The 115252-nt window shown below is 46.4% G+C and overlaps 4 protein-coding genes across 4 annotated transcripts in view; all 4 read right to left on the minus strand.

Moving 5' to 3' along the window:
* srsf10b (serine and arginine rich splicing factor 10b) overlaps window positions 1–214 on the minus strand; it is an 8090-nt gene extending 7876 nt beyond the window's left edge. The window contains exon 1 of the mRNA XM_079879307.1: window positions 1–214. This exon is cut by the window's left edge and continues 38 nt beyond it. Coding sequence (XP_079735433.1) covers window positions 1–27 — 27 coding nt within the window. The 5' untranslated portion in view covers window positions 28–214.
* A 24982-nt stretch (window positions 215–25196) lies between these two features.
* fabp10b (fatty acid binding protein 10b, liver basic) lies at window positions 25197–27791 on the minus strand. Its single transcript, XM_079877879.1, has 4 exons — window positions 26511–27791; window positions 26224–26396; window positions 25483–25572; window positions 25197–25411 (listed from the first exon to the last, which is right to left on the minus strand). Exons 1-4 carry the CDS (start codon window positions 26575–26577, stop codon window positions 25361–25363), a joined length of 381 nt encoding a protein of 126 aa, XP_079734005.1. The 5' UTR covers window positions 26578–27791; the 3' UTR covers window positions 25197–25360.
* An 853-nt stretch (window positions 27792–28644) lies between these two features.
* Window positions 28645–92521, minus strand: slc9a1b (solute carrier family 9 member A1b). Its single transcript, XM_079877878.1, has 12 exons — window positions 92132–92521; window positions 77142–77599; window positions 59157–59407; window positions 58860–59077; window positions 58309–58511; window positions 58089–58178; window positions 57904–57974; window positions 57215–57379; window positions 36589–36685; window positions 35007–35105; window positions 34833–34905; window positions 28645–29079 (listed from the first exon to the last, which is right to left on the minus strand). Exons 1-12 carry the CDS (start codon window positions 92319–92321, stop codon window positions 28832–28834), a joined length of 2163 nt encoding a protein of 720 aa, XP_079734004.1. The 5' UTR covers window positions 92322–92521; the 3' UTR covers window positions 28645–28831.
* Window positions 92522–110090: 17569 nt separating this feature from the next.
* LOC307163365 (cilia- and flagella-associated protein 69-like) lies at window positions 110091–112078 on the minus strand (the record flags this gene model as incomplete). Its single annotated transcript, XM_079879395.1, has 5 exons — window positions 110091–111033; window positions 111122–111208; window positions 111294–111491; window positions 111564–111640; window positions 111962–112078. Coding segments are annotated over 5 exons (584 nt in total), but the record flags the coding sequence as incomplete, so codon positions are not given.
* Between the last annotated feature and the right edge of the window lie 3174 nt (window positions 112079–115252).

A 115252-nucleotide genomic window follows, 5' to 3' on the forward strand; every position in this document is an offset into this window, starting at 1 on the left:
GTTCGGCGGTCTCATGTACCGAGACATGATAATAATGATTACGGTCTCGGATGATTATTACCGACAATTATAATTCACTTTCAAGAACGATTACTGATTGAATTCTTCTCCACTCCACGCGGTTCCGTGTCTCTTTCACTTCAGCAGCAGCGAGGCCTGAAAACACTACCAGCAGCTGCGCTTCGGCTTCACTGGCCGGAAACACCCCGCAGTGTTAGACACCCCCCTACAGACGCACTCCAGTACTGCACTCCTATAGACACACTCCAGTACTGCACTCCTACAGACGCACTCCAGTACTGCACCCCTACAGACAGTATAAGAAGTGGACAGAGCCATCTCATTGGAACTCAATTGAGACCATAGACAGTAAAAGAAATGGACACAGCGACCCCATAGGTTTCAACGGAGACAAGTGAAGTCAGTTAGAAGCACTGACTTCCTGGGGGTCGAGCGTACTGCGCAGACTCAAACTGAGCTTGACGGCGTAGATGTGACGTGAGCAACCCGTCTGTCCTCTAGTAGCGGTGCCAAGAGAAATCTGAATCATTCCCTTCCGAATCTCGCAGAGACGGAGAGTGTGAGTAGGAGCTGTCCATGAGCTGGAGCAGGATAAACTTTTGCTAAGTATTCTGATTAATTACTTTTACATTTTGCCTCCACGTCCCCCCGATCGCCCGCGAGCTTCTCCTCCTGTCCATACGGTAATCTCTCTACTGTGCGACAGAGAGTCGCGGGTTATGATGCAATCGTTAGCCTATTTTTACAAAAACTGCTTGTACGGGGCCATAACATAAGCTACAAGGTAATGGAGCCTTTTATACATTGTCGTGTTTCTTTAGAAATAAATAATGGACAAATGGAGTCTTTAAACGCCTCAGATGTAAAGTTATTCGCTGTCAAAGTGACGCCAAAATGAATGGGAGTCAATGGAATGCTAACAGCAGGTGATGGTCCGCTAATCAATGGCGGCGCCCGGGGAAGCTTCAATAAAATATCAAACCCTGCCCCCCTGATTGAGACAAGTGAAGCCCATTTTTAGTGATTTTTTAGCACTTCCGTTCCTGACGCGCAGACTCAAACCGACTCAAACTAAGCTTGATGACGTGAGCAACCTGTCTGACAGATGTAAATCTTCTAGTAGCTGTGCGTGCAAACTGCCAACGTTAATCTTGCAGAGACGGCGAGCTTGAGCAAAGAGTTCTTTGGCGTGAGTGAGCAGGAGTAAGTATTCTGATTAATTATTTTGTATAGTATTTATTTTCAAATGTAACGCTAGGGCTTCTCCCTTGACGTCCCCCCGATTGCCCGCGAGCTTCTCCTCCTGTCTGTACGGTAATCTCTCTACTGTGCGACAGAGAGTCGAGTGGGTATGACGCAATCGTTAGCCTATTTTTACAAAAACTGTTTCTACGGGGCCATAATGTAACATAGAAGGTAATGGAGCATTTTATATATTGTCGTGTTTCTTTAGAAATAAATAATGGACAAATGGAGTCTTTAAACGCCTCAGATGTAAAGTTATTCGCTGTCAAAGTGACGCCAAAATGAATGGGAGTCAATGGGAATGCTAACGCAAGTGAAGTTCTGCTACAAGATGGCGGCACGCGGCCGGCTTCAACTTCCGGTCTTCCCCTATAGACACACTCCAGTACTGCACTCTTATAGACACACTCCAGTACTGCACTCTTATAGACACACTCCAGTACTGCACCCTATAGACACACTCCAGTACTGCACCCTATAGACACACTCCAATACTGCACCCCTATAGACACACTCCAGTACTGCACTCTTATAGACACACTCCAGTACTGCACCCTATAGACACACTCCAGTACTGCACCCTATAGACACACTCCAGTACTGCACTCTTATAGACACACTCCAGTACTGCACCCTATAGACACACTCCAGTACTGCACCCTATAGACACACTCCAGTACTGCACCCTATAGACACACTCCAATACTGCACCCCTATAGACACACTCCAGTACTGCACTCTTATAGACACACTCCAGTACTGCACCCTATAGACACACTCCAGTACTGCACCCCTATAGACACACTCCAGTACTGCACTCTTATAGACACACTCCAGTACTGCACCCTATAGACACACTCCAATACTGCACCCCTATAGACACACTCCAGTACTGCACCCCTATAGACACACTCCAGTACTGCACTCTTATAGACACACTCCAGTACTGCACCCTATAGACACACTCCAGTACTGCACCCTATAGACACACTCCAATACTGCACCCCTATAGACACACTCCAGTACTGCACTCTTATAGACACACTCCAGTACTGCACCCTATAGACACACTCCAGTACTGCACCCTATAGACACACTCCAGTACTGCACCCCTATAGACACACTCCAGTACTGCACCCCTATAGACACACTCCAGTACTGCACCCTATAGACACACTCCAGTACTGCACCCTATAGACACACTCCAGTACTGCACCCCTATAGACACACTCCAGTACTGACCCCCTATAGACACACTCCAGTACTGACCCCCTATAGACACACTCCAGTACTGCACCCTATAGACACACTCCAGTACTGACCCCCTATAGACACACTCCAGTACTGACCCCCTATAGACACACTCCAGTACTGCACTCCTATAGACACACTCCAGTACTGACCCTCTATAGACACACTCCAGTACTGCACTCCTATAGACACACTCCAGTACTGCACCCCTACAGTCGCACTCCAGTACTGCACCCCTATAGACACACTCCAGTACTGCACCCCTATAGACACACTCCAGTACTGCACCCCTACAGTCGCACTCCAGTACTGACCCCCTATAGACACACTCCAGTACTGCACTCTTATAGACACACTCCAGTACTGCACCCTATAGACACACTCCAGTACTGCACCCTATAGACACACTCCAGTACTGCACTCTTATAGACACACTCCAGTACTGCACTCCTATAGACACACTCCAGTACTGCACCCCTATAGACACACTCCAGTACTGCACCCTATAGACACACTCCAGTACTGCACTCTTATAGACACACTCCAGTACTGCACCCTATAGACACACTCCAGTACTGCACCCTATAGACACACTCCAGTACTGCACCCTATAGACACACTCCAGTACTGCACTCTTATAGACACACTCCAGTACTGCACTCCTATAGACACACTCCAGTACTGCACCCCTATAGACACACTCCAGTACTGCACCCTATAGACACACTCCAGTACTGCACTCTTATAGACACACTCCAGTACTGCACTCCTATAGACACACTCCAGTACTGCACCCCTATAGACACACTCCAGTACTGCACCCTATAGACACACTCCAGTACTGCACTCTTATAGACACACTCCAGGACTGCACCCTATAGACACACTCCAGTACTGCACCCTATAGACACACTCCAATACTGCACCCCTATAGACACACTCCAGTACTGCACTCTTATAGACACACTCCAGTACTGCACCCTATAGACACACTCCAGTACTGCACTCTTATAGACACACTCCAGTACTGCACCCCTATAGACACACTCCAGTACTGCACTCTTATAGACACACTCCAGTACTGCACCCCTATAGACACACTCCAGTACTGCACCCCTATAGACACACTCCAGTACTGCACCCCTACAGTCGCACTCCAGTACTGACCCCCTATAGACACACTCCAGTACTGCACTCTTATAGACACACTCCAGTACTGCACCCTATAGACACACTCCAGTACTGCACCCTATAGACACACTCCAGTACTGCACCCCTATAGACACACTCCAGTACTGCACTCCTATAGACACACTCCAGTACTGACCCTCTATAGACACACTCCAGTACTGCACTCTTATAGACACACTCCAGTACTGCACCCTATAGACACACTCCAGTACTGCACCCTATAGACACACTCCAGTACTGCACTCTTATAGACACACTCCAGTACTGCACCCTATAGACACACTCCAGTACTGCACCCTATAGACACACTCCAGTACTGCACCCTATAGACACACTCCAATACTGCACCCCTATAGACACACTCCAGTACTGCACTCTTATAGACACACTCCAGTACTGCACCCTATAGACACACTCCAATACTGCACCCCTATAGACACACTCCAGTACTGCACTCTTATAGACACACTCCAGTACTGCACCCTATAGACACACTCCAATACTGCACCCCTATAGACACACTCCAGTACTGCACCCCTATAGACACACTCCAGTACTGCACTCTTATAGACACACTCCAGTACTGCACCCTATAGACACACTCCAGTACTGCACTCTTATAGACACACTCCAGGACTGCACCCTATAGACACACTCCAGTACTGCACCCTATAGACACACTCCAATACTGCACCCCTATAGACACACTCCAGTACTGCACTCTTATAGACACACTCCAGTACTGCACCCTATAGACACACTCCAGTACTGCACCCTATAGACACACTCCAGTACTGCACCCCTATAGACACACTCCAGTACTGCACCCCTATAGACACACTCCAGTACTGACCCCCTATAGACACACTCCAGTACTGCACCCTATAGACACACTCCAGTACTGCACCCCTATAGACACACTCCAGTACTGACCCCCTATAGACACACTCCAGTACTGCACCCTATAGACACACTCCAGTACTGACCCCCTATAGACACACTCCAGTACTGACCCCCTATAGACACACTCCAGTACTGCACTCCTATAGACACACTCCAGTACTGACCCTCTATAGACACACTCCAGTACTGCACTCCTATAGACACACTCCAGTACTGCACCCCTACAGTCGCACTCCAGTACTGCACCCCTATAGACACACTCCAGTACTGCACCCCTATAGACACACTCCAGTACTGCACCCCTACAGTCGCACTCCAGTACTGACCCCCTATAGACACACTCCAGTACTGCACTCCTATAGACACACTCCAGTACTGACCCTCTATAGACACACTCCAGTACTGCACCCCTATAGACACACTCCAGTACTGCACCCCAATAGACACACTCCAGTACTGACCCCCTATAGACACACTCCAGTACTGCACCCTATAGACACACTCCAGTACTGCACCCCTATAGACACACTCCAGTACTGAACTCTTATAGACACACTCCAGTACTGCACCCCATAGACACACTCCAGTACTGCACCCCTATAGACACACTCCAGTACTGACCCCCTATAGACACACTCCAGTACTGCACTCCTATAGACACACTCCAGTACTGACCCTCTATAGACACACTCCAGTACTGCACTCCTATAGACACACTCCAGTACTGCACCCCTACAGTCGCACTCCAGTACTGCACCCCTATAGACACACTCCAGTACTGCACCCCTATAGACACACTCCAGTACTGCACCCCTACAGTCGCACTCCAGTACTGACCCCCTATAGACACACGCCAGTACTGCACTCCTATAGACACACTCCAGTACTGACCCTCTATAGACACACTCCAGTACTGCACCCCTATAGACACACTCCAGTACTGCACCCCTATAGACACACTCCAGTACTGACCCCCTATAGACACACTCCAGTACTGCACCCTATAGACACACTCCAGTACTGCACCCCTATAGACACACTCCAGTACTGCACTCTTATAGACACACTCCAATACTGCACCCCTATAGACACATTCCAGTACTGACCCCCTATAGACACACTCCAGTACTGCACCCTATAGACACACTCCAATACTGCACCCCTATAGACACACTCCAGTACTGCACTCTTATAGACACACTCCAGTACTGCACCCTATAGACACACTCCAGTACTGCACTCTTATAGACACACTCCAGTACTGCACCCCTATAGACACACTCCAGTACTGCACTCTTATAGACACACTCCAGTACTGCACCCCTATAGACACACTCCAGTACTGCACCCCTATAGACACACTCCAGTACTGCACCCCTACAGTCGCACTCCAGTACTGACCCCCTATAGACACACTCCAGTACTGCACTCTTATAGACACACTCCAGTACTGCACCCTATAGACACACTCCAGTACTGCACCCTATAGACACACTCCAGTACTGCACCCCTATAGACACACTCCAGTACTGCACTCCTATAGACACACTCCAGTACTGACCCTCTATAGACACACTCCAGTACTGCACTCTTATAGACACACTCCAGTACTGCACCCTATAGACACACTCCAGTACTGCACCCTATAGACACACTCCAGTACTGCACTCTTATAGACACACTCCAGTACTGCACCCTATAGACACACTCCAGTACTGCACCCTATAGACACACTCCAGTACTGCACCCTATAGACACACTCCAATACTGCACCCCTATAGACACACTCCAGTACTGCACTCTTATAGACACACTCCAGTACTGCACCCTATAGACACACTCCAATACTGCACCCCTATAGACACACTCCAGTACTGCACTCTTATAGACACACTCCAGTACTGCACCCTATAGACACACTCCAATACTGCACCCCTATAGACACACTCCAGTACTGCACCCCTATAGACACACTCCAGTACTGCACTCTTATAGACACACTCCAGTACTGCACCCTATAGACACACTCCAGTACTGCACTCTTATAGACACACTCCAGGACTGCACCCTATAGACACACTCCAGTACTGCACCCTATAGACACACTCCAATACTGCACCCCTATAGACACACTCCAGTACTGCACTCTTATAGACACACTCCAGTACTGCACCCTATAGACACACTCCAGTACTGCACCCTATAGACACACTCCAGTACTGCACCCCTATAGACACACTCCAGTACTGCACCCCTATAGACACACTCCAGTACTGACCCCCTATAGACACACTCCAGTACTGCACCCTATAGACACACTCCAGTACTGCACCCCTATAGACACACTCCAGTACTGACCCCCTATAGACACACTCCAGTACTGCACCCTATAGACACACTCCAGTACTGACCCCCTATAGACACACTCCAGTACTGACCCCCTATAGACACACTCCAGTACTGCACTCCTATAGACACACTCCAGTACTGACCCTCTATAGACACACTCCAGTACTGCACTCCTATAGACACACTCCAGTACTGCACCCCTACAGTCGCACTCCAGTACTGCACCCCTATAGACACACTCCAGTACTGCACCCCTATAGACACACTCCAGTACTGCACCCCTACAGTCGCACTCCAGTACTGACCCCCTATAGACACACTCCAGTACTGCACTCCTATAGACACACTCCAGTACTGACCCTCTATAGACACACTCCAGTACTGCACCCCTATAGACACACTCCAGTACTGCACCCCAATAGACACACTCCAGTACTGACCCCCTATAGACACACTCCAGTACTGCACCCTATAGACACACTCCAGTACTGCACCCCTATAGACACACTCCAGTACTGAACTCTTATAGACACACTCCAGTACTGCACCCCATAGACACACTCCAGTACTGCACCCCTATAGACACACTCCAGTACTGACCCCCTATAGACACACTCCAGTACTGCACTCCTATAGACACACTCCAGTACTGACCCTCTATAGACACACTCCAGTACTGCACTCCTATAGACACACTCCAGTACTGCACCCCTACAGTCGCACTCCAGTACTGCACCCCTATAGACACACTCCAGTACTGCACCCCTATAGACACACTCCAGTACTGCACCCCTACAGTCGCACTCCAGTACTGACCCCCTATAGACACACGCCAGTACTGCACTCCTATAGACACACTCCAGTACTGACCCTCTATAGACACACTCCAGTACTGCACCCCTATAGACACACTCCAGTACTGCACCCCTATAGACACACTCCAGTACTGACCCCCTATAGACACACTCCAGTACTGCACCCTATAGACACACTCCAGTACTGCACTCTTATAGACACACTCCAGTACTGCACCCCTATAGACACACTCCAGTACTGCACTCTTATAGACACACTCCAGTACTGCACCCCTACAGTCGCACTCCAGTACTGACCCCCTATAGACACACTCCAGTACTGCACTCTTATAGACACACTCCAGTACTGCACCCTATAGACACACTCCAGTACTGCACCCTATAGACACACTCCAGTACTGCACCCCTATAGACACACTCCAGTACTGCACTCCTATAGACACACTCCAGTACTGACCCTCTATAGACACACTCCAGTACTGCACTCTTATAGACACACTCCAGTACTGCACCCTATAGACACACTCCAGTACTGCACCCTATAGACACACTCCAGTACTGCACTCTTATAGACACACTCCAGTACTGCACCCTATAGACACACTCCAGTACTGCACCCTATAGACACACTCCAGTACTGCACCCTATAGACACACTCCAATACTGCACCCCTATAGACACACTCCAGTACTGCACTCTTATAGACACACTCCAGTACTGCACCCTATAGACACACTCCAATACTGCACCCCTATAGACACACTCCAGTACTGCACTCTTATAGACACACTCCAGTACTGCACCCTATAGACACACTCCAATACTGCACCCCTATAGACACACTCCAGTACTGCACCCCTATAGACACACTCCAGTACTGCACTCTTATAGACACACTCCAGTACTGCACCCTATAGACACACTCCAGTACTGCACTCTTATAGACACACTCCAGGACTGCACCCTATAGACACACTCCAGTACTGCACCCTATAGACACACTCCAATACTGCACCCCTATAGACACACTCCAGTACTGCACTCTTATAGACACACTCCAGTACTGCACCCTATAGACACACTCCAGTACTGCACCCTATAGACACACTCCAGTACTGCACCCCTATAGACACACTCCAGTACTGCACCCCTATAGACACACTCCAGTACTGACCCCCTATAGACACACTCCAGTACTGCACCCTATAGACACACTCCAGTACTGCACCCCTATAGACACACTCCAGTACTGACCCCCTATAGACACACTCCAGTACTGCACCCTATAGACACACTCCAGTACTGACCCCCTATAGACACACTCCAGTACTGACCCCCTATAGACACACTCCAGTACTGCACTCCTATAGACACACTCCAGTACTGACCCTCTATAGACACACTCCAGTACTGCACTCCTATAGACACACTCCAGTACTGCACCCCTACAGTCGCACTCCAGTACTGCACCCCTATAGACACACTCCAGTACTGCACCCCTATAGACACACTCCAGTACTGCACCCCTACAGTCGCACTCCAGTACTGACCCCCTATAGACACACTCCAGTACTGCACTCCTATAGACACACTCCAGTACTGACCCTCTATAGACACACTCCAGTACTGCACCCCTATAGACACACTCCAGTACTGCACCCCAATAGACACACTCCAGTACTGACCCCCTATAGACACACTCCAGTACTGCACCCTATAGACACACTCCAGTACTGCACCCCTATAGACACACTCCAGTACTGAACTCTTATAGACACACTCCAGTACTGCACCCCATAGACACACTCCAGTACTGCACCCCTATAGACACACTCCAGTACTGACCCCCTATAGACACACTCCAGTACTGCACTCCTATAGACACACTCCAGTACTGACCCTCTATAGACACACTCCAGTACTGCACTCCTATAGACACACTCCAGTACTGCACCCCTACAGTCGCACTCCAGTACTGCACCCCTATAGACACACTCCAGTACTGCACCCCTATAGACACACTCCAGTACTGCACCCCTACAGTCGCACTCCAGTACTGACCCCCTATAGACACACGCCAGTACTGCACTCCTATAGACACACTCCAGTACTGACCCTCTATAGACACACTCCAGTACTGCACCCCTATAGACACACTCCAGTACTGCACCCCTATAGACACACTCCAGTACTGACCCCCTATAGACACACTCCAGTACTGCACCCTATAGACACACTCCAGTACTGCACCCCTATAGACACACTCCAGTACTGCACTCTTATAGACACACTCCAATACTGCACCCCTATAGACACATTCCAGTACTGACCCCCTATAGACACACTCCAGTACTGCACCCTATAGACACACTCCAGTACTGACCCCCTATAGACACACTCCAGTACTGCACCCCTATAGACACACTCCAATACTGCACCCTATAGACACACTCCAGTACTGACCCCCTATAGACACACTCCAGTACTGACCCCCTATAGACACACTCCAGTACTGCACTCCTATAGACACACTCCAGTACTGACCCTCTATAGACACACTCCAGTACTGCACTCCTATAGACACACTCCAGTACTGCACCCCTACAGTCGCACTCCAGTACTGCACCCCTATAGACACACTCCAGTACTGCACCCCTATAGACACACTCCAGTACTGCACCCCTACAGTCGCACTCCAGTACTGACCCCCTATAGACACACTCCAGTACTGCACTCCTATAGACACACTCCAGTACTGACCCTCTATAGACACACTCCAGTACTGCACTCCTATAGACACACTCCAGTACTGCACTCCTATAGACACACTCCAGTACTGCACCCCTACAGTCGCACTCTAGTACTGACCCCCTATAGACACACTCCAGTACTGACCCTCTATAGACACACTCCAGTACTGCACTCCTATAGACACACTCCAGTACTGCACTCCTATAGACACACTCCAGTACTGCACCCCTACAGTCGCACTCTAGTACTGACCCCCTACAGTCGCACTCCAGTACTGACCCCCTATAGACACACTCCAGTACTGACCCCCTATAGACACACTCCAGTACTGCACTCCTATAGACACACTCCAGTACTGCACCCCTATAGACACACTCCAGTACTGCACCCCTATAGACACACTCCAGTACTGCACCCCTACAGTCGCACTCTAGTACTGACCCCCTACAGTCGCACTCCAGTACTGCACCCCTACAGTCGCACTCTAGTACTGACCCCCTATAGACACACTCCAGTACTGCACTCCTATAGACACACTCCAGTACTGCACCCCTACAGTCGCACTCCAGTACTGCACCCCTATAGACACACTCCAGTACTGCACCCCTACAGTCGCACTCCAGTACTGACCCCCTATAGACACACTCCAGTACTGCACCCCTATAGACACACTCCAGTACTGACCCCCTATAGACACACTCCAGTACTGCACCCCTATAGACACACTCCAGTACTGCACCCCTATAGACACACTCCAGTACTGCACCCTATAGACACACTCCAGTACTGCACCCTATAGACACACTCCAGTACTGCACCCCTATAGACACACTCCAGTACTGACCCCCTATAGACACACTCCAGTACTGACCCCCTATAGACACACTCCAGTACTGCACCCTATAGACACACTCCAGTACTGACCCCCTATAGACACACTCAAGTACTGACCCCCTATAGACACACTCCAGTACTGCACTCCTATAGACACACTCCAGTACTGACCCTCTATAGACACACTCCAGTACTGCACTCCTATAGACACACTCCAGTACTGCACCCCTACAGTCGCACTCCAGTACTGCACCCCTATAGACACACTCCAGTACTGCACCCCTATAGACACACTCCAGTACTGCACCCCTACAGTCGCACTCCAGTACTGACCCCCTATAGACACACTCCAGTACTGCACTCTTATAGACACACTCCAGTACTGCACCCTATAGACACACTCCAGTACTGCACCCTATAGACACACTCCAGTACTGCACTCTTATAGACACACTCCAGTACTGCACTCCTATAGACACACTCCAGTACTGCACCCCTATAGACACACTCCAGTACTGCACCCTATAGACACACTCCAGTACTGCACTCTTATAGACACACTCCAGTACTGCACTCCTATAGACACACTCCAGTACTGACCCCCTATAGACACACTCCAGTACTGCACCCTATAGACACACTCCAGTACTGCACCCTATAGACACACTCCAGTACTGCACCCTATAGACACACTCCAGTACTGCACTCTTATAGACACACTCCAGTACTGCACTCCTATAGACACACTCCAGTACTGCACCCCTATAGACACACTCCAGTACTGCACCCTATAGACACACTCCAGTACTGCACTCTTATAGACACACTCCAGTACTGCACTCCTATAGACACACTCCAGTACTGCACCCCTATAGACACACTCCAGTACTGCACCCTATAGACACACTCCAGTACTGCACTCTTATAGACACACTCCAGGACTGCACCCTATAGACACACTCCAGTACTGCACCCTATAGACACACTCCAATACTGCACCCCTATAGACACACTCCAGTACTGCACTCTTATAGACACACTCCAGTACTGCACCCTATAGACACACTCCAGTACTGCACTCTTATAGACACACTCCAGTACTGCACCCCTATAGACACACTCCAGTACTGCACTCTTATAGACACACTCCAGTACTGCACCCCTATAGACACACTCCAGTACTGCACCCCTATAGACACACTCCAGTACTGCACCCCTACAGTCGCACTCCAGTACTGACCCCCTATAGACACACTCCAGTACTGCACTCTTATAGACACACTCCAGTACTGCACCCTATAGACACACTCCAGTACTGCACCCTATAGACACACTCCAGTACTGCACCCCTATAGACACACTCCAGTACTGCACTCCTATAGACACACTCCAGTACTGACCCTCTATAGACACACTCCAGTACTGCACTCTTATAGACACACTCCAGTACTGCACCCTATAGACACACTCCAGTACTGCACCCTATAGACACACTCCAGTACTGCACTCTTATAGACACACTCCAGTACTGCACCCTATAGACACACTCCAGTACTGCACCCTATAGACACACTCCAGTACTGCACCCTATAGACACACTCCAATACTGCACCCCTATAGACACACTCCAATACTGCACTCTTATAGACACACTCCAGTACTGCACCCTATAGACACACTCCAATACTGCACCCCTATAGACACACTCCAGTACTGCACTCTTATAGACACACTCCAGTACTGCACCCTATAGACACACTCCAATACTGCACCCCTATAGACACACTCCAGTACTGCACCCCTATAGACACACTCCAGTACTGCACTCTTATAGACACACTCCAGTACTGCACCCTATAGACACACTCCAGTACTGCACTCTTATAGACACACTCCAGGACTGCACCCTATAGACACACTCCAGTACTGCACCCTATAGACACACTCCAATACTGCACCCCTATAGACACACTCCAGTACTGCACTCTTATAGACACACTCCAGTACTGCACCCTATAGACACACTCCAGTACTGCACCCTATAGACACACTCCAGTACTGCACCCCTATAGACACACTCCAGTACTGCACCCCTATAGACACACTCCAGTACTGACCCCCTATAGACACACTCCAGTACTGCACCCTATAGACACACTCCAGTACTGCACCCCTATAGACACACTCCAGTACTGACCCCCTATAGACACACTCCAGTACTGCACCCTATAGACACACTCCAGTACTGACCCCCTATAGACACACTCCAGTACTGACCCCCTATAGACACACTCCAGTACTGCACTCCTATAGACACACTCCAGTACTGACCCTCTATAGACACACTCCAGTACTGCACTCCTATAGACACACTCCAGTACTGCACCCCTACAGTCGCACTCCAGTACTGCACCCCTATAGACACACTCCAGTACTGCACCCCTATAGACACACTCCAGTACTGCACCCCTACAGTCGCACTCCAGTACTGACCCCCTATAGACACACTCCAGTACTGCACTCCTATAGACACACTCCAGTACTGACCCTCTATAGACACACTCCAGTACTGCACCCCTATAGACACACTCCAGTACTGCACCCCAATAGACACACTCCAGTACTGACCCCCTATAGACACACTCCAGTACTGCACCCTATAGACACACTCCAGTACTGCACCCCTATAGACACACTCCAGTACTGAACTCTTATAGACACACTCCAGTACTGCACCCCATAGACACACTCCAGTACTGCACCCCTATAGACACACTCCAGTACTGACCCCCTATAGACACACTCCAGTACTGCACTCCTATAGACACACTCCAGTACTGACCCTCTATAGACACACTCCAGTACTGCACTCCTATAGACACACTCCAGTACTGCACCCCTACAGTCGCACTCCAGTACTGCACCCCTATAGACACACTCCAGTACTGCACCCCTATAGACACACTCCAGTACTGCACCCCTACAGTCGCACTCCAGTACTGACCCCCTATAGACACACGCCAGTACTGCACTCCTATAGACACACTCCAGTACTGACCCTCTATAGACACACTCCAGTACTGCACCCCTATAGACACACTCCAGTACTGCACCCCTATAGACACACTCCAGTACTGACCCCCTATAGACACACTCCAGTACTGCACCCTATAGACACACTCCAGTACTGCACCCCTATAGACACACTCCAGTACTGCACTCTTATAGACACACTCCAATACTGCACCCCTATAGACACATTCCAGTACTGACCCCCTATAGACACACTCCAGTACTGCACCCTATAGACACACTCCAGTACTGACCCCCTATAGACACACTCCAGTACTGCACCCCTATAGACACACTCCAATACTGCACCCTATAGACACACTCCAGTACTGACCCCCTATAGACACACTCCAGTACTGACCCCCTATAGACACACTCCAGTACTGCACTCCTATAGACACACTCCAGTACTGACCCTCTATAGACACACTCCAGTACTGCACTCCTATAGACACACTCCAGTACTGCACCCCTACAGTCGCACTCCAGTACTGCACCCCTATAGACACACTCCAGTACTGCACCCCTATAGACACACTCCAGTACTGCACCCCTACAGTCGCACTCCAGTACTGACCCCCTATAGACACACTCCAGTACTGCACTCCTATAGACACACTCCAGTACTGACCCTCTATAGACACACTCCAGTACTGCACTCCTATAGACACACTCCAGTACTGCACTCCTATAGACACACTCCAGTACTGCACCCCTACAGTCGCACTCTAGTACTGACCCCCTATAGACACACTCCAGTACTGACCCTCTATAGACACACTCCAGTACTGCACTCCTATAGACACACTCCAGTACTGCACTCCTATAGACACACTCCAGTACTGCACCCCTACAGTCGCACTCTAGTACTGACCCCCTACAGTCGCACTCCAGTACTGACCCCCTATAGACACACTCCAGTACTGACCCCCTATAGACACACTCCAGTACTGCACTCCTATAGACACACTCCAGTACTGCACCCCTATAGACACACTCCAGTACTGCACCCCTATAGACACACTCCAGTACTGCACCCCTACAGTCGCACTCTAGTACTGACCCCCTACAGTCGCACTCCAGTACTGCACCCCTACAGTCGCACTCTAGTACTGACCCCCTATAGACACACTCCAGTACTGCACTCCTATAGACACACTCCAGTACTGCACCCCTACAGTCGCACTCCAGTACTGCACCCCTATAGACACACTCCAGTACTGCACCCCTACAGTCGCACTCCAGTACTGACCCCCTATAGACACACTCCAGTACTGCACCCCTATAGACACACTCCAGTACTGACCCCCTATAGACACACTCCAGTACTGCACCCCTATAGACACACTCCAGTACTGACCCCCTATAGACACACTCCAGTACTGCACCCCTACAGTCGCACTCCAGTACTGCACTCCTATAGACACACTCCAGTACTGCACTCCTATAGACACACTCCAGTACTGGACCCCTACAGTCGCACTCCAGTACTGACCCCCTATAGACACACTCCAGTACTGACCCCCTATAGACACACTCCAGTACTGCACTCCTATAGACACACTCCAGTACTGACCCCCTATAGACACACTCCAGTACTGCACCCTATAGACACACTCCAGTACTGACCCCCTATAGACACACTCCAGTACTGACCCCCTATAGACACACTCCAGTATTGTCCCCCTATAGACACACTCCAGTACTGCACTCCTATAGACACACTCCAGTACTGACCCCCTATAGACACACTCCAGTACTGACCCCCTATAGACACACTCCAGTACTGACCCCCATAGACACACTCCAGTACTGTCCCCCTATAGACAGACTCCAGTACTGCACCCTATAGACACACTCCAGTACTGACCCCCTATAGACACACTCCAGTACTGACCCCCTATAGACACACTCCAGTACTGTCCCCCTATAGACAGACTCCAGTACTGCACCCTATAGACACACTCCAGTACTGACCCCCTATAGACACACTCCAGTACTGACCCCCTATAGACACACTCCAGTACTGACCCCCTATAGACACACTCCAGTACTGTCCCCCTATAGACACACTCCAGTACTGACCCCCTATAGACACACTCCGGTACTGACCCCCTATAGACACACTCCGGTACTGACCCCCTATAGACACACTCCGGTACTGACCCCCTATAGACACACTCCAGTACTGCACTCCTATAGACACACTCCAGTAGTTTTTTTTCTATCTCCAAATATGTCATTTTCTTTTGTCATTATCTATTTATTTTACTGACATGTGTCTTGCTTAATACTCATTTATTTTCCAGAATTCTGGCCTATTTCTGTCCACAGGGTGTAATTCTATTAAAAACGAATTAAATCTAATACATTTTAGCACCACTAATTAGTATAAACAAAAACAAGCCTAGACTTTTTTATGGCTGCTCTTACTAATGATTTTAACACATTGTATTGGTGTTTTGTGGTACATTATCTGTGTTTTGGTGTTGTCCGCCACCAGAGTTTTCACATGTTGTGCCATTTCTCAAACATTATTTATCACAAATTAATAAAAAAAAAAAAATGCATATGAATTAAATGTTACCTGAACTAATAAACTACATGCACAGATTAAGCATATATATGCATTTTGTACTTTATTTTGCTTAATTTCTACCTGTCCCATGGTTTACCCGTCATTACAACACGCTCTGCATAAAGGCACTTTCCTACTTTTTTTCATCAAAAGTTTATTTGGTAGCCATGGTAACCTAATATCATAGTGGATCACATGGATTTCAAGCTGCAAGACTGATGCCTTGATGTCCAGAAAAGTAAGTAAATCTACTCTTTATTCTTTGTGTTGGGCATGTACACTTATTATGCGTCATTACCATATGTGTTGTATTTCTGTATTTTTAAACATTTTTGAATTATTTTTATCACTTTAATAGTTAAAATGGTGTACATTACATGTAGAAAGCTAACTAAACTTGCTTAGTCATCATCTTTGCTAGTAAGGCTAGTTTTTTGACAAAAATGTCATTACCAGCACAGTCATTACCAGCACATTACAGCTTGTGCTAATGACAGGTTGTGGTGGTGATGACGGCAGATACATTAAACATACTGTTCTTTAAAGAATTTATGTTGAATACATTATCTTAAATGAATTAATATACATTTAGCAAATCAAAAGTCACTATATTTTAAATTAAGTAATGCATTTGTTTTTAAAATACTAAATTAATTCATTATAATTGTTGTGTTTAGGTGTGACATGGCTCCAAAAGCATCTGCCCAAAGGTCCAAATCATACAGAAAACGTCTAAAACATCATGACCTCAAAGCTAGATTATTGTAATGCTCTACTGGGTGTTTGCCCTGCACGCTTAATAAACAAACTACAGCTGGTCCAAAACGCAGCAGCTCGAGTTCTTGCCAGAACCAGGAAGTATGACCATATTAGCCCGGTTCTGTCAAAACTGCACTGGCTCCCTATTAAACATCGCATCAATTTTTAAATATTGCTGATTACTTACAAAGCACTAAATGGTTTAGCTCCGCAGTGCTTGAGCGAGCTCTTAACGCATTATAGTCCTTCACGTCTATTGCGATCTCAAAATTCCGGCCAGTTGATAATACCTAGAATATCAAAATCGACTGCTGGCGGTAGATCCTTCTCCTATTTAGCACCAAAACTCTGGAACAGTCTTCCTACCATTGTCCGGGAAGCAGACACACTCTGTCAGTTCAAAGCTAGACTAAAGACACATCTCTTTGACCTAGCATTCACATAATACATTATAGACTTCTATAATTCAATGTTAGGCTGCATAGATTACATCAGCTGGAACCGGGAACACTTCCCATAAATCCTGATGTACTCGTTACATCATAAGAAGAATGGCGTCTACGCTAATATTAGTCTCTCTGTTTATCCCGAGGTTTACCGCAGTCCGCCGGATCCAGGCCGTATCCAGATCTGATGAAGGATCTGCGCCTGGACCCGATGACAACGCAGTGCTGAAATGTCAACTAGGCTCTCCCCTGTGAAGGCCTCCCTCCCCTCCTTTCACCTCTCTACAGATAAAGCGTTGTCGGGATAATTCCAGTTCGCGTGGCTACGTGGAAAGCGACAAAAATTATGTATTATTCATTTTAAGGCCAGACAAGTAGTTTGTTGAGGGTTGGTTTGTAGGGAAGGACTACACGCCTGCACACATATATTCAAACGCACTTACCTATAGACTGAACTCGTAATACGCATGTGCACGCCATCAGCGTTCTCACGGGTTCACGTTTTTGAAGTTTGCGCAGAAAGAACTTAAGAGTTTTCTGTTAGAACGGTGTCGTGTTAGCGGCCCCTAAGTTAATAATTAATGATCGTTGCAACGGAAGTGAATCAATCAAAACTAACTTTAGCTGGACAATAACTTTATTCTAGAGCTGCTGAAAAGCCAAAACACTTTACTTTAATTTCCTATTATCAATGTAAAGCTGCTTTGGAACAATCTACATTGTTAAAAGCGCTATATAAATGAAGATGACTTGACTAGTGTATGTGGCGCAAAAAGTTTAAGTAAAACTGTCAGATTAGATTCTAGTTGTTTGGGATACGTAATATGACTAATGTGTTATTTCAGCGTTTTACCTGTTCTTAACTGCCCTCCTGTTTCATGTTTTTTTATTCAACATGGCTATGAAAAGATTAAATAGTCTGTTTAGACTATAATTTTACTGAACCAATCCTGTTCACAAGGAACACAGTTCATGTTTGGTCTTCCATAATAAGATTAAACTATGTTTTGATGTTTAAACAGATTACTAGCTGGTGTTTTTTTTTTTGTTTTTTTTTTGGTCTGAAGTCACTTGGGCTCTTAAATTACAATAGCTTATGATCAGTGATTTGTCATCACCGCAACAAACTGTCATTATCAGAACTGCAATGTCATCACCATCACCATACATATTTTTGCCAATAAATTATGTATAAATTACAAAAACATCCTACAATTATATATTTCTGACAATGTTGGACAGTCTAAATGATCACTGTATTAAAAAGTTTTGATATATGGCATTCACTTAAAATAAGCTTATATTCCAAGCCAGGGTAGATTGATGAATCAGAAATTTAGATACTTAAATGACTATAATTCATCTTGCAAGTAAAAATCAGCAATCCCATTAAGTTCAAGATAAAATAGATTCCATGTGAAACCACAAAATGCTTTAAAAGCACTGATTTATCATTCAAGTTTTATTTTTACATATATTCGATGATGTGATAGTTATGACACATTTACTTGACATAGTTAAGAAAATGGCAAAAAATCATAAATTCCCTTATCTTATGGTCTCAACCAAGCTCATAATGTCGCTCCTGACTTAAGGACTGATAATTTGATGTATACCAATTAGTCACATTTGGAATTTTAATTTTCAAAATTGCAGCAACCCAATTTGGCCCTTAATCTGAGAAATGCCCATTTACCAATGCCATTGTAGATGTATATTCTGTTTTTGTTACGTTCTTGGTGTTCAATAAAACATTTTTTTTAAAAAAAAAGACACACGGCACCCCTGTCATGTCATCTTCTCCTCTTATTGTCACTTACACCTCATGCAACATGTTTAGCATATCCTTCTCTGTCAGCACAGGATTTACATGTGATAAATGCAGGGAGACGGGGAAGATTTCAGAACTAGAGACACGCATCCAAGCTTTAATCAAGGTTAATTGTAAGAGTGCAAGGGCTTTAGATACTGCTTTGGATGCGACTAGCTTAGTGAACTCTGTACATTGTTCAGTTCGGCTGAAGTAGAGCCCGTGCAGCAGGGCAACTGGGTGACGGTGAGGCACTGTAGTCGCGGGACAAAACAGGAGATCACCAAAATGAATGTTAAAGAGGTGTGTGAACTCGCAAGTACGATGTCAAGCACTGTAATTTGGTCTGGCCCCCTTCCTGTTCGCAGGAGTGATGAGATAGTTAGTAGATTGTGTTCACTCAATGGCTGGTTGTCTAAGTGGTGTCCGCAAAATAATATAGAATTCATAGACAATTGGAAAAGTTTTTGGGGCAGACCTGACCTGTTGAAAAGAGATGGTATTCATCCCTCCTGGGATGGTGCTGCTCTTCTCTCTAGTAATATGGCTCATAGTCTTAGAGCTCAAACATGACAATCTGGGGCTCAGGTCAGGAAGCAGACAGACTGGCTTAACCGACCGTCTGCTAGCGGCCTCGCGTCACCAAGGTCAGATAAATCCCATCACATAGAGCCTCTTTCACCTAGCTATCATCATATAGAGAATGTGTCTGTTCCCCGAATTAGGACATACAAAAAACTTCCAAACCCATCTAAGGGTAAAAATTGAATAGATGTTCAACAAATAAAAAACAGATTTAATACAAATGAGCAAATGATAAAGCTTTGGTTGCTGAATATTCGATCCCTTACTTCAAAAGCACTCATTGTTAATGATATGATTACAGATAATAACCTAGATGTGCTGTGTTTGACAGAAACCTGGCTAAAACCAAACGATTACATTACTTTAAATGAGTCCACCCCGCAAGATTACTGTTATAAACATGAGCCTCGTCTGAAACGCAAAGGGGGAGGTGTTGCTGTAATTTATAGTAATATTTTTAGAATTACTAAGAAGTCTAGTTTCAAATATAATTATTTTGAAGTGTTGGTGCTTAATATAGCAATATGTAGTGTAAATGATAAATCACGTTTGAGATTTGTGCTGGCTACTGTATACAGGCCACCAGGGCACCATACAGACTTTATCAAAGAATTTGCGGACTTTCTATCAGAGTTAGTATTGGCTGCAGATAAAGTTATAATTGTTGGTGATTTTAATATACATGTGGATAACGAAAAAGATGCATTGGGATTGGCATTTAAAGACATCCTTAACTCTATTAGAGTTAGACAACACGTGTCAGGACCTACTCATCGTCGTAATCATACTCTAGATCTAATATTATCACATGGAATAGATGTTGATGCCGTTGAAATTCTGCAGCAGAGCGATGACATCTCAGATCATTATCTAGCCTCGTGTAAATTACATTTAGCCAAGGCTGCAAAGCCGACTCCGTGTTTCAAATATGTGAGACCTATCACTTCTGCCACTAAAGATTGCTTTATTAATAATCTTCCTGATCAGTTTCATCATCTCAGCATCCCGGATAGCTTAGAAGAACTTGATATTGCAACAGAAACTTTTAACTCTCTTTTCCAGCACTTTAGACACAGTTGCTCTGTTGCGCTTAAAGAAGATTAAAGAAAATAGTCCAACGCCGTGGTACAACGAGCACACTCGGCCCTTAAGAGAGCAGCCAGAGAGATGAAGTGCAACTGGAAGAAAACAAAACTAGAGGTATTTCGCATTTCATGGAAGGAGAGCTCTATTGCTTACAGAGAGGCTTTAAAAGCTGCTAGATCTGCTTATTTTTCAACCGTATTAGAAGAAAATAAACAAAACCCTAGGTATTTATTTGAAACAGTGGCTAAATTAACGAAAAAGAAAGCTTCAAACACAGATGTTTCCAAGCAACACAGCAGTAATGACTTTATGGGCCCTATCTTGCATCCAGCGCAATTGACTTTGTACACCGACGCATGTATCATTCCTATTTTGCACCCGACGCACAGCGGACTTTTCCCTCCACAGACGCACGTCAGTAAATTATGCTATTAATTTAATGTGCTATTTTGTAGGTTTAGAAAACAATTCCGCCACTGACCAGGAAAAACCTAGTCTAAAGTCAGTGGTACACACACACACACACACACACACACACACACACATGCTATAGACGAGGAAGAATTCGCTAAACTCGTTAAATCATCTAAATCGACAACATGTATGTTAGACCCTATACCGACTAAGCTACTGAAAGAGATGCTCCCAGAGGTCATAGATCCTCTTCTTAATATCATTACCAATATCATTATCATCACCCCTATAGACACACTCCAGTACTGCACCCTATAGACACACTCCAGTACTGTACCCCTATAGACACACTCCAGTACTGTACCCTATAGACACACTCCAGTACTGACCCCCTATAGACACACTCCAGTACTGCACCCCATAGACACACTCCAGTACTGCACCCCTATAGACACACTCCAGTACTGCACCCCTATAGACACACTCCAGTACTGCACCCTATAGACACATTCCAGTACTGCATCCTATAGACACACTCCAGTACTGCACTCCTATAGACACACTCCAATACTGCACCCTATAGACACACTCCAGTACTGACCCCCTATAGACACACTCCAGTACTGCACCCTATAGACACACTCCAGTACTGCATCTTATAGACACACTCCAGTACTGCACTCCTATAGACACACTCCAGTACTGCATCCTATAGACACACTCCAGTACTGACCCCCTATAGACACACTCCAGTACTGCACCCTATAGACACACTCCAGTACTGCACCCCCTATAGACACACTCCAGTGCTGCACCCTATAGACACACTCCAGTACTGACCCCCTATAGACACACTCCAGTACTGACCCCCTATAGACACACTCCAGTACTGCACTCCTATAGACACACTCCAGTACTGACCCTCTATAGACACACTCCGGTACTGACCCCCTATAGACACACTCCAGTACTGCACCCTATAGACACACTCCAGTACTGCACCCTATAGACACACTCCAGTACTGCACCCTATAGACACACTCCAGTACTGCACCTCTATAGACACACCTCAGTACTGACCCCCTATAGACACACTCCAGTACTGCACCCTATAGACACACTCCAGTACTGCACTCCTATAAACACACTCCAGTACTGCACCCTATAGACACACTCCAGTACTGCACCCCTATAGACACACTCCAGTACAGACCCCCTATAGACACACTCCAGTACTGCACCCTATAGACACACTCCAGTACTGCACTCCTATAGACACACTCCAATACTGCACCCTATAGACACACTCCAATACTGCACTCCTATAGACCCCCTATAGACACACTCCAGTACTGACCCCCTATAGACACACTCCAGTACTGCACTCCTATAGACACACTCCGGTACTGCACCCTATAGACACACTCCGGTACTGCACCCTATAGACACACTCCAATACTGACCCCCTATAGACACACTCCAGTACTGACCCCCTATAGACACACTCCAGGTACTGCACTCCTATAGACACACTCCAGTACTGCACCCTATAGACACACTCCAGTACTGACCCCCTATAGACACACTCCAGTACTGCACTCCTATTCACCTTATTCCGGAAGTAGCACTGGGTGGCGCCATCCGCGTAATCTCACTTCCTGGTTTAGCTACTTAGCGCTTTGTTTGCCCTGGTCCAATCTGTTATCTGTCTTGATATAAGTAGATAGACTATAATATTATAGCCAAATGCGTTGGCCTATGGTTATTAACAACTGCTGCAACGTACTAAAGTACATTTCACTTGAAGCTTTTGAAACAATGCCACAATCAAATTATTTAATAGCTGTGTCTTTCTAATAGCTATTACTTAGTTATGAAGATGTGCACAAACACTACTACATGTAAAGTTTGAAACATTATTACACTACAGTTTGTTTGCTTAATCACCAGATACATTTGCATTTGCCAACAGATGAGAAAAAAATAGCCACGAACTGGTGTAGAAAGAAAGTAGAGCCTCAACTAGATGAACAAGAGGGTAACGTTAGCTTAGCTAACTGCTAGCTGCAATTTCTTATGGTTTGATCTCTAACACAAGTAATGGCTGTAAAATAAATCCAGCGACTGAATTCTAGAGGACCATAGCTTTCAAACAAGGTATAGCATGTGTATGTGTCCTGTAGTGAGACCATTACAACATTAGATGTTTGTGGCTAATGTAGGCTAAACACTACACATCGGCCGGGCTGCGATCAGACAGGCAGACGGGTCATATAAACACCTAAAAGTCGTTTAAAAATTACCCCGAGAAACAGTGCATTGCTGTGCTGTTGGTACACACGTACATAGCACATTTGGCACAAATTAGCTTATCTTATGTGACATTTTATCAGTGAGACTTCTCTGCAGTTCTCCTCGAAATTGAATGAGGGTCCGCTAAACCGGAAGTTGGTTTACAACGGAAGTACTGGACAGAAGTAAAAGTGGGCGGGGCGGAATAAGGTGAATAGACACACTCCGGTACTGCACCCTATAGACACACTCCGGTACTGCACCCTATAGACACACTCCGGTACTGCACCCCTATAGACACACTCCGGTACTGACCCCCTATAGACACACTCCAGTACTGCCCCCCTATAGACACAATCCAGTACTGACCCCCTATAGACACACTCCAGTACTGCCCCCTATAGACACACTCCAGTACTGCCCCCTATAGACACACTCCAGTACTGAACCCGCAAATTGAGTTTAAATGAAACACCTACATGCTTCTACATGCTTTATTTATGAATATATATATACCGTTATAAAGCAGGACAACAGTTCAATCATCAAACTGTCCACTATACTGTCCATTTGAAGACAACTGTGACTACAAAAGTTCATATAAGACTAAAGATTGGAAATATGTTTAACCCTTTATCTGTTTTCTCAACTAACTGCAAGCCACAGTTTGGATGAAAGGTAAAAACAGAAAGCGTGACTCTGATCCTCCCTCAGTTTATTAAAAGGAACCCAGTTTATGTCTTTGAATCACCCCTTTTAAACAATATATTTTTAATAACAAATGAGTTGAGGTCAATCATTTTTTTCATCAAAGGTCAGAATGAGAACAAAGCACAAAAACTTGTTTATTTCAATCTCTAGAAGAAGGTTTTTAAAATAACAATTTTCTGAAAACAGACAGTAAAAAGGTTAAACTGTGGAAAGTGTAGAATCCAATAGTGAAGTTCATCCGGTTGGATTAAACGCGGCGGCTTCTCCGGACGAGAGTGGCACTTCCAGCGGTGAGTGTCTGAAACCAGAGAGAAAGAGAGTTACACCAACTCTGTGCTGAAACACAGGAAAACATGATTCTTTTCTGACCTCGATCATCTCCTCGCCCTGGATCTCTCTCACGTGTGTGAATTTATCCGATTCAATCACAATCTTTCCATCGATGAGTCGAGCTGTTGCCTGAAACCACAAGAACAACTTATCAAATCTGATGAGGTGCTTGATATGACTGCAAACTAGCTGATTTATGAATATATGAACACATACAGCGTCTGTATTATATCTGTGCACACTCACTCACACCCACACTCGCACTCACACACACACACACACACACTCACTCACACACACACACACACACACACACACTCTCCCTCACTCACTCACTCACACACACACACACACACACACACACACACACACACACACACACACACACACACACACAGGTGTGACGCAGGTCAGTTGTTGCTAGGTAACCACAAACAGCAGTTCTACAGACTCTCTACAGACTAATTAACTACTTTCTCTTCCAGTTACTGTACTACAGACTCGTTTCTCGAAACTAAAGTCACTTTATCAAACGCTTCAAACAGCGATCAACAACATCAGTCTATGTGGGATAAACTGAGGATCATTTATCGTTATTTCAGCACAAAATACATTCAATAAATACATTTACATCAATTCATCGGACACAAACACCAGCAAAACCCTACAGGCCAATTTACACACGTTTACATTCTCTTTTTCAGGAAGAATGACTTGATTTCAGACATGAATGAAGAGTTTTGATAAATGTGTCCTAGCGACTGTAAATGACTGAATGACCTTGATCTTCTTGCCATCCATGGTGTTAAACTCGCTCTCAGTGCCGATGGTGAAGGTGTTAGTGTTGCTCCTGAGGGCCGTTTTCACACAGATGCTGAATTCATCTCCGTTCTGCTCAATTGTTGTCAGAGGTTTCACTTCTTTCATCATTTTAATGTAAATCTCTGGAGCCGCTGCACTCATAAAAACACGTCGCACCTCACTATCATTACATATGAACAACAACTTTAGAAACTTTCAAATCAAAAGAAAACCAGAAGACTGACATACTGAAATGTCAAACTCACATATGGCTCTGAGAAACGCCTCTGGATTCTCCTGTTCACACAGCTTCCAGCTTCCACTGAAGTCCATGATTCCTCTCTTTGACTGTAGACCGGAGATCTGATTCTGATGAAGCGCTCGCTGTTGATCGTGAGTCTGTTTGTGATGGTTTCCTTAATTATGTCTCAGGAGCTTCATGTTTGAGTCTCAAATGAGTCTCACTGGGCTTTTACATGCACATTAAAGATCAAACATGCCAGTTATTATGTAATAAATATGTCCAGAAACTCCTATAAAACACACGTCCATCCATATTCCTCAAAGCCAAAGTCAATGTCAGTCTGTTACATTGAATTAAAATAAAAGTTAGGGGTCTGTAAGATGTTTACTTTGTGAAAGAGTCTCTTCTGCTCACCAAAGCTGCATTTATTTGATAAAAAATACAGTAAAAACTGTGAAATAATATTCCAGTGTAAATCATCTGTTCTCTATGTGAATATATAGTAAAGTGTAATTTATTCCTGTGATCAAAGCTGAATGTTCAGCATCATTACTCCAGTCTTCAGTGTCACATAATCATTCAGAAATCACTCTAATATGATGATTTGATGATCAACAAACATTTATGATTATTATCAGTGTTGAAAACACTTGTGCTGCTTCAGATTTCTGTGGAAAATTCTTTGATAAATAGAATGTTCAAAAGAACAGCTTTTCTTTTAAATAAAAATACATTTTCACATGATAAATGTCTTTACTGTCACTTTACTGAAAAAAAAAGCTTTTGAACACTAAATAAACAAAGACAATGATAACAGATGAGTCAGACTGAAGTCTCAGTATAACGTCTCAGAAACAAATAATCAGCTTTAAAGGGATACTCCACCGTTTTTTCATATTAAACTATGTTATTCCCTTAACTAAGACGGGTTGATACATACCTCTCTCATCTCAGTGCGTGCACTTAATCGCTCTAGCGCGCGGTGACACTTAAAAAGCACTTAGCTTACCCCAGTATATTCAATGGTATCTAGCAGCAATGAATTTAGAAGTTACCAAACACATCAACGTTTTCCCTATTTAAAAACAGTTACACGAGTTATACGACCAAGTATGGTGACACAAAATAAAACGTGGCGCTTTTCTAAGCGGGTTAAAAAGGATAACTATAATGTATGGCGGAATAGCACTTTTGGAAGTACTTCGACTCGGCGCAGTAAAAAGTCACGCCTGATCATCTTCCTAGTGGGTTCCTAGTGGGAAGAAGATAAGGCGTGACTTTTTACTGCGCCTTTTTAATAACACAAGATATCATGTGTGGACGGCTGTTGTTCCCAAACGCGTGGCGTGTGATAGACAAAACATGTTTGGATTCTTTTCAAAACAGGTAAAGAATGTTATGAGGTGAAGACAGTGAATAAATCCTTCAGATTAAGATAACAAATGAGCATCATGTGACTCTTCATAAAGATTTTCATTCATTGAAGCTCAAGATGTTCTTTGCATAAACTCTCTTATATTTGAGCTTCTTCTGCTCACTCCAGGTGCATCATGGGATGCTTTTGAACGCTAGTGAAGGAGGAACATGTGAGGAGCACGTCATGCTCTAGAAGCTTCTTGTCTATCTGCTAAAAAAAGTCAAAATCTATTATTTCATACATTCAGATGCAAGTTATATTTGTCTACAAAACTTGACTTCAGAATGTTTTAAGAGCAAAAGCAACATAAATTCACAAGTTTGAAGTGTACATTGGCCATTTCTAGCTTGCAATAAATACAGATGAAAACGTTTAGTGAGTGGATCACTGAAAGCAGGACTGGAAGAGGTCAAAAATGTCTGTGATCACATCACAAAAACATGAGGGTTAGCTATGGGAAGAATTAAAACAAGCCTCTGGGACTTGGCTGTGTCGTACCAAACAAACAGCTGCCTTCCTTCTTCTCTTCATTCGCCTGCGTAACCCTAACCTAACCTAAACTAAACTAAACTAACCTAACCTTTGCCTAACCTAACCTAACCTAAACTAACTTAACCCTTGCCTAACCATAGATCTGAACACAAGAGCCATGGGATACGCATCTGAAACGCAGGATAGTACCAGGTGGACGCGGCCTAAAACAGGACAAGCGTGACACGTAAGACACACGCACTCAGATCACTAGAAATAATTGTTTAATAATAAACCTTTATTTAAACAGGAAAGATGACTCACTAAGATTAAAATCTCTTTTACGGGAGTGTCCTGGGCAAGATAGGCAGCTCAGTTTACATAACCTTTTAACAATTTTCCACTGCATAAAACACATATAAAATACAAACAAACAAGCAACCTCAGTCTTTGTGCTAAAACAGCTCTTCCTCCTCCAGCAGGTTATGTGGACCCGGATCACTCAAACACCGAGGCAGGTTCTGCTCCTCCCCACCCAGAGCAAACGTCACGCTCAGCTTGTGTCCTCGGCTGTCCTGCACATCGTCCGGGTTCTGGGTCTGAGCGGATCCGTCGCGGTTCTGGGATCTGGATCCGTCTGGGTTCTCAGGGTCTCTGGGGATCGACACTAGGATACTCGGCCTGGCCGTCTGACCTCGGCTGTCTGGAAGACAACATTTCAAACACTCAATGCCACATTCTGTTATTGAATGACCTTGAAAGCACCTGAGAAGGTCACCTGACTCGAGTGACCTTGGAAACACCTGAGAAGGCAAGGCAAGGCAAGTTTATTTATATAGCACATTTCATACACAATGGCAATTCAAAGTGCTTTACATAGAAGAAATTAAAATAATAAAAGAAATAAGAATAATTAAAACAGTTTAGAAAAATAAAATAAAATACAGTCCAAACAGTCGGACGAACATTGGCACAGTGCTCATTCAGTAAATGCACAGCTAAACAGAAGTGTTTTGAGTCTGGATTTGAATGTGACTACAGTAGGAGCACATCTGATCTCCTCTGGAAGCTGGTTCCAGCATAATAGCTAAAAGCGGACTCGCCATGCTTAGAGTGAACCCTTGGTATTTCTAGCTGATATGATCCTAGTGATCTGAGTGATCTGTTGGGTTTATATTCAGTGAGCATATCTACAATGTATTGAGGTCCTAGGCCATTGAATGATTTATATACCAGTAACAATACTTTAAAATCAATCCTAAATTTAACTGGGAGCCAGTGTAAAGACCTGAGGACTGGTGTGATGTGTTCATGTTTTCTGGTTCTGCTCAGAATCCTGGCGGCAGCGTTCTGTATGAGCTGCAACTGTCTTATGGTGTTTTTGGGAAGGCCAGTGAGGAGTCCATTACAATAATCCACCCTGCTGGTGATGAAAGCATGCACAAGTTTCTCTAAGTCTTGTCTGGAAACAAAGCATCTAATTCTTGCAATATTTTTCAGATGATAGTATGCTGATTTAGTTATTGCTTTGACATGACTACTGAAACTAAGGTCTGACTCTAGGGACACACCGAGATTCCTTACTTGATTTTTAGTTGTTTGACCCCTAGAGTGAAGGTATGCGTTCACCTTGAGAACTTCATCTTTGTTTCCAAACGCAATGACTTTGTTTAACTGAAGAAAGTTTTGACACATCCAACTGTTGACTTCGTCAATGCATTGGCACAGGGAGTCAATGGGGCTGTAATCGTTAGGCGATAGGGCTAAGTAGAGCTGTGTGTCGTCTGCATAGCTGTGGTAAGCAATTTGGTTCTTTCTCATTATTTGGCTCATTGGGAGCATATACAGGTTGAACAGGAGTGGCGCAAGAATTGAGCCTTGAGGTACTCCGTATGTCATGGATGTCCACTCAGACTTATGGTCACCTATACTCACATAATAACCTCTCCCATCTAAGTATGACCTGAACCATTTTAGGACTATCCCAGAAAGCCCCACCCAGTTTTCCAGCCTGTCAAGAAGTATGTAATGATCGACAGTGTCAAATGCAGCACTGAGGTCGAGTAGTACCAGCACTGATAATTTGCCTGAATCAGTATTTAAGCGAATATCGTTTATTATCTTTATGAGCGCTGTCTCTGTGCTGTGATGCGGTCGGAAACCAGATTGAAAATTGTCAAAGTATCCATTCAAGCTCAAGAATTTGTTCAGCTGATTGAAGACAACTTTTTCAATGATCTTGCCTATGAAAGGAAGATTTGAGATCGGTCTATAGTTGCTTAATATGGTCTTATCCAGACTGTTCTTTTTCAGGAGGGGCTTGACAACTGCAGTTTTCAGGGAGTTTGGAAAACTCCCAGAGAGAAGTGAGACATTTACCACTTCTAGGAGATCTGCTTCTAAACTGTTTAACACACTTTTGAAAAATGATGTGGGAAGTGTGTCAAGAGCGCAGGTTGATGTTTTAAGGTGCTGTACAGTTTCTTCCAAAATTTTGCCATTAATTTCTTTGAAATCAGACATAGTAACTACTTTCTCAGGTGGTTTGATCTGTCTGACCTCAGTGCAACTCAAGGATGTGCTGCTGATCACCTTTCTGATATTACTGATTTTCTCAGAGAAGAAAGAAGCAAACTCACTACACTTGCTCTCTGAGAGCATTTCACTGGGAATCTGGCTTGGAGGGTTTGTCAGTCTCTCTACAGTAGCAAAAAGAGTGCGTGTGTTGTTTAAATTGCTGTTTATAATATTTGAGAAGAAAGTCTGTCTAGCTTTGCCTAGTTCCATATTGAAAGCATGAAGGCTGTCTTTGTAGATGTTATAATGGACTACAAGTTTAGTCTTCCGCCACATGCGCTCTGCTTTTCTGCATTGTCTTTTCATATTTTGCACTGCTGTTGAGTTTCTCCAAGGTGCTTTTTGTCTACCACTCTTCTTCCTGACTTTAACAGGAGCAATATCATCAATTATACCTTTAACTTTTGAGTTAAAAGAATCAAGGAGAAAATCAACAGAGTCTGCAGATATGCTTGGTGTTAAGGATATAGCCTTCATAAATAGTACACTGGTGTTCTCATTTAAGCATCTCTTCTTGACAGACACAGATTTAGCTTCAATGGCAGGAGAGATCAATATATCAAAGAAAATACAGAAATGATCAGACAGTGCTACATCCTTAATAACAATTAATGAAATGTTTAGACCCTTACTGATAAGTAAATCTATAGTGTGTCCACGATTGTGTGTGGGTCCATGTACATGCTGAGTCAGATCAAAAGTTTTTAAAACAGTTTTGATTTCTTTTGCCATATTGTTTTCTGCATTATCTATGTGAATGTTAAAATCTCCTGCAATGGCAAAACAGTCAAACTCTGAGGTAATTGCTGATAACAGTTCTGTAAAGTCCTCAGCAAAGGCTGGAGAGTATTTTGGAGGCCTGTAAATAATGATAAGTAAAATGCGTGGAGCACCTTTCAACACAATACCCAGATATTCGAAAGAAGGGTAATTCCCAAATGATATTTGCTTACATTGATAGATATCTTTAAAAAGAGCAGCTAGACCCCCACCTCTCTTAACAGCTCTGCAGACACTCATAAAAGTAAAGTTCGGAGGGGCTGTTTCATTGAGGACTGTTGCACTGCAGCTGTCTTCTAGCCAGGTTTCATTTAGAAGCATAAAATCCAGGTTGTTTGTGGTTATTAAATCGTTGACTAGAAGTGATTTATTTTTAAGTGAACGAATGTTTAAAAGTGCTAACTTAATAGTCTTACTTTTTGTCCCCACATCAATCTTACTTTGACGTGTAATAGGCACCAGATTAGTTAGGTTTGCTGCACGGCTATTGAAGGCCTTAGACTTTCTATCTTGTAATAGAGCAGCAATAGAGAAAGATACAGGCACACTGGGTTCCCGCTTGTTCTGTAAACATTTGAGAAAGTTACTGTTATCAGAGCGGGGACCCAAAACACATCACTGAGAGCTGGTATCAGTTGTTTTTGGTTCACCTCGAGCAGAAGGAGGATGGTGTGGGCCCTGGCGTTGTGGCAGAGGCCGAAGAGCTCTCACAGGAGGGGGAGGGCGAGCTGGGCCCGCAGGCTTTGGTGCGGGTGGTAATGGTGCCTGTCGTTTTTTGGTTGGTATCTGGGGGCTTGCAGCAAAAGAGTGGGATAGTCTGGTTCCAGCATACACCAGTTCTTCCATTTTCTGTGAGAAACACAGTAGTGGCGATGCTGGAGAGAGGGATAGCGTGTCTGGTGAAAGGGGCTGTTGCTCTGGTGTTATAGGAGGCTGTGATATGCTGTCCTGGCTTCCCTGGCTGTTTTCCAGGAAGTCGTCCTTGGGTGCTGAATCTTCAAGCAGTTTTGATATGTCTCTCTGTGGGCAGGGCTCAGCTGAGATTGTGTCCGTGAGCAGAGGTTGTTGTTGCGGAGTGGTGTTATCATTGTCCTTGTGTGATATGTCAACCGCATGTCCATTTTGCTGCTGAAGTGAAGTCCCGTGGTCATTCATACTGTGTCCATGTGTGTGTGTGCCGTTCAGATTGAGTGGATTGGCACAAACTGCAGAAGGATGATTGAGGGAGAAGTAGAAATTGTCCTTTAACACTCTTGAACCAAGTTTGTTTGGATGATGGCCATCCCGATGAAAAAGTTGTCTCTGACTCCAGAAAAGATTGAAATTGTCAATGAAGTTCACTCCTTTTATATTGCAGGTTTTTTGCAGCCATGTATTTAGCCCAAGCAACCGTGAGAACCTGTTTGTTCCTCTTGCTGGGAGTGGTCCACTGATGAATGTTTGAACTTTCAGTCTTTTAAGTGTTTCAAAAAGTTCATTGAAATCCTTCTTTAGGAGTTCTGACTGCTCTTTATGAATATCATTCTTCCCCACATGTATGATGAGTCGATTTGCAGTCTTATGTTTCATCAGAATGTTCTGAAGTTCCCTGTTTACATCAGAAGTTGTTGCTTGTGGAAGGCAGCATGTAGTTGTATCACTGCCGCTAATGTTTCTGATTATCGAGTCCCCCACTATCAGAGTCCTGGGCTCGGCTGTGCTCTGAGCTGAGTGCCGCTGTCTGCTCGACCTTGAGCGCCAGTTAGCATCAGTGTTAGCTACTGGCCCATTCAGTCTGTGTTCGATCACATTCATCACATTTGGGGATTCCTCATTTACATTCATTAGTACTTCAAATCTGTTCTCAAGATGTATAGGTGTTGGTAGCAGACCAGTGTTTGCAATCCCTGTCCGAGCTGTATCTGGGGTAGAGGATGCTACTGCGGCAATATGTGATGCTCGTGACAATCTGATGTCTCGAGTGCCTTTGGGTCTCGCTCCCTGTTTGTGCCATCGATTAGTAAGTCGATCGGCTTGTTTCTCTACCTGTCGAGGAGCACTAGTTTCATGGGACTCACCGGTATGCTGAGGGTGTCCATGACGAAGCTCTGTTGTGTGCTCCGTCTGGTTTGGTGGTCCCGTAAGTAACTTTCTTTCGAGAACTGCAATCCTTTGTAAAAGTCTGTGGCAGTTAGTGCAGCAAGTAGATTCTTGAACCTGAAGAGGCATTTTCTCTCTTATCCGTATGAATGTAGGCAGTTGTGTTTTCCTTTCCCGGAATGTAAGCTGGTCGGGTAAAAGAATTCTGCGTTTTTGTAGTAATCCAAACTTTGTTGTCTGAGCACTGTGCTGTTTGCTGAAGTTAAAATTAGATGATAAAAGGAAATAAAATATAAAATATAGGAGATAAAATGTAAAAGCGATAGAGCAAAGCGCGGAGCAGTAAGCAAGAGCGTCCGAACAGTAGCTGAGGCAGTAGTAATACTAGAGAGAAGGTCACCTGACTCACACCTGAGAAGGTCACCTGACTCGAGTGACCTTGGAAACACCTGAGAAGGTCACCTGACTCACACCTGAGAAGGTCACCTGACTCGAGTGACCTTGGAAACACCTGAGAAGGTCACCTGACTCGAGTGACCTTGGAAACACTTGAGAAGGTCACCTGACTCGAGTGACCTTGAAAACACCTGAGAAGGTCACCTGACTCGAGTGACCTTGAAAACACCTGAGAAGGTCACCTGACTCACACCTGAGAAGGTCACCTGACTCGAGTGACCTTGGAAACACCTGAGAAGGTCACCTGACTCACACCTGAGAAGGTCACCTGACTCGAGTGACCCTGGAAACACCTGAGAAGGTCACCTGACTCGAGTAACCTTGGAAACACCTGAGAAGGTCACCTGACTCGAGTGACCCTGGAAACACCTGAGAAGGTCAAGTGTGAGAAGGTCACCTGACTCGAGTGACCCTGGAAACACCTGAGAAGGTCACCTGACTTGAGTGACCCTGGAAACACCTGAGAAGGTCACCTGACTTGAGTGACCCTGAAAACACCTGAGAAGGTCAAGTGTGAGAAGGTCACCTGACTCGAGTGACCCCGGAAACAGCTGAGAAAGTCACCTGACTCGAAGTGGCCTCTCCGCACTGCAGGAGACTCGGAGCGATTAGCAGGAACCATCAGAAAGTGGCTCATCTGGAAAAGTGACACCTTAAATTACTGGCTTTTCCTTTGGCTTGAGCGTTTAAATACAGACAAATAAATGAAAGCATTACTTTCTTTCTTTTCTTACTCACCCGCCGCTCTATTTCCACGCGCTGTTTCCTGATCCGCGTCTCGCTCCAGTCATCTTCTGCAGCATCAGGCATCAGTGTGTGTCTGCTGTACGAGCGCAGCTAACCACACACACACACACACACACACACACACACACACAAACAAGAGTTACTTGCACAGTCCAGTAAATAAGACTGCAGTAAACTGAGCAAGAGACACACATCTCAGCGCTTACATCTAAATAAATATGTGCTGCATTCCCCAAGCACTGAAGCACAGGGGCCGGGGTTGCACCAACTGTGCGTAAGTTACAACTTAGCCTAGTTTTTACGTAAATGGACACTAAGTTACTTACGCACTTCTAAATATTTTTGCGTTGCACCATTAAACTAAGTTGAAGCGTAACTCTACGTATAAACTAAATATTTACGGCAGCCTCCGATCAGGAGTAACACCAGAATACCAGACAGACTGAACTGCATCAATAAGCTCTTCTTTTACCGGACAGACTTCAATTCTTTACACATATATGATAATGCTGACATTTACACTCGCTTACATTTTAAGAGAGAGAACATTATGTGAAAAGATTACTTTGTTAGTGGCTCTTTAACACGAACCCGTCCTAAACAGCGAGCTGCTGTGTGCATCGGTCCATGTTGTGCATGTCAAATATCAGTCATAATCAATAAACGTAATTTCTTATGTTTTTGTATCAATATTTATTTATTGATCCTTATTCACTTAATTTCAAATACAGTTTCTGAATGTTATTTACATATAAAAACACTTATGTTATTAATGATCAAGTAGGCTATCGTATTTAATGCAAACTTATTTTTACTGTTAGTAACGTGAGGCAAAATAAGTTAGAATGAAGTATAAACTGAAATTCACGGCATTTCAACACAACTTCTGCTCACGTATTTGAAGGCTGCTATTGGATCATCAAGGCTAAACGTCATATTATGTGACTACGCATTACTTTAGGGAGAGCTTACGACCTACAGCAACGTTCTGCCTTACGAACAAATGGTGCAACGGAATAAAGTACATAGTTACAAACTAGCTAGTAGTTACTAAGCCTCTAGTGTGGACTTTACATTCCAATTTAAGAAAGAACTTACGAACGTCTGGTGCAACCCTACCAAGAATCCTAGAACACTGCTAACCTCACACAGTGCAGTACACACTTAGTATCACCTGCTGCTTCTTTAGAAAAAATTGTGTAAAACACATTATGCAAGCATAAACATTTCAAACAATATGCTACATGACCTCATAATGCATGTTTAATTCAGCGAGAGCTTTAGCAACACAAATGCACAATTATTTGACATGTCAATTAAATAGAAAAAAAATTCATCTAAATCTAGCGTCAATGTTAAAAAAGTTCTGTCATTCTGACCGAATAATGAGTCAAGATGATGTTGAAATTACTGCCGCTTCAAGGTTGAGTGCATTGCACTATGGGATACAGCAGCCTACCTGACAGTGTGCTATATTGTATACAACACTTGTACCGTCACCCAGGTATTCTACACAGAACATTCACACTGGCTGTGCACAGAACACATGCAATCAGTATGTCATGAGTCTCACTCTCTGTCGCGTCTTCTGCAGGTTTGCTCGCAGAATCTTTCTGATTTCTTCTTCTCGTTCTTTAGATATGTTGAGCGTCCTCCTGCTGCGCTGCTGTCTGCAGACACACACACATGCAGTGAGGAGTGTGATGTGAGCGTGTGCAATGTGTGCGAGGAGTGTGATGTGAGTGTGTGCAGTGTGAGGAGCGTGATGTGAGTGTGTGCAGTGTGAGGAGCGTGATGTGAGTGTGTGCAGTGTGAGGAGCGTGATGTGAGTGTGTGCAGTGTGAGGAGTGTGTGCAGTGTGAGGAGCGTGATGTGAGTGTGTGCAGTGTGAGGAGTGTGTGCAGTGTGAGGAGCGTGATGTGAGCGTGTGCAGTGAGGAGCGTGATGTGAGTGTGTGCAGTGTGAGGAGTGTGTGCAGTGTGAGGAGCGTGATGTGAGTGTGTGCAGTGTGAGGAGTGTGTGCAGTGTGAGGAGCGTGATGTGAGTGTGTGCAGTGTGAGGAGCATGTGCAGTGTGAGGAGCGTGATGTGAGTGTGTGCAGTGTGAGGAGCGTGATGTGAGTGTGTGCAGTGTGAGGAGCGTGTGCAGTGTGAGGAGCGTGATGTGAGTGTGTGCAGTGTGAGGAGTGTGTGCAGTGTGAGGAGCGTGATGTGAGTGTGTGCAGTGTGAGGAGCATGTGCAGTGTGAGGAGCGTGATGTAAGTGTGTGCAGTGTGAGGAGCGTGATTTGAGTGTGTGCAGTGTGAGGAGTGTGATGTGAGCGTGTGCAGTGTGAGGAGTGTGATGTGAGCGTGTGCAGTGAGGAGCGTGATGTGAGAGTGTGCAGTGTGAGGAGTGTGATGTGAGAGTGTGCAGTGTGAGGAGCGTGATGTGAGCGTGTGCAGTGAGGAGTGTGATGTGAGCGTGTGCAGTGAGGAGCGTGATGTGAGAGTGTGCAGTGTGAGGAGTGTGATGTGAGCGTGTGCAGTGTGAGGAGTGTGTGCAGTGTGAGGAGTGTGATGTGAGTGTGTGCAGTGTGAGGAGTGTGATGTGAGCGTGTGCAGTGTGAGGAGTGTGATGTGAGCGTGTGCAGTGAGGAGTGTGATGTGAGTGTGTGCAGTGAGGAGTGTGATGTGAGCGTGTGCAGTGTGAGGAGCGTGATGTGAGCGTGTGCAGTGTGAGGAGCGTGATTTGAGTGTGTGCAGTGTGAGGAGCGTGATGTGAGTGTGTGCAGTGTGAGGAGTGTGTGCAGTGTGAGGAGCGTGATGTGAGTGTGTGCAGTGTGAGGAGTGTGTGCAATGTGAGGAGCGTGATGTGAGTGTGTGCAGTGTGAGGAGTGTGTGCAGTGTGAGGAGCATGTGCAGAGTGAGGAGCGTGATGTAAGTGTGTGCAGTGTGAGGAGCGTGATGTAAGTGTGTGCAGTGTGAGGAGCGTGATTTGAGTGTGTGCAGTGTGAGGAGTGTGATGTGAGCGTGTGCAGTGTGAGGAGTGTGTGCAGTGTGAGGAGTGTGATGTGAGTGTGTGCAGTGTGAGGAGTGTGATGTGAGCGTGTGCAGTGTGAGGAGTGTGATGTGAGCGTGTGCAGTGAGGAGCGTGATGTGAGAGTGTGCAGTGTGAGGAGTGTGATGTGAGCGTGTGCAGTGTGAGGAGTGTGTGCAGTGTGAGGAGTGTGATGTGAGTGTGTGCAGTGTGAGGAGTGTGATGTGAGAGTGTGCAGTGTGAGGAGTGTGATGTGAGCGTGTGCAGTGTGAGGAGTGTGTGCAGTGTGAGGAGTGTGATGTGAGTGTGTGCAGTGTGAGGAGTGTGATGTGAGAGTGTGCAGTGTGAGGAGCGTGTGCAGTGTGAGGAGTGTGATGTGAGCGTGTGCAGTGTGAGGAGTGTGATGTGAGCGTGTGCAGTGTGAGGAGTGTGATGTGAGAGTGTGATGTGAGTGTGTGCAGTGTGAGGAGTGTGATGTGAGCGTGTGCAGTGTGAGGAGCGTGATGTGAGAGTGTGCAGTGAGGAGCGTGATGTGAGTGTGTGCAGTGTGAGGAGTGTGATGTGAGCGTGTGCAGTGTGAGGAGTGTGATGTGAGCGTGTGCAGTGTGAGGAGTGTGATGTGAGAGTGTGATGTGAGTGTGTGCAGTGTGAGGAGTGTGATGTGAGCGTGTGCAGTGTGAGGAGCGTGATGTGAGAGTGTGCAGTGAGGAGCGTGATGTGAGTGTGTGCAGTGAGGAGTGTGATGTGAGCGTGTGCAGTGTGAGGAGCGTGATGTGAGCTTGTGCAGTGAGGAGTGTGATGTGAGTGTGTGCAGTGAGGAGCGTGATGTGAGCGTGTGCAGTGAGGAGTGTGATGTGAGCGTGTGCAGTGAAGAGTGTGATGTGAGTGTGTGCAGTGAGGAGCGTGATGTGAGCGTGTGCAGTGAGGAGTGTGATGTGAGCGTGTGCAGTGTGAGGAGTGTGATGTGAGCGTGTGCAGTGAAGAGTGTGATGTGAGTGTGTGCAGTGAGGAGCGTGATGTGAGCGTGTGCAGTGAGGAGTGTGATGTGAGCGTGTGCAGTGTGAGGAGCGTGATGTGAGCGTGTGCAGTGAGGAGTGTGATGTGAGTGTGTGCAGTGTGAGGAGTGTGATGTGAGCGTGTGCAGTGAGGAGTGTGATGTGAGCGTGTGCAGTGTGAGGAGTGTGATGTGAGCGTGTGCAGGTGTGAGGAGTGTGATGTGAGAGTGTGCAGTGTGAGGAGTGTGATGTGAGCGTGTGCAGTGTGAGGAGCGTGATGTGAGCGTGTGCAGTGTGAGGAGCGTGATGTGAGCGTGTGCAGTGAGGAGTGTGATGTGAGTGTGTGCAGTGTGAGGAGTGTGTGCAGTGTGAGGAGTGTGTGCAGTGTGAGGAGCGTGATGTGAGCGTGTGCAGTGTGAGGAGTGTGATGTGAGTGTGTGCAGTGAGGAGTGTGATGTGAGCGTGTGCAGTGTGAGGAGCGTGATGTGAGAGTGTGCAGTGAGGAGCGTGATGTGAGCGTGTGCAGTGAGGAGTGTGATGTGAGCGTGTGCAGTGTGAGGAGCGTGATGTGAGTGTGTGCAGTGTGAGGAGCGTGATGTGAGCATGTGCAGTGAAGAGTGTGATGTGAGTGTGTGCAGTGAGGAGCGTGATGTGAGCGTGTGCAGTGAGGAGTGTGATGTGAGCGTGTGCAGTGTGAGGAGCGTGATGTGAGCGTGTGCAGTGAGGAGTGTGATGTGAGTGTGTGCAGTGTGAGGAGTGTGATGTGAGCGTGTGCAGTGAGGAGTGTGATGTGAGCGTGTGCAGTGAGGAGTGTGATGTGAGTGTGTGCAGTGAGGAGCGTGATGTGAGCGTGTGCAGTGTGAGGAGCGTGATGTGAGCGTGTGCAGTGAGGAGTGTGATGTGAGTGTGTGCAGTGTGAGGAGTGTGATGTGAGAGTGTGCAGTGAGGAGCGTGATGTGAGCGTGTGCAGTGTGAGGAGCGTGATGTGAGCGTGTGCAGTGAGGAGTGTGATGTGAGTGTGTGCAGTGTGAGGAGTGTGATGTGAGCGTGTGCAGTGTGAGGAGCGTGCTGTGAGAGTGTGCAGTGAGGAGCGTGATGTGAGTGTGTGCAGTGAGGAGCGTGATGTGAGCGTGTGCAGTGAGGAGTGTGATGTGAGCGTGTGCAGTGAGGAGCGTGATGTGAGCGTGTGCAGTGAGGAGTGTGATGTGAGAGTGTGCAGTGTGAGGAGCGTGATGTGAGTGTGTGCAGTGAGGAGCGTGATGTGAGCGTGTGCAGTGAGGAGTGTGATGTGAGAGTGTGCAGTGTGAGGAGCGTGATGTGAGCGTGTGCAGTGAGGAGCGTGATGTGAGTGTGTGCAGTGAGGAGCGTGATGTGAGCGTGTGCAGTGAGGAGTGTGATGTGAGAGTGTGCAGTGTGAGGAGCGTGATGTGAGCGTGTGCAGTGAGGAGCGTGATGTGAGTGTGTGCAGTGTGAGGAGTGTGATGTGAGTGTGTGCAGTGTGAGGAGTGTGTGCAGTGTGAGGAGTGTGATGTGAGTGTGTGCAGTGTGAGGAGTGTGATGTGAGAGTGTGCAGTGTGAGGAGCGTGATGTGAGCGTGTGCAGTGTGAGGAGTGTGTGCAGTGTGAGGAGTGTGATGTGAGTGTGTGCAGTGTGAGGAGTGTGATGTGAGCGTGTGCAGTGTGAGGAGTGTGATGTGAGCATGTGCAGTGTGAGGAGCGTGTGCAGTGTGAGGAGTGTGTGCAGTGTGAGGAGCGTGATGTGAGTGTGTGCAGTGAGGAGTGTGATGTGAGCGTGTGCAGTGTGAGGAGTGTGATGTGAGCGTGTGCAGTGAGGAGTGTGATGTGAGCGTGTGCAGTGAGGAGTGTGATGTGAGCGTGTGCAGTGTGAGGAGCGTGATGTGAGCGTGTGCAGTGAGGAGTGTGATGTGAGCGTGTGCAGTGTGAGGAGCGTGATGTGAGTGTGTGCAGTGTGAGGAGCGTGATGTGAGCGTGTGCAGTGAGGAGTGTGATGTGAGCGTGTGCAGTGTGAGGAGCGTGTGCAGTGTGAGGAGCGTGATGTGAGGAGCGTGATGTGAGCGTGTGCAGTGTGAGGAGTGTGATGTGAGCATGTGCAGTGTGAGGAGCGTGATGTGAGCGTGTGCAGTGTGAGGAGCGTGATGTGAGCGTGTGCAGTGAGGAGCGTGATGTGAGCGTGTGCAGTGTGAGGAGCGTGATGTGAGGAGTGTGATGTGAGCGTGTGCAGTATGAGGAGCGTGATGTGAGCATGTGCAGTGTGAGGAGTGTGATGTGAGCGTGTGCAGTGTGAGGAGCGTGATGTGAGCGTGTGCAGTGAGGAGCGTGATGTGAGAGTGTGCAGTGTGAGGAGTGTGTGCAGTGTGAGGAGCGTGATGTGAGTGTGTGCAGTGAGGAGTGTGATGTGAGTGTGTGCAGTGTGAGGAGTGTGATGTGAGCGTGTGCAGTGTGAGGAGCGTGATGTGAGAGTGTGCAGTGAGGAGCATGATGTGAGTGTGTGCAGTGTGAGGAGTGTGATGTGAGCATGTGCAGTGTGAGGAGCGTGATGTGAGAGTGTGCAGTGAGGAGTGTGATGTGAGTGTGTGCAGTGAGGAGCGTGATGTGAGTGTGTGCAGTGTGAGGAGTGTGATGTGAGTGTGTGCAGTGAGGAGTGTGATGTGAGCGTGTGCAGTGAGGAGTGTGATGTGAGCGTGATGTGAGCGTGTGCAGTGTGAGGAGTGTGATGTGAGTGTGTGCAGTGAGGAGCGTGATGTGAGCGTGTGCAGTGAGGAGTGTGATGTGAGCGTGTGCAGTGTGAGGAGTGTGATGTGAGCGTGTGCAGTGAGGAGTGTGATGTGAGCGTGTGCAGTGTGAGGAGCGTGATGTGAGCGTGTGCAGTGAGGAGTGTGATGTGAGTTTGTGCAGTGTGAGGAGTGTGATGTGAGTGTGTGCAGTGAGGAGTGTGATGTGAGCGTGTGCAGTGAGGAGTGTGATGTGAGCGTGATGTGAGCGTGTGCAGTGTGAGGAGTGTGATGTGAGTGTGTGCAGTGAGGAGCGTGATGTGAGCGTGTGCAGTGAGGAGTGTGATGTGAGCGTGTGCAGTGTGAGGAGCGTGATGTGAGCGTGTGCAGTGAGGAGTGTGATGTGAGCGTGTGCAGTGTGAGGAGTGTGATGTGAGTGTGTGCAGTGTGAGGAGTGTGATGTGAGCGTGTGCAGTGAGGAGTGTGATGTGAGCGTGTGCAGTGTGAGGAGCGTGATGTGAGCGTGTGCAGTGAGGAGTGTGATGTGAGTGTGTGCAGTGTGAGGAGTGTGATGTGAGCGTGTGCAGTGTGAGGAGTGTGTGCAGTGTGAGGAGTGTGATGTGAGTGTGTGCAGTGTGAGGAGTGTGATGTGAGCGTGTGCAGTGTGAGGAGTGTGATGTGAGCGTGTGCAGTGTGAGGAGCGTGTGCAGTGTGAGGAGTGTGAGCGTGTGCAGTGTGAGGAGCGTGATGTGAGTGTGTGCAGTGAGGAGTGTGATGTGAGTGTGTGCAGTGTGAGGAGTGTGATGTGAGCGTGTGCACTGAGGAGTGTGATGTGAGTGTGTGCAGTGTGAGGAGCGTGATGTGAGCGTGTGCAGTGTGAGGAGTGTGTGCAGTGTGAGGAGTGTGATGTGAGTGTGTGCAGTGTGAGGAGTGTGCAGTGTGAGGAGTGTGATGTGAGCGTGTGCAGTGTGAGGAGTGTGATGTGAGCGTGTGCAGTGTGAGGAGCGTGTGCAGTGTGAGGAGTGTGAGCGTGTGCAGTGTGAGGAGCGTGATGTGAGTGTGTGCAGTGAGGAGTGTGATGTGAGTGTGTGCAGTGTGAGGAGTGTGATGTGAGCGTGTGCACTGAGGAGTGTGATGTGAGCGTGTGCAGTGTGAGGAGTGTGATGTGAGCGTATGCAGTCAGGAGCGTGATGTGAGAGTGTGCAGTGAGGAGCGTGATGTGAGAGTGTGCAGTGAGGAGCGTGATGTGAGTGTGTGCAGTGAGGAGCGTGATGTGAGCGTGTGCAGTGTGAGGAGCGTGTGCAGTGTGAGAAGTGTGATGTGAGCGTGTGCAGTGAGGAGTGTGATGTGAGCATGTGCAGTGTGGGGAGCGTGATGTGAGAGTGTGCAGTGAGGAGTGTGATGTGAGCGTGTGCAGTGTGAGGAGTGTGATGTGAGCGTGTGCAGTGTGAGGAGCGTGATGTGAGAGTGTGCAGTGAGGAGCGTGATGTGAGTGTGTGCAGTGAGGAGTGTGATGTGAGAGTGTGCAGTGAGGAGTGTGATGTGAGAGTGTGCAGTGAGGAGTGTGATGTGAGAGTGTGCAGTGAGGAGCGTGATGTGAGAGTGTGCAGTGAGGAGCGTGATGTGAGTGTGTGCAGTGAGGAGCGTGATGTGAGCGTGTGCAGTGTGAGGAGCGTGTGCAGTGTGAGGAGCGTGTGCAGTGTGAGGAGTGTGATGTGAGCGTGTGCAGTGAGGAGTGTGATGTGAGCATGTGCAGTGTGGGGAGCGTGATGTGAGAGTGTGCAGTGAGGAGCGTGATGTGAGTGTGTGCAGTGAGGAGTGTGATGTGAGCGTGTGCAGTGTGAGGAGTGTGATGTGAGCGTGTGCAGTGTGAGGAGCGTGATGTGAGAGTGTGCAGTGAGGAGCGTGATGTGAGTGTGTGCAGTGAGGAGTGTGATGTGAGCATGTGCAGTGTGAGGAGCGTGATGTGAGCGTGTGCAGTGAGGAGCGTGATGTGAGTGTGTGCAGTGAGGAGTGTGATGTGAGCGTGTGCAGTGAGGAGTGTGATGTGAGCGTGTGCAGTGTGAGGAGCGTGATGTGAGCGTGTGCAGTGAGGAGCGTGTGCAGTGTGAGGAGTGTGATGTGAGCGTGTGCAGTGAGGAGTGTGATGTGAGCGTGTGCAGTGTGAGGAGCGTGATGTGAGCGTGTGCAGTGAGGAGCGTGTGCAGTGTGAGGAGTGTGATGTGAGCGTGTGCAGTGTGAGGAGTGTGATGTGAGCGTGTGCAGTGTGAGGAGCGTGATGTGAGCGTGTGCAGTGTGAGGAGCGTGATGTGAGCGTGTGCAGTGAGGAGCGTGATGTAAGCGTGTGCAGTGTGAGGAGCGTGTGCAGTGTGAGGAGCGTGATGTGAGGAGCGTGATGTGAGCGTGTGCAGTGTGAGGAGCGTGTGCAGTGTGAGGAGCGTGATGTGAGCATGTGCAGTGTGAGGAGTGTGATGTGAGCGTATGCAGTGAGGAGCGTGATGTGAGCGTGTGCAGTGTGAGGAGTGTGATGTGAGCGTATGCAGTGAGGAGCGTGATGTGAGTGTGTGCAGTGTGAGGAGTGTGATGTGAGTGTGTGCAGTGTGAGGAGTGTGTGCAGTGTGAGGAGCGTGATGTGAGTGTGTGCAGTGAGGAGTGTGATGTGAGAGTGTGCAGTGTGAGGAGTGTGTGCCGTGTGAGGAGCGTGATGTGAGTGTGTGCAGTGAGGAGTGTGATGTGAGTGTGTGCAGTGTGAGGAGTGTGATGTGAGCGTGTGCAGTGTGAGGAGCGTGATGTGAGCGTGTGCAGTGAGGAGCGTGATGTGAGAGTGTGCAGTGTGAGGAGTGTGTGCAGTGTGAGGAGCGTGATGTGAGTGTGTGCAGTGAGGAGTGTGATGTGAGTGTGTGCAGTGTGAGGAGTGTGATGTGAGCGTGTGCAGTGTGAGGAGCGTGATGTGAGAGTGTGCAGTGAGGAGCGTGATGTGAGTGTGTGCAGTGAGGAGTGTGATGTGAGCATGTGCAGTGTGAGGAGCGTGATGTGAGCGTGTGCAGTGAGGAGTGTGATGTGAGTGTGTGCAGTGAGGAGCGTGATGTGAGCGTGTGCAGTGAGGAGTGTGATGTGAGCGTGTGCAGTGTGAGGAGCGTGATGTGAGCGTGTGCAGTGAGGAGCGTGATGTGAGCGTGTGCAGTGTGAGGAGTGTGATGTGAGCGTGTGCAGTGAGGAGCGTGATGTGAGTGTGTGAGGAGTGTGATGTGAGCGTGTGCAGTGAGGAGCGTGATGTGAGTGTGTGCAGTGTGAGGAGTGTGATGTGACTGTGTGCAGTGAGGAGTGTGATGTGAGTGTGTGCAGTGTGAGGAGTGTGATGTGAGCGTGTGCACTGAGGAGTGTGATGTGAGCGTGTGCAGTGTGAGGAGTGTGATGTGAGCGTATGCAGTCAGGAGCGTGATGTGAGAGTGTGCAGTGAGGAGCGTGATGTGAGAGTGTGCAGTGAGGAGCGTGATGTGAGTGTGTGCAGTGAGGAGCGTGATGTGAGCGTGTGCAGTGTGAGGAGCGTGTGCAGTGTGAGGAGTGTGATGTGAGCGTGTGCAGTGAGGAGTGTGATGTGAGCATGTGCAGTGTGGGGAGCGTGATGTGAGAGTGTGCAGTGAGGAGCGTGATGTGAGTGTGTGCAGTGAGGAGTGTGATGTGAGCGTGTGCAGTGTGAGGAGTGTGATGTGAGCGTGTGCAGTGTGAGGAGCGTGATTTGAGAGTGTGCAGTGAGGAGTGTGATGTGAGTGTGTGCAGTGAGGAGTGTGATGTGAGAGTGTGCAGTGAGGAGTGTGATGTGAGAGTGTGCAGTGAGGAGTGTGATGTGAGAGTGTGCAGTGAGGAGTGTGATGTGAGCGTGTGCAGTGTGAGGAGCGTGATTTGAGAGTGTGCAGTGAGGAGCGTGATGTGAGTGTGTGCAGTGAGGAGTGTGATGTGAGAGTGTGCAGTGAGGAGTGTGATGTGAGAGTGTGCAGTGAGGAGCGTGATGTGAGAGTGTGCAGTGAGGAGCGTGATGTGAGTGTGTGCAGTGAGGAGCGTGATGTGAGCGTGTGCAGTGTGAGGAGCGTGTGCAGTGTGAGGAGCGTGTGCAGTGTGAGGAGTGTGATGTGAGCGTGTGCAGTGAGGAGTGTGATGTGAGCATGTGCAGTGTGGGGAGCGTGATGTGAGAGTGTGCAGTGAGGAGCGTGATGTGAGTGTGTGCAGTGAGGAGTGTGATGTGAGCGTGTGCAGTGTGAGGAGTGTGATGTGAGCGTGTGCAGTGTGAGGAGCGTGATGTGAGAGTGTGCAGTGAGGAGCGTGATGTGAGTGTGTGCAGTGAGGAGTGTGATGTGAGCATGTGCAGTGTGAGGAGCGTGATGTGAGCGTGTGCAGTGAGGAGCGTGATGTGAGTGTGTGCAGTGAGGAGTGTGATGTGAGCGTGTGCAGTGAGGAGTGTGATGTGAGCGTGTGCAGTGTGAGGAGCGTGATGTGAGCGTGTGCAGTGAGGAGCGTGTGCAGTGTGAGGAGTGTGATGTGAGCGTGTGCAGTGAGGAGTGTGATGTGAGCGTGTGCAGTGTGAGGAGCGTGATGTGAGCGTGTGCAGTGAGGAGCGTGTGCAGTGTGAGGAGTGTGATGTGAGCGTGTGCAGTGTGAGGAGTGTGATGTGAGCGTGTGCAGTGTGAGGAGCGTGATGTGAGCGTGTGCAGTGTGAGGAGCGTGATGTGAGCGTGTGCAGTGAGGAGCGTGATGTAAGCGTGTGCAGTGTGAGGAGCGTGTGCAGTGTGAGGAGCGTGATGTGAGGAGCGTGATGTGAGCGTGTGCAGTGTGAGGAGCGTGTGCAGTGTGAGGAGCGTGATGTGAGCATGTGCAGTGTGAGGAGTGTGATGTGAGCGTATGCAGTGAGGAGCGTGATGTGAGCGTGTGCAGTGTGAGGAGTGTGATGTGAGCGTATGCAGTGAGGAGCGTGATGTGAGTGTGTGCAGTGTGAGGAGTGTGATGTGAGTGTGTGCAGTGTGAGGAGTGTGTGCAGTGTGAGGAGCGTGATGTGAGTGTGTGCAGTGAGGAGTGTGATGTGAGAGTGTGCAGTGTGAGGAGTGTGTGCCGTGTGAGGAGCGTGATGTGAGTGTGTGCAGTGAGGAGTGTGATGTGAGTGTGTGCAGTGTGAGGAGTGTGATGTGAGCGTGTGCAGTGTGAGGAGCGTGATGTGAGCGTGTGCAGTGAGGAGCGTGATGTGAGAGTGTGCAGTGTGAGGAGTGTGTGCAGTGTGAGGAGCGTGATGTGAGTGTGTGCAGTGAGGAGTGTGATGTGAGTGTGTGCAGTGTGAGGAGTGTGATGTGAGCGTGTGCAGTGTGAGGAGCGTGATGTGAGCGTGTGCAGTGAGGAGCGTGATGTGAGAGTGTGCAGTGTGAGGAGTGTGATGTGAGAGTGTGCAGTGAGGAGCGTGATGTGAGAGTGTGCAGTGAGGAGCGTGATGTGAGTGTGTGCAGTGAGGAGCGTGATGTGAGCGTGTGCAGTGTGAGGAGCGTGTGCAGTGTGAGGAGCGTGTGCAGTGTGAGGAGTGTGATGTGAGCGTGTGCAGTGAGGAGTGTGATGTGAGCATGTGCAGTGTGGGGAGCGTGATGTGAGCATGTGCAGTGTGGGGAGCGTGATGTGAGAGTGTGCAGTGAGGAGCGTGATGTGAGTGTGTGCAGTGAGGAGTGTGATGTGAGCGTGTGCAGTGTGAGGAGTGTGATGTGAGCGTGTGCAGTGTGAGGAGCGTGATGTGAGAGTGTGCAGTGAGGAGCGTGATGTGAGTGTGTGCAGTGAGGAGTGTGATGTGAGCATGTGCAGTGTGAGGAGCGTGATGTGAGCGTGTGCAGTGAGGAGCGTGATGTGAGTGTGTGCAGTGAGGAGTGTGATGTGAGCGTGTGCAGTGAGGAGTGTGATGTGAGCGTGTGCAGTGTGAGGAGCGTGATGTGAGCGTGTGCAGTGAGGAGCGTGTGCAGTGTGAGGAGTGTGATGTGAGCGTGTGCAGTGAGGAGTGTGATGTGAGCGTGTGCAGTGTGAGGAGCGTGATGTGAGCGTGTGCAGTGAGGAGCGTGTGCAGTGTGAGGAGTGTGATGTGAGCGTGTGCAGTGTGAGGAGTGTGATGTGAGCGTGTGCAGTGTGAGGAGCGTGATGTGAGCGTGTGCAGTGTGAGGAGCGTGATGTGAGCGTGTGCAGTGAGGAGCGTGATGTAAGCGTGTGCAGTGTGAGGAGCGTGTGCAGTGTGAGGAGCGTGATGTGAGGAGCGTGATGTGAGCGTGTGCAGTGTGAGGAGCGTGTGCAGTGTGAGGAGCGTGATGTGAGCATGTGCAGTGTGAGGAGTGTGATGTGAGCGTATGCAGTGAGGAGCGTGATGTGAGCGTGTGCAGTGTGAGGAGTGTGATGTGAGCGTATGCAGTGAGGAGCATGATGTGAGTGTGTGCAGTGTGAGGAGTGTGATGTGAGTGTGTGCAGTGTGAGGAGTGTGTGCAGTGTGAGGAGCGTGATGTGAGTGTGTGCAGTGAGGAGTGTGATGTGAGAGTGTGCAGTGTGAGGAGTGTGTGCCGTGTGAGGAGCGTGATGTGAGTGTGTGCAGTGAGGAGTGTGATGTGAGTGTGTGCAGTGTGAGGAGTGTGATGTGAGCGTGTGCAGTGTGAGGAGCGTGATGTGAGCGTGTGCAGTGAGGAGCGTGATGTGAGAGTGTGCAGTGTGAGGAGTGTGTGCAGTGTGAGGAGCGTGATGTGAGTGTGTGCAGTGAGGAGTGTGATGTGAGTGTGTGCAGTGTGAGGAGTGTGATGTGAGCGTGTGCAGTGTGAGGAGCGTGATGTGAGAGTGTGCAGTGAGGAGCGTGATGTGAGTGTGTGCAGTGAGGAGTGTGATGTGAGCATGTGCAGTGTGAGGAGCGTGATGTGAGCGTGTGCAGTGAGGAGTGTGATGTGAGTGTGTGCAGTGAGGAGCGTGATGTGAGCGTGTGCAGTGAGGAGTGTGATGTGAGCGTGTGCAGTGTGAGGAGCGTGATGTGAGCGTGTGCAGTGAGGAGCGTGATGTGAGCGTGTGCAGTGTGAGGAGTGTGATGTGAGCGTGTGCAGTGAGGAGCGTGATGTGAGTGTGTGAGGAGTGTGATGTGAGCGTGTGCAGTGAGGAGCGTGATGTGAGTGTGTGCAGTGTGAGGAGTGTGATGTGAGCGTGTGCAGTGAGGAGCGTGATGTGAGTGTGTGCAGTGTGAGGAGTGTGATGTGAGCGTGTGCAGTGTGAGGAGTGTGATGTGAGCGTGTGCAGTGAGGAGCGTGATGTGAGCGTGTGCAGTGTGAGGAGTGTGATGTGAGCGTGTGCAGTGAGGAGCGTGATGTGAGTGTGTGCAGTGTGAGGAGTGTGATGTGAGCGTGTGCAGTGTGAGGAGCGTGATGTGAGTGTGTGCAGTGTGAGGAGTGTGATGTGAGAGTGTGCAGTGTGAGGAGTGTGATGTGAGTGTGTGCAGTGTGAGGAGCGTGATGTGAGCGTGTGCAGTGTGAGGAGCGTGATGTGAGCGTGTGCAGTGTGAGGAGCGTGATGTGAGCGTGTGCAGTGTGAGGAGCGTGATGTGAGCGTGTGCAGTGTGAGGAGTGTGTGCAGTGTGAGGAGTGTGTGCAGTGTGAGGAGTGTGATGTGAGTGTGTGCAGTGTGAGGAGCGTGATGTGAGCGTGTGCAGGTGTGAGGAGTGTGATGTGAGCGTGTGCAGTGTGAGGAGCGTGATGTGAGTGTGTGCAGTGTGAGGAGTGTGATGTGAGAGTGTGCAGTGTGAGGAGTGTGATGTGAGTGTGTGCAGTGTGAGGAGCGTGATGTGAGTGTGTGCAGTGTGAGGAGCGTGATGTGAGCGTGTGCAGTGTGAGGAGTGTGATGTGAGCGTGTGCAGTGTGAGGAGCGTGATGTGAGCGTGTGCAGTGTGAGGAGTGTGTGCAGTGTGAGGAGTGTGTGCAGTGTGAGGAGTGTGATGTGAGTGTGTGCAGTGTGAGGAGCGTGATGTGAGCGTGTGCAGGTGTGAGGAGTGTGATGTGAGCGTGTGCAGTGTGAGGAGCGTGATGTGAGCGTGTGCAGTGTGAGGAGTGTGATGTGAGCGTGTGCAGTGAGGAGTGTGATGTGAGCGTGTGCAGTGTGAGGAGTGTGATGTGAGCGTGTGCAGGTGTGAGGAGTGTGATGTGAGCGTGTGCAGTGTGAGGAGCGTGATGTGAGAGTGTGCAGTGTGAGGAGTGTGATGTGAGTGTGTGCAGTGTGAGGAGTGTGATGTGAGCGTGTGCAGTGAGGAGTGTGATGTGAGTGTGTGCAGTGTGAGGAGTGTGATGTGAGCGTGTGCAGTGTGAGGAGCGTGATGTGAGAGTGTGCAGTGTGAGGAGTGTGATGTGAGGGTGTGCAGTGTGAGGAGTGTGATGTGAGCGTGTGCAGGTGTGAGGAGTGTGATGTGAGAGTGTGCAGTGTGAGGAGCGTGATGTGAGAGTGTGCAGTGTGAGGAGTGTGATGTGAGTGTGTGCAGTGTGAGGAGTGTGATGTGAGCGTGTGCAGTGTGAGGAGTGTGATGTGAGAGTGTGCAGTGTGAGGAGCGTGATGTGAGAGTGTGCAGTGTGAGGAGCGTGATGTGAGTGTGTGCAGTGTGAGGAGTGTGATGTGAGCGTGTGCAGTGAGGAGTGTGATGTGAGAGTGTGCAGTGTGAGGAGTGTGATGTGAGTGTGTGCAGTGAGGAGTGTGATGTGAGTGTGTGCAGTGTGAGGAGTGTGATGTGAGCGTGTGCAGGTGTGAGGAGTGTGATGTGAGTGTGTGCAGTGTGAGGAGTGTGATGTGAGAGTGTGCAGTGTGAGGAGCGTGATGTGAGAGTGTGCAGTGTGAGGAGTGTGATGTGAGTGTGTGCAGTGTGAGGAGTGTGATGTGAGCGTGTGCAGTGAGGAGTGTGATGTGAGTGTGTGCAGTGTGAGGAGTGTGATGTGAGCGTGTGCAGGTGTGAGGAGTGTGATGTGAGCGTGTGCAGTGTGAGGAGCGTGATGTGAGAGTGTGCAGTGTGAGGAGTGTGATGTGAGTGTGTGCAGTGTGAGGAGTGTGATGTGAGCGTGTGCAGGTGTGAGGAGTGTGATGTGAGCGTGTGCAGTGTGAGGAGCGTGATGTGAGCGTGTGCAGTGTGAGGAGCGTGATGTGAGAGTGTGCAGTGTGAGGAGTTTGATGTGAGTGTGTGCAGTGTGAGGAGTGTGATGTGAGCGTGTGCAGTGAGGAGTGTGATGTGAGTGTGTGCAGTGTGAGGAGTGTGATGTGAGCGTGTGCAGGTGTGAGGAGTGTGATGTGAGCGTGTGCAGTGAGGAGTGTGATGTGAGCATGTGCAGTGTGGGGAGCGTGATGTGAGAGTGTGCAGTGAGGAGCGTGATGTGAGTGTGTGCAGTGAGGAGTGTGATGTGAGCGTGTGCAGTGTGAGGAGTGTGATGTGAGCGTGTGCAGTGTGAGGAGCGTGATGTGAGAGTGTGCAGTGAGGAGCGTGATGTGAGTGTGTGCAGTGAGGAGTGTGATGTGAGCATGTGCAGTGTGAGGAGTGTGATGTGAGCGTGTGCAGTGAGGAGCGTGATGTGAGTGTGTGCAGTGAGGAGTGTGATGTGAGCGTGTGCAGTGAGGAGTGTGATGTGAGCGTGTGCAGTGTGAGGAGCGTGATGTGAGCGTGTGCAGTGAGGAGCGTGTGCAGTGTGAGGAGTGTGATGTGAGCGTGTGCAGTGAGGAGTGTGATGTGAGCGTGTGCAGTGTGAGGAGCGTGATGTGAGCGTGTGCAGTGAGGAGCGTGTGCAGTGTGAGGAGTGTGATGTGAGCGTGTGCAGTGTGAGGAGTGTGATGTGAGCGTGTGCAGTGTGAGGAGCGTGATGTGAGCGTGTGCAGTGTGAGGAGCGTGATGTGAGCGTGTGCAGTGAGGAGCGTGATGTAAGCGTGTGCAGTGTGAGGAGCGTGTGCAGTGTGAGGAGCGTGATGTGAGGAGCGTGATGTGAGCGTGTGCAGTGTGAGGAGCGTGTGCAGTGTGAGGAGCGTGATGTGAGCATGTGCAGTGTGAGGAGTGTGATGTGAGCGTATGCAGTGAGGAGCGTGATGTGAGCGTGTGCAGTGTGAGGAGTGTGATGTGAGCGTATGCAGTGAGGAGCGTGATGTGAGTGTGTGCAGTGTGAGGAGTGTGATGTGAGTGTGTGCAGTGTGAGGAGTGTGTGCAGTGTGAGGAGCGTGATGTGAGTGTGTGCAGTGAGGAGTGTGATGTGAGAGTGTGCAGTGTGAGGAGTGTGTGCCGTGTGAGGAGCGTGATGTGAGTGTGTGCAGTGAGGAGTGTGATGTGAGTGTGTGCAGTGTGAGGAGTGTGATGTGAGCGTGTGCAGTGTGAGGAGCGTGATGTGAGCGTGTGCAGTGAGGAGCGTGATGTGAGAGTGTGCAGTGTGAGGAGTGTGTGCAGTGTGAGGAGCGTGATGTGAGTGTGTGCAGTGAGGAGTGTGATGTGAGTGTGTGCAGTGTGAGGAGTGTGATGTGAGCGTGTGCAGTGTGAGGAGCGTGATGTGAGAGTGTGCAGTGAGGAGCGTGATGTGAGTGTGTGCAGTGAGGAGTGTGATGTGAGCATGTGCAGTGTGAGGAGCGTGATGTGAGCGTGTGCAGTGAGGAGTGTGATGTGAGTGTGTGCAGTGAGGAGCGTGATGTGAGCGTGTGCAGTGAGGAGTGTGATGTGAGCGTGTGAGGAGCGTGATGTGAGCGTGTGCAGTGAGGAGCGTGATGTGAGCGTGTGCAGTGTGAGGAGTGTGATGTGAGTGTGTGAGGAGTGTGATGTGAGCGTGTGCAGTGAGGAGCGTGATGTGAGTGTGTGCAGTGTGAGGAGTGTGATGTGAGCGTGTGCAGTGAGGAGCGTGATGTGAGTGTGTGCAGTGTGAGGAGTGTGATGTGAGCGTGTGCAGTGTGAGGAGTGTGATGTGAGCGTGTGCAGTGAGGAGCGTGATGTGAGCGTGTGCAGTGTGAGGAGTGTGATGTGAGCGTGTGCAGTGAGGAGCGTGATGTGAGTGTGTGCAGTGTGAGGAGTGTGATGTGAGCGTGTGCAGTGTGAGGAGCGTGATGTGAGTGTGTGCAGTGTGAGGAGTGTGATGTGAGAGTGTGCAGTGTGAGGAGTGTGATGTGAGTGTGTGCAGTGTGAGGAGCGTGATGTGAGCGTGTGCAGTGTGAGGAGCGTGATGTGAGCGTGTGCAGTGTGAGGAGTGTGTGCAGTGTGAGGAGTGTGTGCAGTGTGAGGAGTGTGATGTGAGTGTGTGCAGTGTGAGGAGCGTGATGTGAGCGTGTGCAGGTGTGAGGAGTGTGATGTGAGCGTGTGCAGTGTGAGGAGCGTGATGTGAGCGTGTGCAGTGTGAGGAGTGTGATGTGAGCGTGTGCAGTGAGGAGTGTGATGTGAGCGTGTGCAGTGTGAGGAGTGTGATGTGAGCGTGTGCAGTGTGAGGAGTGTGATGTGAGTGTGTGCAGTGTGAGGAGTGTGATGTGAGCGTGTGCAGGTGTGAGGAGTGTGATGTGAGCGTGTGCAGTGTGAGGAGCGTGATGTGAGAGTGTGCAGTGTGAGGAGTGTGATGTGAGTGTGTGCAGTGTGAGGAGTGTGATGTGAGCGTGTGCAGTGAGGAGTGTGATGTGAGTGTGTGCAGTGTGAGGAGTGTGATGTGAGCGTGTGCAGTGTGAGGAGCGTGATGTGAGAGTGTGCAGTGTGAGGAGTGTGATGTGAGTGTGTGCAGTGTGAGGAGTGTGATGTGAGCGTGTGCAGGTGTGAGGAGTGTGATGTGAGAGTGTGCAGTGTGAGGAGCGTGATGTGAGAGTGTGCAGTGTGAGGAGTGTGATGTGAGTGTGTGCAGTGTGAGGAGTGTGATGTGAGCGTGTGCAGTGTGAGGAGTGTGATGTGAGAGTGTGCAGTGTGAGGAGCGTGATGTGAGAGTGTGCAGTGTGAGGAGCGTGATGTGAGTGTGTGCAGTGTGAGGAGTGTGATGTGAGCGTGTGCAGTGAGGAGTGTGATGTGAGAGTGTGCAGTGTGAGGAGTGTGATGTGAGTGTGTGCAGTGAGGAGTGTGATGTGAGTGTGTGCAGTGTGAGGAGTGTGATGTGAGCGTGTGCAGGTGTGAGGAGTGTGATGTGAGTGTGTGCAGTGTGAGGAGTGTGATGTGAGAGTGTGCAGTGTGAGGAGCGTGATGTGAGAGTGTGCAGTGTGAGGAGTGTGATGTGAGTGTGTGCAGTGTGAGGAGTGTGATGTGAGCGTGTGCAGTGAGGAGTGTGATGTGAGTGTGTGCAGTGTGAGGAGTGTGATGTGAGCGTGTGCAGGTGTGAGGAGTGTGATGTGAGCGTGTGCAGTGTGAGGAGCGTGATGTGAGAGTGTGCAGTGTGAGGAGTGTGATGTGAGTGTGTGCAGTGTGAGGAGTGTGATGTGAGCGTGTGCAGTGAGGAGTGTGATGTGAGTGTGTGCAGTGTGAGGAGTGTGATGTGAGCGTGTGCAGGTGTGAGGAGTGTGATGTGAGCGTGTGCAGTGTGAGGAGCGTGATGTGAGCGTGTGCAGTGAGGAGTGTGATGTGAGCGTGTGCAGTGAGGAGCGTGATGTGAGTGTGTGCAGTGTGAGGAGTGTGATGTGAGCGTGTGCAGGTGTGAGGAGTGTGATGTGAGCGTGTGCAGTGTGAGGAGCGTGATGTGAGCGTGTGCAGTGTGAGGAGTGTGATGTGAGCGTGTGCAGTGTGAGGAGTGTGATGTGAGCGTGTGCAGTGTGAGGAGCGTGATGTGAGAGTGTGCAGTGTGAGGAGTGTGATGTGAGTGTGTGCAGTGTGAGGAGTGTGATGTGAGCGTGTGCAGTGAGGAGTGTGATGTGAGTGTGTGCAGTGTGAGGAGTGTGATGTGAGCGTGTGCAGTGAGGAGTGTGATGTGAGCGTGTGCAGTGTGAGGAGCGTGATGTGAGCGTGTGCAGTGTGAGGAGCGTGATGTGAGAGTGTGCAGTGTGAGGAGTGTGATGTGAGTGTGTGCAGTGTGAGGAGTGTGATGTGAGCGTGTGCAGTGAGGAGTGTGATGTGAGCGTGTGCAGTGAGGAGTGTGATGTGAGTGTGTGCAGTGTGAGGAGTGTGATGTGAGCGTGTGCAGTGAGGAGTGTGATGTGAGCGTGTGCAGTGTGAGGAGTGTGATGTGAGCGTGTGCAGTGTGAGGAGCGTGATGTGAGAGTGTGCAGTGTGAGGAGTGTGATGTGAGTGTGTGCAGTGTGAGGAGTGTGATGTGAGCGTGTGCAGTGAGGAGTGTGATGTGAGTGTGTGCAGTGTGAGGAGTGTGATGTGAGCGTGTGCAGTGAGGAGTGTGATGTGAGCGTGTGCAGTGTGAGGAGCGTGATGTGAGCGTGTGCAGTGTGAGGAGCGTGATGTGAGAGTGTGCAGTGTGAGGAGTGTGATGTGAGTGTGTGCAGTGTGAGGAGTGTGATGTGAGCGTGTGCAGTGAGGAGTGTGATGTGAGTGTGTGCAGTGTGAGGAGTGTGATGTGAGCGTGTGCAGTGAGGAGTGTGATGTGAGTGTGTGCAGTGTGAGGAGTGTGATGTGAGTGTGTGCAGTGTGAGGAGCGTGATGTGAGCGTGTGCAGTGAGGAGCATGTGCAGTGTGAGGAGTGTGATGTGAGCGTGTGCAGTGTGAGGAGTGTGATGTGAGTGTGTGCAGTGTGAGGAGCGTGATGTGAGCGTGTGCAGTGAGGAGCATGTGCAGTGTGAGGAGTGTGATGTGAGAGTGTGCAGTGTGAGGAGTGTGATGTGAGCGTGTGCAGTGTGAGGAGTGTGATGTGAGTGTGTGCAGTGTGAGGAGTGTGATGTGAGCGTGTGCAGTGTGAGGAGCGTGATGTGAGAGTGTGCAGTGTGAGGAGCGTGATGTGAGTGTGTGCAGTGTGAGGAGTGTGATGTGAGAGTGTGCAGTGTGAGGAGCGTGATGTGAGCGTGTGCAGTGTGAGGAGCGTGATGTGAGTGTGTGCAGTGTGAGGAGTGTGATGTGAGAGTGTGCAGTGTGAGGAGTGTGATGTGAGTGTGTGCAGTGTGAGGAGCGTGATGTGAGCGTGTGCAGTGTGAGGAGTGTGTGCAGTGTGAGGAGTGTGATGTGAGAGTGTGCAGTGTGAGGAGCGTGATGTGAGCGTGTGCAGTGTGAGGAGTGTGTGCAGTGTGAGGAGCATGATGTGAGCGTGTGCAGTGTGAGGAGTGTGATGTGAGTGTGTGCAGTGAGGAGTGTGATGTGAGCGTGTGCAGTGTGAGGAGTGTGTGCAGTGTGAGGAGTGTGATGTGAGCGTGTGCAGTGTGAGGAGCGTGATGTGAGAGTGTGCAGTGTGAGGAGTGTGATGTGAGTGTGTGCAGTGAGGAGCGTGATGTGAGCGTGTGCAGTGTGAGGAGTGTGTGCAGTGTGAGGAGCGTGATGTGAGCGTGTGCAGTGTGAGGAGCGTGATGTGAGAGTGTGCAGTGTGAGGAGTGTGATGTGAGTGTGTGCAGTGAGGAGCGTGATGTGAGCGTGTGCAGTGTGAGGAGTGTGTGCAGTGTGAGGAGCGTGATGTGAGCGTGTGCAGTGTGAGGAGCGTGATGTGAGAGTGTGCAGTGTGAGGAGTGTGATGTGAGTGTGTGCAGTGTGAGGAGCGTGATGTGAGCGTGTGCAGTGTGAGGAGTGTGTGCAGTGTGAGGAGTGTGATGTGAGAGTGTGCAGTGTGAGGAGCGTGATGTGAGCGTGCAGTGTGAGGAGCGTGATGTGAGCGTGTGCAGTGTGAGGAGTGTGATGTGAGCGTGTGCAGTGAGGAGTGTGATGTGAGAGTGTGCAGTGTGAGGAGCGTGATGTGAGCGTGTGCAGTGTGAGGAGTGTGTGCAGTGTGAGGAGTGTGATGTGAGTGTGTGCAGTGTGAGGAGTGTGATGTGAGAGTGTGCAGTGTGAGGAGCGTGTGCAGTGTGAGGAGTGTGATGTGAGCGTGTGCAGTGTGAGGAGTGTGATGTGAGCGTGTGCAGTGTGAGGAGTGTGAGGAGCGTGATGTGAGAGTGTGCAGTGTGAGGAGTGTGATGTGAGAGTGTGCAGTGTGAGGAGCGTGTGCAGTGTGAGGAGTGTGATGTGAGTGTGTGCAGTGTGAGGAGCGTGATGTGAGTGTGTGCAGTGTGAGGAGTGTGATGTGAGAGTGTGCAGTGTGAGGAGTGTGATGTGAGCGTGTGCAGTGTGAGGAGCGTGATGTGAGCGTGTGCAGTGTGAGGAGTGTGATGTGAGTGTGTGCAGTGTGAGGAGTGTGATGTGAGCGTGTGCAGTGTGAGGAGTGTGATGTGAGCGTGTGCAGTGTGAGGAGTGTGATGTGAGAGTGTGCAGTGTGAGGAGTGTGATGTGAGCGTGTGCAGTGTGAGGAGCGTGTGCAGTGTGAGGAGTGTGATGTGAGTGTGTGCAGTATGTGCGAGGAGCGTGTGCAGTGTGAGGAGTGTGTGGAATCTCACGGTATGGCCGATGCAGTGGTCAGACTGGCTGAACTGTTGCTCTCCAGCAGCATCATGGCCTGTTTGAGCTCCATCTTATTGTAGAAGGAGATGAGCTGCGGTTCCTGCGATCGCTCTCCAGTGATCAGACACCGTTTGATGTAACGCTTATTAAAGCGATTCAGCCTGCAGAAGAACACGCATCAGAAACTAGAATATTTACAAGATCTGAAATACAAGAGTCAAGCCTGTGAACACCTGGCATCATTTACTCACCCTCATGTCTCCTGCACACAGTTAAATACATAAGATAAGCGCTAATAATGTGTCACTGTTTTTGGTCTTCAAAACTATTTTGACCAAAACTGAACAATAATTTTTTGCATAATTGTTTTCTTTTGCTGAAATTTCAGTACATCACTATGTTTGGCATTATGTTTCTGAAGAGTACAAAAGAAGAAAACCAAAAGACCAAATTTAAGTTGTTATTCACGGTTCAAAGCTTCTGAGAATCAAGGCCTCCACAGTTCATAAAACTCATTTGCAGATTAAACCAAATAGCGGGTACTCGATATCGGTACTCTTGATATTTTTTGGAGAGTATGGAAAAGTAGTGTGAAGACTGATTCAAAATATGAGGATAAACAGTAAACCATGACAGGATTTTCAATTTCAGCTGAGTTTTCCTTCAATGCTGGTCTGAAACGCACTTATCCCTCCAGTGATGATGTCCGTAGTGTCCGCACACACCGTCTATTCCAGTTAGCAAAAGTTCCAGAAACTGCAGGAGACACAAAACAGGAGCATTTAACATTTTAATTTTCCATTAACCGTCCAGCCGAGCAGTTCTCGGCTACATCACGTGTTTCTCAGTCTTTGAGATCAGGTACACTACCTGAGTGTGAATCTCCTCATTTATTGAACTTTTACTTTGTTTTCCCTTCTTGACGGCCAAAAGGTCAACAAGGGGTCGAATCGTCATTCCCTAAAAAACATTGGCAACCTATGGTGATCACGTGACAGAAGCCTATATGCCAGAAACCACCGGCTACAGTATTTCCTACAACTGGATGGATTTTCTTCAGCTAAAGGGACTGAGTGTCCAATTCTCTCACCTGCACAAACACAGTGAAGAAGATGACGGTGATGATGGCGGTGAGAAACATGTCCTTCATGGGAAAGTCGTCACTGGACAGCAGGAATGCCAGCGAGAAGGCGATCGCGCCCCTCAAGCCCCCGTACGCCACAATGAACTGATCCTTGCCACTCAGCTTCACCATGCGGTACTTATTAATGATGTACGTTAAACCGATCACACCTGCACACAAAACTCAGTTTGGAATAATTAAAAAAATATATATGTTTCTGAAAGAGTTTCTTCTGCTCACCAAGGCTGCATTTATTTGATCATAAATACAGTAAAAACTGTGAAATATTATTCCAATGTAAATCAGCTGTTTTCTATGTGAATATTTAGTAATAGTGTGTGTAATTTATTCCTGTGATCAGAGCTGAATTTTCAGCATCATTACTCCAGTCTTCAGTGTCACATGATCCTTCAGAAATCACTCTAATATGATGATTTACTGCTCAATAAAGATGTCTGATTAGACCCATTGGATGTTCCTGATAAACTCTAACTAGCGTAGCATGAGGAGACGCTCACCCAGAACCCTGGACAGCAGACAGAGGACGATGGTGATGGTGACAAACGTCCAGTTCCAGGCGTGCGGCCCGGCCACCGTCGACACGCCCAAGAAGATGAAGATCAGAGTCTCGCTCACGCTGCTCCACATCTTCAGGAAGTACTTGATGGTGGTGTAGGATTTGTGGGAAATGTTGGCCTCCACGTAGGGCCGCATCACCACGCCACACGCGATGAGCCTGAGAACCGCACAGAAACCCCAGTGTGAGACACAAACACAGACTCTGGGCTCATTAGCAGTGGGAATGCCAGACTCACGCCATGATGCCAGACAGGTGGAAGACCTCGGCGGACAGATACGCCATGTAACTGTAGAGGAAGACGAAGAGCGGCTCGATCACACGTGTGTGCGCCGTGAAGCGTGAGGTGAAGGCCGCCAGAACTCCGTACACGCCGCCCACCATCACTCCGCCCAGCGACACCACAAAGAAACACACAACACCCAGAAAGACGTCGAGCGCCGTCACCTCGCCCACGTGCGCAAACTCCTCGAACAGGTGATACAGGACCTGAAGGAAACACACTTACTGTAGGTCAAATCACATATCACGAGAAGAAAGAAGACATTTGAATGAAGGAGCTTTGACCTTCTTCGCTGTGTGACTCTGATGATGTGATGTCAGCTAAACCCTGATAGCTGATGGGATTGATGGAGATCCGACAGGAAACGCAGGGTAGATCTACAGCAGAGCAGCGTTCTCTGATCTCAAATGCCACACATTTTTTGAAAGATTTTAAATCTTTGCAAATTTCTTAAAAATAAAAACGAAAAAAAATCACATGTCCATAAGTATTCACAGCCTTTGCCATGACACTCAAAATTGAGCTCAAGTGCATCCTATTTACACTGATCATCCTTGAGATGTTTCTACAACTGGATTGGAGTCCACCTGTGGTAAACTCAGTTGATTGGACATGATTTGGAAAGGCACACACCTGTCTATATAAGGTCCCACAGTTAACAGTGCCTGTCAGAGCACAAACCAAGCCATGATGTCCAAGGAATTGTCTGTAGACCTCCGAGACAGGATTGTATCAAGGCCCAGATCTGGGGAAGGGTACAGAAACATTTCTGCAGCGTTGAAGGTCCCAATGCGCACAGTGGCCTCCATCATCTGTAAATGGAAGTAGTGTGGAACCACCAGGACTCTTCCTAGAGCTGAGCGATCTGGGTAGAAGGGCCTTAGTCAGGGAGGAGACCCAGAACCCGATGGTCCCTCTGACAAAGCTCCAGTGTTTCTCTGTGGAGAGAGGAGAACCTTCCAGAAGAACAACCATCTCTGCAGCTCTCCACCAATCAGGCCAGGCACTGAGAGACTAGTCAGGATTGAGGGAAATATGAGGAACTGGGAGACTCGTCAGGATCAAGGGAAAGATGAGGAACTGGGAGACTCGTCAGGATCGAGGGAAAGATGAGGAACTGGGAGACTCGTCAGGATAGAGGGAAAGATGAGGAACTGGGAGACTAGTCAAGATCGAGGGAAAGATGAGGGACTGGGAGACTAGTCAGGATTGAGGGAAAGATGAGGACCTGGGAGACTCGTCAGGATCGAGGGAAATATGAGGAACTGGGAGACTCATCAGGATCGAGGGAAAGATGAGGAACTGGGAGACTAGTCAAGATCGAGGGAAAGATGAGGGACTGGGAGACTAGTCAGGATCGAGGGAAAGATGAGGAACTGGGAGACTCGTCTGGATCGAGGGAAATATGAGGAACTGGGAGACTCGTCAGGATCGAGGTAAAGATATATGTACAAAGACATCCCTGATGAACACCTGCTCCAGAGCTCTGGACCTCAGACTGGGGCAACGGTTCATCTTCCAACAGGACAACGACCCTCAGCACACAGTCAAGATAACAAACGACCCTCAGCACACAGCCAAGATAACAAACGACCCTAAGCACACAGCCAAGATAACAAAGGAGTGGCTACGGGACAACTCTGGGAATGTCCTTGAGTGGCCCACCAGAGCCCAGACTTGAACCCGATTGAACATCTCTGGAGAGATCTGAAGATGGCTGTGCACCGACGCTCCCCAACCAATCTGATGGAACTCGAGAGGTTCTGCAAAGAAAAACTGCCCCAAAAATAGGTGTGCCAAGCTTGTAGCATCATACTCAAAGAGACTTGAGTATTTTGAGGAATATAATGAATTGAATCCATTTAGGAATAAGACTGTAACATAACAAAATGTGGAAAAAGTGAAGCCCTGTGAATATTTTCCAGATGTACAGTCGATACTACAGTAACTGAGTGTTATTCAATTTCTGTGTAATATTTTTTTAAATATAAAAATAATTTCTTATAAGTAAAAAAAAAGTCCAGGTTCTATGCACAAATACGAGCATAGTGACCGTTAGTAGGGCTGCACAACTGGTCAGCATTTTGTGATTATATATCAATATGGTTATAAAGTAAAAATAATAATTATGACTACTACTAAAAATATATATAGTACTAAAAATAAGAAATATTACCTTTGTAATATTTTACTGTAAAATAAAAGTATTTAAGAAAAAAAAACAACTTTATATTACAACTGTAAAACTACAATCCTAATATTCATGGCTGTCTTAATTTCTTAATTTTCAAAGATTAAACCATCAAGCTTTTATTTTAGCAGAAAACCGCACCGTGTTTGTGAAGATGTTTGTTAAAGCGACTCAAACTCAGAGTAGATGCAGATGGAGAGTTAGGGTTACCCACACACACACACACACACACACACACACTCACTCTCGGCGGCGGATCATGAGCTGCTCGCGTCTGATTGAACACCGAGTTACGCTTCACACACGCATGTTCATATTTACAGTTTTTCTGAAATGCTAAAACACTAAACCCCATTCTCTGAACCAAATTCTCAACAGCCTAAACCAATTGGTCAAATAAATCACTCTTTCTGTAAAACATTAACAAGTTCAGGTAGTTCACTGTTTGCAAATCTCATGCACTCTTTCTTCAAAACTCTAAACACATTTTCACTCACTAAAACACATTTCGCAGTTTCAAAATGTTAAAAACAGGCAGGCAAAAGTTAAACACAACTGCAACAGTTGTCATCGTTTACACACGACTCAAAATTGTTTACACTTATTTCTAATTATGTGGTCAAACCAACTGTACATAATACAAGTCAGTTCACAGTCCCAAAACTGACTCAAAATGTTGCACTGAATGTTGATACCAACAATGGATAGTGTGTGTAAGAGGAGGAAGAGTGTGTGTAAGAGGAGGAAGAGTGTGTGTGTAAGAGGAGGTGAACAGGGAGGAAGAGGATGAGAACGAGGAAGAGCAGGTGTATAAGGAGGAAGAGCGTGTGTGTAAGAGGAGGTGAATGAGGATGAGAACGAGGAAGAGCAGGTGAATAAGGAGGAAGAGTGTGTGTGTAAGAGGAGGTGAACGAGGATGAGGAGGATGAGGAAGAGCAAGTGTATAAGGAGGACGAGCATGTGTGTAAGAGGAGGTGAACAGGGAGGAAGAGGATGAGAACGAGGAAGAGCAGATGTATAAGGAGGAAGAGCGTGTGTGTAAGAGGAGGTGAACGAGGAAGAGGAGGATGAAGAAGAGCAGGTGTATAAGGAGGAAGAGTGTGTGTGTAAGAGGAGGTGAACGAGGAAGAGGAGGATGAGGAAGAGCAGGTGTATAAGGAGGACGAGTGTGTGCGTAAGAGGAGGTGAACGAGGATGAGGACGAGGCAGAGCAGGTGTATAAGGAGGAAGAGCGTGTGTGTAAGAGGAGGTGAACAGGGAGGAAGAGGATGAGAACGAGGAAGAGCAGATGTATAAGGAGGAAGAGTGTGTGTGTAAGAGGAGGTGAACGAGGAAGAGGAGGATGAAGAGCAGGTGTATAAGGAGGAAGAGTGTGTGTGTAAGAGGAGGTGAACGAGGATGAGGACGAGGCAGAGCAGGTGTATAAGGAGGAAGAGCGTGTGTGTAAGAGGAGGTGAACGAGGATGAGGACGAGGCAGAGCAGGTGTATAAGGAGGAAGAGCGTGTGTGTAAGAGGAGGTGAACGAGGATGAGGACGAGGCAGAGCAGGTGTATAAGGAGGAAGAGCATGTGTGTAAGAGGAGGTTAACGAGGATGAGGAGGATGAGGAAGAGCAGGTGTATAAGGAGGAAGAGCGTGTGTGTAAGAGGAAGAGGAGGATGAGGAAGAGCAGGTGTATAAGGAGGAAGAGCGTGTGTGTAAGAGGAGGTGAACGAGGATGAGGACGAGGAAGAGCAGGTGTATAAGGAGGAAGAGTGTGTGTGTAAGAGGAGGTGAACGAGGATGAGGACGAGGCAGAGCAGGTGTATAAGGAGGAAGAGCGTGTGTGTAAGAGGAGGTGAACGAGGAAGAGGAGGATGAGGAAGAGCAGGTGTATAAGGAGGAAGAGTGTGTGTGTAAGAGGAGGTGAACGAGGAAGAGGAGGATGAGGAAGAGCAGCTGTATAAGGAGGAAGAGTGTGTGTGTAAGAGGAGGTGAACGAGGAAGAGGAGGATGAAGAAGAGCAGGTGTATAAGAAGGAAGAGTGTGTGTGTAAGAGGAGGTGAAGATGTATAAGGAGGAAGAGCGTGTGTGTAAGAGGAGGTGAATGAGGATGAGGACGAGGAAGAGCAGGTGTATAAGGAGGAAGAGTGTGTGTGTAAGAGGAGGTGAACGAGGAAGAGGAGGATGAGGAAGAGCAGATGTATAAGGAGGAAGAGTGTGTGTGTAAGAGGAGGTGAACGAGGATGAGGAGGATGAGGAAGAGCAGGTGTATAAGGAGGAAGAGCATGTGTGTAAGAGGAGGTTAACGAGGATGAGGAGGATGAGGAAGAGCAGGTGTATAAGGAGGAAGAGCGTGTGTGTAAGAGGAGGTGAACGAGGAAGAGGAGGATGAGGAAGAGCAGGTGTATAAGGAGGAAGAGCGTGTAAGAGGAGGTGAACGAGGATGAGGAGGATGAGGAAGAGCAGGTGTATAAGAGGAGGAAGAGCGTGTGTGTAAGAGGAGGTGAACGAGGAAGAGGAGGATGAGGAAGAGCAGGTGTATAAGGAGGAAGAGTGCGTGTGTAAGAGGAGGATGAGGAAGTGTGTGTGTAAGAGGAGGATGAGGAAGAGTGTGTGTGTAAGAGGAGGTGAACGAGGAAGAGGAGGATGAGGAAGAGTGTGTGTGTAAGAGGAGGTGAACGAGGAAGAGGAGGATGAGGAAGAGTGTGTGTGTAAGAGGAGGTGAACGAGGAAGAGGAGGATGAGGAAGAGTGTGTGTGTAAGAGGATGAGGAAGAGTGTGTGTGTGTGTAAGAGGAGGTGAACGAGGAAGAGGAGGATGAGGAAGAGTGTGTGTGTAAGAGGAGGTGAATGAGGAAGAGGAGGATGAGGAAGAGTGTGTGTGTAAGAGGAGGTGAACGAGGAAGAGGAGGATGAGGAAGAGTGTGTGTGTAAGAGGAGGTGAACGATGAAGAGGAGGATGAGGAAGAGTGTGTATAGTGTTGTCCAGGCTGGATCTGCTTCAGGGTTTTCCTCTTCTCCTGCAGAGACTCTGAGATGAGGAGAAACTCCTCCGGCCGGATCAACATGAAGAAGACATGATGAAGCAGAATCTCTGTCACTGACGTGATCCTGCAGCTGCACAACTCTTCTGAGTGACTGTAACATGCTCTTCATTTAGAGTATTTTACTGTAACCTTTTTGGCTTTTGCAGTTGGGTCACTGTATTTTCACAGTATGCAAGTGCAAGTATACAGACATTCAATACTATTAAATATCCAGTACAACACTACACTTGCAGGGCATACAGTATACAATGTATTCACCTTCCTACTGTAAGTTGTAATTACACTATACTTTTTTACATAATTGCTAAATTTGTTTACTTTGTTACAATATACTTTTTTCTGTAACTGCAAGCTTTGGGTTCTGTGTTCTCCATTTTTTTATGTAGTGTCTAACGGATGATCTGTAGTGTCTAAAATATTGACTCGCTGTGTGTATGACAGTTTGATTATGAGCAGATAAAATGGGTTTGAGGCAATTGTTTGATTTTGCCAGAAGAGGCCGATGTTCTCTGAATGTGGTTTGAAAATTTGAGGAGTGTGTGAGCTTCAGTGAGGAGTGTGTGAGCTTCAGTGAAGAGTGTTTGAGCTTCAGTGGGGAGTGTGTGAGCTTCAGTGGGGAGTGTGTGAGCTTCAGTGGGGAGTGTGTGAGCTTCAGTGAGGAGTGTGTGAGCTTCAGTGGGGAGTGTGTGAGCTTCAGTGAGGAGTGTGTGAGCTACAGTGAGGGAGTGTGTGAGCTTCAGTGAGGAGTGTGTGAGCTTCAGTGAGGAGTAGTGTGTGAGCTTCAGAGAGGAGTGTGTGAGCTTCAGTGGGGAGTGTGTGAGCTTCAGTGGGGAGTGTGTGAGCTTCAGTGAGGGAGTGTGTGAGCTTCAGTGGGGAGTGTGTGAGCTTCAGTGAGGAGTGTGTGAGCTTCAGTGAAGAGTGTGTGAGCTTCAGTGAGGAGTGTGTGAGCTTCAGTGAAGAGTGTGTGAGCTTCAGTGAAGAGTGTTTGAGCTTCAGTGGGGAGTGTGTGAGCTTCAGTGGGGAGTGTGTGAGCTTCAGTGGGGAGTGTGTGAGCTTCAGTGAGGAGTGTGTGAGCTTCAGTGGGGAGTGTGTGAGCTTCAGTGAGGAGTGTGTGAGCTACAGTGAGGGAGTGTGTGAGCTTCAGTGAGGAGTGTGTGAGCTTCAGTGAGGAGTAGTGTGTGAGCTTCAGAGAGGAGTGTGTGAGCTTCAGTGGGGAGTGTGTGAGCTTCAGTGGGGAGTGTGTGAGCTTCAGTGGGGAGTGTGTGAGCTTCAGTGAGGAGTGTGTGAGCTTCAGTGAGGAGTGTGTGAGCTTCAGTGAGGAGTGTGTGAGCTTCAGTGAGCTTCAGTGAGGAGTGTGTGAGCTTCAGTGAGGGAGTGTGTGAGCTTCAGTGGGGAGTGTGAGAGCTTCAGTGAGGGAGTGTGTGAGCTTCAGTGAGGGAGTGTGTGAGCTTCAGTGAGCTTCAGTGAGGAGTGTGTGAGCTTCAGTGAGGAGTGTGAGAGCTTCAGTGAGGAGTGTGTGAGCTTCAGTGGGGAGTGTGAGAGCTTCAGTGAGGGAGTGTGTGAGCTTCAGTGGGGAGTGTGTGAGCTTCAGTGGGGAGTGTGTGAGCTTCAGTGGGGAGTGTGTGAGCTTCAGTGAGGAGTGTGTGAGCTTCAGTGAAGAGTGTGTGAGCTTCAGTGAGGAGTGTGTGAGCTTCAGTGAGGAGTGTGTGAGCTTCAGTGGGGAGTGTGTGAGCTTCAGTGAAGAGTGTGTGAGCTTCAGTGAGCTTCAGTGAGGAGTGTGTGAGCTTCAGTGAGGAGTGTGTGAGCTTCAGTGAGGAGTGTGTGAGCTTCAGTGAGCTTCAGTGAGGAGTGTGTGAGCTTCAGTGGGGAGTGTGAGAGCTTCAGTGAGGGAGTGTGTGAGCTTCAGTGGGGAGTGTGTGAGCTTCAGTGGGGAGTGTGTGAGCTTCAGTGGGGAGTGTGTGAGCTTCAGTGAGGAGTGTGTGAGCTTCAGTGAAGAGTGTGTGAGCTTCAGTGAGGAGTGTGTGAGCTTCAGTGAGGAGTGTGTGAGCTTCAGTGGGGAGTGTGTGAGCTTCAGTGAAGAGTGTGTGAGCTTCAGTGAGCTTCAGTGAGGAGTGTGTGAGCTTCAGTGAGGAGTGTGTGAGCTTCAGTGAGGAGTGTGTGAGCTTCAGTGAGCTTCAGTGAGGAGTGTGTGAGCTTCAGTGGGGAGTGTGTGAGCTTCAGTGAGGAGTGTGTGAGCTTCAGTGTGTGAACTTCAGTGAGGAGTGTGTGAGCTTCAGTGAGGAGTGTGTGAGCTTCAGTGAGCTTCAGTGAGGAGTGTGTGAGCTTCAGTGAGGAGTAGTGTGTGAGCTTCAGAGAGGAGTGTGTGAGCTTCAGTGGGGAGTGTGTGAGCTTCAGTGAAGAGTGTGTGAGCTTCAGTGGGGAGTGTGTGAGCTTCAGTGAGGGAGTGTGTGAGCTTCAGTGGGGAGTGTGTGAGCTTCAGTGAGGAGTGTGTGAGCTTCAGAGAGGAGTGTGTGAGCTTCAGTGGGGAGTGTGTGAGCTTCAGTGAGGAGTGTGTGAGCTTCAGTGAGGAGTGTGTGAGCTTCAGTGAGGAGTGTGTGAGCTTCAGTGAGCTTCAGTGAGGAGTGTGTGAGCTTCAGTGAGGAGTGTGTGAGCTTCAGTGAGGAGTGTGTGAGCTTCAGTGAGCTTCAGTGAGGAGTGTGTGAGCTTCAGTGAGGGAGTGTGTGAGCTTCAGTGAGCTTCAGTGAAGAGTGTGTGAGCTTCAGTGGGGAGTGTGTGAGCTTCAGTGGGGAGTGTGAGAGCTTCAGTGAGGGAGTGTGTGAGCTTCAGTGGGGAGTGTGTGAGCTTCAGTGGGGAGTGTGTGAGCTTCAGTGGGGAGTGTGTGAGCTTCAGTGGGGAGTGTGTGAGCTTCAGTGAGGAGTGTGTGAGCTTCAGTGAAGAGTGTGTGAGCTTCAGTGAGGAGTGTGTGAGCTTCAGTGAGGAGTGTGTGAGCTTCAGTGGGGAGTGTGTGAGCTTCAGTGAAGAGTGTGTGAGCTTCAGTGAGCTTCAGTGAGGAGTGTGTGAGCTTCAGTGAGGAGTGTGTGAGCTTCAGTGAGGAGTGTGTGAGCTTCAGTGAGCTTCAGTGAGGAGTGTGTAAGCTTCAGTGGGGAGTGTGTGAGCTTCAGTGAGGAGTGTGTGAGATTCAGTGTGTGAACTTCAGTGAGGAGTGTGTGAGCTTCAGTGAGGAGTGTGTGAGCTTCAGTGAGCTTCAGTGAGGAGTGTGTGAGCTTCAGTGAGGAGTGTGTGAGCTTCAGTGAGGAGTGTGTGAGGAGTGTGTGAGCTTCAGTGGGGAGTGTGTGAGCTTCAGTGAGGAGTGTGTGAGCTTCAGTGGGGAGTGTGTGAGCTTCAGTGAGGGAGTGTGTGAGCTTCAGTGGGGAGTGTGTGAGCTTCAGTGAGGAGTGTGTGAGCTTCAGAGAGGAGTGTGTGAGCTTCAGTGGGGAGTGTGTGAGCTTCAGTGAGGAGTGTGTGAGCTTCAGTGAGGAGTGTGTGAGCTTCAGTGAGGGAGTGTGTGAGCTTCAGTGGGGAGTGTGAGAGCTTCAGTGAGGGAGTGTGTGAGCTTCAGTGGGGAGTGTGTGAGCTTCAGTGAGGAGTGTGTGAGCTTCAGTGAGCTTCAGTGAGGAGTGTGTGAGCTTCAGTGAGGAGTGTGTGAGCTTCAGTGAGGAGTGTGTGAGCTTCAGTGAGCTTCAGTGAGGAGTGTGTGAGCTTCAGTGGGGAGTGTGTGAGCTTCAGTGAGGAGTGTGTGAGCTTCAGTGTGTGAACTTCAGTGAGGAGTGTGTGAGCTTCAGTGAGGAGTGTGTGAGCTTCAGTGAGCTTCAGTGAGGAGTGTGTGAGCTTCAGTGAGGAGTAGTGTGTGAGCTTCAGAGAGGAGTGTGTGAGCTTCAGTGGGGAGTGTGTGAGCTTCAGTGAAGAGTGTGTGAGCTTCAGTGGGGAGTGTGTGAGCTTCAGTGAGGGAGTGTGTGAGCTTCAGTGGGGAGTGTGTGAGCTTCAGTGAGGAGTGTGTGAGCTTCAGAGAGGAGTGTGTGAGCTTCAGTGGGGAGTGTGTGAGCTTCAGTGAGGAGTGTGTGAGCTTCAGTGAGGAGTGTGTGAGCTTCAGTGAGGAGTGTTTGAGCTTCAGTGAGCTTCAGTGAGGAGTGTGTGAGCTTCAGTGAGGAGTGTGTGAGCTTCAGTGAGGAGTGTGTGAGCTTCAGTGAGCTTCAGTGAGGAGTGTGTGAGCTTCAGTGAGGGAGTGTGTGAGCTTCAGTGAGCTTCAGTGAAGAGTGTGTGAGCTTCAGTGGGGAGTGTGTGAGCTTCAGTGGGGAGTGTGAGAGCTTCAGTGAGGGAGTGTGTGAGCTTCAGTGGGGAGTGTGTGAGCTTCAGTGAGGAGTGTGTCAGCTTCAGTGAAGAGTGTGTGAGCTTCAGTGAGGAGTGTGTGAGCTTCAGTGAGGAGTGTGTGAGCTTCAGTGGGGAGTGTGTGAGCTTCAGTGAAGAGTGTGTGAGCTTCAGTGAGCTTCAGTGAGGAGTGTGTGAGCTTCAATGAGGAGTGTGTGAGCTTCAGTGAGGAGTGTGTGAGCTTCAGTGAGCTTCAGTGAGGAGTGTGTAAGCTTCAGTGGGGAGTGTGTGAGCTTCAGTGAGGAGTGTGTGAGCTTCAGTGTGTGAACTTCAGTGAGGAGTGTGTGAGCTTCAGTGAGGAGTGTGTGAGCTTCAGTGAGCTTCAGTGAGGAGTGTGTGAGCTTCAGTGAGGAGTGTGTGAGCTTCAGTGAGGAGTGTGTGAGGAGTGTGTGAGCTTCAGTGGAGAGTGTGTGAGCTTCAGTGAGGAGTGTGTGAGCTTCAGTGGGGAGTGTGTGAGCTTCAGTGGGGAGTGTGTGAGCTTCAGTGGGGAGTGTGTGAGCTTCAGTGAGGAGTGTGTGAGCTTCAGTGAAGAGTGTGTGAGCTTCAGTGAGGAGTGTGTGAGCTTCAGTGAGGAGTGTGTGAGCTTCAGTGGGGAGTGTGTGAGCTTCAGTGAGCTTCTGTGAGGAGTGTGTGAGCTTCAGTGGGGAGTGTGTGAGCTTCAGTGAGGAGTGTGTGAGCTTCAGTGGGGAGTGTGTGAGCTTCAGTGAAGAGTGTGTGAGCTTCAGTGAGCTTCAGTGAGGAGTGTGTGAGCTTCAGTGAGGAGTGTGTGAGCTTCAGTGAGGAGTGTGTGAGCTTCAGTGAGCTTCAGTGAGGAGTATGTGAGCTTCAGTGAGGAGTGTGTGAGCTTCAGTGGGGAGTGTGTGAGCTTCAGTGAAGAGTGTGTGAGCTTCAGTGAAGAGTGTGTGAGCTTCAGTGAAGAGTGTGTGAGCTTCAGTGAGGAGTGTGTGAGCTTCAGTGAAGAGTGTGTGAGCTTCAGTGAAGAGAGTGTGAGCTTCAGTGAGGAGTGTGTGAGCTTCAGTGAGGAGTGTGTGAGCTTCAGTGAGGAGTGTGTGAGCTTCAGTGGGGAGTGTGTGAGCTTCAGTGAAGAGTGTGTGAGCTTCAGTGACGAGTGTGTGAGCTTCAGTGGGGAGTGTGTGAGCTTCAGTGGGGAGTGTGTGAGCTTCAGTGAAGAGTGTGTGAGCTTCAGTGAGGAGTGTGTGAGCTTCAGTGGGGAGTGTGTGAGCTTCAGTGAGGAGTGTGTGAGCTTCAGTGGGGAGTGTGTGAGCTTCAGTGAGGAGTGTGTGAGCTTCAGTGAGGAGTGTGTGAGCTTCAGTGAGGAGTGTGTGAGCTTCAGTGAGGAGTGTGTGAGCTTCAGTGGGGAGTGTGTGAGCTTCAGTGAGGAGTGTGTGAGCTTCAGTGAGGAGTGTGTGAGCTTCAGTGAGGAGTGTGTGAGCTTCAGTGAGGAGTGTGTGAGCTTCAGTGAGGAGTGTGTGAGCTTCAGTGAGGAGTGTGTGAGCTTCAGTGGGGAGTGTGTGAGCTTCAGTGAGGAGTGTGTGAGTTTCAGTGGGGAGTGTGTGAGCTTCAGTGAAGAGTGTGTGAGCTTCAGTGAAGAGTGTTTGAGCTTCAGTGAGCTTCAGTGGGGAGTGTGTGAGCTTCAGTGAAGAGTGTGTGAGCTTCAGTGGGGAGTGTGTGAGCTTCAGTGAAGAGTGTGTGAGCTTCAGTGGGGAGTGTGTGAGCTTCAGTGAGGAGTGTGTGAGTTTCAGTGAGCTTCAGTGAGCATCAGTGAGGAGTGTGTGAGCTTCAATGAGGAGTGTGTGAGCTTCAGTGGGGAGTGTGTGAGCTTCAGTGAAGAGTGTGTGAGCTTCAGTGAAGAGTGTTTGAGCTTCAGTGACGAGTGTGTGAGCTTCAGTGAGGAGTGTGTGAGCTTCAGTGGGGAGTGTGTAAGCTTCAGTGGGGAGTGTGTGAGCTTCAGTGAGGAGTGTGTGAGCTTCATTGGGGAGTGTGTGAGCTTCAGTGGGGAGTGTGTGAGCTTCAGTGGGGAGTGTGTGAGCTTCAGTGAGGAGTGTGTGAGCGAGCTTCAGTGGGGAGTGTGTGAGCTTCAGTGAAGAGTGTGTGAGCTTCAGTGAGCTTCAGTAAGGAGTGTGTGAGCTTCAGTGAGGAGTGTGTGAGTGAGGAGTGTGTGAGCTTCAGTGAGGAGTGTGTGAGCTTCAGTGAGCTTCAGTGAGGAGTGTGTGAGCTTCAGTGAGGAGTGTGTGAGCTTCAGTGGGGAGTGTGTGAGCTTCAGTGAAGAGTGTGTGAGCTTCAGTGAAGAGTGTGTGAGCTTCAGTGAAGAGTGTGTGAGCTTCAGTGAGGAGTGTGTGAGCTTCAGTGAAGAGTGTGTGAGCTTCAGTGAGGAGTGTGTGAGCTTCAGTGAGGAGTGTGTGAGCTTCAGTGGAGAGTGTGTGAGCTTCAGTGAGGAGTGTGTGAGCTTCAGTGAGGAGTGTGTGAGCTTCAGTGAGGAGTGTGTGAGCTTCAGTGGGGAGTGTGTGAGCTTCAGTGAAGAGTGTGTGAGCTTCAGTGACGAGTGTGTGAGCTTCAGTGGGGAGTGTGTGAGCTTCAGTGGGGAGTGTGTGAGCTTCAGTGAAGAGTGTGTGAGCTTCAGTGAGGAGTGTGTGAGCTTCAGTGGGGAGTGTGTGAGCTTCAGTGAGGAGTGTGTGAGTTTCAGTGGGGAGTGTGTGAGCTTCAGTGAAGAGTGTGTGAGCTTCAGTGAAGAGTGTTTGAGCTTCAGTGAGCTTCAGTGGGGAGTGTGTGAGCTTCAGTGAAGAGTGTGTGAGCTTCAGTGGGGAGTGTGTGAGCTTCAGTGAGGAGTGTGTGAGTTTCAGTGAGCTTCAGTGAGCTTCAGTGAGGAGTGTGTGAGCTTCAATGAGGAGTGTGTGAGCTTCAGTGGGGAGTGTGTGAGCTTCAGTGAAGAGTGTGTGAGCTTCAGTGAAGAGTGTTTGAGCTTCAGTGAGGAGTGTGTGAGCTTCAGTGAGGAGTGTGTGAGCTTCAGTGGGGAGTGTGTAAGCTTCAGTGGGGAGTGTGTGAGCTTCAGTGAGGAGTGTGTGAGGAGTGTGTGAGCTTCAGTGAGGAGTGTGTGAGCTTCAGTGAGGAGTGTGTGAGCTTCAGTGGGGAGTGTGTGAGCTTCAGTGAGGAGTGTGTGAGGAGTGTGTGAGCTTCAGTGGGGGAGTGTGTGAGCTTCAGTGGGGAGTGTGTGAGCTTCAGTGGGGAGTGTGTGAGCTTCAGTGAGGAGTGTGTGAGCTTCAGTGAAGAGTGTGTGAGCTTCAGTGAGGAGTGTGTGAGCTTCAGTGAAGAGTGTGTGAGCTTCAGTGAAGAGTGTTTGAGCTTCAGTGACGAGTGTGTGAGCTTCAGTGAGGAGTGTGTGAGCTTCAGTGAGGAGTGTGTGAGCTTCAGTGAGGAGTGTGTGAGGAGTGTGTGAGCTTCAGTGGGGAGTGTGTGAGCTTCAGTGGGGAGTGTGTGAGCTTCAGTGAGGAGTGTGTGAGCTTCAGTGAAGAGTGTGTGAGCTTCAGTGAGGAGTGTGTGAGCTTCAGTGGAGAGTGTGTGAGCTTCAGTGACGAGTGTGTGAGCTTCAGTGAGGAGTGTGTGAGGAGTGTGTGAGCTTCAGTGGGGAGTGTGTGAGCTTCAGTGGGGAGTGTGTGAGCTTCAGTGAGGAGTGTGTGAGCTTCAGTGAAGAGTGTGTGAGCTTCAGTGAGGAGTGTGTGAGCTTCAGTGAGGAGTGTGTGAGCTTCAGTGAGGAGTGTGTGAGGAGTGTGTGAGCTTCAGTGGGGAGTGTGTGAGCTTCAGTGGGGAGTGTGTGAGCTTCAGTGAGGAGTGTGTGAGCTTCAGTGAAGAGTGTGTGAGCTTCAGTGAGGAGTGTGTGAGCTTCAGTGGAGAGTGTGTGAGCTTCAGTGACGAGTGTGTGAGCTGGTTCATCATCATCATCAGAGCCACTGTAAGTCAATCACTGAGGCCATCCTTAAAAATATTCTTGTTTGCCGTAACCCGACCGACCCTGTCAATTTAGACCGGACCCAGTTATTATTTTTTCTTTTTGGTCCGACCAACTTGCCGGTTGTAAACTTGCGTTAAGACCGACCGATTTTTTTTTTTTTTTTACTCTTCAAACAACTAATACAAATGCAATAAAATAAAATGTATTATATTTTAGTGAGTATTGTGAATATAAATTGCCTAGGCCTACATACAAACGTAGGCTACGTTCTTTCTTTTAAATAATAACCTGTGGCGTCATCTATGACTATTAGGGCTGTAACGATATGCGATATGAAACCAAAATCGCGACACTCAGATCCACGAACCTCGTGTGAGAAGGCAGAATCGCGACACACCCCTTTCTACTCCCAGAGTTATCGTTCCCGTCCAGATCCAATGCTACCACAGCTTTAAATGACTATTGGGCAATTCCAGCGTTATGGACGTGACATTTGCAGTCAAACCTTGAAATATAAATTCTCAGAAAATGCATTTAATACCAATATATTGAAACATCTGTTTATATATCCATACTCCCTTAATAAAGGAGTCCAGACATTAGAAAAATATCAGTCTACACATGCGTTTTATATTTAATATGAGGGAAATACACATGCGTTACAGACATGACACAAAAAATCTTTAACTTTTAGGTGGCAAAATATTTTTTAGTAATTCTGTTAATTACACTGCGCAAACCAAAAGTAATACTAGGCTACCAACCTGAACTACCAAACATTGAAGAAACAATGTTACGCAATGTTGGGCATCCGAGGAAATGCTCTTAGCTGGTTTAAGTCCTATCTTACAAACAGAACCTTTTCAGTTGGTATTGGAGATTCTGTTTCGTCCGTAGCTCCTCTTACCATTGGCATACCACAAGGCTCCATTCTGGCTCCTACTTTGTTTTCATTGTATATGCTGCCATTGGGATAAATTTTTAGGAAACACGGAGTGTCTTTCCACTTATATGCAGATGATACTCAAATCTATCTGCCTTTTAAGCGCACTGACACAAAGGGCCTTGAAACCCTATCTGCGTGCCTAAATGACATAAAATCCTGGATGTCCTTAAATTTTTTACATTTAAACGCAAGTAAAACAGAGGCTATTGTGTTTAGCCCCTCTTTAGGAGATGGAAAAAATACTTTTAATACTGCAGACCTGTACTGTGATATTAAACCTACAGTCAGGAGTCTGGGAGTGGTTTTGGATTCCTCCTTAAAACTAGAGAAACATAAACACATGTAGTGGTTAAATCAAGTTTCTTTCACTTGAAGCTATTATCTAGAGTAAAGCATTTCCTATCACCGATAGAGCTTGAAAAAGTTATACATGCTTTCGTTCTATCCCGTCTGGATTATTCTAATTCCTTGAAACATGAACATATCAATCCAATTTTAATATCTCTTAACTGGCTGCCGGTGCATTACAGAGTTCACATGAAAATACTGATGTTTGTTTTTAAATCTTTAAACGGTTTTGCACCTTCATACTTGTCTGAACTTGTAAATGTTAATGTACCTGGGAGGTGTCTAAGGTCCACGAGTAACTATAATCTGTCCCAGCCACACTCACGCTTAAAGTCAAGAGGGGACAGTGCTTTCGCTGTTGTCGGTCCTAGACTGTGGAATAGCCTCCCTGTCTCCTTGAGATCGCTATCCTCTTTATATGAGTTTAAACTCAAATTAAAGGTGTATCTTTTGGAGCGTGCATTTCTCTAAATTTAAATTTATCTATGTTATTTTTTTTTCTCTGCAGTCTGAATGATATTTTTATTCTTCAATCTTCTTGGATTTATGTTATGTGAAGCACAGTGGTCAACTTCTGTTGTGTTTACTTGTGCTATATAAATAAAGGAAAGAAAGAAAGAAAGACGCACGTGAGCGTTCTGAAAGCGGCACTACAAGACTCCTTTAAAACTGTCACAGAGACCTCAAACAGGCATTTAAAACACTAAGGGCCCTATTTTAACGATCTGAAACGCAAGTATCAAGTGCGAAACGCAAGTAACTTTGTGTGCGGGTCTCGGGCGCTGTTGCTATTATACCGGCGGGATAAATTACTCTTGCGCCCGACGCAAATCTAAAATGGGTTGGCCTGAAGTAGCTTCATTACTCATAGGTGTGGTTTGGGTGTAACGTGAAATAAACCAATCAGAGTGACATCTCACATTCCCTTTAAGAGCAGGCGCGCTTGTTCCATGGCGGATTGCTATTATAACGGCGGATTTGCCAGACGCGCGCCAGGAGCGGTTCACAGCCGAGGAGACCGAAGTTCTCGTCAGGGCCGTAAAACACAGAGAAGTGACATTGGGGATGGAGAAACACACCCAAATTAGCTTCGGTTAAACAGGCGTATGATAATTTGGGTAAATGTGTAAGCTAGATTTATGCTTTTATAATAAACTATCTATCTATCTATGCTTTTATAATAAACTATCTATCTATCTATTGTAATAATGTATGATTTGCAAAACTGGAAACTGCTGCTTCTGTGTAGATGAGAGAATCAAAGTGCATGCGCGTTGTGCACACGCTACATTGATTATGGCCAAGCATGCGCCCTTAAAATAGCATATGAATAACATGCGCAATGCGGAATTGTTTTCTAAACCTGCAAAATAGCACCAGGGAACGTTTCCGCCAGAACACGCCTCCTCTTTTCGCTGAACCGCCCCCGGGAGCGCAAGTTAATTTCCTAATTTACCGACGTGCGTCTGTGGAGGGAAAAGTCTGCTGTGCGCGGGTGCAAAATAGGAATGATACATGCGTCGGTGTACAAAGTCACTTGCGCTGGATGCAAGATAGGGCCCTAAATATTAAGGATTGACAGGATAATAATAATATTGATTAAGGATAATATTCGATGATTGTTTGAAAATCGTACCTCCCCCCCACATGCTCACTGGTTAGACGGTGTTCGTTCAGATCCCACTCCGACATTCAATTTCTCTGTACTGTAGGCTAATAGGCCTATGTGTTGTAGCCTAGTCAGTAAAGAAAACGATTTAGTTTCATATTTATGTTTAAATAAAATATATATTTTTTTAATTTAATCTATGTTGATTATATGAAAAGTGAAAAGCATGAGTAAGATCATAAGATGTGCAACATATCGGGAGACAAATGGAGTGGCCAGACATGATTTTTTTTACCACTTCATTAAGTTTGTTTTTGTAGAAAGCCTTTCTTTAAAGTGAATTTCGTTTTGTATTAATTGTATCTTAATTTTAATCAATGTTTAATCAACCAATTGCCTGGATTTAATAAATAAGAAGTAAATATAGCAGACAATATAATCAGGACACGGAGGCGCCGGCACGTGAACTGGAGCTCGTCTCATAAATGAACCGAAACTCAGCGTATAAGCTACTTGCCTCACAGACCTGAGACATATATCTATAGAAAGCTTGAAATGTCTACTTATTTAATAAATAAGAAGTAAATATAGCAGACAATATAATCAGGACACGGAGGCGCCGGCACGTGAACTGGAGCTCGTCTCATAAATGAACCGAAACTCAGCGTATAAGCTACTTGCCTCACAGACCTGAGACATATATCTATAGAAAGCTTGAAATGTCTACTTTTAAACAGAACAATTCAAAACTAAAGAAAACAGACTGCTCTCTGCTTATGCAATCCGTATGAAATGTGCATTTCTCTCTGGCGCGTTCACTACTGCGAAGATCGCGAGTCAGCATCGTCAACTTCATCTTTGCAGCCGACACTGACACAGAAAACACTAGTTTATTAATAAACAATTGAAACGTCTCCTTGCTATATTTGACATATTCATAATCATTACTTTTGCCGGTTCTTTGTGACAGCTTTTAGATGCGTTATTGGCAGCGCCACCCTCACATGTTACATGAACACGTCACCACCGCTCAATAGTTAATATTGTTCTTTCGTGTTCAGTTTATACAGGTTTTTCAAATGTTATTTAATAAAAATAAAAAAAATCTCAATATCTCTCTCTTTTTTCTCTCGACACCGCTTTAACTTGGCACGAAGTTCTGGAAAAACTGTCAGTGACGTCACGATATGCAAATTTGTTTAAATTCATACCTACGTAATCACCATGAGCAAAATTGTACTTTTTTTTTTTTTACATTGAATCTTGCAAGAAAAAATATAGACCTACCTAAGGACCTTTTTTTTTTTTTTTTTTGCTGTTACTGCAAACCAAAATATTTTTAAGGATGGCCTGAGTGAAACACTGTGATGTTTTCACTGATCTGTAAGATCGAGCTTCTGACTGATGAAGACGAGGGACAGTTTGGGAAACTCTTGAAAGGTTTCAGCTGCAGATTCGTCATTCTCACCACCGTCACGGCGTCGTTCAGCAGAGACTCCCCGAACACTAGAATGTGCAGAAGCTCGTTGATGTGTATCTCCTGGAAGACGGCGAGCACCGCCACGGGATCCACGGCGGAGACGATGGAGGAGAACAGCAGACAGGACAGCAGATCCACCGAGGCCAGGCGCTCCTCCAGCCGACACACACCGTACAGCACCGCACCCATGAAGAACGCGTTCCACAGCGTCCCCACCACCGCGAACATCAGGATGGTGCCGGCGTTCTCGGAGAAAGGCCTGATGGGAAGGAAGTATCCGGCGTCCAGGATGATGGGCGGCAGCAGACACAAGAAGAAGAGCTGAGAGTCGAGGACCGGAACATTCCCGCCCAGCACACGGATCAGACCCCCGACCAGCAGCCCCACCACGATCAGCAGACAGCTCTCAGGAACCACAGCGGACACATGCGGGATCAGGTGGAAGCCTGACCACACACACACACACACACACGCACACACAGACACAGACACAGACACACACACACACACACACACACACACACACACACAGACAGACAGACAGACAGACAGACAGACAGACACACAGACACACAGACACACAGACACACAGACACACACACACACACACAGACAGACAGACAGACACACACAGACGATGCATTAAGAGCCTGATTGCTGATTTTCTATTAGAGTTAGTACTGGCTGCAGATAAAGGCCTAATTGTTGGTGATCTTCCTGATCAGCGGCATTCACTACAAAGAGCCGTAGTTAACTGACAAGCTGAGCCATATCGCATTAATATCGCTGATGTATCGCCTGCGATAATTAATGCGATATGGCTCAGCTTGTCAGTGAACTACGGCTCTTTGTAGTGAATGCAACTCCATCTGAAAGCAGGTGATGGCGATTTACTACTAATCAAGGAACCGGCTTTACTGACGAGATGCGCCTAACAATGTTATGCAATATATCGCCCAGCCCTAGTTGCTCCGTTGCGCTTACAGAAGATTAAAGAAAATAGTCCAACGCCGTGGTACAACGAGCACACTCAGGCCCTTAAGAGAGCAGCCAGAAAAATGGAGCGCTACTGGAAGAAAACAAAACTAGAGGTTTATCGCATTTAGTGGAAGGAGAGTTCGATTGCATACAGAGAGGCCTTAAAAGCTGCTAGATCTTTTTTTCACCCATCCTAGAAGAAAACAAACACATCCTTAGGTATTTATTTTAAACAGTGGCTAAACTAACGAGAAATAAAGCTTCAACCCCAAATGTTTCCGAACAGCACAGCAGTAATGACACAGTAATCTCTCTTTTATATTAGAGAGAAAATTATAACTATGTATGCAACCGTCTACTACAGTATCGCATCAGGGAGAGCATTGTAGTCTCCCTGAGGAAAAATTCATTCAATCATTAAATCATCTAAATCAGGGTTCACCAATCTCGGTCCTGGAGGGCCGCTGTCCTGCAGAGTTTAGCTCCAACCAGCTCCAACACACCTGTCTGAAAGTTCCTAGTATGCCTAGTGAGACCTTGATTAGCTGGTTCAGGTGTGTTTAATTGGGGTTGGAGCTAAACTCTGCAGGACAGCGGCCCTCCAGGACCGAGATTGGTGAACCCTGATCTAAATCGACAACATGTATGTTAGACCCTATACCAACTAAGCTACTGAAAGAGATGCTCCCAGAGGTCACAGATCCTCTTCTTAATATCATTAATTCATCTTTGTCATTAGGATACGTACCAATAACCTTTAAGCTGGCTATGATTAAACCGCTTGTTAAAAAACCGCAACTTGATCCTACAGAATTAGTCAATTACAGGCCGATCTCGAATCTACCTTTTCTGTCAAAGATACTAGAAAAGGCGGTATCCTCACAACTGTGTTCCTTTCTTGAAAGAAATGATATCTGAGAATTTTCAGTCCGGATTTAGACCGTACCATAGTACCGAGACAGCTCTCATTAGAGTCACAAATGCTTTGCTCTTATCATCTGATCGTGGTTGTGTCTCTCTATTAGTGTTACTCGATCTTAGTGCTGCATTTGACACTATCGACCACAACATTCTTTTAAATAGACTCGAAAATTATGTTGACATTAGTGGAATTGCATTAGCATGGTTTAAATCATACTTATCTGACCGTTATCAGTTTGTAGCAGTAAATGAAGAGATGTCTCATCGATCACAAGTTCAGTATGGTGTACCACAAGGCTCAGTACTAGGACCGCTGCTGTTCACTCTGTACATGCTACCATACCATACCATACCAACTTTATTTGTTAAGCACTTTACAACAACCAAAGTTGACCAAAGTGCTGTACAGAAAAATAAACAAACACATGTACAATTAATAACCACACAATAAAAACATTCAAAGTAACAAATTAAATCAAGTGAATGAAGTCGACATCTTATTAGGTGTCAAAAGCCAGAGAGAAAAGATGGGTTTTAAGAAGGGTTTTAAAAACAGATAAAGAAGAGGCCTGCTTAACATTCAAAGGCAGATCATTCCACAGTTTAGGGGCAGACACAGCAAAGGCACGGTCCCCTCTGAGCTTACGCTTAGTTTTAGGCACAGTCAGGAGCAGCTGATCATCTGACCTGAGAGCGCGGACGGGTTTATAAGAATGTAGAAGCTCAGATAGGTATGGCGGGGCAAGACCATTTAGTGATTTAAAAGCAAATAACAGAATTTTAAAATGGATCCTAAATTGAATAGGCAGCCAGTGTAATGAAGCTAAAATAGGGGAAATGTGCTCATGTTTACGTGTGCCCGTTAAAAGACGTGCTGCTGCATTTTGTATCATCTGGAGACGGGTGATGGAGGACCCACTAACCCCCACATATAGTGAATTACAGTAGTCCAGCCGTGTAGTTACAAAGGCGTGGATTACATTTTCAAAATGTTGTCTTGACAGAATTGGCTTTATTTTGGCCAGCTGCCTCAACTGAAAGAAGCTTGATTTGACAACAGCTTTGATCTGACTGTCAAATTTAAGCTCAGGGTCCACTTTAACTCCTAGGTTTGTAATGCTAGATGTAATAAAGGGTGCCAAGGAGCCCAGATCTACAGGCGGGGTCCCAGTGGTGCCTCCAAAAACCATCACTTCTGTTTTTTTATCATTAAAATTTAAAAAGTTCAGCGCCATCCAGGCCTTTATGTCGTCGAGACAATTGAGTAGTTGTCCAACAGAGTTATCATTTTTCTTTTTAAGAGGCACATAAATCTGACTGTCATCTGCATAACAGTGGAATGAAATGCCGTATTTTCTAAGTATGGAACCAAGTGGAAGCAAATACAGAGAGAAAAGTAGAGGGCCGAGGACTGAGCCCTGTGGGACCCCACACAAGAGAGGAGCAGAGGAGGATACAGAGTCACCTACGCTAACACAAAAAGTTCAATCCGCTAAGTATGACCTAAACCACTCCAGTGCTATGCCACTGATGCCCACCCACTGCCTTAAACGTGAAATCAATATTTCATGATCCACTGTGTCAAATGCAGCAGTTAGATCTAAAAGCACAAGGATAACACAGTCACCAGAGTCAGTCGCTAAAAAGATATCATTAAAAACTCTTAAAATAGCGGTTTCGGTGCTGTGCAAGGTTTTAAAGCCGGACTGGAAAACCTCTAGTATATTATGTTCTTCCAAAAAGGCCAATAATTGACTGTGCACAATCTTCTCCAGTATTTTTGAAAGGAAAGGCAATTTGGAAATAGGCCTGAAATTAGCAAGAACTGACGGATCTAGAGCAGGTTTTTTAATCAGAGGTTGAACTACTGCATGTTTTAAAATTTCAGGGACCACACCCGAGGTCAGACTACTATTTATAACTGCAACAACAGATGGTCCTACAGTGGGGAAAACCTCCTTAAATAGTCGAGGGGGGACAGCATCATTTGGAGAACCCGAGGGCTTCAAGTGACCAACAACCTCCTCTAAAAAAAGAAAAAGTCACCGGCTCAAAATGATAAAAGACAGCCGAGCAGGGGACAGAGATTGAAGGGTCTGAAGCTGGAGGTGCAATTTGAGATCTAATAGAAGTGACCTTATCAATAAAAAAGCAAAGGAAATTTTCACACATAGCAGGGGATGCCTCCATACAAGCATTCTGCGGGGCATTTAAAAGTGAGTCAATGGTGTTAAACAAAACACGAGGCTTGTGACAATTTGCCAGAATAATATCTGAGAAATGTTTTCTTTTAGCATCTTTCACAGTTTCCTGGTAATGACGCCAGCAATCCCTTAATATTTGAAGAGACACCTGCAGTTTGTCCTTCTTCCACTTGCGCTCAGCTCTACGGCACTCACGTCTGGCAGCATGAGTCATGACATTAAGCCAGGGCTCAGATTTAGTTTTAGGCTGCCATTAGGAGATATCATTAGGAAACATGGCATTAGTTTTCACTGTTATGCTGTGTGTGTGTGTGTGTGTGTGTGTGTGTGCGTGCGTGCGTGCGTGCGTGCGTGCGTGTGTGTGTGAGAGAGAGTGAGAGTGAGAGAGAGAGAGAGAGTGTGTGTGTGTGTGTGCGTGTGTGAGAGAGAGAGAGAGAGAGAGAGAGAGAGAGAGAGAGAGAGAGTGTGTGTGTGTGTGTGTGAGAGCTCTATCTCCTCACACACACTTCTTCAATGCAGCTGGAGACTCAGATAAACTCTCATAACGAGGTCAGAGAGAAAAAGAGCCACTCACAACAAATACAAAGAATAAACTAAAGGCCTGAACTAACCCTAACCTATGGGAGGCCGTATGGGACGAAACACATTGAAACACTTACGTATTCACATTAGACTTGTACAGACATTTGACAGACATACACACTAAAACGCTTGTGACACACACTAAAACGCTTGCGACACACACTGAAACACTTGTGACACATTGAAACACTTGTGACACACACTGAAACACTCGCGCTACACACTGAAACACTTGTGACACACACTGAAACGCTTGCGACACACACTGAAACGCTTGCGACACACACTGAAACACTTGCGACACACACTGAAACGCTTGTGACACACACTGAAACACTTGTGACACACACTGAAACACTTGCGACACACACTGAAACGCTTGTGACACACACTGAAACACTTGCGACACACACTGAAACACTTGTGACACACTGAAACACTTGCGACACACTTGCGCTACACACTGAAACACTCGCGCTACACACTGAAACACTTGTGACACACACTGAAACGCTTGTGACACACACTGAAACGCTTGCGACACACACTGAAACACTTGCGACACACACTGAAACGCTTGTGACACACACTGAAACACTTGTGACACACACTGAAACACTTGTGACACACACTGAAACACTTGCGACACACACTGAAACGCTTGTGACACACACTGAAACACTTGCGACACACACTGAAACACTTGTGACACACTGAAACACTTTCGACACACTTGCGCTACACACTGAAACACTCGCGCTACACACTGAAACACTCGCGCTACACACTGAAACACTTGTGACACACACTGAAACGCTTGTGACACACACTGAAACGCTTGCGACACACACTGAAACACTTGCGACACACACTGAAACGCTTGTGACACACACTGAAACACTTGCGACACACACTGAAACACTTGTGACACACTGAAACACTTGCGACACACTTGCGCTACACACTGAAACGCTTGCGATACACACTGAAACGCTTGCGACACACACTGAAACACTTGCGACACACACTGAAACACTTGTGCTACACACTGAAACACTCGCGCTACACACTGAAACACTTGTGACACACACTGAAACGCTTGTGACACACACTGAAACGCTTGCGACACACACTGAAACACTTGCGACACACACTGAAACGCTTGTGACACACACTGAAACACTTGCGACACACACTGAAACACTTGTGACACACTGAAACACTTGCGACACACTTGCGCTACACACTGAAACGCTTGCGATACACACTGAAACGCTTGTGACACACACTGAAACACTTGTGACACACACTGAAACTCTTGTGACACACACTGAAACGCTTGCGATACACACTGAAACGCTTGTGACACACACTGAAACACTTGCGACACACACTGAAACGCTTGCGATACACACTGAAACACTTGCGACACACACTGAAACACTTGCGACACACACTGAAACGCTTGCGACACACACTGAAACGCTTGTGACACACACTGAAACGCTTGTGACACACACTGAAACACTTGTGACACACACTGAAACGCTTGCGATACACACTGAAACGCTTGTGACACACACTGAAACACTTGCGATACACACTGAAACACTTGCGACACACACTGAAACACTTGCGACACACACTGAAACACTTGCGACACACACTGAAACACTTGCGACACACACTGAAACACTTGCGACACACACTGAAACACTTGCGACACACACTGAAACGCTTGTGACACACACTGAAACACTTGTGACACACACTGAAACACTCGTGACACACACTGAAACACTCGTGACACACTGAAACACTTGTGACACACACTGAAACGCTTGCGCTACACACTGAAACGCTTGCGATACACACTGAAACACTTGTGACACACTGAAACACTTGTGACACACACTGAAACACTTGCGACACACTGAAACGCTTGCGACACACACTGAAACACTTGCGACACACTGAAACACTTGCGACACACACTGAAACACTTGTGACACACACTGAAACACTTGTGACACACTGAAACACTTGTGACACACACTGAAACGCTTGCGATACACACTGAAACACTTGCGATACACACTGAAACACTTGCGACACACTGAAACGCTTGTGACACACACTGAAACACTTGTGACACACACTGAAACGCTTGTGACACACACTGAAACACTTGTGACACACTGAAACGCTTGTGACACACACTGAAACACTTGTGACACACACTGAAACACTTGTGACACACACTGAAACACTTGTGACACACTGAAACGCTTGTGACACACACTGAAACACTTGTGACACACACTGAAACACTTGTGACACACTGAAACGCTTGCGACACACACTGAAACACTTGCGACACACACTGACACACACTGAAACACTTGTGACACACACTGAAACACTTGCGACACACTGAAACGCTTGTGACACACACTGAAACACTTGTGACACACACTGAAACACTTGTGACACACACTGAAACACTTGTGACACACACTGAAACACTTGCGATACACACTGAAACACTTGCGATACACACTGAAACACTTGCGACACACACTGAAACACTTGCGCTACACACTGAAACGCTTGCGACACACACTGAAACACTTGCGACACACACTGAAGCGCTTGCGACACACACTGAAACGCTTGCGACACACACTGAAACACTTGCGATACACACTGAAACGCTTGTGACACACACTGAAACACTTGTGACACACACTGAAACGCTTGCGACACACACTGAAACGCTTGCGACACACACTGAAACACTTGCGATACACACTGAAACACTTGCGATACACACTGAAACACTCGCGCTACACACTGAAACACTTGCGATACACACTGAAACGCTTGTGACACACACTGAAACACTTGTGACACACACTGAAACGCTTGCGACACACACTGAAACGCTTGCGACACACACTGAAACGCTTGCGACACACACTGAAACACTTGCGATACACACTGAAACACTCGCGCTACACACTGTAACACTTGCGCTACACACTGAAACACTCGCACTACACACTGAAACACTTGTGACACACACTGTAACACTTGCGCTACACACTGAAACACTTGCGCTACACACTGTAACACTTGCGCTACACACTGAAACACTTGCGCTACACACTGAAACACTCGCACTACACACTGAAACACTTGCGATACACACTGAAACACTCGCACTACACACTGAAACACTTGCGATACACACTGAAACACTCGCGCTACACACTGTAATACTTGCGCTACACACTGAAACACTTGCGACACACACTGAAACACTTGCGATACACACTGAAACACTCGCGCTACACACTGTAACACTTGCGCTACACACTGAAACACTCGCGCTACACACTGAAACGCTTGCGCTACACACTGAAACACTCGCACTACACACTGAAACACTTGCGATACACACTGAAACACTCGCGCTACACACTGAAACACTTGCGATACACACTGAAACACTCGCGCTACACACTGTAACACTTGCGATACACACTGAAACACTCGCGCTACACACTGTAATACTTGCGCTACACACTGAAACACTTGCGACACACACTGAAACGCTTGCGCTACACACTGAAACACTCGCACTACACACTGAAACACTTGCGATACACACTGAAACACTCGCACTACACACTGAAACACTCGCACTACACACTGAAACACTTGCGATACACACTGAAACACTCGCACTACACACTGAAACACTTGTGCTACACACTGAAACACTCGCACTACACACTGAAACACTTGCGACACCACTGAAACACTTGCGCTACACACTGAAACACTCGCACTACACACTGAAACACTTGTGCTACACACTGTAACACTTGCGCTACACACTGTAACACTTGCGCTACACACTGAAACACTTGCGCTACACACTGAAACACTCGCACTACACACTGAAACACTTGCGATACACACTGAAACACTCGCACTACACACTGAAACACTTGCGATACACACTGAAACACTCGCGCTACACACTGTAATACTTGCACTACACACTGAAACACTTGCGACACACACTGAAACGCTTGCGCTACACACTGAAACACTCGCACTACACACTGAAACACTTGCGATACACACTGAAACACTCGCACTACACACTGAAACACTCGCACTACACACTGAAACACTTGCGATACACACTGAAACACTCGCACTACACACTGAAACACTTGTGCTACACACTGAAACACTCGCACTACACACTGAAACACTTGCGACACACACTGAAACACTTGCGCTACACACTGAAACACTTGCGCTACACACTGTAACACTCGCACTACACACTGAAACACTTGTGCTACACACTGAAACACTCGCACTACACACTGAAACACTTGCGACACACACTGAAACACTTGCGCTACACACTGAAACACTTGCGCTACACACTGAAACACTTGCACTACACACTGAAACACTTGTGCTACACACTGTAACACTTGCTATACACACTGAAACACTTGCGATACACACTGAAACGCTTGTGACACACACTGAAACACTTGTGCTACACACTGAAACACTCGCACTACACACTGAAACACTTGTGCTACACACTGTAACACTTGCGATATTGCGATACTAAACAAAAGAAACAAATGCTTTGAAGGCAAGCTTCTATTCCATTCCAAAACCTTGAGTGTTTTGGATTCCAAAGTCCATGTTGTTTTTGAAATCCTCGTAACTTGGACTGTGAACAGCTTGTTTTCTCTGTCATTAATATCAAGTCAAGTCAAGTCAAGTATATTTGTATAGCGCTTTTCACAATACAGATTATATCAAAGCAGCTTCACAGTATTAAATTAAAATAATACAACAAGGTTTGTTTCAAGTGGAATTTATTGATTGATAAAATAAAATTAAATATCCCCAAAATATCCCCAACTGAGCAAGCCAAAGGCAACAGTGGCAATATATATATATATATAATATATCTGACAAAAGTAAGAATAGCAGATGTTGTCCGTTTTGTTGATAGTTTTCAGGGAGCTGTGACAAGATCGAAATTGGACAAAGGTTACAAATTATTCTCGACCTTTTCTTACATAAAAAAAAAAAGTTCCATTCATTTAAATGGCATGACACTTGATGACTAAGCTCACACTTACTATAGCTAAACAAAATAAATAAATACATTGAAATGATGTCTAATTGTGGGCTATGTTTGAAATCTAGTGGCTTTTGTTCAAATTTCATGTTATTAAGTGTTAGTTTGTCCCGGAGATTGCAGCAATTTTCCACTAGTGACTAGATTATGGCTCACTTTTCATGTTACTACCATGAATGAAACTAAGAATTGTACATCTTTACAGTGATAAATAAACCGCGCTTCTGTTTCCAAATGAACCAAACTTCCGGTTGCAATGAAATGACTTCCGGACACACTGAAAATGTTTGTGCTCTCTCACACGCGCGAATGTTTGAAAAGTGCAGTCTTTGTGCAGGTACAACAGTACGTGGGCGATTACAGGGTATATGCAAAGAGTTTATATGTAACCGCATGTCTTTCATATATATGCACTTATATATAGTGTTTCACATGTACGCGCAAGTGTTTCACATATATGGGCAAGTGTTTCAGTGTGTAGCGCAAGTGTTTCAGTGTGTAGCGCAAGTGTTTCAGTGTGTAGCGCAAGTGTTTCAGTGTGTATCGTAAGTTTTCAATGTGTATTGCAAGTGTTTCAGTGGGTTTCGTCTCATACGGCCTCCCATACCCATAGGCCTCCCATACTAACCCAACTAACACTGACACTGACACTAACACTATAACCCTACTCTAACACTAACACTAATCCTACACTAACACTAACCCTAACTAACACTGACACTAACCCCGACACTGACACTAACACTAACACTAACCCTAACTAACACTGACACTAGCCGCGTTTCCATTACCCTTCAAATTGCGCAAATTGAAATTGCGAATTGAAAATACGCTTAAAGGAGAACTCCGGTCAATTTTAACATTGAGCTCATTTTTTTGTACATTTGGAGTGCTGTCAATACAGAGAACAACGACAAAAATCGGTGTTGCCTACACCGAGTTATTCTATTTTTAAAATTTGCACCCTGTTGACTTCAATAGGGCAAGTAGTAAGCCTGCTTTTTAGCCTCTTAACATCCTTTAAGTGTCATTACAAGTGCACAGAAAATGTGAGTGATTCTTTCCGAGTGAACACGGGTGGATTTGACTGCAGTAGATGTTAGAGATATTAATAAAAACGAAGTTAATTCAGCCAGCGCTCATGCCTTTGTTTACATCCTGTTTTCGGTGGAACGCCATAGTAATCGATTGTCGAGTTCACGCGCATAGGTTTAGTTACCAATGATCACGCGCGTGAACTCGACAATCGATTACTATGGCGTTCCACCGAAAACAGGATGTAAACAAAGGCATGAGCGCTGGCTGAATTAACTTCGTTTTTATTAATATCTCTAACATCTACTGCAGTCAAATCCACCCGTGTTCACTCGGAAAGAATCACTCACATTTTCTGTGCACTTGTAATGACACTTAAAGGATGTTAAGAGGCTAAAAAGCAGGCTTACTACTTGCCCTATTGAAGTCAACAGGGTGCAAATTTTAAAAATAGAATAACTCGGTGTAGGCAACACCGATTTTTGTCGTTGTTCTCTGTATTGACAGCACTCCAAATGTACAAAAAAATGAGCTCAATGTTAAAATTGACCGGAGTTCTCCTTTAATGGAAACGCGTCAATTTTGCAAAAACTCCCATTTATCGCAAAAAAGTTTTTACGCTCTCATGAGGTGGTTTTTCAGGCAATTCGAAAAAGGAATATTTCGCAAAACTGCAATGGAAACAGTTTTTGCGCATTTACAGTCACCTGACTTAGAAGACGCAGTGTGTTTGAAGTCCATGTATAGCTACGCAAATAATAATAATTTTATATTATTTTATTATAACATTTAATAGGCTATATTTAGAAGACGCTTTTATGCAAAAAAGGAACAAAGCTGAGCGTTGAGCGCGCACTGCATGACACGGAGGCGCGGCCGCGAACACTTGCATTTTCCTATCAACAGTGGAAACAACTTAAAATACTCTATCATTTCTGGTCAGACAGAAAATAATAATACATTATTCTCAACCACTTTTATTTGTGTAAACTCACAATAATAAGAAAACGCTGTGCTTTTGTAAAATAAAAGAAACAATCAGACGCACTTTCATGATCTCCGTAAACTGGAGCGCGAGAACTGAAACAAAATATAGCCTATGTAGGCTAAAGCTTGAAATGTCCACTTTAAAACGAACAAATTCGAATCGAAAGCTAATACTTCTGATTATGTAGGCTAATCCGTATGAAAGTTGCATTTCTCTCTAAAAGCGCATCTGCTTAACAGCGGAGATGGAGATGTGATTTTAGCCGACACTTAGAAAACAATAGTTTATTAATTATATTAACGGCTCTTCTCATTCAGCACTGCGGGAAAGACATCAATTCCAGTTTATAATTTGGCCTTAGAAAACCAGTCAAATCGACATGTTTTCCATATTACAGTAATTTGTGAATATTTTAAATGTTTAATAAAGGGGCAAAAAGTCATAAACAAAGCACAGCAGTTGGTGTATCCAGTTCAAATTAAAATTTTGGTGTTCAACTTTGCGTTTTAAAAAGACAACAACCGTTCATTTTTCGTTTTTCAATTAGGGGTTAAAAAAGGAAAAACAAATAGACACAAAAGTAGCCTACATGGATCGTTTGGACAGAATACGAGACAGAATTCTTTATTAAATTCATAAAAGAAACAATAATTAGCCTATAGGAATACTGGATTCTAAATCTCAAAGAAATGCCACAATCGGAGCAGAAATGAGGGCGAAACACCCAGAGGAAACTCCTTATATGTGTAGTTCGGGGGTCTTTCCCTGTCATTAATGCTTGGATAACACGCCACGTCTCCTTACATTAATAATAATAATAATGTCTAATGCGGTGGCTGTGATATTATAACCAACGTCCGTTGCCGTGATTTTTGGAATGACTTCTCGCGAGAGAAAAAAAGACGTTTTAGTCGCATAACATCGGTTAATGGAAACGCCGTCATTTCGCAATAGTTTTTTATCGATATTTAGATAATAGCGCAAAACATTTGCGCAAATCTGTAATGGAAACGCGGCTAGTGACACTAACACTAACCCCAACACTAACCCCAACACTGACACTAACAGTAGCCGCGTTTCCATTACAGATTTGCGCAAATGTTTTGCGCTATTATCTAAATATCGATAAAAAACTATTGCGAAATGACGGCGTTTCCATTAACCGATGTTATGCGACTAAAACGTCCTTTTTTCTCTCGCGATAAGTCATTCCAAAAATCACGGCAACTGACGTTGGTTTATATAATATCACAGCCACCGCATTAGACATTATTATTATTAATGGAAGGAGACGTGGCGTGTTATCCAAGCATTAATGGCAGGGAAAGACCCTATAATGCGAACGACACATGGAGTTTCTGGGTGTTTCGCCCTCATTTCTGCTCCGAGGTTTTGATTGTGGCATTTCTTTGAGATTTAGAATCCAGTATCTATAGTCTAATTATTATTATTTTTTAATGAATTTAATAAAAAACTCTGTCTCGTATTCTGTCCAAACGATCCATGTAGGCTATTTTGTGTCCATTCGTTTTTCCTTTTTTAACCCGTAGCCTAATTGAAAAACGAAAAATGAACGGTTGTCTTTTTAAAACGCAAAGTTGAACACCCAAATTTTAATTTGAACTGGCTACACCAGCTGCTGCGCAAAAAAAGTAAATAGGCCTATCGAAGAATTTTCAGATGTTTGTTTATGACTTTTTGCCCCTTTATTAAACATTTAAAATAGTCACAAATTAATATGGAAAACATGTCGATTTTACTGGTTTTCTAAGGCCAAATTAGAACCTGGAATTGATGTTTTCCCGCAGTGCTGAATGAGAAGAGCCATTAATATTATTAATAAACTATTGTTTTGGCTAAAATCACATCTCCATCTCCGCTTTTAAGCAGATGCGCTTTTAGAGAGAAATGCACCTTTCATATAAAGGTAAAGCTTTCGATTCGAATTTGTTCGTTTTAAAGTGGACATTTCAAGCTTTAGCCTATATTTTGTTTCAGTTCTCGCGCTCCAGTTTACGGAGATCATGAAAGTGCGTCTGATTGTTTTCTTTTACTTTACAAAAGCACAACGTTTTATTTTGTTATTGTGAGTTTACACAAATAAAAGTAGTTGAGAATAATGTATTATTATTTTCTGTATGACCAGAAATGATAGAGTATTTTTAAGTTGTTTCCACTGTTGATAGGAAAATGCAAGTGTTCGCGACCGCGCCTCCGTGCCATGCAGTGCGCGCTCCACACTCAGCTTTGTTCCTTTTTTTGCATAAAAGCGTCTTCTAAATATAGCCTATTAAATGTTAAAATAAAATAAAATAATATAAAATAATTATTAGGCCTATTTGCGTAGCTATACATGGACCTCAAACACACCGCGTCTTCTAAGTCAGGTGACTAAATGCGCAAAAACTGTTTCCATTGCAGGTTTGCGAAATATTCCTTTTTCGAATTGCCTGAAAAACCACCTCATGAGAGCGTAAAAACTTTTTTGCGATAAACGGGAGTTTTTGCGAAATTGACGTGTTTCCATTGAGCGTATTTTTAATTCGCAATTTCAATTTGCGCAATTTGAAGGGTAATGGAAACGCGGCTACTGACACTAACCCCAACACTGACACTAACACTAACCCCAACACTGACACTAACACTAACACTAACCCCAACACTGACACTAACCCCAACACTAACACTGACACTAACCCCAACACTAACCCCAACACTGACACTAACACTGACACTAACACTGACACTGACACTAACCCCAACACTGACACTAACCCCAACACTAACCCCAACACTGACACTAACACTGACACTAACACTGACACTGACACTAACCCCAACACTGACACTAACCCCAACACTAACACGAGCGAGTAATGCCTGTTTAAATGTGTTATCTCTGTTTGACAGAAACTCATACAGTTCAGACAGTATCAGTACAAACACAAACCTGTTGCCAAAACAAACAGCAGATCAGCAACATTTACTTCTACTAATCCTTACAATATTCGTGATTAACTGATATAATAATAATCATGATAATGAAAGTGTTTAACTGTAATACTGTGATGTAGTTTCTCACCCAGTTTCATGAGTGACGCGAGCAGAATCCAGAGCGAGACCTCGAACGGCATCTGAACATAATCATAATTAATCGATATGACTGGAAAAACTCTCTGAACCTGATGATCCGAATGATTCTGATCACCAAACACGAATCCGCAACAGAAGCCCATCAGCAGCAGCAGCGAGACCCTCATCTTCATCTTCATCTCCACTCACTGACGAAAACCCGCACAAACTTCAAGAACGCATGAATTCCATCGCGATGTTTCACCATGACAGCACGAGATCACACAGTTGATCTCTCTCTCTCTCTCTCTCTCTCTCTCTCTCTCTCTCTCTCTCTCTCTCTCTCTCTCTCACACACACACACACACACACACACACACACACACACAGTTCATTATGCACTTTAAGCCGCGCTGCAGCGTCATCAAACACAGAAAGAGTCGTGTGGATTATGGCTTTCCAGTGTGATATGATAGAAATAAACATGTACAGACATATCTATAAATGTATATAATTCATCCATGTGCATTTATAAAATGTCTAATTATTTAAATAAATATACATTTGAAATGGTTTACATTTACTAATAGAAATTATTCACACACATAAACACCTTATCGCAGGGTTCACCAATCTCGGTCCTGGAGGGCCGCTGTCCTGCAGAGTTTAGCTCCAACCAGCTCCAACACACCTGTTTGAAAGTTTCTAGTACTAGTGAGACCTTGATTAGCTGGTTCAGGTGTGTTTAATTGGGGTTGGAACCAAACTCTGCAGGACACCGGCCCTCCAGGACAGAGATTGGTGAACCCTGCCTTTATCGGAATGATCAAACTAACATAATAGAATCAATATCATCTACAGTTCTTTCAGTCGCACGCGCTCCAAATCACCACTAGGTGTCGTGGTTTCGCGTGCGTGTTCATGAGTGACATGGGTATGGAGCGAATTATGTGTCATAATTAAACAAACAAATCCAGCATTTTGCAAACAAACTCAATCTACTTCACAAAGGAAAACTCGACTCGCAAACAAACAGAAAGCAATGTGCAAGTACAAATGTCAGTTTGAGTGAAAATGCAGTGGAGTAACAAATATGTATTGTGTTTTACAAATATAAATAAATGAGCCAAGATAATACTTCACAAATAAATACAAACCATCCTACAAATTGCATGTAACCTTTGAAAAAATACCAAATCTAGTGCATACAAATGCATATCTGTCAGTTATGATTGTGTGACACTTGGCTTTTTATGAGATCTCTCGGCTCGATTTTCTCACAAATGCAGTTGAGCAACTTCCTCTTCTAGAACAGTAGATGGACTAGCGGATTAATTTAGCGCTAGTCTCCCGGGAGAAGCACTGATTTGAAACTTGCCTTTGCCAGAGCTGAGGAAAATGACCGGTGAACGGGTGTGTGTCTGTCTTACTTTATCTATAATTAACCTTTTTGAGGTTTTCTTTTGCAAAATGTTTATTGCATATCTAGACAGAAATCCACATTTCGAGTTTTCCTTTGCAAAGTAGATCAAGTTTGTTTGCAAAATGCTGGATTTGTTTGTTTAATTATGGCACATAATTCGCTCCATACCATGGGCATCTAGCAGCGGCACTTTCCGGCAGCCCGGGACTCTCTCAGCCAGCTCCTGCTGTTCATAACACCTGCTCTGTTCATAACACCTGCTCTGTTCATAACACCTGCTCTGTTCATAACACCTGCGCTGTTCATAACACCTGCTCTGTTTATAACACCTGCTCTGTTTATAACACCTGCTCTGTTTATAACACCTGCTCTGTTGATAACACCTGCGCTGTTCACAACACCTGCTCTGTTTATAACACCTGCTCTGTTCACAACACCTGCTCTGTTTATAACACCTGCTCTGTTCACAACACCTGCTCTGTTTATAACACCTGCTCTGTTTATAACACCTGCTCTGTTCATAACACCTGCACTCTGTTCATAACACCTGCTCTGTTTATAACACCTGCTCTGTTCACAACACCTGCTCTGTTCATAACACCTGCTCTGTTTATAACACCTGCTCTGTTTATAACACCTGCTCTGTTCATAACACCTGCTCTGTTTATAACACCTGCTCTGTTTATAACACCTGCTCTGTTTATAACACCTGCTCTGTTCATAACACCTGCACTCTGTTCATAACACCTGCTCTGTTTATAACACCTGCTCTGTTCACAACACCTGCTCTGTTCATAACACCTGCTCTGTTTATAACACCTGCTCTGTTCACAACACCTGCTCTGTTTATAACACCTGCTCTGTTCATAACACCTGCTCTGTTCACAACACCTGCTCTGTTCATAACACCTGCTCTGTTCACAACACCTGCTCTGTTCACAACACCTGCTCTGTTTATAACTCCTGCTCTGTTTATAACACCTGCACTGTTCACAACACCTGCTCTGTTCATTACACCTGCTCTGTTTATAACACCTGCTCTGTTCACAACACCTGCTCTGTTCACAACACCTGCTCTGTTCATAACACCTGCTCTGTTTATAACACCTGCTCTGTTTATAACACCTGCTCTGTTCATAACACCTGCTCTGTTCATAACACCTGCTCTGTTTATAACACCTGCTCTGTTTATAACACCTGCTCTGTTCATAACACCTGCACTCTGTTCATAACACCTGCTCTGTTTATAACACCTGCTCTGTTCACAACACCTGCTCTGTTCATAACACCTGCTCTGTTCACAACACCTGCTCTGTTCACAACACCTGCTCTGTTTATAACTCCTGCTCTGTTTATAACACCTGCTCTGTTCACAACACCTGCTCTGTTCATTACACCTGCTCTGTTTATAACACCTGCTCTGTTCACAACACCTGCTCTGTTCACAACACCTGCTCTGTTCATAACACCTGCTCTGTTCATAACACCTGCTCTGTTCATAACACCTGCTCTGTTCATAACACCTGCACTCTGTTTATAACACCTGCTCTGTTTATAACACCTGCTCTGTTCATAACACCTGCTCTGTTCATAACACCTGCTCTGTTCATAACACCTGCTCTGTTCATAACACCTGCTCTTTTCATAACACCTGCTCTGTTCACAACACCTGCTCTGTTTATAACACCTGCTCTGTTCATAACACCTGCTCTGTTTATAACACCTGCTCTGTTCATAACACCTGCTCTGTTCATAACACCTGCACTCTGTTCATAACACCTGCTCTGTTTATAACACCTGCTCTGTTCACAACACCTGCTCTGTTCATAACACCTGCTCTGTTTATAACACCTGCTCTGTTCACAACACCTGCTCTGTTTATAACACCTGCTCTGTTTATAACACCTGCTCTGTTTATAACACCTGCTCTGTTCACAACACCTGCTCTGTTCATAACACCTGCTCTGTTCACAACACCTGCTCTGTTCACAACACCTGCTCTGTTTATAACTCCTGCTCTGTTTATAACACCTGCTCTGTTCACAACACCTGCTCTGTTCATAACACCTGCTCTGTTCATAACTCCTGCTCTGTTCATAACACTTGCTCTGTTTATAACACCTGCTCTGTTTATAACACCTGCTCTGTTCATAACACCTGCTCTGTTTATAACACCTGCTCTGTTCACAACACCTGCTCTGTTCACAACACCTGCTCTGTTTATAACACCTGCTCTGTTCACAACACCTGCTCTGTTCACAACACCTGCTCTGTTTATAACACCTGCTCTGTTTATAACACCTGCTCTGTTTATAACACTGTAACGAGGTTCAATATTATATTGCAAGGAAGGAAGAAGACAGGGGTCGGCGTGACTGAAACACTCACTTTTATTTAACACAAGAAACAAATAAACAAAAAGGGCACACGTAGCGCATTCACCGTGCCACGCACAGCAATAACAAAACGGGACAAATAACAATCACAGCTTCCACAAAACACAGCGTACAGGTGAGGTTCCAGTCCAACTCTCTCTCCCATCTCCTCCCGCATGCTGGCTTATATCCGGTCTCTCCACACCAATCACTGCAATCAGACACAGGTGTTCATCATTTTGCACTTGACCTACTTACTCACCGATCGGCCCCCTCCTTTCTCTCCTGCTACAGACTTCGCAAAACCACGCCCCCCTCGCCACATACCCCCACCGCCCGACTCAGGCCGGGGAGCCATCCGGCCTGCAGCCTCCCCCCCCCTCCTCCTGGAGAGGAAGTCAGCCACAACCATCTGTACACCCGGCCTGTGGATCACCTTGAACTTAAAAGGCTGTAAAGCGAGATACCAACGAGTGATCCGCGCGTTGGTATCCTTCATGCGGTGGAGCCACTGCAGGGGAGCGTGGTCCGAACAGAGGGTGAACTCCCGTCCCAAGAGGTAATAGCGGAGGGTGAGAACGGCCCATCTGATGGCCAAACACTCCTTCTCTATGGTGCTGTACACCGTCTCTCTCTTAGAGAGCTTCCGACTGATGTACAGCACCGGCCGCTCCTCACCCTCTACCTCCTGGGACAGGACCGCGCCCATCCCCCTGTCCGACGCGTCGGTCTGTAGGATGAAAGGGAGAGAAAAGTCAGGGGCATGTAAGAGCGGTCCACCACATAAAGCAGCCTTTATCTGGGTAAAAGCCCGCTGACACTGCTCCGTCCGTTGGACCGTATCTGGTACCTCCTTTTTAGTTAGATCAGTCAGCGGGCTGGCGAGGTCCGAATAATTAGGCACAAACCTTCTGTAATAACCCGCCAGCCCCAGGAACTGTCTAACCTCCTTTTTGGTCTTGGGTCTCGGACAAGTCGCAACCGCTGCTGTCTTATCAATTTGGGGACGCACTTGTCCATGACCCAAGTGGAAGCCCAGATATCTTACTTCCACCCGCCCAATTGCACACTTCTTCGGGTTGGCCGTGAGCCCAGCTCGTCTCAGCGTCTTCAGGACAGCCCGCACCTGCTGCATATGACGCTGCCAGTCACCACTATAGATGATGATATCATCCAAGTAGGCAGCGGCATATGCAGCGTGCGGTCGGAGAATCCTGTCCATCAGACGCTGAAACGTTGCCGGAGCCCCGAACAACCCGAAAGGAAGAGTGACAAATTGGTGTAACCCAAACGGCGTGGTGAAAGCTGTTTTTTCTTTGGATAATGGAGATAAGGGGATCTGCCAATATCCCTTGGTTAAGTCCAATGTCGAATAAAATCGAGCAGTACCCAGCCGATCAAGCAATTCGTCAACCCTTGGCATTGGATAAGCGTCGAACTTCGACACAGCATTCACCTTCCTGTAATCTACACAGAACCGGATCGAGCCGTCCGTTTTAGGAACTAAAACTATCGGGCTCGCCCAGTCACTGTTAGATTCTTCTATTACTCCCAACTCCAGCATCGACTCTAATTCGCTTTGCACAACTTTCTTTTTGTGCTCTGGCAGTCGATACGGCCGGCTGCGAATCACCACGCCCGGCTCTGTCTCAACGTGGTGTTGAATGAGGTCCGTCCGACCAGGCAGGGGCGAGAACACATCAGCAAAATCTGCTTGTAAATTCCGCACATCAGTGAGTTGGGATGGTGAGAGGTGGTCTCCCCCAGCGGCCAGGGCGAGAGATTTCGTTTTGACATTCGCCTCTGGACCGAGATCCTCCTCTCCACTCACTACCATCGCCAGCATCACTGATTCCACCTCAGACCATTTTTTAAGCAGGTTGAGGTGGTAAATTTGATGTGCCCCGCCCCTATCTGTTCGTATTACCTCATAGTTAAGATCCCCAAATCGCCGTGTAACCTCAAAAGGTCCTTGCCACTTTGCGAGTAATTTTGAGCTAGAGGTAGGAAGTAATACAAGCACTTTCTCTCCCGGTGTGAATTGACGCAGTCTAGCCCCCCTGTTGTACAGCCGACTTTGCTTGTCCTGAGCCTGTAACAAATTCTCCCGTGACAGCCGCCCCAAAGTGTGGAGTTTTGTTCTCAGGTCCAGGACATACTGAATTTCATTTTTACTAGCTGAAGGTCCGTCCTCCCAAGTTTCCCTAAGGACATCTAACACCCCGCGGGGCTGACGCCCATAGAGAAGCTCGAAGGGGGAAAACCCCGTGGAGGCTTGCGGGACCTCCCGTACAGCGAACAAGAGGGGTTCTAACCACCGATCCCAATTTTTGGCGTCTTCTTGTACGAACTTTCGAATCATGGATTTCAAAGTGCGGTTAAATCGTTCGACCAGCCCGTCTGTTTGTGGGTGATAGACACTGGTCCGGATCGATTTAATGCCCAATAATCCGTAAAGTTCGCGTATCGTTCGTGACATAAACGCCGTGCCTTGATCGGTGAGAATCTCTTTCGGGATTCCCACCCGGGAGATTAGCTGAAACAGAGCGCTCGCCACACTATTTGCGGAAATATTGCGAAGCGGAACTGCTTCAGGATATCGCGTTGCGTAGTCCACCAGGACTAAAGCAAAGTGATGTCCCCGTGCTGACCGTTCTAATGGCCCGATGAGGTCCATACCAATTCGTTCGAAGGGGACCTGCATCAACGGAATAGGGCACAATGGTGCTTTTGGGTTGGCCGGTGGATTCACCAACTGACATTCACGACAAGACGCACACCACTTGCGTACATTCTCGTGATTGCCCGGCCAAAAGAATCGGGCCATGAGACGGTTTAGTGTCGCGGTTTGTCCTAAATGCCCGGCCATTGGATTAGAATGAGCCGTCTGGAAAAGCATTTCCCGACGGCTTTTAGGTACCAACAACTGAGTTGTATCCTGCTTTGATTGGGCATCTTGGGTTACCCGATACAACTTATCTTTTATGATTGTAAAATATGGATAGGTGAGCGGTTGGTCCGTGTGGAGAAGCTGGCCGTCGATAGAGCGAACCTGATCAAAGGCATGTTTCAGCGTGTCATCCTGGGACTGTTCCAGGGGAAAATCATCGCGCTCTGTGAGGATGGTTCTCTCCAGTGCGCTCTGTTCCCCTGAACCAGTACCCAGAGGTTCCGGATCAGCTTCTCCCAACTGAGCAATCGCCACCTTCCTCTTATCTTTTTTTACCCAAGAAGCATCCGCACATAAATGACCCAATAACTCATTAAACGCTGGCCAATCTGTCCCCAAAATCAGCGGATGCCGGAGGTGCGGGTTAATCGCCACCTCCACACTATGCTTTTGTCCCCTAAATTGAATATCCACAGGCATCACCGGATAATTCACCACTTCCCCGTGCACACACTGTACCTTAACCATGCGGCCATTATCTAATGCCTTAGGTTGAATCAGGCTTTGGTGGATAGAGGTTTGGTTACAGCCTGAATCCACCAGAGCCTGAAAAGTACCCCCCTTTATACTCACGGGTATTTGGTACAGGCCAGCTTGATCGGGGGCAGCTTGCGGCGCGTCAGGGACCCGGATCAGCGTCCCCACCTCCATCACCGGACACCGGTCGATAAAATGACTCGGGTCCCCGCAGCGCCAACAAGCCGGCCCGGGCCTCCCCGCCGCTCCAGTGGCAGGAAGCGGGTCAAGGGATTGGCGTGGAGAGAGAGGCAGTGCAGCCTGGGGAGAGAATCCCCCCCTCGATGGGCCCCCTCCCCGGGGAAGAGGCCTGGGGGAAGATACCGGTTCTGCGGCACCCCCTGTCCTCCACCTTGGAGCTGGTCTCGGTGGCAGATTCCCCCGGTACCTGGGAAGGGGAGAGGGCTTAGGAGGGGGGTTAGAGAGAGAGAGAGAGAGAGAAGCAGATGGTAGGGGTTCGCCGACCCCCGGGCACGCCACCATTTGGTCCTCTGCCAGCTGGATGGCCTGGTTCAGCGACGTCGGGCGGTGGCACTGGACCCACTGCGCGGTCTGCGCTGGCAACCGCGCCACGAACTGCTCCAGCACCACACGATCGATGATTTCCTCGACGTCGCTTCCGTCGGCCATCAGCCACTTGCGGCACGAGTCCCGGAGCTGTTGGGCCATGATGAAGGGTCGACCAGACTCCTCGAGGTTCAGCGTCCTGAACCTCCGGCGATGTTGTTCCGGAGTCCGGCCAACCCGCTGGAGAATGGCCCGCTTGAGATCCTGATAGACCAGGAGATTCTGGACTGGCAGTTGGTGCGCGGCCACCTGCGCCTCTCCGGACAGCAGGGGTATCAGCCGCATTGGCCAGTCCGTCGAGGGCCATCCCCGGTCCTCAGCCGACCTCTCAAACAGCTCCAGAAATGCCTCTGGGTCATCCTGGGGCCCCATCTTGTTGAGAGGTATCGGCGAGGACGAGTCTTTGTACGATGGGGGGACGGCCCTAACCTCCCGGTCTATCCAGCTCCGGAACAGCTCGCGGTCTTCATGCTGGCCTCGGAGGAGCGCCTCGAACCTTTTGTCCTGCTCCTCCTTTATGGCCAGCAGATGCTGATGTTGTTCCTGGTGAAGACCAGCGAGCGATTGGATGATGTCCGCAAATGGCGTTCCTGGCGGAGCCTGCATGGCGGCGGCGATCTTCTTCCTTCCCGGGTTTCGGCACCAGTGTAACGAGGTTCAATATTATATTGCAAGGAAGGAAGAAGACAGGGGTCGGCGTGACTGAAACACTCACTTTTATTTAACACAAGAAACAAATAAACAAAAAGGGCGCACGTAGCGCATTCACCGTGCCACGCACAGCAATAACAAAACGGGACAAATAACAATCACAGCTTCCACAAAACACAGCGTACAGGTGAGGTTCCAGTCCAACTCTCTCTCCCATCTCCTCCCGCATGCTGGCTTATATCCGGTCTCTCCACACCAATCACTGCAATCAGACACAGGTGTTCATCATTTTTCACTTGACCTACTTACTCACCGATCGGCCCCCTCCTTTCTCTCCTGCTACAGACTTCGCAAAACCACGCCCCCCTCGCCACAAACACCTGCGCTGTTTATAACACCTGCTCTGTTTATAACACCTGCTCTGTTCATAACACCTGCTCTGTTCATAACACCTGCTCTGTTTATAACACCTGCTCTGTTTATAACACCTGCTCTGTTCATAACACCTGCGCTGTTTATAACACCTGCTCTGTTTATAACACCTGCTCTGTTTATAACACCTGCGCTGTTCATAACACCTGCTCTGTTCATAACACCTGCTCTGTTCATAACACCTGCTCTGTTCATAACACCTGCTCTGTTTATAACACCTGCTCTGTTCACAACACCTGCTCTGTTCATAACACCTGCTCTGTTCATAACACCTGCTCTGTTTATAACACTTGCTCTGTTTATAACACCTGCTCTGTTCATAACACCTGCGCTGTTCATAACACCTGCTCTGTTCATAACACCTGCTCTGTTCATAACACCTGCTCTGTTTATAACACCTGCTCTGTTCATAACACCTGCTCTGTTCATAACACCTGCGCTGTTTATAACACCTGCTCTGTTTATAACACCTGCTCTGTTCATAACACCTGCTCTGTTCATAACACCTGCTCTGTTCATAACACCTGCTCTGTTCATAACTCCTGCTCTGTTTATAACACCTGCTCTGTTCATAACACCTGCGCTGTTTATAACACCTGCTCTGTTTATAACACCTGCTCTGTTCATAACACCTGCTCTGTTTATAACACCTGCTCTGTTTATAACACCTGCACTCTGTTTATAACACCTGCTCTGTTCACAACACCTGCTCTGTTCACAACACCTGCTCTGTTCATAACACCTGCTCTGTTCATAACACCTGCTCTGTTTATAACACCTGCTCTGTTTATAACACCTGCACTCTGTTTATAACACCTGCTCTGTTTATAACACCTGCTCTGTTCACAACACCTGCTCTGTTCATAACACCTGCTCTGTTCATAACACCTGCGCTGTTCATAACACCTGCTCTGTTTATAACACTTGCTCTGTTTATAACACCTGCTCTGTTTATAACACCTGCTCTGTTCATAACACCTGCTCTGTTCATAACACCTGCTCTGTTCATAACACCTGCTCTGTTCATAACTCCTGCTCTGTTTATAACACCTGCTCTGTTCATAACACCTGCGCTGTTTATAACACCTGCTCTGTTTATAACACCTGCTCTGTTCATAACACCTGCTCTGTTTATAACACCTGCTCTGTTTATAACACCTGCACTCTGTTTATAACACCTGCTCTGTTCACAACACCTGCTCTGTTCACAACACCTGCTCTGTTCATAACACCTGCTCTGTTTATAACACCTGCTCTGTTTATAACACCTGCACTCTGTTTATAACACCTGCTCTGTTTATAACACCTGCTCTGTTCACAACACCTGCTCTGTTCACAACACCTGCTCTGTTCATAACACCTGCGCTGTTCATAACACCTGCTCTGTTCATAACACTTGCTCTGTTTATAACACCTGCTCTGTTTATAACACCTGCTCTGTTCATAACACCTGCTCTGTTCATAACACCTGCGCTGTTTATAACACCTGCTCTGTTTATAACACCTGCTCTGTTCATAACACCTGCGCTGTTCATAACACCTGCTCTGTTCATAACACCTGCTCTGTTTATAACACCTGCTCTGTTTATAACACCTGCTCTGTTTATAACACCTGCTCTGTTCATAACACCTGCTCTGTTCATAACACCTGCTCTGTTTATAACACCTGCTCTGTTCATAACACCTGCGCTGTTTATAACACCTGCTCTGTTCATAACACCTGCTCTGTTCACAACACCTGCGCTGTTCACAACACCTGCTCTGTTTATAACACCTGCTCTGTTTATAACACCTGCTCTGTTTATAACACCTGCACTCTGTTTATAACACCTGCTCTGTTTATTACACCTGCTCTGTTTATAACACCTGCTCTGTTTATAACACCTGCACTCTGTTTATAACACCTGCTCTGTTTATAACACCTGCTCTGTTCACAACACCTGCTCTGTTCACAACACCTGCTCTGTTCACAACACCTGCGCTGTTCACAACACCTGCTCTGTTTATAACACCTGCTCTGTTTATAACACCTGCTCTGTTTATAACACCTGCGCTGTTTATAACACCTGCTCTGTTTATAACACCTGCTCTGTTCATAACACCTGCTCTGTTCATAACACCTGCTCTGTTCATAACACCTGCTCTGTTCATAACTCCTGCTCTGTTTATAACACCTGCTCTGTTCATAACACCTGCGCTGTTTATAACACCTGCTCTGTTTATAACACCTGCTCTGTTCATAACACCTGCTCTGTTTATAACACCTGCTCTGTTTATAACACCTGCACTCTGTTTATAACACCTGCTCTGTTCACAACACCTGCTCTGTTCACAACACCTGCTCTGTTCACAACACCTGCTCTGTTCATAACACCTGCTCTGTTTATAACACCTGCTCTGTTTATAACACCTGCTCTGTTTATAACACCTGCTCTGTTCAAAACACCTGCTCTGTTCATAACACCTGCTCTGTTCATAACACCTGCGCTGTTCATAACACCTGCTGTTTATAACACCTGCTCTGTTCATAACACCTGCTCTGTTCATAACACCTGCTCTGTTCATAACACCTGCTCTGTTCATAACACCTGCTCTGTTTATAACACCTGCTCTGTTTATAACACCTGCTCTGTTCATAACACCTGCTCTGTTCATAACACCTGCTCTGTTTATAACACCTGCTCTGTTCATAACACCTGCGCTGTTTATAACACCTGCTCTGTTCATAACACCTGCTCTGTTCACAACACCTGCGCTGTTCACAACACCTGCTCTGTTTATAACACCTGCTCTGTTTATAACACCTGCTCTGTTTATAACACCTGCACTCTGTTTATAACACCTGCTCTGTTTATTACACCTGCTCTGTTTATAACACCTGCTCTGTTTATAACACCTGCACTCTGTTTATAACACCTGCTCTGTTTATAACACCTGCTCTGTTCACAACACCTGCTCTGTTCACAACACCTGCTCTGTTCACAACACCTGCGCTGTTCACAACACCTGCTCTGTTTATAACACCTGCTCTGTTTATAACACCTGCTCTGTTTATAACACTTGCTCTGTTTATAACACCTGCTCTGTTTATAACACCTGCTCTGTTCATAACACCTGCTCTGTTTATAACACCTGCTCTGTTCATAACACCTGCGCTGTTTATAACACCTGCTCTGTTTATAACACCTGCTCTGTTCATAACACCTGCGCTGTTCATAACACCTGCTCTGTTTATAACACCTGCTCGGTTCATAACACCTGCTCTGTTCATAACACCTGCGCTGTTTATAACACCTGCTCTGTTCATAACACCTGCGCTGTTCATAACACCTGCTCTGTTCATAACACCTGCGCTGTTCATAACACTTGCTCTGTTTATAACACCTGCTCTGTTTATAACACCTGCTCTGTTCATAACACCTGCTCTGTTCATAACACCTGCTCTGTTTATAACACCTGCTCTGTTTATAACACCTGCTCTGTTTATAACACCTGCTCTGTTCATAACACCTGCTCTGTTCATAACACCTGCTCTGTTCATTACACCTGCTCTGTTTATAACTCCTGCTCTGTTTATAACACCTGCTGTTTATAACACCTGCTCTGTTCATTACACCTGCTCTGTTTATAACTCCTGCTCTGTTTATAACACCTGCTGTTTATAACACCTGCTCTGTTCATAACACCTGCTCTGTTCATAACTCCTGCTCTGTTTATAACACCTGCTCTGTTCATAACACCTGCTCTGTTCATAACACCTGCTCTGTTCATAACACCTGCTCTATAACACCTGCTCTGTTTATAACACCTGCTCTGTTCATAACACCTGCTCTGTTCATAACACCTGCTCTGTTCATAACACCTGCTCTGTTTATAACACCTGCTCTGTTCATAACACCTGCTCTGTTTATAACACCTGCTCTGTTCATAACACCTGCTCTGTTCATAACACCTGCGCTGTTCATAACACCTGCTCTGTTCATAACACCTGCTGTTTATAACACCTGCTCTGTTCATAACTCCTGCTCTGTTTATAACACCTGCTCTGTTCATAACACCTGCTCTGTTTATAACACCTGCTGTTTATAACACCTGCTCTGTTTATAACACCTGCTCTGTTCACAACACCTGCTCTGTTCATAACACCTGCTCTGTTCATAACACCTGCACTGTTTATAACACCTGCTCTGTTCATAACACCTGCTCTGTTCATAACACCTGCTCTGTTCACAACACCTGCGCTGTTCACAACACCTGCTCTGTTTATAACACCTGCTCTGTTTATAACACCTGTTCTGTTTATAACACCTGCACTCTGTTTATAACACCTGCTCTGTTTATTACACCTGCTCTGTTTATAACACCTGCTCTGTTTATAACACCTGCACTCTGTTTATAACACCTGCTCTGTTTATAACACCTGCTCTGTTCACAACACCTGCTCTGTTCACAACACCTGCGCTGTTCACAACACCTGCTCTGTTTACAACACCTGCTCTGTTTATAACACCTGCTCTGTTTATAACACTTGCTCTGTTTATAACACCTGCTCTGTTTATAACACCTGCTCTGTTCATAACACCTGCTCTGTTTATAACACCTGCTCTGTTCATAACACCTGCGCTGTTTATAACACCTGCTCTGTTTATAACACCTGCGCTGTTTATAACACCTGCTCTGTTCATAACACCTGCGCTGTTCATAACACCTGCTCTGTTCATAACACCTGCACTGTTCATAACACTTGCTCTGTTTATAACACCTGCTCTGTTTATAACACCTGCTCTGTTCATAACACCTGCTCTGTTTATAACACCTGCTCTGTTCATTACACCTGCTCTGTTTATAACTCCTGCTCTGTTTATAACACCTGCTGTTTATAACACCTGCTCTGTTCATTACACCTGCTCTGTTTATAACTCCTGCTCTGTTTATAACACCTGCTGTTTATAACACCTGCTCTGTTCATAACACCTGCTCTGTTTATAACACCTGCTCTGTTCATAACACCTGCTCTGTTCATAACACCTGCTCTGTTCATAACACCTGCTCTATAACACCTGCTCTGTTTATAACACCTGCTCTGTTCATAACACCTGCTCTGTTCATAACACCTGCTCTGTTTATAACACCTGCTCTGTTCATAACACCTGCTCTGTTTATAACACCTGCTCTGTTCATAACACCTGCTCTGTTCATAACACCTGCGCTGTTCATAACACCTGCTCTGTTCATAACACCTGCGCTGTTTATAACACCTGCTCTGTTTATAACTCCTGCTCTGTTTATAACACCTGCTCTGTTCATAACACCTGCTCTGTTCATAACACCTGCTCTGTTCATAACTCCTGCTCTGTTTATAACTCCTGCTCTGTTTATAACACCTGCGCTGTTTATAACACCTGCGCTGTTTATAACACCTGCTCTGTTCACAACACCTGCTCTGTTCATAACACCTGCTCTGTTTATAACACCTGCTCTGTTCATAACACCTGCTCTGTTTATAACACCTGCTCTGTTCATAACACCTGCTCTGTTCATAACACCTGCTCTGTTCATAACACCTGCTCTATAACACCTGCTCTGTTTATAACACCTGCTCTGTTCATAACACCTGCTCTGTTCATAACACCTGCTCTGTTTATAACACCTGCTCTGTTCATAACACCTGCTCTGTTTATAACACCTGCTCTGTTCATAACACCTGCTCTGTTCATAACACCTGCGCTGTTCATAACACCTGCTCTGTTCATAACACCTGCGCTGTTTATAACACCTGCTCTGTTTATAACTCCTGCTCTTTTTATAACACCTGCTCTGTTCATAACACCTGCTCTGTTCATAACACCTGCTCTGTTCATAACTCCTGCTCTGTTTATAACTCCTGCTCTGTTTATAACACCTGCGCTGTTCATAACACCTGCTCTGTTCATAACACCTGCTCTGTTCATAACACCTGCTCTGTTCATAACTCCTGCTCTGTTTATAACACCTGCTCTGTTCATAACACCTGCTCTGTTTATAACACCTGCTGTTTATAACACCTGCTCTGTTTATAACACCTGCTCTGTTCACAACACCTGCTCTGTTCATAACACCTGCTCTGTTCATAACACCTGCTCTGTTCATAACACCTGCGCTGTTCATAACACCTGCTCTGTTCATAACACCTGCTCTGTTCATAACACCTGCGCTGTTCATAACACCTGCTCTGTTTATAACTCCTGCTCTGTTTATAACACCTGCTCTGTTCATAACACCTGCTCTGTTCATAACACCTGCTCTGTTCATAACTCCTGCTCTGTTCATAACTCCTGCTCTGTTTATAACACCTGCGCTGTTTATAACACCTGCGCTGTTTATAACACCTGCTCTGTTTATAACTCCTGCTCTGTTTATAACACCTGCGCTGTTCATAACACCTGCTCTGTTCATAACACCTGCTCTGTTCATAACACCTGCGCTGTTTATAACACCTGCTCTGTTCATAACACCTGCTCTGTTCATAACACCTGCTCTGTTCATAACACCTGCTCTGTTTATAACTCCTGCTCTGTTTATAACTCCTGCTCTGTTTATAACACCTGCTCTGTTCATAACACCTGCTCTGTTCATAACACCTGCTCTGTTCATAACACCTGCTCTGTTCATAACTCCTGCTCTGTTCATAACACCTGCTCTGTTCATAACACCTGCTCTGTTTATAACTCCTGCTCTGTTTATAACACCTGCTCTTTTCATAACACCTGCTCTGTTCATAACTCCTGCTCTGTTTATAACACCTGCTCTGTTTATAACACCTGCTCTTTTCATAACACCTGCTCTGTTCATAACTCCTGCTCTGTTTATAACACCTGCTCTGTTCATAACACCTGCTCTGTTCATAACACCTGCTCTGTTTATAACACCTGCTGTTTATAACACCTGCTCTGTTTATAACACCTGCTCTGTTCACAACACCTGCTCTGTTCATAACACCTGCTCTGTTCATAACACCTGCTCTGTTCATAACACCTGCTCTGTTCATAACACCTGCGCTGTTTATAACACCTGCGCTGTTTATAACACCTGCTCTGTTTATAACACCTGCTCTGTTCATAACACCTGCTCTGTTCATAACACCTGCTCTGTTCATAAGACCTGCTCTGTTTATAACACCTGCGCTGTTTATAACACCTGTATCCGCGATCGATAGCCTATATGCTGTACGACATGATTGAAAGTCTAAATCGCGGCATCTCCAGAAGCCAGTCAATCAAGTGACGTGTGTGATGATGACAACTTCTGATTCATTATCACAGTTATGTTTCAGTGCAGATGAAAGTAATAAAGCACGTATTCTACATGTAGGCTGATTTTTTATTAATTTAAAAAATGCAGTGTATTAAATAGTAGATTTGAAATGCTATTCTCAGTGTTTTGCATGATCATTATTGGGGATCTACATTAATGCTTACTCTAGCCTATGTTGTAGCAACTCATATTGAAACTACAAATATTAACTAATAAACATTACATTATTAATGTAATAATTAAATAATTTCTCTCTCTATATATATATATATATATTAGTGCTGTCAATTGATTACATTTTCTTACTAATTAAACACATTTTTTTCTGTAATTAATCGAAATTAAAAACATTTGAGTTTTTAATATTTTTATATTGTAATAATTTCATAGTTACTCTGGCATTTTGGCATAATTGTCTGTGTTGTTGTTTATCCTATATATACAGTACAGGTCAAAAGTTTGGAAACATTACTATTTTTAATGTTTTTGAAAGAAGTTTCTTCTGCTCATCAAGCCTGCATTTATTTGATCAAAAATACAGAAAAAAATGTAATATTGTGATATATTATTACAATTTAAAATAATTGGTTTTCAATTTATAAATTTTTCAATTTATTAAAGCTGAATTTTCAGGATTATTACTCCAGTCTATCACATGATCCTTTAGAAATCATTCTAATATGATGATTCATTATCAAAGTTGGAAAAAGTTCTGCTGCTTAATATTTTTTCATAACCTGTGATACTTTTTTAGGATACTTTGATGAATAAAAAGTAAAAAAAAAAAAAAAAGAAGCAAATTTTTAAAAAATAGAAATCTTTTGTAACAACAATATACACTACTGGTCAGTAATTTGGGGTCAGTAATATTCTTTTTCTTTCTTTTTTTGAAATAAATCAATACTTTTATTCAGCAAGGATGTGTTAAATTGATAAAAAGTGATAGTAAAGAAGATTTATATTATTAGAAAATATTTTTATTTTTATTTTGAATAAATGCAGTTCTTTTTAACCTTTTATTCATCAAATATATTAGGCAGCAGAACTGTTTCCAACACTCATAATAAATCAGAATATTAGAATGATTTCTAAAGGATCATGTGATTGACACATGTGACACTGAAGACTGGAGTAATGATGCTGAAAATTCAGCTTTGCATCACAGGAATGAATGATTTTTTAAAGTACATTCAAATAGAAAACTATTATTTTAAGTTGTAATAATATTTCACAATATTACTGTTTTTTTCTGTTTATAAATAAACGCAGCCTTGATAAGCATTAGAGACTTCTTTCAAAAATATAAAAAAACGAATGTTTCCAAACTTTTGACCTGTACTGTATATGTATATATATATATATATATATATATATATATATATATATATATATATATATATATTTAGAAGTGCCATGTCTTTAATATAAGAAAACATTTCAGAATAGCCTACTGCATTATATTGTCCCAAATCCTTGCTTCACATAGTCTGTAAGATTTAATATTTTAATATTAGAAACAGTGCTGGAAGATATATTATACAGGCCACTCTTTTAAGCTTAATTTATGAATCTGGATAATCTTGATTTTTTTTTATTATAAATTAATCTATTTATAAATGTCTAAAAGATTATAAATGATAAATAAAAAAATCATCTGAAATTAATAAATAAAGACTTTCTTCCATCATTTTTGAACGAATCTCTTATTGAGTCTGAATGATTCAATAATAGACAAACACACTTTGACACTCACTGAACTATTGGTGTAACAATGTAATAGACAATCTTTATTTGAAGCGTCATTTACCTATTTTGATGCGTACTTGATGTTTGTCTCAAGTTTGATCATTGATTCTGTGATTTTCCTGTTTATTACTGTGAATGTGCTTTGAAAAGATCTGTACGGTATAAAGCGCTGTAGAAATAAACTTACTTAAGCTGGACTGTGATGTTATTTTCTTCTGGAAACAAACTTTGTTGCATTATTTTCCTGTTATCTCTGTAAAGCTGCTTTGAAACAGTCAGTATTGTAAAAAGCGCTATATAAATAAAAATGACTTGACTTAACTTAAAGATGACTGGACATTTAATAAACACACTGTTTTGTTCTGATTCTGCTGCCTTATTTTATTAGTCATTATGCTCGCTTTCACAGTCATCATAGATGACCTTCAGCACTGGTGATGTTTGGCTTCTGGTTAGCTTGAGGTCATGAAGCAGCTCATCGCTCATCATGGTCGACCTCAGCGATGGCCGATGATCCAGAATGCTGATGTGGAGTTAGCGTAGGTGAGATCTAGATCTGAAGTCTACTTTGGCTGCGTTTACATGCACACAGCAGCTCAGACCACACAAGCAGTTAGCGGTGTATACATGCGCTCGGGTTAGTGAGGCAGAAACCCAGATGCTTTCTCTTCATCCATTATGATGCTGCAATTTACATGCGGTTTCAGAGCTCTAACGCCCAGAATAAGCGGTGCATGTAAACATATGCTGTAGGAGTAAAGACTGCTGAACATGAGAAATATCAATGCCTCTGAAAAGCATAAAATGTATACATATGTTGTGAAATGCTCTGAACTCTCTGTATGGGACTGGGTTTATTGATCTGAGAGGGTGTGTTGTGTCTCGGGTCCCTCGAGGGCCGGTTCTGATGGAGCGTCGGGGCTGCTGGTGCCGCATTCCTCCCGCAGACGCTTAAACTCCTGACACACACACACACACACACACACGCAAGAATTAATGCAGAGACTCGAGAACATGCCAATCTGTGTGAGGATGAAGATCTCAGACCTTCAGGACGCTGTAGTTTGAGGTTCTGGCCACGTAAGTCCTCCAGGCTTCTGCCGCAATCTCTCTCTGCTTATGAGTGAAGCCAATCTGGAAAAGAGTTTCTCAGGTACTGATCAAACGCACACCAACCCCTTCGCCAGACAGCAGAACTGCATGTGACGCTCAGGTTTACCTCTTCATACAGCAGCTCCTCCTCCTGCAGCTCCTCCTGCTGCTGACGGCCCAGAATGCTTTGCTGCAGAGAGCGCACGGTCCTCACCGTGTCTTCGCTGACCTGTCGAAGGCTCTTCAGGGCTTCTTCATCAGACGGGACGGGCGTCGCTCCCTCGGTCAACAGCTCAGCCGAGACCTCGTGTAAAACTTCTCCCACCTGTGGAGCAGGAGCGTCTGCAGTGACGTCACTCACTAATGCTGAAGAGGCTGACAGGTCATCAAGACTTACCTTGAAGTCCAGGTATCTGCGGATGATGCTGAGTGTGACGAGATCTTCAGCGCTCAAACCCGACTGCTCCTCAAACCCTACAGATCAGCATTGATAACCAGCTACTGTGTTTAATCAACATAAACTGCACTGAAGATTAGCGTTTTAAACCGATGACTAGATTCAGCAATTCACTTACATTGAACTGGACTGTCAAATGAGGAGAGTTTAGGAGCGTGTTTGATTATTATCTGTTTATTACCACGTTTGCTCAGGTGTAAATGTGTAAAACACTGTGACCTTACAAGCATTCTGACATGTTATGTAGTTGCTAATATTTAAAGTAAATTTTTACTTGAGAATGTATGCTATTTCAGCTACTGTCACGCTACTGAAAATAGCACAGTCCTCTCTCATACCCAGTTTCCAGAAGATGCAGTAGATGTTTGCAAACAGGTTTTCCCACACATCCCTGACAGCAGAACTGATGTCACGTGAAGATGATGAGGACGGTTCATCCTGATGCCGCTTCACGTCTGAGAGAGAGAGAGAGAGAGAGAGAGAGAGAGAGAGAGAGAGAGAGAGAGAGTCTGAAAAGAGCAGCTTCTCACTTACTTTGGGGAGAAGAAAACAAGTGTATGATGAGGCTTTCTTTGTGATGGTAATGAACTGACGGCTCAATTAAGAAAGTTGCATCTTGATTTCATGCTCACTTTAGCGATTCCCAAACCCTTTCATTAGCTAAACCCCTCTGACAGAATTTTTACTAGAGATTTTATGAGATGTTTGTGTGGATCAGCATTTATTGTGAACTTAGACGCTGAAAACACTGGATCTGTGTAAATGAACACACTGGATCTGTGTAAATGAACACACTGGATCTGTGTAAATGAACACACTGGATCTGTGTAAATGAACACACTGGATCTGTGTAAATGAACACACTGGATCGGTGTAAATGAACACACTGGATCTGTGTAAATGAACACACTGGATCTGTGTAAATGAACACACTGGATCTGTGTAAATGAACACACTGGATCGGTGTAAATGAACACACTGGATCTGTGTAAATGAACACACTGGATCTGTGTAAATGAACACACTGGATCTGTGTAAATGAACACACTGGATCTGTGTAAATGAACACACTGGATCGGTGTAAATGAACACACTGGATCAGTGTAAATGAACACACTGGATCTGTGTAAATGAACACACTGGATCGGTGTAAATGAACACACTGGATCTGTGTAAATGAACACACTGGATCGGTGTAAATGAACACACTGGATCTGTGTAAATGAACACACTGGATCGGTGTAAATGAACACACTGGATCAGTGTAAATGAACACACTGGATCTGTGTAAATGAACACACTGGATCAGTGTAAATGAACACACTGGATCTGTGTAAATGAACACACTGGATCTGTGTAAATGAACACACTGGATCTGTGTAAATGAACACACTGGATCTGTGTAAATGAACACACTGGATCTGTGTAAATGAACACACTGGATCGGTGTAAATGAACACACTGGATCGGTGTAAATGAACACACTGGATCAGTGTAAATGAACACACTGGATCTGTGTAAATGAACACACTGGATCGGTGTAAATGAACACACTGGATCTGTGTAAATGAACACACTGGATCTGTGTAAATGAACACACTGGATCTGTGTAAATGAACACACTGGATCTGTGTAAATGAACACACTGGATCGGTGTAAATGAACACACTGCATCTGTGTAAATGAACACACTGGATCGGTGTAAATGAACACACTGGATCAGTGTAAATGAACACACTGGATCGGTGTAAATGAACACACTGGATCTGTGTAAATGAACACACTGGATCTGTGTAAATGAACACACTGGATCTGTGTAAATGAACACACTGGATCTGTGTAAATGAACACACTGGATCTGTGTAAATGAACACACTGGATCTGTGTAAATGAACACACTGGATCTGTGTAAATGAACACACTGGATCTGTGTAAATGAACACACTGGATCGGTGTAAATGAACACACTGGATCTGTGTAAATGAACACACTGGATCTGTGTAAATGAACACACTGGATCTGTGTAAATGAACACACTGGATCAGTGTAAATGAACACACTGGATCGGTGTAAATGAACACACTGGATCTGTGTAAATGAACACACTGGATCTGTGTAAATGAACACACTGCATCTGTGTAAATGAACACACTGGATCGGTGTAAATGAACACACTGGATCTGTGTAAATGAACACACTGCATCTGTGTAAATGAACACACTGGATCGGTGTAAATGAACACACTGGATCGGTGTAAATGAACACACTGGATCTGTGTAAATGAACACACTGCATCTGTGTAAATGAACACACTGGATCTGTGTAAATGAACACACTGATCTGTGTAAATGAACACACTGGATCTGTGTAAATGAACACACTGGATCTGTGTAAATGAACACACTGGATCTGTGTAAATGAACACACTGGATCGGTGTAAATGAACACACTGGATCTGTGTAAATGAACACACTGGATCTGTGTAAATGAACACACTGGATCTGTGTAAATGAACACACTGGATCTGTGTAAATGAACACACTGGATCTGTGTAAATGAACACACTGGATCTGTGTAAATGAACACACTGGATCTGTGTAAATGAACACACTGGATCTGTGTAAATGAACACACTGGATCTGTGTAAATGAACACACTGGATCGGTGTAAATGAACACACTGGATCTGTGTAAATGAACACACTGGATCTGTGTAAATGAACACACTGCATCTGTGTAAATGAACACACTGGATCGGTGTAAATGAACACACTGGATCGGTGTAAATGAACACACTGGATCGGTGTAAATGAACACACTGGATCTGTGTAAATGAACACACTGGATCTGTGTAAATGAACACACTGGATCTGTGTAAATGAACACACTGGATCTGTGTAAATGAACACACTGGATCTGTGTAAATGAACACACTGGATCTGTGTAAATGAACACACTGCATCTGTGTAAATGAACACACTGGATCGGTGTAAATGAACACACTGGATCGGTGTAAATGAACACACTGGATCGGTGTAAATGAACACACTGGATCGGTGTAAATGAACACACTGGATCTGTGTAAATGAACACACTGGATCGGTGTAAATGAACACACTGGATCGGTGTAAATGAACACACTGGATCTGTGTAAATGAACACACTGGATCGGTGTAAATGAACACACTGGATCTGTGTAAATGAACACACTGGATCTGTGTAAATGAACACACTGGATCTGTGTAAATGAACACACTGGATCGGTGTAAATGAACACACTGGATCGGTGTAAATGAACACACTGGATCGGTGTAAATGAACACACTGGATCTGTGTAAATGAACACACTGGATCTGTGTAAATGAACACACTGCATCTGTGTAAATGAACACACTGGATCTGTGTAAATGAACACACTGCATCTGTGTAAATGAACACACTGGATCTGTGTAAATGAACACACTGGATCGGTGTAAATGAACACACTGGATCGGTGTAAATGAACACACTGGATCTGTGTAAATGAACACACTGGATCTGTGTAAATGAACACACTGCATCTGTGTAAATGAACACACTGGATCTGTGTAAATGAACACACTGCATCTGTGTAAATGAACACACTGGATC

Source organism: Squalius cephalus, assembly GCF_949319135.1.
Source record: "Squalius cephalus genome assembly, chromosome: 8".
Classification (NCBI taxonomy): Eukaryota; Metazoa; Chordata; class Actinopteri; order Cypriniformes; family Leuciscidae; genus Squalius; species Squalius cephalus.

Excerpts from the sequence above, each read along its gene's own strand:
- fabp10b (XM_079877879.1), bottom strand. The coding sequence starts at position 26,577 with ATGGACTTCAGTGGAAGCTGGAAGCTGTGTGAACAGGAGAATCCAGAG. Across the intron at positions 26,397-26,510 it reads GGCGTTTCTCAGAGCCATAT|CGGCTCCAGAGATTTACATT; the intron begins GTGAGTTTGACA and ends TTATGAGTGCAG. Across the intron at positions 25,573-26,223 it reads TGGATGGCAAGAAGATCAAG|GCAACAGCTCGACTCATCGA; the intron begins GTCATTCAGTCA and ends TTGTGGTTTCAG.
- slc9a1b (XM_079877878.1), bottom strand. The coding sequence starts at position 92,321 with ATGAAGATGAAGATGAGGGTCTCGCTGCTGCTGCTGATGGGCTTCTGT. Across the intron at positions 59,408-77,141 it reads TGAACGACGCCGTGACGGTG|GTCCTGTATCACCTGTTCGA; the intron begins GTGAGAATGACG and ends TGTTTCCTTCAG. Across the intron at positions 29,080-34,832 it reads GAGAGGCCACTTCGAGTCAG|ACAGCCGAGGTCAGACGGCC; the intron begins GTGACTTTCTCA and ends GTTGTCTTCCAG.